At 37.5% G+C, this 144,179-nt stretch overlaps 5 protein-coding genes and 1 long non-coding RNA gene across 13 annotated transcripts in view; 2 read left to right on the plus strand and 4 right to left on the minus strand.

Annotated features, from left to right (window-relative positions):
• Positions 1-13,463: 13,463 nt before the first annotated feature.
• Positions 13,464-58,508, minus strand: LOC115211737 (probable ATP-dependent RNA helicase DDX27). Its single transcript, XM_029780391.2, has 20 exons — positions 58,358-58,508; positions 55,128-55,208; positions 53,359-53,478; positions 51,628-51,721; positions 48,359-48,411; positions 46,455-46,544; positions 44,696-44,801; positions 41,602-41,775; positions 38,629-38,779; positions 36,654-36,753; positions 34,448-34,589; positions 32,136-32,272; positions 30,099-30,197; positions 29,348-29,430; positions 25,860-25,954; positions 23,606-23,800; positions 21,736-21,833; positions 18,250-18,364; positions 14,272-14,380; positions 13,464-13,541 (listed from the first exon to the last, which is right to left on the minus strand). The coding sequence occupies exons 1-20, from the start codon at positions 58,451-58,453 to the stop codon at positions 13,490-13,492; spliced, it is 2,190 nt and encodes a 729-aa protein (XP_029636251.1). The 5' UTR covers positions 58,454-58,508; the 3' UTR covers positions 13,464-13,489.
• Positions 58,509-58,780: 272 nt separating this feature from the next.
• Positions 58,781-84,411, plus strand: LOC115212066 (flap endonuclease 1). Its single transcript, XM_029780873.2, has 13 exons — positions 58,781-58,965; positions 65,341-65,443; positions 66,675-66,777; positions 68,121-68,184; positions 69,118-69,227; positions 71,332-71,468; positions 73,384-73,450; positions 76,545-76,676; positions 79,250-79,282; positions 81,152-81,205; positions 81,642-81,706; positions 81,985-82,099; positions 84,257-84,411. Exons 1-13 carry the CDS (start codon positions 58,884-58,886, stop codon positions 84,320-84,322), a joined length of 1,131 nt encoding a protein of 376 aa, XP_029636733.1. The 5' UTR covers positions 58,781-58,883; the 3' UTR covers positions 84,323-84,411.
• A 4,961-nt stretch (positions 84,412-89,372) lies between these two features.
• Positions 89,373-92,991, minus strand: LOC115212294 (CCAAT/enhancer-binding protein epsilon). Its single transcript, XM_029781139.2, has 2 exons — positions 92,605-92,991; positions 89,373-90,110 (listed from the first exon to the last, which is right to left on the minus strand). Exons 1-2 carry the CDS (start codon positions 92,873-92,875, stop codon positions 89,767-89,769), a joined length of 615 nt encoding a protein of 204 aa, XP_029636999.1. The 5' UTR covers positions 92,876-92,991; the 3' UTR covers positions 89,373-89,766.
• Positions 92,928-111,469, plus strand: LOC118763591. Its single transcript, XR_004999342.1, has 3 exons — positions 92,928-93,065; positions 104,884-104,886; positions 111,459-111,469. It is a non-coding gene; the product is annotated as an uncharacterized LOC118763591 (long non-coding RNA).
• LOC115212349 (DNA-binding protein Ikaros-like) lies at positions 106,072-119,231 on the minus strand. Of its 5 annotated transcripts, none has more exons than XM_029781217.2 (4): positions 118,952-119,231; positions 117,282-117,457; positions 110,306-110,429; positions 106,072-107,554 (listed from the first exon to the last, which is right to left on the minus strand). In XM_029781217.2, exon 4 carries the CDS (start codon positions 107,504-107,506, stop codon positions 106,316-106,318), a length of 1,191 nt encoding a protein of 396 aa, XP_029637077.1. In that variant the 5' UTR covers positions 107,507-107,554; positions 110,306-110,429; positions 117,282-117,457; positions 118,952-119,231; the 3' UTR covers positions 106,072-106,315. The 5 variants fall into 5 exon arrangements, with proteins under 5 accessions (XP_029637077.1, XP_036359096.1, XP_029637076.1 ...); XM_036503203.1 differs by having other exon boundaries at positions 110,306-110,453; XM_029781216.2 differs by having other exon boundaries at positions 110,306-110,458.
• A 15,984-nt stretch (positions 119,232-135,215) lies between these two features.
• LOC115212410 (retinoic acid receptor gamma-like) overlaps positions 135,216-144,179 on the minus strand; it is an 88,570-nt gene continuing 79,606 nt past the window's right edge. For all 4 annotated transcript variants that reach the window (XM_029781311.2, XM_036503205.1, XM_029781312.2 and 1 more), the window contains exons 6-7: positions 141,512-141,736; positions 135,216-138,185 (exon numbers count right to left, since the gene is read on the minus strand). In XM_029781311.2, coding sequence (XP_029637171.1) covers positions 137,944-138,185; positions 141,512-141,736 — 467 coding nt within the window. In that variant the 3' untranslated portion in view covers positions 135,216-137,943. The remainder of the gene's footprint in view (positions 138,186-141,511; positions 141,737-144,179) is intronic.

The following is a 144,179-nucleotide window of genomic DNA, read 5'->3' on the forward strand; positions in this document are numbered from 1 at the left end:
GATCGTGATTGTTACCAGCATCACCTTACTGGTACCTGTGCCGGTGGCATGTGTAAAATGATTCGAGCGAGGTCGTTGCCTGTACTGCCTGACTGGCCCCCATACCGGTGACACATAAAAAGCACCCACAACACTCTTGGAATGGTTGGTGTTAGGAAGGGCATCCAGCTGTAGAAACTCTGCCAGATCAAGATTGGAGCCTGGTGCAGCCATCTGGTTCGCCAGCCCTCAGTCAAAATCGTCCAACCCATGCTAGCATGGAAAGCAGATGTTAAACGATGATGATAATGATGTAAGAGTGGTTGTTCTAATACCAAAATATGTTTGAAACAGCTATTGCATTGTTGCAAACAGTAAACGTCCTAATACACTCCACTCAGAAATTTCGACTGTTTGAAAAGGTATTATTACAGCAAACAACTTTCATAAAAAAAAGTTACACAACCATTCTCCTAATTTTCCAGTTAAGCTAAGATCACACAGCTTGTAATTTATCTCATGAGCAACTTTGCTGAAAATTTTTGCAATGTCTTACATCTACATTTGAATGGTTGAGCAGCTGTTTCAGTATTTAGCTGTAATGGTACAGTAGTTGTATGGACCAGCTTCTGCTCAGACAGAAACCATGCTGTGTCACTCAGCAAGTCATTTTTGTCTCAGAACATATTCAGTTCCCCCACTGATAATTTGTTCCACAACTTTGCTATTGTTTGAAGTCAGAGCTATCTCTGAAATATTTAGCATCTGCTCTACTTGGCCCCTGATGGATGACATATTAATGCCTTCTTTCAACATTTTATAGTGCTTATCACTTCCAAGGAAGTTTTGGAAAACTATCTGAAGTGGTTCGGTTAGAGCCACTTTACATCACCATCATCATTGTTCTAACGTCCACTTTTCAATGCTTGCATGGGTCAGACGGATTTTACTGATGCAGAATCTCTACAGCTTGATGCCTTCCTTGCCACCAACGCTCACCTCTTTCCAAGGAAGATAACAGTTTCTTGTGGCCAGACATGTTTCCACAGAATATTGGAAATGAACAAACGTCATTTACAACCATGACATGATGCAAAAACGAGACATAAACACACACACAAGGTGCATTCCAGAAGTTTTGAGACTTTTTTCAGGAGAGACATTTATTAATTTCAAAGAAGTACAAAACTCTAGTCTCCTTCAAAATGGAATCCTCTGGCTTGAACACACTTGTAATACTTCAGTCACCTTGTGAAAATCCCATGGAAGTCCTCCAAAGTGAAGGTGTCTAGGACCCTTGTCAAAGCCTCCTTCATCTTCAAAATGACTGCCCTTGAGGTTCTTCTTCAACTTGAGGAACAACCAAAATTCACAGAGAGCAAGGAATAGATTGTGGGGAGGGTGAGGGGCAGTGTTGATGCCCATCTCTGTTAAGTGGTTGGTTACCAGGATGCTTGTCAGCGAGCATTCTACTCTTTTACTTGTTTCAGTCATTTGACTACGGCCATGCTAGAGCACTGCCTTTAGTCAAGCAAATCGAACCCAGGACTTAGTCTTTGTAAGCCCAGTACTTATTCTATCGGTCTCTTTGGCTGAACTGCTAAGTTACGGGTACGTAAACATACAAGCATCGGTTGTCAAGCGAGGTTGGGGTACAAACACAGAACACATATATATGACAGGCTTCTTTCAGTTTCCGTCTATCAAATCCACTCACAAGGCTTTGGTCGGCCCGAGGCTAGAGTGGAAGACACTTGCCTAAGGTGCAATGCAGTGGGACTGAACCCGGAATCATGTGGTTGGTTAGTAAGCTACTTACCATTAGCACAATTTTATGCATGTTCATTATCTTCATAAGTAATTTTGTATACAGTTGCCATACCAATTCCAAACTGTATGCTTATTGTTTTTATAGACATACAATGGCCTTGATCAAGAAAATTGCATATTTTCGCAACCAGCTCTGACGTCCTGATGTCTCTTTCCCTTCCACAACTCTCATCTCTGAACCTCTTATGCCAGTGTAAAACTTAATTCATAAGCAATCTGGAACATTTCATAAGTTTCTGTAGAGTGTTTGCTGAGTTTAACACAAAACTTTATTGCATAGCAAACTTCCAAATGTCCTGACTGCATTCTGAAAACTAGTCAGCTGTGACAAGCAGTATTTAGGTAGGATGTGTTCAAAGTGCTGTTACAGTTGTCTCCTTCAATCAGGATTAACAAAAGTTGGCAGGTCAGCTTGTTACATGTTTATTAATGACAGGTGTGGGAGTGGTTGTGTGGTAATGTGGTAAGTAGCTTGCTTACCAACCACATGGTTCCGGGTTCAGTCCCACTGCTATAGCCTTGGGCTGACCAAAGCCTTGTGAGTGGATTTGGTAGACGGAAACTGAAAGAAGCCTGTCATATATATATATTTATATATATATATATATATATATATATAGGCATAGGGGTGGCTGTGTGGTAAGTAGCTTGCTTACGAACCACATGGTTCCGGGTTCAGTCCCACTGTGTGGCACCTTGGGCAAGTGTCTTCTGCTATAGCCTTGGGCCGACCAAAGCCTTGTGAGTGGATTTGGTAGACAGAAACTGAAAGAAGCCCGTCGTATATATGTATGTATATGTGTGTGTATACGTTTGTGTGACTGTGTTTGTCCCCCCAACATCGCTTGACAACTGGTGTGTTTACGTGCCCATAACTTAGCAGTTTGGCAAAAGCGACCGATAAAATAAGTACTAGGCTTACAAAGCATAAGTCCTGGGCTCCATTTGCTCGACTAAAGGCGGTGCTCCAGCATGGCCAGTTAAATGACTGAAACAAGTAAAAAAGAGTATACTAAAATCACAGTCATCTTGGACAGTTGTAACTGCCTCTTCTAAAAAATCTGAAAACTGAGAACTTCTAGATAGCAACGTATATGCTTGGCAGGAAGGGATTGCAAGGGGTGAGCCTGTATGCAAGTGCAACCATGCTTTTACTTAGCTTAGTGTGTCTTTTCAAACACAGCAAACTGCCAGGAGTCTCAATCCCCTGTCATCCCCTCTGTGAGTCCCAATGTTTGTAGATCCTTTCTCCCCATTTTGTCCCACATCTTCCTGGGTCTACCCCTTACACATGTTCCCTCTACAATATATGTTTGTGTGTATGTGTCTGTAGCTGTGATTGTCACCTCACCATTTGCTTGAAAAATCGCTGTTGGTTTGTTGACGTCCCTACAACTTAGCAGTTCAGCAAGAGACTGGTAGAATAAGTAGCAACTTTGGAAAAAAAAATGCTTAAGCACTGGGGGCAATTCATTTGACTGAAACCCTTTAACTCTTTTGTTACCAACCCGGCTGAAACCAGCTTTAGCTCTGTAGTACAAATGTTTTTTTTTCATAAGTATCGAATTAAAATCTTCCACCAAACCTTAATCACAATTTATGTTCCTAACACTAGCTTAATGATAACTAAGTTATTTTACTAAATTCTTTGTTATATTTAAAATAATTGAAAGAAACACAGAGCATCTCAAAATAAATATGTAATGAAAGGGTTAAGGAGGTGCCCCAGCATGGTCACACTCCAATGGCTGAAAAATGTAAAAAAATAAATCTAAAGGCCTGCTTTTCTTTCTCGGTTTCTTTCATTTTTATGTGATCATTTTACTGCATTTTAAATGTCTATAAATTATATTTTCATTAAGTTTTTCTCACAGCAAACGGCTTGTTCATTTAACTGATTTAAGATCTTTGTATTGTGGGAACCTTTCTGTCCTTGGAGGTTATTTTTGGAAACTCTAAGCTCACTCTCTGGGAAATATATAATGCAAATAGTTTACCCCTATATTGATATGAATTGCTTTAGTTTGATGTTATTGTCTTTTGAGCTAGTAAATTGTAGCTTTGTAAATTTCTTAATACATTTCCCAAGAGGTTTGTGAAAATTCATGTCGGGCAGATTTAATGTCTTTGTAAAGTTCCTTTGGACCATAAATTTTTAATTCAGAAATAATTGAACATCATCATTATCATCTAATGTTTACTTTTGTATGCTTGCACAGGTCAGACGGAACTTTTTGAAGGAGATTTTCCAAGGCCAAATCTTCTTCCTGTCACCAATCCTCACCTGTTTACAAACAAGGTAATATTCCGGATGGCCAGACATCTCTATATATATAAACGGCAAAATGTCTGTCTGTGTGTATCCTTTATACAAATCCACAATTTTTCAGTTAGAGGGCTCACACTTTCTATGGTCATTCAAAACTGTCCAAGGGTGGTTGTGCACATCTTTACATTTGCCCAGTCACCCCGCAAAGCCATTAAAAAATCAATAGAAGTGACTTTTTGGGGAATTTTCTATCCAAAACCCAATCAAAATGCCCAAAACTCGATACGCCAATTGAATGCCAGCTAGCTGTATGTGATTGGTCGGAGATTTGGACAGTACTCGCGTGTATGTGCGCACGCAGCTGTATATGCATGCACTCGCACTATGACCCGGCAACGCTGGGTCATAGTGCTAGTGTTTCCATAGAAGGCTGGAAATGAACAACACTGCTTGTATGATGGTGATGTTTGTTTACGACCCTCGCATGAAATCAAGACACATATCTGTACGATGGGCTTCATTCAGTTTCCAACTGCCTATTTCCACTCACAAATGGTTATAGTAGAAGATACTTGCCCAAGGTGCCGTACAGTGGGACTGAATTGAGATCATGTCTTCAGTTCCACTGTACAGCACCTTGAGCAAATATTGTCTACTATAGCTTCATTAGTGGATTTGATAGACAAGAATATAAATATATTAAAGGCGGCGAGCTGGCAGAAACGTTAGCACACCGGGCGAAATGGTTAGCGGTATTTCATTTGCTGTTATGCTCTGAGTTCAAATTCCACCAGAATGTAGTGGCAGACGAAATACCTATTTCTTTACTACCCACAAGGGGCCAAACAAAGATAGACACATGGATTAAGCCGATTACATCGACGCCAGTACATAACTTTACTTATTTAATCGACCCCGAAAGGATGAAAGGGAAAGTCGACCTCGACAGAATTTGAACGCAACGGCAGATGAAATACCGCTAAGCATTTCGCCTGGTGGGCTAACGTTTCTGCCAGCTCACCGCCTTTACATGACTCCTGAGGTCAGTCAGATCAATCAATGCAGTTGATGTACTTAATCAACTATAAGTTGGCATCAGATGGAAAAACATGGGCAGAAAGGGAATTCCAGAGACATAATGTTATAAGGAGGGAGACTTGATCAAAGGGGCCAGAGCAAGAGAATACAGTATGAGTGAGTGACTTGAAGAGAAGAGTTTATTGAATTTGAGTGGAGGTGGAATGAGATTAACCAGCTCAAAGTTGCAGAGGTCAATGTAGTAGTGACAGACTGAGAAAACAGTCTGTGTGCAAGAAGATGCAGTGGGTTGGTGAGCAACTTCATATTAACCAGTCATGTGGCTTTTGTTTAGATGTCTACAAGAAACAGCTGATGCAGTATTTATTCCATTGTGAAACATGATCTTTGAATGTTGTGCCTCACAGAGGTGATGACAAATGACCAAGACTTTTGGCAATTTGTATTTGAGAAGATACATCAAACTCAGTGAAATTGTAGTCGGGGCCAGTGTTGGTGACACATAAAGAGCATCCGTGGCAGTGACATGTTAAAGGCACCCAGTCATAGAAACCAAGCCAAAACAAACAGGAGCCTGGTACAGCTCACTGGCTTACCAGTTCCAGCTCAACTGTTTAACCTATGCCAGTATGGAAAACAAACACATGATGATGATGAGTGGGTCTCTCCTGAGCTTTGTATCACATTAGTAACTGTTGTGAAGAGAAGTATTTTGTGGCCCTGAAGAGGAATGCTTGTCTTCGTAAAATCATTAATGAGGAGGTCTAGCATTTTTAGTGACTTTGGGAGATTTTGTTTGATAGGCACGTGAAATCGAAATCGATCAAAAAATCAATGGAAATTGTAGTTGTGATACCAGTGCTGGTGGCACGTGAAAAGCATCATCTGAACGTGGCCGTTGCCAGCGCCGCCTCGACTGGCTTCCGGTGGCACGTAAAAAGCATCAATCGATCGTGGACGTTGCCAGCCTCACCTGGCACCTGTGCCGGTGGCATGTAAAAAGCACCCACTACACTCACGGAGTGGTTGGCATTAGGAAGGGCATCCAGCTGTAGAAACACTGCCAGATCAGACTGGAGCCTGGTGCAGCCTCCTGGCTCCCCAGACCCTGGTCGAATCGTCCAACCCATGCTAGCATGAAAAACGGACATTAAACAATGATGATGATGATTTAAGAAGGTAGGGTACAATAGTTTTCTTGCTGTGTAGTGATTGTGTCTTTGTGCTTTTGAAGGAGATAAGATTGACAGAAAACCCCACTAGAAGTGTGGATTTGGTGTGAGATGTTTAGGTTGCATGAGGATGGTACTTGGGTACCAAAGGTTATGGCAGTGTTAAAGATGGAATCATCTGCATTAGGACAGGCATTGTTGGAAGAGTTGGCGAGTGAATCATTACACGAATAGGAGGACAAAATAAAAGACAGCATTTCATCATTCTTGCATGATCTGAGAGGAAGTCTCCAATCTAAGAGACAAATGGCACCCAACTTGGTTAGGAGATTGGCCAGCATGCCAGGCCCAGCTGATTGCTTTGCTGACATTAAATACTATCTTTACAAGAGTCAGAAATGGTACACTCTGCAGGCTTTTACCAAAGATTATCATATATCCTGGTAGGGAGAGAGAGAGATTGTTTGAGGGTAATGGAGGAGATACTGTGAGAGCCAGTGGCCTTGGTGATAGTTTGAAGCAACTGCAAATTATAAGGCCAGTGAAATGGAGAGGGATACCTTTAGAATTCTATCCAGTGTGGGCAATAGCGTAGAGTTGAAAAGTGGATAACAGATATCAATTTGACTGTTTCAGCATTGAAAATAAATTAGATTTAAGGGTTTCTATGAGGGTCTGGTAGAAGTAATTCTTTCTAAGAATGATGTTAGGAAATTTGGGATTCAGATTTTTAATGTAATTCTTACTATAGACATTTTTCTTTTATATTTTTTCTTTACAGCCTCTTGATAAAAACAGACCCCTTTTTTTAAATTTTGAAAGTTTTGTCTTTAAACTCATACTTTAACAGGTTAGAGTGCTAATGCATATTGTGTGCTTTCAATGAACATAAGAAATATATAATTAGCCTAATTACAGACAAAGGAATCAGAGTTGGTAGTAATACCATTAATTGAGGAGCTGGAGACAGTTTCAAAGATTTATGTACCAACTCCACAGCCTGGGATGTGTGTACCTGTGTTTATGTTTACACTGATTTTGTTTATACCAGGCTCTTTTATACTTAATGGACTTTTATTTGCAGCCTTCCATTAAAACGTGTGAACTGAGCAAAAATAATACCAAGCTTGGAAACATGTGACAGTTGGTGACAAGAAGATAACCCAGCCATAGAAAATCTGCCTCATCAAATAATCTGATCCATAGTGTTGTAGGAAGCAAGACCTGAAAGATATGAACAGTACCCTAGTGCAGTAGGTAGGTCTTACTTTAAGTTTATAGAGGACCAAGAACTGATTGGGACTGGAATATGTTCTGGACAAAGAAAAGAAAGCTTAGCCTACAGAATACAATTTTAATAATGGTAAGTATGAGGGGGTTGTCACCATAAGAGATTACAAGGTCTTAGCATTTTGAGAGCTTTTGTATTGCTCATGTGTAGAGAGTGAGGCACTAGAACATTTTCTTGATCACCATTTTACATACTGGCACAGGATGGATGGTTGAGAGGATCCATTGTGTCAGAGGGTGGAGGCCTTTGACTTAGGGAGATTTTGTTTGATATTCACATTTAGGAAGTGATTGTGTCTTTGTGCTTTTGAAGGAGATAAGATTGACACAACCCCACTAGAAGTGTGGATCTGGCGTGAGACGTTTAGGTTGCATGAGAATGGCATTTGGGCACCAAAGGTTATGGCAGTGTTAAAGTTGGAATCATTTGCCTTAGATTAGGCATTGTTGGAAGATTTGGCAAGTGAATCATTAAGAGTGATGGACTCATGATCAAAAGGTTTTAGCTTTGATTCCTGGACTAGGCATTGTGTTGTGTTCTTGAGCAAAACAATTCATTTCACATTACTCCAATCCAATCGGCAGGTGAAGTGAGTTAGCCTGCAATGGACTGGTGTCACATCTAGAGGGGAAATATATGTGCCATGGAAAATGGCCATATGAGCTTAAATGACTCAAGAAGGATCTTTCTCCTATCTATCCTTATTGTGTCAGAGGACAGCATCTTAACCACAGTGTTTCAGTTTTGGTATAGATTCTATGGCTGGATGGCCTTCCTAATGCTGATGCCATAATTATGTTGAAAGAGATTAGGTTGACATATTATTCACTGAAGGACATTTTAGTGGTCTCTGCTTACAGAAGCAGTGAATGTCATGGCTGGATGCCCTTCTTAATGCTGATGTCATGATTATGTTGACATATTCTTCAATGAAGGACGTTTTAGTGGTCTCTGCTTACAGAAGCAGTGGATGTTTGGTGTGAGATGCCTATGCTGCATGTGGATAATACCTGAATGTAAAAAGCTAAGAAGTAAAAGATAATATTGTGTATATGTTGCTAGAAATGATAGCTGAGTTCCCCTCAACCTTCATTTTAGTGTTCTAAAAATGGAATAGTAGAAACTCAGTCCTGGATATAATATGACAGAATGGTTTCAGCTGAAATGCTAGTCAAAGACAGAAATCTTTTATTGTTTAAAGAAGTAACAGCTACCTGCACACTAGCTAAATACTTTGAAACAGAGTTAATTATGTCATGTATGTAACAGCTTTTGAATTTCCTTTGTAACAGATAATTCTTTAAATCTAGCAATTTTGAATTTTGTTTCTCTGTTAATTTGTAAAAAGATTCAAGAATTCAGCATCCACATACTCTTACCCTACACATACAGCATCACCACTTTAGTATTTAACTTGAGAGTACTCTTTAACCCTTTCGTTACTATATTTCTGACCAAATTACACCCCTTATGTGTTTCAATTAATTTCTAACGTAATCATAAATTTAGTCTGGTTTCATTAAACAACTACAACTTTTTTATTTATCGATATATTAATCTGATTTTTGGAAGATAATTTAATGAAATATTCTCAACCAATTCTATACTATAATTTTTGTCACAAAGTGACTCTTTGCAGGTAGATACAGGTAAATTCCACAAAATATAAAATTATTAAAATTTTGTTCAAACATCGCTATAGAAAATGGGTTATTAGCTAATATTCAATTGGGTATACAACAAAATTTTACGATAGAATTTGTTATTCTGGGTAACTTTCTGATACCCATAATAATATTTATGGCAAAATAGGCCTTAATTTCATTTAAGGTTGTGGGAAATAACAAACTATCCTTTCTTTCGCTTTGTTTACGTTTAGCGTAACGATTTCAAATGGGCTCATTCGAAAAAGTAAAAAGAAATATATAAGGCTTTACTCTCCTAGGAAAGTCTGTGGCTTGGACTAGTTTCTTCAGAAAAATCACCGAAAGAAACGGTTTTTAAATTTTCACTCCATTCAGGTGCCAATTCGTTTTCTTTATTGCTATCGGAGATCTCAGATTCACTGTTTTCACTTTCGGAAAATGAAACATCAAATACCATGTGCTTTTTTTTTTCAGTCATAGAGTTAGATTTATGAAGGTCTTCAGTAGAAAATCCTTCGATATTCTGACTCGCTGCTTGATATAATGAAATTCGTATCCATTTTTTGTCAGAATTACAAATTTTGAAAACACAATAGGAACAAATTTCGGAAAAAAATCTCCCAAAATTCACGGAATTAAAATTATACTTCGATTATTGTACAAAACTGTAGTTGAACTGTTTACGAAGTATAATACGTGTTTTCACGAATGTACTAAAGAGATTTGCTCTGATATTCTCATTTAAATATGAATAGGTAAATTCGGGCGGCTTTGGGCGGTTTGGTTTTATAAACCAAAATTTTTTTTGGGTGGCTTTGGGCGGTTTGGTAACGAAAGGGTTAAGCTTGTAATTCATCTGTAATTCTTTGATTTTGTAAAGAGAAATAAAATATCAGCAAGTACAATTTCCCAATGACAGGCACCCATGGTGGCACCATGTAAAAAGCACACGTGCTGGAACTGCATAGAAAGCACCCAGTAGACTCTGGAAAGTGGTTGATGTTTAGTTTCTACAGCTGGGTGATCTTCCTATGCCAAAACAGACAACTGGAGCCAGGTGCAGCACTGTGGCTTGCCAGCCGTTGTCAAACCTATTTCTTTACTACCCACAAGGGGCTACACACAGAGGGGACAAACAAGGACAGACAAACGGATTAAGTCAATTATATCAACCCCAGTGCGTAACTGCTACTTAATTTATCGACCCTGAAAGGATGGAAGGTAAAGTCGACCTCGGCGGAATTTGAACTCAGAACGCAGCGGCAGACGAAATACTGCTAAGCATTTCGCCCGGCGTGCTAACATTTCTGCCAGCTCACCAGCCTCTGTCAAACCATCCAACCCATGCCAGCATGGAGAACGGATGTTAAGTGATGATGATGATGAGGAGGATTCATTACAGGCACAGGCACAGGCACGGCTGTGTGGTTAAGAGGCTTGCTTTCCAACCATGCAACCCACTGTGCAGCACCTTAGGCAAGCCTTGTAAGTGAATTTGGTGGACAGAAACTGAAAGCCCACCTTGCATGCATGATTGTGGAGAGTGAGTGATGGTTGTAAATGAGCATCGCTATCATAGAGACTACACCGTTCATTTCCAGTCTTCCACGAAAAATTTGTCAAGTTATGAGACATATTACCTTGCTGAGGTGAGGATTATGACAGGAAGGGCATCTACCTACAAGGTGGTGAGCTGGCAGAATCATTAGTATGCCGGGTGAAATGCTTTGTGGTATTTCGTCCGCTGTTGCGTTCCGAGTTCAAATTCTGCTTAGGTCAACTTTGCCTTTCATCCTTTCGGGGTCGATAAATTAAGCACCAGTTACGCACTGGGGTCGATATAATCGACTTAATCCGTTCGCCTGTCCTTTTTTGTCTCCTCTGTGTTTAGCCCCTTGTGGGTAGTAAAGAAATAGGAAGGGCATCTACCTATACAATAATACAATTTACCAAGATGTACTTGCATAGCGAGTGACTTGATCTGAGATCGTGTGCTGGAACGAAAACAATTGCAGCGTGGAAGGTGTTTATAAGCCATTTAAGAAACACACAAAACCGTTAGATTCACTTCAACATTTAAATTTAATTTGTCAAAATATTTTCGTCGCAGTCTCAAAGTGATGAAAATATTTTGACAAATTAAATTTAAACGTTGAAGTGAATCTAATGGTTTTGTGTGTTTCTTAAATGGCTTATAAACACATTCCACGCTGCAATAATACAATTATTGCACATATAATAAGTGTACAATGATGTTCACAGATTAAAAGAATAAAACAAAAGCTACTGAATGTTTGAAAAATATGAAATATTTAATTTAATATATTTAACATAAAATCTCTGATGCTGCAGGTTTTCTGAAATGATAAAAGAGAAAAATATACAAATGTAGATTGAGCAAATCCATAACAATGACATACATAGCAAAAAGGTTAAGTCAACTAATATTAAATCTTTTTTTTAATTTAACAATATTTAGTTAAACCAAAGGTGGTGAGCTGGCAGAAACGTCAGCACACCTGGCGAAATGCCTAGCGGTATTTCATCTGCCGTTACGTTCTGAGTTCAAATGCCGCCGAGGTCGACTTTGCCTTTCATCCTTTTGGGGGTCAATTAAATAAGTACCTATTTCTTTACTACCCACAAGGGGCTAAACACAGAGGAGACAAACAAGGACAGACAAACGGATTAAGTCGATTATATCGACCCCAGTGCATAACTGGTACTTATTTAATCGACCCCGAAAGGATGAAAGGCAAAGTCGACCTTGGCGGAATTTGAACTCAGAACGTAACGGCAGACGAAATACCGCTAAGTGTTTCGCCCAGCGTGCTAACGATTCTGTTAGCTCGCCACCTTGTACCAGTAAATCACTGGGGTCGATATAATCGACTTAATCCCTTGTCTGTCCTTGTTTGTCCCCTCTATGTTTATCCCCCTGTGGGCAACAAAGAAATAAATATTTAGTTAAACCAAGGCAGCAAGCTGGCAGAATGGTTAACAACACATCAGGCAAAATTCTTAGCAGTATTTCATCTTGTCTTTATGTTCTGTGTTCAAATTCCACCGAGGTTGGCTTTATCTTCCATCTTTTAGAAGTTGATACAATAAGTATCAGGCTGAGCACTCAAGTTGACGTATTCAGCTTAGCCCCAGCCCTGGACTTGCTGGACTCGGGCTAAAATTTGAAACCAATATTTAGTTAAACCATCCCATCATTACAAAATGCATAAACATGCCTACATTCTCTTGGAATACACAGCTAATTGTTTTAAGGGTTCATACATTGTATAGCTGGTCACCAAAATGTATCTTGACACGGCAGATAGAATGAAAAGAATGATGGTATATGTAAATATTTGAAATATTAAAATTCAAAACCTTAAAAATAGCAGGTGACTTGTACTAGGCAAACCATTGTTTCATATATTTCTGAACAAATTTATAGGGCTGGCCATTTGAAAATTTCTTTATATTTCTGTGCTCTTTCAACCACATTATATCTGCTTAACCCTTTAGCATTCAGGTTATTCTGTCAAAGGTAACACTTTTTCATTCAATTTGTTTTTAATTAATCCTGCATTATTTTGCAGCTTTGAAATTTTGATGATGTGACTGTATATTTTATAATGGCATTGAAGGGTAGGTGTGATAGGCTTGATCTGGACAGTTAGAACATAAAGTAGGAAGCATATTTGGGCCAGATATGGCTGGTTTAAATGCTAAAGGGTTAATCATGTTTAGAAGAATATCACACTGTTTTGTAGAAAACATTTTACTGCTCACAAAAGTAACCATCAGCATTTATAATTAGGACTGTATTGATTGGTATTGAATTTTCCATCTTTTGACCAGCATTTCACTCAAATCCATCCTATCTTCTTAACAGGCATAGAATATTAGCATTGACTTCTGCAGTGTTCTGGTTGTGTCCACAATGTCCATCTCAGTTGTAGCCATTACTAGAACCTACATACACACAAGAACAGACTGGACACTAAGAAGAAAATAATACATCTCACCAAAACTTCCATATTGCACTCATGCAGTAAATCTCTGGTTCTTATACTAAACCATGTCTCTTCAACAAAACAAAGACATGGAGTGTTTAAAATGTTGTATTTTTAAGTCACAGCAAGTTGTCTATGCGGCACATGTTTAGTAAAACAGGGCCAATCAAGGCCAGCAAAACCACAACTATTTTCCAATTTTGTAAACCTTAGATTTTTTTAAAATAGAAAATCAAAACTTACCACACCAGATTTTATTTCTTCTTTCCAACAATTCCCATCTCTTTCTTCTCTTGGAATGATGGACTAGAAATAAATGAAAAAGTGAAAAAATAAAATAGAAAGAAATACTTCCAAGTTGAATTTATAACAAAAGAAAGCCATGCTTTGAGATTATATGATGGTTCAAAAAGGAGGGTGTGTCCAACTTTGTTTAACAAATGGAATTTTTGGTTGGAAGCTGAAAGTGAGAAGTAGTATTTTTGTTTTCCATTGAAAGTTTCAGTTTTTGCATTTTTAACTGTTATTAGATAGTTGGATCCTCTTTAAATCATCATCATTTAGCATTCATTTTCCATGCTGGCATGGGTTGAACAGTTGGACAGTTTGATTTCGATTTCACTTGCTTCAACAGGTCTTCGCAAGCAGAGTTTAGTGTCCAATGAAGGAAAGGTACGCATAAGTGGGCTGGTTAGACCCCTGACATAGGCCACAAGGTTATGGTCTCATGAGGTTATGAATAGCTAACTATCGTTAGCTATTCGTAATGTTCATGTTCTCTTTAAGATGAATACGATCATAAGATCGGTGAGCCCCAAGTTCTCTTCTGTCCCAATTCACTGTTGGAGTTGGTTCACTTAGCCTTCACCATATCACAGCTTGACTACCAGCTGTATCTGTGGACACAGTAGTGCCTTATATAACATAACATTTATCAAATATCAAAACAACACATTTTGATAATTCCTTGGCTTATATAATTACTGTAATACTGATGATAAACAAACAGTAAAAAAAAAAAGAAAAAAAACCTTACCCATATCTGAACTTCTTCACTGATTTCTTGCTCGTGTCTGTTAGTTCTTTATCAAATGACTTTTTGGGACCCCTCTGCTTTTGTACCTTTTTCTTAGCTTTACCTTTACCTAAATTATAAATACAAGATATATAAATAGGCAGTCAAGTAGGATGATAAAAATAAAAACCTCATCAATACTAACCATACAGCAGTTCTATATTTAAGAGATGAGGAATTATGTACATTATTTACATTTGACAGATATTTGTCCTCATCTTGTTTGTTGTTAACAACGTTTCAGCTGATATACCCTCCAGCTCTCATCGGGTGTCTTGAGGAAATTTCGAACCTGGGTTCTCATTCCTAAGGTATTTTTCGATATTATTATTATTCAGGTCAATGCCTGGAATCAAACTCGGAATCTTGGGGTTAGTAGCCCGCACTCTTAACCACTATGCCCATGGGCTTATGGTGTAGTGGTTAAGAGCATAGGCTACTAACCCCAAGATTTCGAGTTCGATTCCAGGCAGTGACCTGAATAATAATAATAATAATATCGAAAAATACCTTAGGAATGAGAACCCAGGTTCGAAGATTCCCCAAGACACCTGATGAAAGCTGGAGGGTATATCAGCTGAAATATTGTGCTAACAACAAACAAGATGAGGACAAATATCCATCAAATGTAAATAATGTAATCATACAGCATTCAAGCAACAAAAAAATAATGCTAAAAATCAAGACACTTTTGTATTAGAAATTTAAAAAACAAGATTGGATGATAGGCGCAAGTGTGGTAGTAATACTGAGAAGCTTGCCTGCTACTGTTAAACCATCCAATGATGATAATATACCCTTCGACCAACCATAGCCTTCTGAGTGGATTCAGGAGCTTTTGACTGATAGAAGCTCACCATCCATGTATGGTGTGTGCGTGTTAGATATGACACAATGATGTTTAAATCGATGATGATGATGGTTAGAATGCACTTCAACTAATCCAACTTTTATTACTCAACAGGTTAGCTGGCAGAACTGTTAGCACACCGGGCTAAATGCTTAGCGGCATTTCATCTACTGCTATGTTCTGAGTTCAAATTCCACCGAGGTCGACTTTGCCTTTTATCCTTTTGGGGTCGATTAAATAAGTACCAGTTACGCACTGGGGTCGATATAATCGACTTAATCCATTTGTCTGTCCTCTCTGTGTTTAGCCCCTTGTGGGTAGTAAAGAAATAGCTTAAAAAATATAGAAATGATAATTGGTGTTTTTCCTATTTATCTTCAACTCACGATTCATTCTTTTACCAGCTTCAATTATTTGAGTATGGTCAATCTGGGGCGATTGTAAGGTCAGTGTCAATAACGATTAAGTTGTATGGATGCGTCGATTACACTGATCCCCAATTTATTTTACTTTGGAAGGATAAAAGGCAAAAGGAGAACCTACACAGGATTTGAATTATTCAGAATGCAAGGGACATAATCACATTTTATCTTCCATCTGCCACGTTGCCAATCAACACCACTCTAAGATATTTTTTCACGGTTTTTACCACATTGCCAGAGACTCAACTTTTCCTGATGAATTATATCTCGTTGACGGATTTATTCAAATAGTGTTGTTTCAGAGTCAAATAAATTCCCTGCAATCTTCTTGTGGAGAAAAATGACTTTTTTTTTATAGATTTGCTGAAGATTTTATAGATTTACAATGCCCAGGCTAACCTGATTATGATCTTATGACCCTGCCAGGTTCCAAAACATTTGGCCTTTATATGATTAGACTAGCTATTTTGACCCGTGCTTTGGTGGTGGTGTTGTTTCCTTTTCCCTTTATTCTTTTGTTCGTCTTCTTTGCCTGGTTCTTTTTATTGCCCTCTTCTTTACCTCCGCCTTTCCAAAATCCCCCAAATTTTTACATCCACAATTAAAGATAACCGCCTCTAGTCCCTGCAGCAACACGAAAAGCCACCATTATTCAAACAGCGCAACCTGTCTATCCCATAAAACTCAATTTTCCCCATATTCCTCACCATGGCAACCAAACGGTAGCCCTGAGTGACTTGCAACCCTCCTCACACCATTACCCACCCCATTTTACCCCCCAGTGTAAATTTTGACGCCAATCCGATCCCATCCCAAGAAATCAAACAACTTTTTCGCATTTCAGCTTTATAGATACTGATTTAGTGAGATGAAAGATTAAATCAAATGGAAAATAGATCACAACTAGAATGACACAACTTTATTCATCATCATCAGTAGTTTAACATGCTCCTTTCCATGTTAGCATAAATCATATTGGAATTCATTGAGACAGATTATCAACACCTGGATGCCCTTTCTGCCAGCACCACCCCTTTCGAGTAAGGTAATATTTCCCCATGGCCAGACATGTTTCCCTGGAAGATTGGAAATAAAGGATACTGCCTGTATGATGCTCATTTACAACTCAAATGACATTGCATGGTGTCAAAGCAAGGTGACAGTAACATAAACGTACATGCACACACGATGGGTTTCTTTCGGTTTACATTAGTGGTTCCCATACTTTTTGGGTTGCCACCCGCTTGGCACCCAGACCACATTCCTAGCAACCCCACCCAACCTACCACTACAAACACAGACCACTTTCTGTATCAAATTCAAAACAACTGTATTTCACAAATAAAATTTAATCTAATTAACTCATTATTTTGCTGTTTTTTACATCCATCACATGATTTCGGCTACCCCATTATCACCCACAACTTTTCTTCAGTTCCACCCCACCGCATCTTTCCACTGCCCCCAGTGAGGCACTACTGTTCACTTTGGGCACCATTGGTTTATGCCAACCAAATCCACTGACAATGCTTAGGCTGGCTTCGAAGAAGACACTAGCCCAAGGTTTCACACAGTGGGATTGAACCCAAAATCATGTTGCTGGAAACCAAACTTCTTAACCACATAGCTACGCCTATACCTATAAATATAACAATGGCTTATTATTATGTTAGCATCGAATTACACTGTACAAGCAGAAGGTTAGCTCATTATTGCAAAGTTCACTTTGACAGTATTTGAGCTCAGAACATAAAAAAATAAAAATAAATGTGCTCTTTTAAAGCCTAGCCAGGCCCATGGGCCCAGTTTCCCAGTTTCTATGGCATATGTGCTCCCCAGTAGGATGGGACACCAGTCCATCACAGCGTTACTCATTTTTGCCAGCTGAGTGGACTGGAGCAACGTGAAATTAAGTGTTTTGCTCAAGAACACAAAACGTCACCCGGTCCAGGAATCGAAACCACAATCTTACGTTCATGGTGCTGACACCTTAATCACTAAGCCACGCACCTCCACTTCACAACATAAAGCACCATAAGAAATACCCCAAAACATTTTCTTTGATATTGGCAAACCCTATGTAATAAATGTAATATGCTGGAATTCCTTCCATTATGTCAGTTACAAACATAAAATATAAAATTTTAGTCATTGATAAACTATGAAATCTATACTAAACTCATAACCTGAATATTTTACATATAAAAATCGTTACCAGCATCGCCTTACTGGCACTTGTGCCCATGCCAGGAGGGTGCCAAGTGCACCATCCAAGCATGATCGTTGCCAGAGCGGCTAATGGGATTCCGTGCCGGTGGAACGTAAAAGGCATCATTCAAGCGTGATCATTATCAGTGTTGCCTTACTGGTACCTGTGCCGGTGGCATGTGTAAAAAGATTTGAGTGAGATCGTTGCCAGTATCGCCTGACTGGCCTCCGTGCAGGTGGCACGTAAAAAGCACCCACTACACTCTCGGAGTGGTTGGTGTTAGGAAGGTCATCCAGCTGTGGAAACTCTGGAAGATCAAGACTGGTGCCTGGTACAGCCATCTGGTTGCCAGCCCTCAGTCAAATTGTCCAGCCCATGCTAGCATGGAAAACGGACGTTAAATGATGATGATGATGATGATGATAAAGACAAGGTCCTTGTTATTAAACACAACTTACCCTTTTTGGAAGCATCAGGACATGCTTTTATACGTTTTGCCTTTGAAGACTTCTTTGAAAATCGTGCAGCACAAAGCTGTGCTTTATGTACTTCATATTCAATGCGGTTCTCTGTCTGTAATAGAAAATAACATACAAGAATAACTTTAGATCCACAATTGTATACACTTAAAAATATATAATGTAAATCCAAATGCATTGATTGACTATTTAACCCCTTACCCAACAATTATTTTGAAAACAAATGTATTTTTTCAGACATATTTTTTAATCGTTTTATTTTACTATGTTTTGAATGGTGATTTTGAGGTATATTTCAAACCTTATTTATTATGAATTTTAATTCAATAATATTGATTTTAAATTAAGGCATTGGGCAGAAACGAGTTAACCCGTTTTTATACGAAGGAACTTGTTTGCTGTCGATTTTGGCGAGTCTATCTTTTGACGAGTTAACTCGCCAGAGATGGAAAAAAACGATTTTGGTCAAAACGCATATATTCGTTTCTGCCGGGTAAGGGGTTAATACCAACACTGGGCACTCATAGAAGTGTTCACTTTATTGGAAGCACTCAGACCAAACTACTGGTCTGGAGGCCTAAAAGCACTTTTACCTTACTGTTCAGGGTCACAAAATACTTCACTTCACAACAGTTACTAATGTGATACAAAGCTCAGGAGAGACCCACTCATCATCATCATGTGTTTGTTTTCCATGTTGGCATAGGTTAGACATTTCAACTAGAACTGGTAAGCCAGAGAGCTGCACCAGGCTTCAGTCTGTTTTGGCCTGGTTTCTATGACTGGATGCTCTTCTTAATGCCAACCACTCCACAGAATGTACAGAGTGCTTTTAACACGTCACTGGCATGGGTGCTCTTTATGTATCACCAGCACTGGTCCCAACTACGATTTCACTATGTTTGACATACCCCAGTCTTAGTCACTTGTCATCACCTCTGTGAGACACAAAAATGCTTCTACACCCTAAAAGTATTATTACCTTATTGGTCAGACTGGCCATTCTGGAACTCTACCTTTAGGGGTTTTGGTCAATAAGATTGACCTAAGTATTTATTCTGGTACACATTTATCAAAAGCTATTCATAGAACGGCTAAATTTGCCAGAGTTACATCTCTTAACTTTTAAGGATTTAAATACCATAAAGTAATTTATACCCATCAACAAAAACAGACACGCACAGCATATGCACAATGAGCTTTTGCACAGATTACATATATAACATTTCACAACAAAGCAAGGCTGTGATTGAAGAAACCTGCAAAGGGAGCATCGTAGGATTGAACCCAGAATGACATGGCTGGGAAGTGAACATCTTAATCACACAGCCATGTGTGCACTACGATATATGGAATAAAACACAAAACTAATTCTCTTATAATAAGGAATTCACAGTACACCCGATCATCACATATAAACAGCCACTCAGTTTGCTTACTGAACTCACCAACATCATACTATTTTACTTGTTTCAGTCATTTGAATGTGGCCATGCTGGAGCACCACCTTCAGTCGAGCAAATCGACCCCGGGACTTATTCTTTGTAAGCCTATTACTTATTTATTCTATCGGTGTCTTTTGCCGAAGCGCTAAGTAACGGGGACGTAAACACACCAGCATCGGTTGTCAAGCAATGCTAGGGGGACAAACACACACACATATATACATATATACGACAGGCTTCTTTCAGTTTCCGTCTACCAAATTCACTCACAAGGCATTGGTCGGCCCGGGGCTATAGCAGAAGACACTTGCCCAAGATGCCACGCAGTGGGACTGAACCTGGAACCATGTGGTTGGTAAGCAAGCTACTTACCACACAGCCACTCCTCATAGTGGAAGAATTACATATGATTTATACCAGGAGATTCCTTTTTTCAATGTGGAGACTTGTTTGGATAAGAAAGAAATAAGTTACTTTGAAGTTACTGTGACTGCTTTAGCAGCACCAAACTTCACAGACAGTTAGGCAAGAAAGTGAAGGGTTAAACAGATGTGTCATACTCAAGTCAGGATATTCTTTGCATATAAGGTTGGTTTTCTTTTTTATATCAAACTAAAATAACTCACCTCACCACAACTTTCTACCAATCAATACTACAAACACATAATTTCATCCTATCCCTCACTATTCTCTCCTACCACTATATATCTAAGTCACACCCAATTCTCCTTCATATTACTCCTCTAACCAAAAAAGAAAAAAAGAAAAAAAAGCTAACTCCTAAGCCTGTTATAAAGCCAGGAAGAATCAGAGTAAATCACAGTCTAATGACAGTGAGCAAACCCAAACTTTGAAGTCACTGTCAACCTTTCCCATCAAAAATTAATACGCATACACACACAACAGGCTTCTTCAGTTTAGAATATGATCTGTAGCTATAGCATAGAATGTGTTAGCTAATGCCCATTAAGTGGGACTGAACCCCTAATCACATGGTTCTGAAGCAAACTTCTTTGTCACAAAGCCATATATGCTTATATATATATATATATCTGTAAAATAATATGTGACAATTATTCAATAGCCAAGATAAAACTCAGAGATTTATCTTGGCTATTGAATAATTGTCACATATTATTTTACAGATAAATTTCCTCTATTTACATAATATTAAGGTCTCTCTCTTTCATTTGTTATCTTACCATTTTTACCAATATATATATATATATATCCTCATTTAGCATACATGTTCTTTGCTACCATGTGTCGGTCAGTCTGACACATGATCATGCATATACTGAAGCAAGTATATGCACAATGAGCTTTTGCACAGATTATATATATAACATTTCACAACAAAGCAAGGTTGTGATTGAAGAAACCTGCATAGGGAGCATCATAGGATTGAACCCAGAACGACATGATTGGGAAGTGAACATCTTAATCACACAGACATGGAGCACTGCCTTTAGTCGAGCAAATCGACCCCAGGACTTATTCTTTGTAAGCCTAGTACTTATTGTATCGGTCTCTTTTTGTCGAACCACTAAGTCACAGGGACATAAACACACCAGCATCGGTTGTCAAGCAAACACAGACACACACATACATATATACGACGGGCTTCTTTCAGTTTCCGTCTACCAAATCCACTCACAAGGCTTTGGGCAGCCCAAGGTTCCACGCAGTGGGAATGAACCTGGAATCATGTGGTTGGTAAGTAAGCTACTTACCACACAGCCACTCCTGCATATATATATATATACACACATACACATGTACACACAATAGGCTTCCACAGAGCTTCCCCTCTATCAAATTCAGTCACAAAGTATTGTCGGTCTTAGGTTATTGTAAAAGATGCTTCTCCAAAGTGCCATACTGTAGGATTGACTGCACAGGAAATTCCTTTTACCCACACAGCCAATTCCTGCACCAGATCTATAAAAACTACTCAATGCATTTACAGGGTCTTCTCTATACGAATACATTTATAGTCATTGAATATTTCTTAACTTACTGAAACAGGTGTTTGTTTCTTTGACTTTCGCATTCCCTGCAATTGTTTACTTTTCTTAGAAATTGGTTCTTCACTCAGTTTGGAAAGTCTACTATTCACTGAAATACAGTTTAAGAAGAATACTTTTTAATAAAATGAATTCTTAAAATACACAGGAACATGTGTGTGTGTATACACATACACACACAAATATACATATATCCACCCCATCACCATCCTTATATGTCCACTTTCCATGCTGGCATGGGTTGGATGGGTCACTGCAATTTGCATTAGCACACATTTAGTGTCATCATCTTTACAGAGTGCACTGGATGCTTTTCTCATGGCATAGGAAGGAACGATGTCCTTGACAAAACCAAAGGACTCTTTCAACTACACTTTAAAGAATGTACTGGGTGCCCTTTTTGGTCATATTACCAGCACTACAAAGGTAACCATGTTGATGACGTAACTAAAGAGACCTCTTGACTACCACACCTGCTCACTCACCAATGTTTTTACAGAGTGAATGGCACACAATAGAGTAGTTAGAGGAATGAGTGACAGGGGTACTCAGCCTTCTGGGACAAGTAGTGCACAATCAAGGTAATGTGAGCAAGAGGATACTATACAAATGGAGTCCTCTCGTTTGTGCACTACGGGCATCCAACTGTAGAAACTCTGCCAACTCAAGATTGGAGCCTGGTGCAGCCATCTGGTTCGCCAGTCCTCAGTCAAATCGTCCAACCTATGCTAGCATGGAAAGCGGACGTTAAACGATGATGATGATCCGATTCCTCTTATATTCAGTTTTTCTCTCAGCTCATTTAATATTGTCATTCATGTGCAAAATCATTACACAACCAGCCACAACAAACTCCCATTGACCCATGCAAGTATGGAAAAGCAGATGCTAAAATCACATATACATACATGCATGCTGGACCTCACAGAGGCAATGATTAGTGACCAAGACCTTTGGCAATATGCTATCCTTGAGAAGACTTGTCAACCCAAGTGACATCGTAGTCATGGTCAATGCTGGTGTCACATAACTGGCATGTAAAAAGCGCCTTTTGAGCATTGGGCCTCATAGAGGCAAATACAAATGATCAAGACCTTTGGCAATATTTTGTACTTGAGAACAGGACCCATCAAGCCAAGTGAAATCGTAGCCATGGCAGATTCTGGTGTCATGCAATTGGCACCTGTGCTGGTGGCACCTAAAAGCACCCATTACACTCAGAGTGGTTGGCATAGGGAAGGGCATCCAGCCATAGAAACCATGTCAAATCAGACTGGAGTCTGGCCCAGCCTCTCAGCTTACTAGCTCTGGTCAAACCATCCAACCCATGCCAGCATGGACAACGGACATTAAATGATGATGATACACACAAATTGAAATTGCCATAGCAAATTTATTATTTTTTTTTGTTCCTTCTCGAGCCATGCCTGGCTCATAAGGGCTGGTTTCCCGGTCTCCTTGGCGTATAGGTTCTCCACCCAGATGGGACGCCGGTCCGTCACAGGTGACCTGCAAGATGCAGGAGGAAAGAGTGAGAGAAAGTTGTGGCGAAAGAGTCAGCAGAAGTTCGCCATTACCGTCTGCCGGAACTGCGTGGGGGTCAGGGATTTCGCTCATGAACACACACATCGTCCGGTCTGAGATTCGAACCCGCGATCCCTCAACCGCTACTCCGCTGCTCTAACCACTAGGCCATATGCCTCCATATAGCAAATTTAGACAATTGCTCAAAACTAAAGTAAAAGGTGTCTAACTATCTCCACATGTAACAAAACAATAAAATCCAATATTTTAAAGACAAACAGAAGATTAAGAATTCAAAATCAATCAATGAATCGATGCAAAGAAACGATAAATACAAACATTTCTCTTTAATCTTCTCTTTTTTTGACTGAAACCATTTCCTATTTTGTTCATCTGTTCCTTCCAGTTTATTGTTTATTTGGTTTAACTGCATCTCAGACAGCTGGATTTCCTTCTCTTCCTTTTCAATTTTTTCCACAGCTTTAATATCATCTTCTAACTGTTCAATCTTATCACGATACTTGTTTATAACTTCTGCAAAAACAATTCAACAATATCAATTAATAAACTTTAAGTCAGTGGTGGCATGGTTAGAGTATTCAAGAGATTTAACAAAGTATTCAGGTGCAGGAGTGGCTGCGTGGTAAGTAGCTTGCTAACCAACCACATGGTTCAGGGCTCAGTCCCACTGCGTGGCATCTTGGGCAAGTGTCTTCTACTATAGCCTCGGGCCGACCAAAGCCTTGTGAGTGGATTTGGTAGACGGAAACTGAAAGAAGCCCGTCGTATATGTGTATATATATGTATGTGTGTGTGTGCGTTTGTGTGTCTGTGTCTGTCCCTCTAGCATTGCTTGACAACCAATGCTGGTGTGTTTGCGTCCCCGTCACTTAGCGGTTCGGCAAAAGAGACCGATAGAATAAGTACTGGGCTTACAAAGAATAAGTCCTGGGGTCGATTTGCTCGACTGAAGGCGGTGCTCCAGCATGGCCGCAGTCAAATGACTGAAACAAATAAAAGAGTATATCATCAACCTCACTGACCCCACAGAAAAAGGCAATAAACAAGGCAGGATCTGAATTAATTCTGTTTATGAATGTAAAAGAGGAATTTTGGTCTGAAAATAAGGGATAATGCACCAAGTTTTTTGCATGTCACAGCCAATATAGTTATGTTAAACTTGTACATATGCAGATTAACGCAAAGAGGGAAAGTATGAGCAGAGTCTCTTTTAAGATAAAGATTTGGATGAAATGCCTGGGTAGATGAAACATAGTTGGAATGTCAAGAGCCTGATGAGCTGGAAGGAACAGAGCCTGAGAGAGAGAGAGAGAATGAGAGAGAGAGAGAGAGAGAAAGAGAGAGAGAGAGAGAAAGAAAGAAAGAGAGAGAGAAATGTGTCAAGTAGTTATAGCGTATTAGCAAGAAGATTTATCAATCAGTAGGACAATCAATTTTCAGATATTGTTGTTGTTGTGACCCTCTTCGGTCATGAATGACCATGGGATTGCACCTAGAAAGTTACCCTCCGAGGCACAAGTCTGGGCAAGGTTGTTTACGGAAGACCAGCAGTCACCCACGCATACCAGCCTCCTTCTCTCCACACCACCAATGTTATCAATGGGAAAGGTAAAGGTCGATACAGCTTGGCACCAGTGATGTCGCAGCTCATTTATTAACATGCAAGTGGCTGAGCACCCCACAGACACGTGCACCCTTCACATAATTCTCAGGGAGATTTAGCACGACACAGAGTGTGACAAGGCTGGCCCTTTGAAATACAGGTACAACAGAAACAGGAAGAAAGAGTGGGAGAAAGCTGTGGTGAAAGAGTACAGCAGGGTTCACCCCCCCCCCGAGCCTTGTGGAGCTTTAGGTGTTTTCGCTCAATAAACACACTCACAACGCCTGGTCTGGGAATCAAAACTGCGAGTCCGCTGCCCGAACCACTGGGCCATTGCGCCTCCATAGATATATATTTTCAGATATAGTTGAGAACATATAGACATGTAAGTAATATCACAGTGAAGAGTGCAGAATGAAATATTTGGAGTAAATTTCTGGGGTTTTAGATGTGTGCCATGTGTGAGTAGGGTAAGTAGTTATAGTACACTTAGTAGCACACACACACACATATATATATATACATACACACAACTAAGAAAATGGAGAAATAAATTCATCTCGTTCATCAACTTACGGATATAACAATTTTACATTATTTATTAATTATACAAATGAGAACATCAAATTATACAAATGTTCCCATTTGTATAATTAATAAATAATGTAAAATTGTAATACTCGCAAGTTGATGAATGAGATGAATTTATTTCTCCATTTTCTTATTTGTATTATAAATTTATGGTAAAAATATTTCTTTACCTTCACCCATTTAATACAATAAATGAATCAATTGCATTGCAATTAAAAATACTTACATATTAAGAATTTGGGTACTTTACCAACAGTATATTGGATAACTGATATCCCATAGTGGGTTACACCCATAACCCCTATCTTACTTTGTACTATATATATAAATAATGAGGTAACATAAAACTTTAGTAGTCAATCCAAAGTTTTGTTTTACCTTGGGGAACAACACGAGCTTTGACAGGATCATGAGCTTTCTTAACGATCTCCTTCAGTATAGACCTTTCTTTCTCTCCAACCAAGGTAACAGCTCTGGAATTAAAATGATGGTAACATAATTAATATTCACATATACAATGAAAAATCATTAGACATACAAAATTCAAAATGTATCAAAGATGTGTATGTAAACACACACACATATATACTCTGTTAATTAAAACACTGAGTGTTCCAGATGATCCAACCAATGGACCAGCCAGCTCATAAAATTAATGAGCAAGTGACTGAGCAATACCAGGATGTGTGTACCCTCAACACAGTTCTCAGGGAGATTCAGTGAGACACAGAATGTGATATGGCTGGCCCTTTGAAATACAGGACAACTCATTATTGCCAGCTGAATGGACTGAAGTAACATGAAATAAAGTGTCTTGCTCTAGGACACAACGCATCGCCAGGAATTGAACTCAAGACCAAACAATTGCGAGCCGAATACCATCACTGCTAAACCACGCCCCTACCCCATATATTGCAAATATACACAAATAATTAATTTCATCAGCCCTAATTGTGAGATATCTCTTCAAAATCATCATCCAGTGTTTTAAATCCAGGTTTTGTCCCTGTTAACAGAGGTGGCCAGATCTACCTCAATGTCATAGCAACTGAGGCAGGCAGGTGCAATCCACCCCAACCTTTGGGCTGGCTGGCTGGTGCCCATTCTTCCTTGCTTGCATGGGGCTTTTTTGGAGCTGGATTTTCTACAGGAAGCATGCTCTTATTTCTTTATTGCCCACAAGGGGCTAAACATAGAGGGGACAAACAAGGACAAACAAAGGGATTAAGTTGATTACATCGACCCCAGTGCATAACTGGTACTTAATTTATCAATCCTGAAAGGATGAAAGGCAAAACCGACCTCGTCAGAATTTGAACTCAGAGCGTAGGGGCAGATGAAATACTGCTAAGCATTTCGCCCGGCGTGCTAACGTTTCTGCCAGTTCGCATGCTCTTGCTTACCCCCAACCTCAGTTTCTAGCCATGCGTGGTCCCAAGACCAAGGCCTCGACCATGATTTTTAAGAAATGTGGTGGAAAACTAGCCCAGGAAGGCAAGGACGCTACTCCCTGAGACCCCTTTCAGAGCTCTACCTACCTGATTGTAAGATATCTGTTAAAAACTAAAATTTAATTGCAACTTCATAACTTGTGCAAGTTACTTACTGAGCCCATCTTTTATAAGATCTTATTTTACGGGCTCTGTATTTAGCTGTAATGATTGACCAAAAGTTATTTTAACAATAGCTATTCATAAATTTTGTGTATGCAATTTTAGTGTATAATAACTAATTTTAGTGAATTTTATTTCATAAGTTTTTTTAAAAAAATTATGTAACCTACACAGCTGAAAATGACTCATCCCGAAAATAAATAGGAAAAAATTTTTATGTAAACAAATGGAATGACTGATGTTATACTGTAAATAGAGTTTTCAGAACTCAGTCAAGAATGAGATAGAGGTAAGACAGAAATAGACTTTATTAAAAATATACTTTTTCTGCAATATTCCCAGTGATGTAAACCCTCCACTGGTTGAGCAAAATTGAAAAGAAAACACTTAAAACTTATTAAAATCAAGATAAACAACATGAAACAAATATTGATTATTAATATTGTTGTTGTTTAACTCTAGATCAACCCTGATTAAGCAAACCTATAATCAGAGACATTCCAGCAGGAACCATCCTACCTCTTTATGTATCAAGGACTACATTATAATCATCTCCTTCTAAGACTGAGAGTGTGATTTAAGGGCTGTTTGACTACTATTTCTAGTATGTAAAAGTTCCTTCTTTGGTTGAATCACATACAGGTTGTAACGATTGCAAGATAAACAATGTATCTATTGATCTAAAGCATATCACTAATGGCTAATTTTCTAAATATTTCATGAGAAAAACAATTTTAGCAAGCTATGAGTCCTTGTTTGCCATATATTTTACGATGGTTGTTTATTTCAATATCCCTTTGTTTTCTGCCTTACATTTTTTAAATTCCATATTATATATATATATATATATATATTCTGAGATCTCCTTCGGTCACAACACAGACCATGGGATTCCACCTAGAAAGTTACCTTCTGAGGCACAAGTCCGGGCAAGATTGTTTATGGAAGACCAGTAGTCACCCATGCATACTTATTTCTTTACTACCCACAAGGGGCTAAACACAGAGAGGACAAACAAGGACAGACAAACAGATTAAGTCGATTATATTGACCCCAGTGCGTAACTGGTACTTATTTAATCGACCCCGAAAGGATGAAAGGCAAAGTCGACCTCGGCAGAATTTGAACTCAGAACGTAACGGCAGACAAAATACGGCTACGCATTTCGCCCGGCGTGCTAACGTTTCTGCTAGCTTGCCCATGCATACTGGCCTCCCCTCTCCACGCCACCAGTGTTAACCAAGGGAAAGGCAAAGGCCGACACAGCTTGGCACCTGTGAGGTTGCAACTCATTTCTACAGATGAGTCAACTGGAGCAATGTGAAATAAAGTGTCTTGCTCAAGAACACAACACACAGCCCAGTCCTGGATTCGAGCTCACAACCTCACAATTGTAAGCTTGATGCTCTAACCACTGAGCCATGTGCCTTCACACACACGCACACACATATATATGTGTGTGTGTGTATATATATATATATATATATGTGTGTGTGTGTGTGTGTATATATAAAATTATACATTATATTCTCAAAAGAAAGGAAATATTTTCAAAGTATCTCAAACACATTAACTGCGGAAAATTTTGATAAATTTCAAGCATTGTAAAATGTTTATCCATGAAAGATATAAATTAGTGAATGCCTTAAAAATCCACTTTGGATGTAAGAGTGCAGAGAGTTTACCATGTTGAAGAGTAAATATGCTATAGGGCTTAAAGAGTTAATCAACAAGATATATATTTCATGTAAAATATTTTACCTATTCTTGATCATCATCATCATCATTTAACACTCACTGCCCATAATGGCAAGATGGGGAGCTGCATCAGCCCCAGTCTGATTTGGCATGGCTTCTACAGCTGGATGCTCTTCCAAATGCCACCCACTTCAGTGTGCTGGACACTTTTACATGGCAATACACAGGTGCTATTTCACAAACACACACACACACACGAACGGAAATGCTCTTCTTCCTGCCATATCCGTAATTTTTTTACATTATCCAAGATATTTTAAACTTTTTTTCTTCAAAGACAACAGGATTTGATTAGAGCTGAAATTTGATTATTATTTCTAGCAGGTTGAGAAACCATATCAAGGCTTCCTTGGCACATGGTGATAATTGACTTACATTTGCCAAGGAAGCTCCTACATAATTATTGGGCATGTGGGTAGGGAGTGGATTCTGGATTACTTATTATTTATATACTTATTTTCCCAAGCAACTTCAACAGTAGAAAAAATATCGTACCTCCCTTTCCTTCCAGCACGTGCTGTTCTTCCAACTCTGTGAACATAATGCTTGATGGTACTGGGCATAGTCAAGTTAATAACCTAGGAAAAAAATGAAAATTTTCATTAGATCAATAATTTCTATTAATATGCAATAATTGTGACCTCAAAGCTTATATTTTCAAGGATTTCTTAGATTAACGAATATTTCAAGGCTTATATTTTCAATGGTGGAGGTGCAATGGCCCAGTGGTTAGGGCAGCGGACTCGCGGTTTCGATTTCCAGACCAGGCGTTGTGTATGTTTATCGAGCAAAAACACCTAAAGCTCCACAAGGCTGTAGCAGGGGGTAGTGGCGACCCCTGTCTTTCGCCCCAACTTTCTCTCACTCTTTCTTGAGTAACGCTGTGATGGACTGGCATCCCATCCAGCTAGTGGGGAACACATACGCCACAGAAACCGGGCCCATGAGCCTGGCTAGGCTTTAAAAGGGCGCATAAAAAAAAATAAATTTTTCAATGATTTCTTAGATTAACAAATATTTTGAAAGTTCCATCTTGCTACGGTTGTACTGATGATATTAAAATGACTGAGTTTCTTCGTGTTACTTTAAGTTACAATTGTACATTCAAACTTCATTTTCTTTTAGTCATTGAACAAACATCATTTAAGGAATTTCTATGGTAAAATAATTAGTTGGATAAAAAAAAATATTTGTGACTGAGACAAATGTCAAATTCTCTTTAATGAGACAGTAAATATTTACTTACCGTTTTCACACCTTCAATATCCAAACCTCGAGCAGCCAAATCTGTAGCCAACAAAACATCGATTCTGGCTTCCTTAAATTTCTTTAATGCTTCAAGACGCTTGAAGAGACAAAATAAAATGAAACATTTAGTCATCATCAGACAGGTGTGGCTTTTTAGGTGAAAATGCTTGCCTACCAACCATGTAACCTCGGGTTCAGTCCCACAGTGTAGCACTTTGGGTCAGTGTCTTCTCCTATAGCCCTGGGCCGACCAATGCCTTGTCAGTGGATCTGGTAGACAGAAACTGAAAGCAGCCCACAGTGCATGTGTATGTGAGTTTTGGTAACAGTACATTTTGGTGCATGGTTCAGTGGCTAGAGTGTCGAGCTTACAATCATGAGGTTGTGAGTTCGAATCCCGGACCAATCCTGGGTTGACAAATGCCTTGTCAGTAGATTTGGTAGACAGAAACTGAAAGCAGCCCACTGTGCATGTGTATGTGGGTTTTGGTAACAGTACATTTTGGCACATGGCTTAGTGGCTAGAGCGTTGAGCTTACGATCGTGAGGTTGTGAGTTCGAATCCCAGACCAGGTTGTGTGTTGTGTTCTTGAGCAAGACACCTTATTTCACGTTGCTCCAGTTCACTCAACTGTAGAAATGAGTTGCTATGTCACAGGTACCAAGCTATATCGGCCCCTTTGCCTTTCCCTTGGATAACGTTAGTGGAACGGTGAAGGGAGGCCAGTATGCATGGGCGACTGCTGGTCTTCCATAAACAACCTTGCCCAGACTTGTGCCTTGGAGGGTAAACTTTCTAGGTGCAATCCCACGGTCAGTCATGACTGAAGGGGGTCTCAACATTTTGGCACTAGAAGTAAACACACATGCACACAGAAATATGCATTTACAGATATGGAGAGAGAGAGAGAGAGAGACATTACAACTTACTAATTGAACACGATTACCATAAACACCTTTCTTCTCTTCACACATGAAAACTGAGAAGGGTTGAGGGAGGGAGAGAGAGAATGAAAAAAACCTTAAAAAACATCAGCTGTCAGATAAATCAAAATTGAATCAGTGCTGCCAAAACAGCTGGTACCAAAATATTTCATACCATTTCCTAGATGGGTCACAAGATCATGTCTTATTCGTATGGTTAATTTTTAGTTTTGTTTCTACTGCTGGATGTCCTTATCACCAACCACATTACAAAGTGTACTCGGTACATCTTATCATAGATCCAGTACTAGTGATGTTTTTTTCACAACTCTATGATGTATCTATACCCTAAAACAGTGTTTCTTAACCATTTTTTGCCTCTGGACTCATTTGATTCCTATTTTACTCGGTGGACCCTCATAGTCAGTCAATGTTTAAAAAACCTATTATATTCTTATAATTAAATATTATTAAGAACTGTATAAAAAAAAATTGCTAAGGAGTGGCTGTGTGGTAAGTAGCTTGCTTACCAACCACATGGTTCCGGGTTCAGTCCTACTGCGTGGTACCTCGGGCCGACCAAAGCCTTGCGAATGGATTTGGTAGACGGAAACTGAAAGAAGCCTGTCATATATATGTACGTGTGTATATATGTTTGTGAGTCTGTGTATGTGCCCCCAACATAGCTTGACAACAGATGCTGGTGTGTTTACGTCCTCATAACTTAGCAGTTTGGCAAAAGAGACCGATAGAATAAGTACTAGGCTTACAAAGAATAAGCCCTGGGATCAATTTGCTAGACTTAAAGCAGTGCTCCAGCATGGCCACAGTCAAATGACTGAAACAAGTAAAAGAGTAAAAAGTATTGTAGAAGTAAAACCATTTCATTGCACATAAAATTTTACCAACGAAAATCTTATTTGGATCTTCAAGAATCATATGGACCCTGGTTGAGAATCAGTGCCCTAGAGTAGTATGGTGACAGAAGAGTCAAGAAGGAGGTCACCTGAGAGAGTGTGTGGTGGAGGGAGGGGAGAATGCTTGATAGTAATAAGAATGGAAGTGGTCAATGGTAAGACAACAGATATGGAAAAGAGTAGAAGTATTTTACCTGAGCTTGGGATAAATTTCCATGCAATTCTCCGACGTTGATCCCACATAAACCAAAAATAATATGCATCCGATGTGCTTGTTTCTTTGTTTGCACAAAAATTATACAATGGTTGCAAAATATACGACTCACTAATGCTGTAAATACAAGAAATTATATAGATATGCATCAATAGATTATTGCAAAAAAAATTTTTTTTTAATTAAAAAGAGAAAACTGTTAATTGCCAACACAGGCTTTGAATCTTCAAAAGATAAACACATGGAATATTTAAAATATTTTTACAGTTTAATCAGAGGGAGCAAGAATAGCATCCATAACTTTTACTGAGTCACTGATTTTAGGGAGAGGAAAGAAACTGAGCCATGGGTTGCTGCTGAAGGAAAAATTGTCAAGAAGGCTGAGGGTGTCTTGGCATCACTCACCAAATCCTTTGTGAGCCACTCTCCAACTATCTATAGCTATGGTAAGACCTCACCTGGAATTTGCATCACCGGTCTGGAACCCCTATCTTGCCCAGGATATCAATCGTCTGGAAGCCGTTCAGCGATGTGCAACCAAAAGAATACCCTCCATCAGGCATTTGCCATATTCTGAACGCCTGACTTTCCTGGGCATGGACACATTGAAACTCCGACGTCTGGCAGCTGACTTGGCAGACACCCATAAAATTATCAACCATCGTACAAACAATAACTCTGAGCACCTTTTCAAACTCCACCCATCTAACACCCATGGACATATTGACAAAGTTAGAAAACAGCACAGCTCCCATGACTTTAGGAAACATTTTTTCACGCTGAGAGTTGCTGAAGCATGGAACAAACTGCCGGCATCAGTTGTTAGTTGTCGAAGCACTGCATCCTTCAAAACTTCCATGCTTCCTGAGATTCGCCAACACCACACCTGATTTTCTCCCCTCCATACACACACACAAGCATGTATCTGACTCATACATTGTTCGCTTTCCAGACATTTGTACATTACTGCATATACTCTATATGCACTTTCTGACAAGTTGTGGTGCACCTGAGCACTGTATACAATAGTTTCATTATTATTATTATATATAGTTATCCACAGATCAGAAACCTAAAAAGAATGCTTGCAGCAGACTGGGCTCAGTTTTACTACTTGGACCCTGGGCAAGTTAAAGGTGTTTAACTTCAAAAAAGGATCAGTAAAATCATCAATTCACATCTGCTGCCTATGTTGGCATGGATTGAACAGTTTGACAGGATTCAACAGATCAAATGACCATGTCTTGCTCCAGGGTGTCAGTTTCAGAATGCTGCCAACAGCTGGATGCCCTGTCTAACACCAATCATTTTACAGAATGTATTGGGTGCTCACTTATGTTATTTATAAATATCATATCACTGGCACTTGAGCCCCGTGCAAGTAGTGTGTTAAAGAGCACCATCCAAGTGTGATTGTTGCCAGAGCGGCTATCTGGCCTCCATGCCCGTGGCACATAAAAGACACCATTCGAGTGTGATCATTACCAGCACTGCCTTACTGGCACCTGTGCCGGTGGCATGTGTAAAAAGATTCAAGTGAGGTCATTACCAGTACCGCCTAACTGGTCATGTGCCGGTGGCACGTTAAAGCACCCACTACACTCTCAGAGTGGTTGGCGAAAGCACCCACTACACTCTCGGAGTGGTTGGCGTTAGGAAGGGCACCCAGCTGTAAAAACTGCCAGATCAAGATTGAAGCATGGTGCAGCCATCTGGTTCGCCAGCCCTCAGTCAAATCGTCTAACCCATGCTAGCATGGAAAGCGGATGTTAAATGATGATGATGAATCTGTGAACAATACCATTGCTGCTATGAGGTTTTCAATGGACCAATCACTTGTACATCACATTACAGACAGCAAAAATGACAAGGAAGAGTCATTTTGATGATATACATTGATAAAAAATAAAAACACACACAGGTGCATCAAACTTCAAGCCAGCAGAGACATAGGGCTACGAGGACCATTACATGGATAGAGGACATGATCGCCTCTCTAGTGCTGGTGTAATGAAAAACATGCCCTATACACTCTAAAGCTGCAGCTGTGAGGACCATGACATTGCTCCAGTGCTGGTCTCATACACTTAATTTTATTGACCTCAGAAAGATGAAGGCTAAGAGAGATCTGAACTCAAACTGCAAAATATTTAGTCTGGTGCTTTACCAATTCCGTCAATTTACAACCCTTTTGTAGTAGTATAATAACTTCAGTAATTATATTTCATAATCACAAAAGATTAGATCGTAAAACAATTGAGATTTCATAAAAAAAAAAAAAAGTTATTTTACCTGTAACAATGGCTTCTCTATCACCTTCTTTTGTGGGACGTATTCTAATAAACTCTTGTCTCAAGCCAAAAGCTACATCTGTGTTTTCGTTAATAAAAACTTTTATGGGTTTATCTAAAGATACTGTAGCCAGATCTTTAACCTGGAAAACAGAAAGATAAAAGAAAAAACATCATAGACCTATTTATAACCACATATTAAACAAGCATTTAAACATTTAAACAATAGGAGAATCTCTTATTGTTTAGAAGAATAAGAGATTCTCTTCCTCTCACCAAAATGCATGGAAGGAATGGAGTCTTGTTATTGCTTAGCCAATGTACAATATCAATGGAGAGTAGAGAAGATTCTCTGGTTTTGCTGGGAACAAGATAACTTTTTAGTGTTGGTGCCTCAACAAAATGCACTTAGTATACTGTAAAATGATTTGGTGTAAGAAATAGTATTCAGTCATAGAAACCATGCCAAAAATGAAGCATATGAATGAGACTCGATCCTCTGACAGATTTATGGTGGTAGTAAGTCTGAACAACAAATGACTGACTGTAACAATGCATCCAACCCATGCTAGCATGGAAAAGAGGACAAAAAAAAAAAAACCCCAACAATTATGACAATCATCATTTGATGATGGTTTACATATTTATACCAATATACAATCCTAGAACACTCAAGGATTTCGTTTGCTTATTGATATCTACTGCAATTCATATGTAGATACATACACACACATGCATATACCGTAAATCCTCAAGTATAATCCGCCCATGAGTATAATATGCAGGGGATTTTTAGGGGGCTGTACCTCTGAAAAACCTAAACCATGTGTATAATATGCACCCCTTCTCTAACCTGAGTCGTGCATAATTAAGCCAGCAGCACCTAGTCAAACAAACACTTCCATGCATGCGTAATTCAATAATGGTGATGTTCTTAACTGTTATATGGGAATGTAAATATGTTTGTGTTTGCAAATTGTTTTTGTTATATGTTATTCTGTGTTCTGAATACTTTTATTTTAGTAAATGTTGCTTACTGCAAGTTATGGATGATTCTTTTATGACTTCATTGCTTTCAGGCTTAGCTTAAGATATTTTCCCACCCAACATCACAAAATGTGTCTGAATAAACATTGCCAGACAGCAAATAGAGACTCGGACATAAAAAATGTGGACTATATATGAGGATTTAAGGTACGCAAAACGTTTTGTATGTTATATTTTGAATTGCACACTATATCTTTCAGGTTCAAAAACTATGATGTAAAAGAATGTATAAGATTTAGTTGAACCCTGAACTGGGTCATACAAAGTCGCACTTTTTGAGTAAGGTGTAAATGGCCAAAAAGATATGGTGATGAACAATCAACTTAAAGGCTGTGAGCTCACAGTTACTGCAGGTATTCTTTAGTTTGTGTACTAGTACTTCATTCTACAAAATTTGAATTCAGCTAAGTGTTAGAAATAAATACGCCTGCAAATATTACTTGTGATAGATCTGCATTGTAGCTACAATAAGATTTAGTTCATCGGCTTCAAACCATAAGAATTGCTCCTACGTGTGTTATGACACACCTTAACTACTGTAAATCCTCGAGTATAATCCGCACTTTTTCCCCAAAATTTAAAGGTCAAAATCCCTAGTGCGTACTATATACGAGGTTAAAAATGAAAAATATTTTCTAAGCAATGTCCAAGTCTCTATTTGCTGTCCGGCAATGTTTATTCAGATGCATTTTGTAATGTCGGGCGCGAAAATACCTTAAGCTAAGCCTGAAAGCAATGAAGTCATAAAAGAATCATCCATAACTTGCAGTAAGCAACATTTATTAAAATAAAAATATTCAGAACACTGAATAACATGTAACAAAAACAATTTGCAAACATATTTACATTCCCATATAACAGTTAAGAACATCACCATTACTGTATTACGCATGCGCGGAAATGTTTGTTCGACTAGGTGCTGCTGGCTTAATTACTCACGACTCAAGTTAGAGAAGGGGTGCATATTATACACATGGTTTAGGTTTTTCAGAGGTACAGCCCCCTAAAAATCTCAAGGGCAGACTATACTCTAGGATTTACGGTATTTACAAATCTAGTAAAAAACATTTTGCAGACTTCGTCCAACAGGGGAAGTAACTGTGATGATTTAGAAACAAAAAATATTATATACAAAAACAAAGAGAACCAAATTATTTTACCTCATCAGTCATAGTTGCTGAAAATAACATGGTCTGTCGCTGTCTAGAACACAAACGAATGATTTCTTTCATTTGTTCAGCAAAAAAGTCGTCCAACATCCTTTAAAGTGGAAGAAAAAAGTTTAAATGTTATTGTGATACATTGGAATGCAAGACTGATATAATTAAAAGGTATTAAATTTAGAAAAAGATAACAAAACAACAGGAAAAAAATACAAGTGATTGTCACTGTTATACTGGCAAAGATCTCCCCTATTTCTTGTGAATGTATACAATATCTACAGCTCAACTTTCTTTCATATTCACGATAAAGTTACTGTATTCATGCAGAAACAGCTCTTTTGTTCTCAAGAAATGTAGAGGACACTCAAACTTCCTTTACCCACCTCATACACAAACTATGATGGCACTAGATGGTTGATTAAACTGCAAGAAATAGAATCCAAAGCACACTCCACCGTTATACCTTGGACAGTGTAATCCATGATGAGTGCGTGTGTATGTGTATATATATATATATATATATATCATCATCATCATCGTTTAACGTCTCTTTTCCATGCTAGCATGGGTTGGACATATATATATATACAGGAGCTGAACAAATAATGGAAACACCTTAAAATTTCAAATAAATTTATTTTAATATCGGGTAGGACTGCCATTGGCAGTAATTACAGCTTGAATTCTACAAGGTATGGACTTGTGCAAAGTTAATTGTTTCCAAAGGAATTTTTGTCCATTCTTCAGCTAAAACAGTCTCTAGTTCTTGTGATGATGGCCGAGGTTATTGATTACATATTTGCTTTTCTAAAATGCACCATAAATATTCAATAATATCGAGATCTGGGGATTGTGGTGGCCAGATAAGATGTTCAACTTCACTAGAATGTCCCACGTACCATTCAGTAACAACTTCAGCTGTGTGAATTGTATTATCATCCTGAAAGATTGTGTTTATCTCCCGGAAACAGTTTCACAACCATAGAAAGAATTTGATCAGATAAAATGCTTAAATAGCCTTGACTATTAATTCTGCCATGAAGGGAAATCATTGGGCCAGCAGATTTCCAAGATATGGCCCCATAGATCATCACAGATCTTCTAGGTGTTTCCATTATTTTGTCCAACCCCTGTATGTATGTATATATATATATACACACACACACACACACTTTGGTTTTGCATCTGTTTGCAAGATTCTTTATGTGAATTTGTGTGTTGAAGCAAATTATGTTGTGTCTGGGGAGAGTCATACTGTCTTAATGCCTTAGCCAACACACTCACTAGTTCAATTTCTACTTATATATTATTTATATTTTTACTTCCAAAATTTTCATTGCCTTTGCAACCTTGTCAATGGATAACGACTTTGTCCATTATTGGCACTGTATTTTTATTTTTTTGCCTGTCTGTGTACATGTGTGTGCAACGGCATGCAGGTATGTATGTACACACACACACACACATAATAATAATTTGAGGGAATATTATTCCTAACTTACAGGGAAAAATTCAATTTAGAAATACTAAATCAAATTTCACAAAATATAATATATATTATCAATTTAAAATGAAAAATTAAATTACATATAATAGAAATATTAAAAATAAGATAAAAATAATATACTAATGTTAAAGTAATGTGCAAAATAATAAATAAAACGTTTTATTTATTATTTTGCACATTACTTAATCACCGATATATTATTTTTATCTTATTACCTTATTTTTAATATTTCTATTATATGTAATTTAATTTTTCATCTTGAATTAATAAAAGGTGTTTTTTTCTAATTTATATATATATATATATATATATATACACATAAATACATATACACACACAAAAAAGCAGGGATGGTCAAGGCTGGAACACCTTTGGTAATAGATCGCATTGAAAGAGTTGACCTTGGACTAAACAATAACAACACTAAACAATTGCTTACACATATTAAACAACAATATGACTTACCTATCAGCTTCATCTAGAACGAGGATTTCCACAGTATGGAGACTAAAATGTGGAGCATTGTGAAGATGATCAATAAGTCGACCAGGTGTTGCAATCACAATGTCAGGGCCTTTTCGTAATGCAGCTTCTTGCATTTTTAAGTCCAGACCACCTTGACGGAAAACAAAATAATACAGTATAAACTTTGTTTAACTGAAGATTATATCACCACACCCTAACATTCAGAAAAGTTCTTGTGCAACTTTTACTGACATGCTTCGCTACATTGTAATCAAGCAAAAATCACACTGACAATTCCTGTTGAGAAAACATTTATACACTTGGTTATTTCCAAATAATCAGCAGTAATTCTTATATCGGGGTAATTAATCTAAATTATGGAATAGAAATTACCTTATTTGAAAGTAGTTTACACAAACTTTTTACCAACAATTTGATAACATTTTTGGTCTGTAATGAAAAGCATCATCCTTGCTTTCACATTTATAAGACTCTTTTGGGAAGAATTTAAGCATCACTTGAAGAATAACTAATTTTAAATTACTTATAAAACCTACTGTTTCAAGTTGACAGAATATAGACAACATCAATAAAGTTTAATAAATTATAATTGGTTAAAAATCAAACTACTGTATAATGAAATACCTAACATTTAAAAAAAAAAATTATACATAAAAAGATAAACCAGATTTCTGGATTGTATATTCATCATCATCATCGTTTAACGTCCGTTTTCCATGCTAGCATGGGTTGGATGGTTCGACTGGGGTCTGGGAAGCCAGGAGACTACACCAGGCTCCAGTCTGATCTGGCAGTATTTCTATAGCTGGATGCCCTCCCTAACGCCAACCACTCCATGAGTGTAGTAGGTGCTTTTTACGTGCCACCAGCAGAGGTGCCAGGGGAGGTTGGCAATGGCCATGATTGGTTGTTGGATTTTACGTGCCACCAACACGGAAGCCAGTCAAGGCGGCACTGGCATTGGCCACATACGGATGGTAAAATATTAGTTAAAATAATGCTTGACCAACCAATTACCTTTCCAAAATTTGCAAATCTAAATGCAAGATTTTTTTAGCCAGCTGTATGCCAATTATATCTTTTATTTGTAACATCTACATAAATCTGTTGAAATATCTTCATTACCACCATAAAAGGTTACCATCAATTTATATTTTAGGCTCTGTCATATCTATTTATTTTAAACTTAATCCTAACAGTATATTATTCACATTTATCAAAATAGATTTTTAAAACTTTAGTTTTGCAAGTTGCATGGCAACCACACTAGTGCTGGGGCCACAAAAAAAGCACCCAATATATGCTGTAGTGGTTGGCATTAGGATGGGTATCCAGCCATAGAAGCCATGTCAAAACATATATTAGAACACGATGCAGTCACTGGACCAATCAGATCCTGTCAATCTTTCCAAACTATACCTGCATGGAAGACCTGGCTTCTCACACCTACCCTACAATATCATTTTGGAAGTTAGTAATTACATCATTGAAGTCTCAAATCTGCAAAGTGAGGTACGATTAATTTAAAACAATGTGAATAAATATGCATTACATTTGCCTGAGTAATCTGACTGCTAAAGGGTTAGATCAGCAGAACTTCACCTAGGTGATAACATCCCATTTGGGACATTGTGGGCTCACAAGGGAATGACATATGTCATGAAGGAGGAATGGGACTGCTGAGTGATTAGCGGAAGGTTGTGATTTTCCTAAAAAATAAAATGTTTAAACTATGTACAATAGTAATCATCATCATCATCATCATCGTTTAATGTCCGCTTTCCATGCTAGTATGGGTTGGACGATTTTGACTGTGGGCTGGCGAACCAGATGGCTGCATCAGGCTCCAGTCTTGATCTGGCAGAGTTTCTACAGCTGGATGCCCTTCCTAACGCCAACCACTCCGAGAGTGTAGTGGGTGCTTTTTACGTGCCACCGGCACAAGGGCCAGTCAGGCAGTACTGGCAACGACCTCGCTCAAATTTTTTACATATGCTAATGGCACAGGTGCCAGTAAGGCGATGCTGGTACGATCCCACTCAAATGGTGCCTCCTACATGCCACCGGCATGGAAGGATCACACTCAGATGATGCTCTTAGCACCCTACTAGCACGGGGCACAAGTGCCAGTAAGGTGAAGCTGGTAACGATCACACTTGAATGGTGCCTTTTATGTGCCACTGGCATGGAAGCTGGTCAGCTGCACTGTCAATGATCACGCTCGTATGGTGCTCGTGCCCGTCATCGAATTTCAGTGCTTGTGCCTCTCCGAAAGAGAGAGAGTAATATTCTGTTGATTAAAATAATCAACAGTTTTTTCCAGCCTTTTGTGGTACAAGATAGAGAGGGAGTTGTAAAACACCCTTCAGTAAAAGGGGATGTTGAGTTATAAAAGGGTGAAAAACCACTGACCTAAGGATCAGTGGTTTTCAGCCCATAGATTTTATATGCCTTCTTAGGAAACAGGGATACATGTGTGTGTTGATTGTCAGTGGTTGGAACACTTGAGTATTGGGGTAGTCTGGGAGATAAAGTATTTTCTAGACACAAAAGAGAAACCTTCTGAATCATCTTTGATTATGTGAAAAAACGTTTTTATACAGCTTGATGTTTATACTACTGTGGAAAAGATGTGTCACTAAATAAAATATTGAATTGCTGGAATATATATTTACAAATGGAAATATTTCCTAAAGGTTAAATGATCAACTATAAAAGATATCTCGGTAGATTAAATAAAATGTATTTTGCTGATTGAGGATAGTAAAATCCTAGGGGTTTAGCTTGAAATTATATACTTCCAATGACCACTAATCATTATAACAATAATTTTTATAATGTAAATTAATAACAACACTTAATAAAAACAAAACAAAAAAGTTTCCAGTGAATAATAAGAGATGAAGTAAATCAAGAACAGATCTTTAAATGAAAACATTTTTTTTAACCTACCAGCAGCAATACACATGTCTATATTTGTGAACTGAGCCAGCTGCCTAGCAACTTGGTGAACTTGAACAGCAAGTTCTCTGGTTGGAAGTAATACTAGCACTCTAGTACACGTAGAATTCTTTGGTTTGTACAAAAGTCTTTCAATGATGGGCAACATAAAGGCAGCAGTTTTACCTATAAAAATACAGAGATTACTCCAAGATTACAACAGTTAACAGAATTGCTGCACCAAATATTTATATCTTCATCTGACATTTATATTTACCTTGACTGTTTCAAATTTATTCAAATTTTGTTATGGTATGAAAGGAAGAAAGAACGAAATAAGATTACATTCTTAATAACTTTTTATGCGTTAGTATTGGAGAAAGATCATCATCATCATCATCGTTCAGCATCCGCTTTCCATGCTGGCATGGGTTAGACAGTTCAACTGGGGTCTGGGAAGCCAGAAGGCTGCACCAGGCCCAGTCTGATCTGGCAATGTTTCTACGGCTGGATGCCCTTCCTAACGCCAACCACTCCGTGAGTGTAGTGGGTCCTTTTTATGTGCCACTGGCACAGGTGCCAGACGAGGCTGGCAAACGGCCACAATTGGATGGTGCTTTTTACGTGCCACTGGCACGGAGGCAGTCGGGGCGGCGCTGACTCCTCAAATTCTTTGAGGTTGGTGAGATTAATGATTCTTGTAAAGAAATATCTAGAAAGGTGGGAGTTTCTGAAGACTGATGATCAGGAGAGGTTAGTGGATAAGATGTGATGAGATGTATGGAATATCAGGGAAAAATCAATCTTACAAATCACCCAACAACATATCTCTCTGTCATTTTTCTGTTTACTATATAATATATTGTTAATAATATCAGAAAATTCTTCTGAAAGATATATACATGTGTATAGAATAATTGTTGTATTAAAAATATAAATATATGTAAATATCTATAAGTATGAATATATAATAAGATGCTTTAATAACTTAATTTGAAACTTTTAAACTGTCATATTTATTATTATATATTCATACTTATACATACTTACATATATTTTAATATATATTTACAATACAACAATTATTCTATACACATGTGTATATCTTTTGGAAGAATTTTCTGATATTATTAACAATATATTATACAGTATATATATAATCGCTCGTATTAAATGTATAAATACTTTAATAGTATTGATACTTTGATACAATAGAGCACTCAATATAAATTTATTATATAATATTTCAATTGAATATATTTTAACTAAAGATTTATATTTTTCTATTTACTGTATAATTTCTATTCTGCTGCTCTGCACTATCAGACATCCTCTACTCCACCATTCACTCCTGGTCCCTATTCCCCGATTCATTGCTATCCACCTCATATCTTGAAGGTCCATCCTGACACTTCATTACCCCTACTTTTTATTACTTTCCAGCTCAATCCAATCATTCCCAAATACTTTTCTAAAATGTGAGTAGTCATGTAGCTCCTCAACAACAAGAATTCTGTTCTGATCTGGCCCTTTTTCTTTCATGCTCTACCCCTATCTAATTCCCATCTCCCAGCATAAAGTTGCCTATGATCGTGAGGTTGATTCCCGGACTGGGCTGTGCGCTGTGTTCTTGAGCAAGACACTTTATTTCACGTTGCTCCAGTTCACTCAGCTATAGAAATGAGTTGCGACGTCACTGGTGCCAAGTTGTATTGGCCTTTGCCTTTCCCTTGGATAACACTGGAGACGTGGAGAGGGGAGGCTGGTATGCATGGGCGACTGCTGGTCTTCCATAAGCAACCTTGCCTGGACTTGTGCCTGGGAGGGTAACTTTCTAGGTGCAATCCCATGGTCATTTATGACCGAAGTGGGATCTCAACTTTTGACTATAGCTCGACATGATGAGAGATAACCTTGGAGTTAAAGAACACTATTCAGACATTATGCAAATCTTTCTATAATAATATTAATAATAATAATAATAACGGTTTCAAGTTTTGACACAAGGCCAGCAATTTCGAGGGAGTAAGTTGATTATGTTGACCCCATGCTCAACTGGTACTATTTTATTGATGCCAAAAAGACAAAATGCAAAGTAGACAGCAGCGGATGAATCAAGAACATAAAGATGGATGACATACTGCTAAACATTTTGTCCAGTGTGCTAATGATTCTACCAGCTTGTCACCTTAATGTAATAATAATAATAACAATAATAATAAGTATCTCAACAGGCATGATAGAGCTGCACAATATATTCACTGGGTAATTTGCAAAAGCCTGGACTTGCCCCATGATAAAAACTGGTGGGAACACAAACCACCTCCAGTGCTTGAAAATGATCGCATCTCACTCCTCTGGAACTTCACCATTCAAACTGACAGAAAGATAGATGTGAATAGGCCAGACATCATACTGAAAGACTTCAGACAAAAATCATGCCTCCTCATTGATATGACTGTCTCAATCGATATAAGCGTATCTGTCAAGACCTACCAAAAACTGAGCAAGTATAAAGATCTTGAAATAGAAATTAGCAAAATGTGGAACCTGAAGACTAAAACAATACCTGTTGTCATAGGTGCCCTGGGAATGATAGCAAAAGGAGTTGATTGCTACCTAGCTCAGATACCAGTAAACCCCAAAATGGCGGAAATTCAAATGATAGTTCCCATGGGAACTGTCCATATCCTACGTAAAATACTTTCTATGTAATTTCAAGTTTTAAAACAAACACATAATCTTATGGTTTCTTAAACATTCTCTAGAACAATACTATGTACAAAACCAAATATATGGCACCCTAGGCATAACACCAACATGAACTTCCAACTTGTTGTCTCTTGAGGTCTCTGGGTGAGACTTGGAGCCAACTTGTACAAATGTAAAGCAAAAGTCAAACATAAAATAATAATAAAACTCAGACAAGGGGAAAGGTTCACTTCCAAGAAAGAGGGAAACAAGTTTTACAATCACAGGTGTAAGAAGCAAAGAGGTTTGAGAGATTTATTCATAAAATCGACACCAAATGCTAGTTTATAATTAAATATATCTTCAATAAATGCTGTACAAAGTGTTGAAAGTAGAAAAGTAACAGAAGACATACCAGATCCAGTAACAGCACATGCACAGATGTCTCTACCCAACAATGCAACTGGTATCGTAGCAGCTTGAATTGGCATAGGTTTGTCAAACTTCATGGAAGCTAAGGCCTAAATGAAAACCAAAAGATTTATTAACATCAGATTTAACAATAAATCTAATCACGTAAGTTTTGATTTATGAAAGTTTTTTTTTTTTTTTACAAGTTAAAAAGATATTTGGTTTGCAAGATTCTTTATATGAGTTCGTGTGTTGAAGCATATTCTGTTGTGTCTGGAGAGAGTCATTTTCTTTTGGTACCTTATAATTTAACACACTCACTGGCAAAATATCCACTTATTTCTTTTTTTATTTTTCTAAAATTTTCATTGCGTCTTGCAACCTTTTCAATAGTTTTGACTCTCAAAACTATTGAAAAGGTGAGTGTGTTAAATTATAAAGCACCAAAAGAGACTGACTCTCCCCAGAAACAACAGAATTTAAAAAGATAGTTAAGTGGATAAGAATATATTTAAGAACAGGAACATGAAAATGTCAAAGTATGTTCAGTCATGCATTAAAAGAGAAATGAGGTTATCATAACTAATATTATGCTTATAAATATTATATATTAATATTGCAACCAATATCTATTGCATTGGCAAGTGAGTAGACAACTTTGGATGTGTTTCACTTTGAGGCTTTTCAGTTGATAAATACTCTCTAATTTATAGAATAATTATTGATGAAATTATTAAGTAAATACAACTAAAATGCATGGTTACGTTGGTGTTAACAAATTTAATGCTGAATGCATGAAAAAGCCAGCAAAAAGAAGAAACTGAAATTATGCAATGAAATAAAAACAATATTAACCATTTACTAATATTATTTTGAATAAACACAGGAGACAATTTTGATCATATTTGACTTTATAAGACCTCCTTTGCTGAAGTAACGAGGAGAAAATCACTAAATGAATGTATAATAATGCATACTTGTATGGTATAAAGAAGTAGAAATATTCGATGAAGTAATCTCTCTTAGACATTATCTGCATGAAAAATAAAACAATAGCTAAGTTATTATTAAATTTAAAGGTGGCGAGCTGGCAGAAACGTTAGCACGCTGGGCGAAATGCTCAGTGCACAGAGGTATTTCGTCTGCCGTGTTGAAATTCTGCTGAGGTCAACTTGGCCTTTCATCCTTTCGGGGTCAATTAAATAAGTACCAGTTGCGCACTGAGGTCGATATAATTGACTTAATCCATTTGTCCTCTCTGTGTTTAGCCCCTTGTGGGTAGTAAAGAAATAGGTATTTCATCTGTCTTTACATTCTGAGTTCAAATTCCGTTGAGGTCGACTTTGCCTTTCATCCTTTCAGGGTCAATAAATTAAGTACCAGTTGTGTACTGTGGTCGATCTAATCGATTGCCCCCTTCCCCCAAAATTACAGGCCTTGTACCTAGAGTAGAAAAGATTCTTAATATATTTAATACTGGGTGTATTTAAAAGCCAACTAGATTAAACTCTTTTCATTTGTAGCTCTTGATCACCGGTTCTCAACCGGGTTCCACATAAGACTTTGCTGTTAAAATTTATAAGCAATGAATTGCTTATACTTCTACAACACACAAAATATTTTAATATAATAGAATTGTTCTTAAACACTGAATGGCTGTGAAGGTCCAGCAGAGTAAAATAGAAATCAAAAGGATCCATAGGGATCCACTGGTCTAGAATGAGAAAACATTTAGTTTAAAATGGTTTTATCTTCAGACTTACCTTCATGACCGGTCTTGAAAGATTCATTTGTTGAAATGTGATATCTTTATCATAAAAATCAATATCTTCTTCAAACTTAATCTTATTTTCCTACAGAAATGAAAAACATAACATCTATATTATAATGATTGAAGAGTGAATATTTCTATTAACATTATGAAGATGGGAGGGAGAGAATACAATATCATATTGTTATTAAGAATTGCTCTCTGGTTGGACAAGATTTGCACTGGGTTCTGATATCACAAGCAATCTCGTGGTTAGACTCTTCATTATTCATTATTTTATCAGTTATATAGTCAGTTTTATCATCATCATCATCATTTAACGTCTGCTTTCCATGCTAGCATGGATTGGATGATATGACTGAGGACTAGCAAACTAGATGGCTGCACCAGGCCCCAATCTGATCTGGCAGAGTTTCTACAGCTGGATGCCCTTCCTAATGCCAACCACTCCAAGAGTTTAGTGGGCGCTTTTATGTGCCACCTGCACGAGGGCCAGTCTGACAGTACTAGCAATGGCCACGCTCAAATAGTATTTTTTACGTGCCACCTGCACAGGAGTCAGTCCAGCAGCACTGGCAACGACCTCACTCGAATGTTTTGTTCACGTGCCACTGGCACAAGTGGCAGTAAGACGATGCTGGTAACGATCACACTCAAATGGTGCCACCAGCACGGAAGCCAGACAGCTCTGGCAGTGATCCCGCTCGGATGGAGCTGTTAGCGCTCCACTGGCACAGGTGCAAGTCATTGAATTTGGTTCAATTTCGATTTCACTTGCCCCAACAGGTCTTCGCAAGCAGAGTTTAGTATGCAATGAAGGAAGGTTGGCATGGGTGACAGTTGTCGAATTTGGTTCGATTTCGATTTATGAAAATATCAAATGCTATTTAATGAAAAGAACATTTTACAACTGTTTTTAACGTTTGGTTAAAAAGTAAAAATAATTAAAAACAACGATGGTAATAAATTAGTCAATAAAAGCTAACTATGAAGATATTATAGTGGTAACACTGAAATATTACGTCACAAATGCGAATCGGTTAAAAATGACTCTTTTCATGACAACTTCACATTTGTATTATTCAGCGATGCTCACTTGGTTTAGTGAGACAGTGACAAGTACACAGTCATACGTGTTTGCTGTGTGAACCACCACCATATATTTTAGTCAGAACAATAAAAAGAATGTAATTATCAAGGAAGACCATGCAGTTTAATAGTTCTTTCATAAAATACAGTTATTTACATCATCACCATTTAACGTCCGCTTTCCATGCTAGCATGGGTTGGACGATTTTGACTGAGGACTGGCGACCCAGATGGCCGCACCAGGCTCCAATCTTGATTTGGCAGAGTTTCTACAGCTGGATGCCCTTCCTAACGCCAACCACTCCGAGAGTGTAGTGGGTGCTTCTTACGTGCGGGCCAGTCAGGCGGTACTGGCAATGACCTCGCTCGAATCCTTTTACACATGCCCCCAGCACAGGTGCCGGTAAGGTGACTTTGGTAACGATCACGCGTGAATGGTGCCCTTTTACGTGCCAGTAAGGCGATGCTGGTAACGATCACACTCGAATGGTGCCCTTTAAGTGCCACTGGCACAGAAGCCAGTTAGCCGCTCTGTCAATGATCACGCTCATATGGTGCTCTTTGCACCCTGCTAGCACAGACGCCAGTCATCGAATTTGATTGATTTGATTCCACTTGCATGAAAAGATATTTTCATTGCAAGTTTATACTGACTCTTGTTTGGCAATATTTTAGCAGTAACCTATGAAATGTAAAATAATTTTTCAAAAATCAAGTAAAATTATGATTAAAGTGTTGTTGTCACTCATTAAAATGTTGAACTTTATATTTTGAAATTAAACTTAAGAAAATCAATATCTCGCTTACATCTTCAATTTTCTTTTTAGGCTTCTTTCTTCTACCTTTGTCTCTGATTATATCTGCAGAGAAAAATGTCTTTTAGCTTTTTTTTTATATGTAAAAAATAGTTTTAATAAATACAAATCAAAAAAATTACACATTTAAAAAAAAATCACAATTTCATAGCAGCTTTAAGTAGAAGATTTAAGCTCCCCCAATGTATAAAATGCAGTCAAAATGCTCCATTTTATAGTTTTCAGCCAGTTGTAATAAGCTCTTTCTCCTGTTAGGCTTAACAACTGAGTAAAAGAGTGTGGGCAACATGGTGAGTAGCAGGTTGTATGTTGGGTACAAATCTTCCAATCTATCATTAGTCATGTTGCTACAGAGTGCATCAGAGTAAAACTTGGTTCCATGCTTTTTGATCTGAAAAACTTTCAAAGTACTGTACTCGTTTTGTATCTACCTTTACAAAAAATACTAAGGAAAGTAAACCAAGGAGTAAGCTCCTATGTGATCACTCAACCTGTTAGAAATAACAGCTAAGTCTATTTTAAATCAAAAACTGATACACTGGATAATGAAGTTCTACATACCCTCGAAATGATGGAATGATCTTGACTGGGATGCCTCTGATCATAGGTGTGCTCAACTAGATTTGATCTGGACTTAAGCAACAGCAGCAGGAGGCGCAATGGCCCAGTGGTTAGGGAGCGGACTCGCGGTTTAAATTCACAGACTGGGCGTTGTGTGTGTTTATTGAGCAAAAACACCTAAAGCTCCACGAGGCTCCGGCAGGGGGTGGTGGCGACCCCTGTTGTACTCTTTCGCCCCAACTTTCTCTCACTCTTTCTTGTCCCTGACTTCCTACGCAACCACTGAGCCTGGATGCGCATTCATCCATCCATCGATGCTCTCAGCGTCGGGGGTTGACCTGCTTTCTCTTCCACGGGTCTTACGAATAGAAAAGGACCACGATTCGGACTTCTCCCACCGCGAGCTCTGGGACGAAGACTGCTTCAAGCACCACATTAAAGAAATTATGGCTTGAATACCAGTCAAATGATGAAGATTCAACACTGTTAGCAAAGGCCATTGTTTAATATCAAGTCCTTATTGACATCATTCCTATTTCTAACTCATGTTTAATACAAAACCCAGAATAAACAGAACTGGTTTTATAAGAACACAGACACCAATGGTATTAAGAAGAATCCGCCGAGGTCACCTTTGCCTTTCATCCTTTCGGGGCCGATAAATTAAGTACCAGTTACGCACTGGGGTCGATGTAATCGACTTAATCCGTGTGTCTGTCCTTGTTTGTCTCCTCTGTGTTTAGCCACTTGTGGGTAGTAAAGAAATAGGTATTAAGAAGAAGAATAGTGGCTGATAAATTGGTTGAAATTGCCTCATTACATACTCATGTTACATTGGTGAAAGTTGATTTTCACATTCCCACCACAAAACAAGGACATTGTCAGAGGGACTTGAGAAAAATAATGATCCTGATCCAATAGATCAGAAATTGGGAATATTCCATTAAGACATGAATTTTCAGATGGAACAATATTAACAGTGTATTTCTTAGTAATATTATATAAGGAGGACAGCAAAGAGAGTTAATTATTTATTTTCATTTTATATTGTGCATTCATCATCATCATCATCATCATCGTTTAGCGTCCACTTTCCATGCTGGCATGGGTTGGATGGTGCAACTGGGGTCTGGGAAGCCAGAAGGCTGCACCAGGCCCATTCTGATCTGGCAATGTTTCTACGGCTGGATGTTCCTAACGCCAACCACTCCATGAGTGTAGTGGGTGCTTTTTACGTGCCAGACGAGGCTGGCAAACGGCCACGATCGGATGGTGCTTTTTACGTGATCCTTATGGGTTACAATCTTCCAATGGCCAATCACTGGTTTGCTGCAATTCCACTGCCAAAAGTAATGAAGGAGTGTCTGTGCAACTGAGTGGAATAAATACCAGAAAATAATTTTGTTTGATGCACCAGTTTACAGACAATTTTTAGTACATGTGTATACCACTTGCTGATATAAATATAAGCAAATTTATTCAATGAGCTTCCACAGTTTTAATCTATCAAATTTCACTCACACGCTACAGTACAAGACACTTGTGCAAGGTGTCTCACAGTAAGATTGAACCCAGAACCATGAGGTTTTGAAGTCAACTACTTAAATCTTTCTGCTAAATACACTGCCCTTGTCTTGAAAATAATGAAGAATTTAATATAATAATGTTGATGCCATTTAGTTGGTATTTGGAGCATAAATCAACATGAATTTTAACGGAAGATTTTAATTTAGTTAGTTAATTTTTTGGCTCAAAAAGCAAAAAGCAAGGCCATGTAGGGGGACATGGAGTTATGTACAGGGTGGTGTTCGTGTAAAGAGTTCAAGCCACTTGTGGTCAAGGGAGACTTTGAACCGAGCGGTCGTCGGCATCTTCACCATCTCGTCTGGCAGCTTATTCCAGGGATGCGCAACCCAGACGGAGAAAGCCCCTCTCCTTCGATTGAGATGAAATCGTCGCAGATAGAGCTTTTCGGAATGACCCCGCAGCCGACGTTCTGGAGCAGGAGTGAAGAACAGCTCTATCGAGAGGTTACACTTTCCGCTTATGATGTTGTGAGCGAGAATGAGATCACCACGGCGTCTGCGTTTTTCTAGAGAATAAAGGTCGAGCGTCTTCAGCCTTTCTTCATAAGACAAATTCTTGAGACCAAGAACCATGCGGGTAGCCAGCTTCTGGACTCTTTCGAGATGTTGTATGTCTTTAAGGAGGTAAGGAGAAGAGGCTTGAATCCTGCACTCCAATATGGGTCTCACCAGCGTGACATAAAGCAGTAGGAGTATGGCTGCTGTGAGCATTCCGAATGACCATCGAATCAAGAACAGAACTCTGTGTGCTTCAGGACAAAGGGCAGTCTCAGATTGGTGGGTATTGAGAAGGTTAACCCTTTTGTTACCAACCTGGCTGAAACCGGCTCTGGCTCTATAGTACAAATGTCTTGTTTTCATAAGTTTTAAATTAAAATCTTCCAAACCTAAGAGGCAATTTATGTTCCTAACACTATCTTAATTATAACTAAGTTATTTTTCTAAATTCATTATTATATTTTAAATAGTTGAAAGAAACACAGAGCATCTCAACAGGAATATGGCAACAAAAGGGTTAAGCACACAACCAAGTCTCCTAATTCTAGCTTGAATATTAGTCACATGACACAATAATTAAAACAAGAAAATTTTTTAATTTTGAATAAGTCAATACCAGTCATATTAGTTTCTTCTTCATCATCAAAACTGTCATCATCGTCTTCGTTCCAATCGTCTGTAATATTTTCTGATTTTTCTTTAGTATTTGTCTAAAAAGAAAACGTAATGTCAAAATATAAACATTTAATAGTAGACCTTAGAAATTACAGGTGGTGGATATTTTACTCATAAAGTCATTCTTATGAAAATTAAAATATTTCTTCAATAGTAATCTCCTCTCTGTCTTTCTTTCATTCCTTTCTTCCTTTATTTTATTTACCTCGTATTTCATTTTCCCTTTTTGTTTTCCTTTTCTGTTTAGTTTAAACATCCAGCAGTACTTATTATATATTTCTTTACTACCCACAGGGGGCCAAGACAAACGGATCAAGTTGATTACATCGACCCCAGTGCACAACTGGTTCTTAATTCATCGACCCCAGTGCGCAACTGGTACTTAATTCATCGACCCCAGTGCGCAACTGGTACTTAATTCATCGATCCCAGTGCGCAACTGGTACTTAATTCATCGACCCCGAAAGGATGAAAGGCAAAGTCGACCTCGGCAGAATTTGAACTCAGAACGTAACGGCAGACAAAATACGGCTACGCATTTCGCTTGACGTGCCAACGTTTCTGCCAGCTAGCCGCCTTGGCAGTACCTATTATATCAGCAAGTGTTCCTCGACTGGTAAGGCCAATGCAGTTGGCATTCACCAAAAACTTTTGTAGTTTGATGTTTTGTGGCGGGAAAAATATGTTTGGGTAAAAGAATTTTTCAAGGTTGCAACTCCAACTAGAAAAATGTATAGTGCAGGGTTTGTAGGTTTTGACAGAGTAAAGATGATGCAACGGTTGGGATTAAGCCAAGGGGAGGGAGTATGCTGTTGACTATTACAGAAGTTGAAACTATCGTAGTAGCAACTGGCACAAAATATAAAGAGATGAAGCAGTAATTGCAGCATGCTGGTGAGGGAATATTTGCCAATCAGATAGATGGACTTTTTGTATTTGGTGGCTGTGTGGTAAGTAGCTTGCTTACCAACCACATGGTTCAGGGTTCAGTCCCACTGCGCAGCACCTTGGGCAAGTGTCTTCTGCTAGAGCCTCGGGCTGACCAAAGCCTTGTGAGTGGATTTGGTAGACGGAAACTGAAAGAAGCCCGTCGTATATATGTATATACGTATGTATATGTTTGTCCCCCCACCACATCGCTTGACAACCGATGCTGGTGTGTTTATGCCCCCGTAACTTAGCGGTTCGGTAAAAGAGACCAATAGAATAAGTACTAGGCTTACAAAGAATAAGTCCTAGGGTCGATTTGCTCGACTAAAGGCAGTGCTCCAGCATGACCACAGTCAAATGACTGAAACAAGTAAAAGAGTAAAGAGTACACTGGAAAATAGGATTATGGTTAATTTGATAGAACGAAGAATTGAGAGACAGAAAAACACTACATTTCAAACATGTCCAACCTAAACTGGAAAATATATGTAAACGTAATGATTGTATAATTGCTTAATATCTCAATATGAAAGATATACAAATGAATGTAATTGGTTCTAAATGAAATATAAACATACAGACTGACTAAATTTTTACATATTACTTATTAACTGAATAGTTGCAAGTTAAACTTTTCAATATATAAAAAAAAAAAATGACCAATTTAGGACAAACAGCAACCTTTTATATGAATCAAGCCATACCAGTTTTAAAGGTAAAAAAAAAAAATTAAATAACATACCCCTTTCTTTTTTTGCCGACGGATCTGTATGATTTTTTCATCGAGCGATGTGACTTCTAATTTCTTTCGTTTCGCATGTCGCAAAGCAAAATCCATATCGAATATTGCATCATCTTTAAACTGTAAACAAAATAAAACAGATAAATCATATACACACACACACAAAAAAGGGGGAAATTAATATAAGTATTTAAGTTGATAATACAATCAATTAGTACACATAAACAGTATGGTATCATACACCACAAGGCACTTTTATACCCAACACTGATTCCAGACTATTCCTTTCCTACATACAAGTACAGTACTTTAGTAATATGGCATTGGTGAATTCTGAGTCCCAACACTAACTCAAACCGCATCTTAACTAAGCTAACCCTATTGTGAACTAGCCAAAGCACATTGATGACTTGTCTATCAATTTGATGCCTGGAGAATACAAAGGGGAGAATAAACTCATCAGACGGACTAGCTGCTCAAATTGATAGCTCTATGATGTATGCTTATAAAGACATGACAACTACTCGTGTCAGTGCCATGATTAAATGCTCTGCACACACACTCTGCGCATACACCAACTGATATTCGGATGAGCATCAAGCTGTAAAAAACAGGCAAAAATTAAATGTACAAATGAGACATGGTCTTCCAATTTGTTTAGGAGGGAAGCACCTCTGAATAAGAAATGACTTGGGCTGTGACAACTCATTCAAACAATACCAGCATGGAAAGCAGATATGAAATAAATGATTTATTCGGCCCACATCCAGTATCTCCTTTGTCCTGGTAGCAGTTGGTGATGCAACACTAATAATCATTGAGAATACTAGCTGCCTTACATCAACATCATCATTTAACATCTGTTTTCCATGCTGGCATGGGTTGGACAGTCTGAAAGGAACTGGCAAGCCGGAAAGCTACCCAGGTTCTAATTTTCTGTTTTGGCATGGTTTCTATGGCTGGATGCCTTTTCTTACATCAACCACTTTATAGAGCGTAGTGGGTGCTTTTCATGTGGCACCGGCACACTACCTGATTGCCTTAGTAAATAGCTTACATTATAAATATCATATATATATATATATATATATATATATATATATGTGCGTGTGGCTTAGTGGTTAGGGTGTCAGCATCATGATTGTAAGATTGTGGTTTTGGTTCCTGGACCGGGCGATGTGTTGTGTTCTTGAGCAAAACACTTCATTTCACATTGCTCCAGTCCACTCAGCTGGCAAAAATGAGTAACGCGGCAATGGACTGGCGTCCCATCCAGCTGGGGAACACATACGCCATTGAACCCGGAAACTGGGCCCATGAGCCTGGCTAGGCTTTAAAAAGGGCGCATTTATTTATTATAAATATATATATATATATATATATATAAAACTTACTTGGAAGAGGATGCGTTGCGTTCAATCATATAATAATATAAATAATATACATATATATATGCATAGGTGGGTACAGGACGTCATGAGACGTGTACAACAAAAATGTACAAAGCACGAGTACATGGAACATGAATTATTCTTTCAAACTAAAGACACAAATAGAAAACAAATCAAACAACATAAAGAACGACCCTTCATCAGTTGTTGGCTGTTTTTCTAATCTCCTATTAGCACTTAACAATATACGCTTTCAATAAAACAATTGCTCACTCATGTACACGTTTCATGACATCCTGTGCCACCTATGCATATATATATATATATATCTGATGGCTTTAACATTTCTAACTGAATTTATTAAGATTATAAACTTACTGATATGTCAAACTGGAAGTTGTTGTTAAATTCATTAGTTTTTTTCTTCTTCTTTTTTTCTTTAGAAAGAGGTGTGACTTGCTATATCAATAAAAAGAGGAAACATAATTCATAAATAGATTAGAGATATTGTACTTTCGTAGACAGAACAACAGAATTAACAAATCAAAGGAAACAGCAGGATGGAATCAACTCAGTAGACCACAAAATACATTGAGTCCTATGAAGAGAAGTACATTGTGATGTTTCAAGTAGAACCGCCTTTCAAGAAAATTACTAAACATCTTTGAAGGAAATTTAATCCTTTAGCATTGAAACCAGCCAAATCTGGTCCAAATATTGTGTTTTATGTTCAAACTGGCCAGATCCAGCCTATCTCACCTTCCCTACAATGTAATTTTAAAAATAAACAATCACATCATTGAGCTAATGCATAATTAATTCAAAATGATGTGAACAAATAAGCATTATTTTTGACAGAGTAATCTGAATGCTAAGGAGTTAAATGACCTTTCCTTCAAACTCACCTTTTTTTTAAAGGTGTCAAAGTTCAACAACTTACTCAAAGACATTGAGGTAACTAAGCCTCATCAAGGTTCTTTTTCATCATCATCATCATGATTTAACATCCACTTTCCATGCTGGCATGGGTCGATGGTTTGACTGAGGACTGGGCAAGCCTGAAAGCTGCAGTTTAATCTAGCAAGGTTTCTGCAGCTGGATGCCCTTCCTAACACCAACCACTCTGAGTGTAGTGGGTACCTTTTATGAGCTACTGGCACAGGAACCAGTCAGGAGGGCCTGACATTGATCACGTTCAGATAGTACTTTCTATGTGTCACTGGCCCAAGGGCCAGTCATGGGGTACTGGCATTGGTCAAGTTTGGATGGTGCTTTTTACGTGCCACCAGCACAAACATGCCCAAATGATTTAGCATTCTATGTTTACACAAATGCAACTCTATATCTCTCTCTCTTCCTTTCTTTCTTCCATTTGTGCTTGCTCCTCTCTGACAGGTAACATCGTCTCCTTAGTCCCAGTACAGAAAAATTTAGCTCATAATTTGGGACAATTTACAATTAAAACACATTTTGACTTTCTTTTCTTCTCTGCAGGAAGACATGTAAATCAACAAAAGTGCATTCTAATACATCAACTGACACTAATTCAAATGTCTATGCTTGCCACGATAGGATGTTTATCTAGCAATGTCAATATCAATTGCCTCTTCAAAAGTTGGAGGGGAAATGTCAAGGTTTTGATAGACAAAGGCAGTTCAGAATCCTTTAGCCACTATAGCTAAATGTTCTTATATATTTCTTTACTACTCACAAGGGGCTAAACACAGAGGGGACAAACAAGGGCAGACAAAGGGATTAAGTCGATTACATTTACCCAGTGCGTAACTGGTACTTAATTTATTAACCCTGAAAGGATGAAAGGCAAAGTCAACCTCGGCGGAATTTGAACTCAGAACGTAACGGCAGACGAAATACGGCTATGCATTTCGCCTGGTGTGCTGTTTCTGCCAGCTCACCGCTGTTCTTATAATGCATCCTTGTTCCAAGTGCATGAGTATGGCTACCACTTCCTTGTCTGTTTGTAGCCTTGGTTACTGCATAGACAACTTCATATTTCTAGTAACTCATGAACAAAAAACGTAAAAATGTTGGTTATAATGAATCTGTGTGAGAAAGATCATTCTTGAAAGAGATTTTCTTCAATGCTATCAGTATGCCAATATTGAGATTGGCAGAGCTAAGCCAGAAACACCTTGACTGATGCCACCCAATCTCCAACAACACTATTTCCATACCTCACAACTGACTGCAAACCTGGAAAAAGATATATATAATATAATGAAATTATTGTATACAGTGCTCAGGTGCACCACAACTTGTCAAAAGTGCATATAAAGTATATGCAGTAATGTAGAAATGTCTGGGAAGCGAATAGTGTATGAGGATGAGGATGACGTTTGTAAAAGCAGGAAAAGAGGTAGTGGCCATGGTGTTGCCTTCAGGTTTAGTTTGATGAGCTTTATCTAGTGGTACCATGGATATTGTAGCTATGAGCCAATTAAATTGAAGAAACCGAACTGAATAATTAGGAAATACCTTAATTAAGCAAAACTCGTCAACAATAATAAGATAAAGCACAGATAAGCTACATGTAATAGAAAATGATTAATCATCACAATAATTTTATAGATTTTCTCCTAATTTCTTGCTGTCACTAAGATTTTAGTCTATCCACGATATACTAACATCATTTACACAAGTTGGTGTTCTTAGTACCTAAAGAACAATCACAAGTTTTTTCATAATGAGAGAGGCAGGTGAACAAATCTTATGGAATTATTAAACAACAACAAAATCGGATAGTTTGTTCCTCGAGAGCGAAAATGTCTCCCTGACTCTAATTTAACGATGGATCTATATACAAATGAAAATGATTCCATATATCTATTTTCTCTTTCGTCATACATTTTGAAAGCTAACAACATAATCCGTTTCGGTGGTTCCAATGTTGCAAAAATTGCGAAACTTGGTCTATAATTTTCGATTAGAGCTTCATTATAATTCACATTACAATACTCTTTTACTGGATTCCGCCATCCAGCTGTGGTCATGCTGTAGCACAGCCAATGTTTACATTACATTATGTATTTGACCAAGATGTTACAGATGTTACGATACTATAGACCATGCGATATAGAGGAAGCAATTAAGAATAGAAATACACACACACATATATATATATATATATATATATATATATATATATATATACACACACACCAAAAATTAACTATCTAATACATTATACATATAGAGAATGAGCGAACTTGGTCTATAATTTTCGATTAGAGCTTCATTATAATTCACATTACAATACTCTTTTACTGAATTCAGCCATCCAGCTGTGGTCATGCCGTAGCACAGCCAATGTTTACATTACATTACGTATTTGACCAAGATGTTACGATACTATAGATCATACGATATAGAGGAAGCAACTAAGAATAGAAATACACACATACACATATAGATACACACCAAAAATTAACAATCTAATACATTATATATGAGAGAGGATGTAACTTGTATATTTCCATTTCAACTTCCCATCTCGAGACACGTGGGAACGTTTTGGTTGTACAATGGATAAAATGGTATAAAACAGACAAAAGCAAATTAAATCATCGATTTAAACTTCTCATACTTACATCTTCATCACTCTCTGATGTATCGTCATTAAATTCGATGACATCATCATCAGTTATTGTTTTTATAAAACCAAGATCATCTGGAACACTGACCATGTTGCTTATTCTCTCCCTGTCACTATGACTATATACATGCAGAGCTACTAATTTATACTCGGAACCGTCTTTTATTCAGACAACAAGACAAATATCAACATCTTAATAAAATAATAATTTTTATAAATCATTATGAAGTATTTCTGGCGATTATGTTGTAGTTTAATAATTACTTAGTCGAATAAAGTTAAATATAATATTTGTATATTTAAAGAATATAATTATGAACTAATTCTTAATTTCATAAAATGTAAAAACAAATACAATTACTTTTAAAATGTATTATTAAAATTAAAAATGTTTTATAAAATTATAGACTTTATTTTTACGGTTTTACGCAAATAAGGTTAAGGGGTTCATTTCACTTTTGGCGGGGAATTCTGTTCTATTTTCCGAATTGTTCGTCGTGTGTCTCATTGCATCACAAAACATGGGAATTCAAGGCCTTGCTAAACTTCTCGGCGATAATGCTCCTTCTTCGTTAAAAGATAATGAAATTAAAAACTATTTTGGTGAGTATCAATTATTTATTCTCAGTTTTGGCAGCTTTAAATACTCACAACACAATATTATTGGAAATTGCCATCAAAGCATTAATTTGTCCCACTTAGTCGATTTAATTATAATGACCGAGAATGGCAAGTTATGGACATTCAGGTTTTATTCAAATAGCCAAGTTGGCTAATTCTATGTAAAAGTTCTTGTTGGAAAAAATAATTTCTCTAATATACAGGCAACAAAATAATTAAAAGACAGTTGGGTGAGATTCGAAAGTCGCACTTAGTTGTAAACCAAAGATACGAACAAAGAAAATTATTTTTGGTTACACGTTGCTTTTAGTCAGTGTTTTGGTACAAAGATTGTTTTAGTATGTATTAAGTATGAAAGAATGGATGTTGTTTTATGCCAGTGAACTGTCTCCCTCAAAATACCAGCTTTCGTGTTGTGCACCAAGTTAGGTTTCAGATGTACATTGCAAAACTTTGCCCATAATGTTATGGTCTGCTGCCTGTTTTATTTCTATAGGCAGGAAACCCATCAGACTTAATAATAATAATGAAATTATTGTATACAGTGCTCATGTGCACCACAACTTGTCAAAAGTGCATATAAAGCATATGCAGTAATGTACAAATGTCTGGAAAGTGAACAGTGTAGGAGTCAGATACATGCTTGCGTGTGTATGGAGGGGAGAAAATCAGGTGTAGTGTTGGCGAATCTCAGGAAGCATGGAAGTTTTGAAGGATGCAGTGCTCCGGCAACTAACAACTGATGCTGGCAGTTTGTTCCACTTCTTTCTGTCGAGCAGAAACCAAGAAAAAAGTCACTATGTGATCGCCCAATTTCCTACAAGTTGGCAGTAAAATCTTTCAAATCAATTTATTACTTTATAAGAAATACACTTTGGCTGATGTAGTCCTAGACATACTACGACACTTTCTAAATAATTTTAATCATAGATCCGTTCGACTAAGGTTGATCTTGGTCTAAACCTCTAAACCATAATAAGCTTCGAGCTAAGCTAGAAAATCAATGATTTCAAATGTTACTCTTCCAAAACATTCGGAGCTCATAATGGATATAAACATTAATAGTTTTTGATGATTATATAGCCTAAACTAGCGCCAGCGATTTTGGATTGAATTTGTTGAGTGTCAATTCTCAGTGAGCATTTAGTTTGCATCTGTATTATTTCTAATAGCTTTATATTATTTAATGAGAGAAAACTTGGCGCTCATACATTTTTGTACTATTTTCTTCATCTCCCGCCACAACCCGTCTCTTCGCCAGAAACCCGGAGGAGAGCTCAGCAGAACGGTAGCCCACATACGCAACTTATACACACACACACATCCACATTGTCAAACAATACCCTATAAATAGCAGCCTTTGTTTATCCGACTTTATCGTTACTTTTTTTCATCTTCTAAAAAGAGTTATTCATTGGGATGTAACACGTGTGTATACAAAGCATGTATAATACAAAGCCACATGAAAATACAAATCCAAAATCGAAGAAAACACAAACATGAGCGAAGAAAGAAAGAAAAAACTTTATCGTTAAAATTATAAATTTTCATCATTCTTCAACGTATCATTTATTGCTATCGGCATAGTTTCGGTTGTAGTAGCACAGATTTCCGCGGCATAGTTTCGGTTGACACTTTCGTGCAACAGGTTGCCTATAGTAGCTATATTACTCGTTAAAATTATAAATTTTATGACAAATTTTGTCTTTAGAATTAATCAAAACTTGAGAAATTTATAATTTTAAGGGGCAGGGCAGGTGTAGATGTCATCTGCAACATACTGGCTGCAGTATATGTTAAATGAGTGTGTCTGCTAAGCTCGCCTTGGCTTCAGGTGAAAAGGTGGATTTTCGCGGGAGATAATGGGTGGGAAATAAACCGAAAGTGTACACGGGCCCACTTTTGCGCATCAAGGAATCAGATACGCTTTAGGAAGTTAATGAAGCTTCTACGAGGTCGCTCGACTCAGAAATATCAACCAAACTTTTAAAATGGAAGGAGATCTATATCTAAATTAATGTGATCCTCTTAAATAAAGATGTGAAGCTAACGGCTTAAACTCCTTTGATCGTAGATCTGCTCCATCTGGGCTAATCCGGAGCAAACGACGATGACGTCAGACATATGCTACCCTATCATTAAAAAACAAACAAAAAAATGATACATTGAAAAATGGAACGTTAGATACTCTTTACTCTCTTTTACTCTTTTCAGTCATTTGACTGCGGCCATGCTGGAGCACCGCCTTTAATCGAGCAACTCGACCCCGGGAATGATTTTTTTATAAGCCCAGTACTTATTCTATCCATCTCTTTGCCGAACCGCTAAGTAACGAGGACATAAACACACCAGCATCGGTTGTCAAGCAATGCTAGGGAGACAAGCACACACACGCATATATATATATTATATACGACGGGCTTCTTTCAGTTTCCGTCTACCAAATCCACTCACAAGGCTTACCACACAGCCACTCCTGCGCCTACTGTTCATGGAATTTAAAGCAAAAGCGGTGGTCAGAGTTGGAACTCCTTTGATCATACTAGTGCTGACAAGAGTTAAATAATAAACATCACACACAACTAAAGATGAAACCTAGTTAATATTTGTATCTGTAGGGCAGAAAGCTGGCAGAATTGTTAGCATAGGCAAAATGCTTAGCGGTATTTCGTCTGCCGTTACGTTCTGAGTTCAAATTCTTCTGAGGTCGACTTTGCCTTTCATCCTCTCGGGGGTCGATAAATTAAGTACCAGTTACGCACTGGGATTGATGTAATCGACTTAATCCCTTTCTCCTTGTTTGTTCCCTCTATGTTTAGCCCCTTGTGGGCAATAAAGCTGAATTTTTGCCAAAGTTGAGTTTGTCTTTCATCCTTTTGGGGTTGATAAAATATGTACCAGTTGAATACTGAGGTCAGTGTAATTGACTGACCTGCCTCCCTCGAAAATACTGGCCTTGTGCTAAAATTTGAAACCAATATATGTATCCAATATAAGCTACAAAATAAACAGTGAAATACTATAGAAAGTAATTAACAGTCGTAACAACCACACCACACTATGTCGCAATGATAACATCAAGCTTGCTTGATTTATAGAAAAGGAGTAAGTAGGAATTCCATATGGTGTACTAAGAACAAACTATGGACAAGAGGTGCAGAGGAATCACAAGCAGGTTAACAAGGAAAGCAGATTTTGTATGTGGCAAATATGCAGGAACAATAAACTCTTAGAGCACAAAGAAAACAGATTCTCTTACATGCTTGATAACATACCTAGTTGTTGATATAGATCTCCTTCCATTTTATAAGTTTGGTTGATATTTCTGAGTCGAGCAACCTCATAGAAGCTTCATTAACTTCCTAAAGCATATCTGATTCCTTGAATCGCAAAAGTGGGCCCCGTGTACACTTTCGCATCATTTTCCCACTCATTATCTCCCGCGAAAATCCACCTTTTCACCTTTATTATCTAGGTTCCCAAATTAACAGTGGAGGAGAATGTTCTGAAAAAGATTGTAACCAGAATAAGAAGAACAGGCTGGAGAAAGTTCAGGGTACTATTACTGCTTTGTGGTAAAATGTGGTTCCCCGCCCCCACACTGCAAGAGAGGCAGACTGTATGGTATTTGTGTATGAACTGCAGTTCTGCATAGTAGTGAAATCTGGGCACTGAATGCAAAGGCAGAAGTCCTGTGAAGACTAGCAAGAAATCAAGCTAGCAAGCACACTCTGCTGGATGTGAATGTCAGCAATTCATGAATAATAGGCAACAAATTTGTTAAGGAAAAAAATTGGGCATAAGAGAAATAAGATGCAATGTGCAAGAGAGATGTCTGTATTGGTACAAATATGTTATGTGTATGGATGAAGACAGCTGTATAAAGAAGTGTGATTGTTGTGACCCCCTTTGGTCAGACACTGACCATGGGCTTGCACCTAGAGAATTACCCTATGAGGCACAAGTCTGGGCAAGGTTGTTTTATGGAAGACCAGCAGTTGCCCATGCATACCGCCCTCCCCTCTCCACACCACTGGTGTTATCCAATGGAAAGGCAAGGGCCGATACAGCTTGGCACCTGTGACGTCGCAACTCATTTTTACAGCAGAGTGAACTGGAGCAACATAAAATAAAGTGTCTTGCTCAAGAACACAACATGCGGCCCGGTTCGGGATTTGAGCTCACAACCTCACGATTGTAAGCTCGACGCCCCAACCACTGAGCCACGCGCCTTCACTGTGTAAAGAAGTACCAACTGATTATAGTGCCTAGTACTTGGGGAAGAGAGAGACTCAAGATGTGGAACAAAGCTGCGAAGACTGATCCCAGATTATTGAGCCTCATGGAAACATTGGAGCAAAATGGCATCCACTGATCTATTGGTGCCTGTTGAACTGATTGACTTAAGCCAGCATGGGAAGCATAGTTGAGGTTGGTGATGATGAAATCTTGTTCAACAATAAACACTTGGGAAATCTGCTGGAGCATTCTTCATTTTTCATATTTTCCTGTTTTTAAAACTGATTTGTTAGTCATGAAGAATAGCAAAATAATATTAATAATATGCCCTGATGCAGTACCAGACAGTGGCTCTCATGGCTTCTGATCTTAACCGATTGGAAATTTTATCATGTACATTGTTTTGTCTTGGTATAAAAGATGGGCTACAGCAAATATTCTGCTCAATACCATAGATTTGCTTGTCAGTTGTTTGACCTTAACCAGTTGAGCATGTCCCTTAGTGGCTGACGATATGTGCATTTCTGATCACGAGCAGACGTAGTGGGGGAGCATCATAGCCATGTGTTGAGAGGGATTCTTTGGGGTTTGAATAATTCACCTCTGGAAACATGGGTGGTTCTTTCAACATCCTTAAACAACCCTTATTCAGAGACCTTTTGAGCGGAATGGGTTACTTGACCAGAAGAAAATTCTAACTGGGCCCCGCCTGCAAGGTCATGCGCTGTTTACCTTGATATGAGATCACTATGTCGCACACATATGGTTGTGATGCATGTGCCTGGTGTACCCTTATCAGACAGGTAGTCATGATGGGTATATTGGGCTTCGTATATTTTACCTCAGTGCCACGTTGATGGTATGCACTGCTCTCTCACTCAATAATAATAACTAAATGATCTTGAGTTGAACTTGTTTCATCTATTTCTCAGTTTTCAGTATAGCAGGATGTAAGTTATTGGAATAAGTTAAAGTTTGAACTGTCTGTACAATAAGATACAGGCATATTCACTACCCACAAGATATTTCATGTCAATTGGCATGGTTATCAAGATGCTGTTTCTCGTTTTTGTTACAAACAAGTGTGGAAACCATTCATCTCCATAGAACTAACATACCTCTCACAAAGTTATATATTTGGCAGAGCAAGTAAGATCTGTTGTCATGAGTTCAAATCTAATGCTGACTGTCTCTTGTGTTTCTGGGTAGAGATGAGTAAAATAATCAAGCAGTCTTAGACTATTCTTACATTAAGAAACAGAACAGTTTAATAATGGAAGACAAGGTTTACAATATCGGAAGAATATCGTCTCCTTCCATCATCTTTTTGTTCAGCATGTAGTTCAGGCTTTCGGCAGGCGAAGAGAGAAAACTTCAAGTACAAACGCTATTTACAGGAAAGGTGAAGTGTGCTGCTCTCAGCTACCATCTTAAGCTCTGATAGTGCGGGTGCAAATTGCCTCCAGCCAGTAGTGTGTTCAGCAAGCACTGCTGTGTAGTGGCGCCAAAGAAGAGGGAGATTTGAAGAGGGTTTTCCCCTTATATAGTTTTCTATCGCGAGCCTTGTTGTGATCTCGCACATGGCAAATGGATGCAGGTGTGGTCTTGCTCCTCCAGTCTCAGAGATGGCAATGGCTGCCGCAAGATCTCATCTAATATGGCGCTGACTGCTTGTGCCGCTACAACAGCAATGCCATAAACGTTTGATCATCTTATCATCCTTATTATGGTATAGAAAAATGAGTGTCAAAAAGTACAAAAATCTTCAATTCACAACTATTCTGTCTGTCTGAATAAACACAAAGTGTTTTTCTTGCTGTCCAAAAAATCTCACTAACAACTGAAAAAATAAAATATGTGGCTTAGTCAGATAAGAAAGGGTGGTGCATATGAATGACTTTTGGGTTTACTGCAATAGGAAGCAACAGATTGAGTTATGACAAGGCCTGGTACTTGGTCTGGCTACTTACAACAAAATAAACTCTTCTAAAAGCACTCAGTGGATAGGTGGTATTATTAAAAAATTAAGTTAGATGAAGGCTAGTATAATGTAAACAATTTTATTTCTTCACCTGTCTGCATATATTTGCAAATGACTTTTTTTGTCTCTCTTTTCAGGTCGTAAAATAGCTATAGATGCTTCAATGAGTATATATCAGTTTTTGATAGCCGTGCGACAAGATGGCTCTAATTTAACAAATGAAAGTGGAGAAACTACCAGGTATTTTATCATCTTTTGTTTTGCCGAAACAAATGTAGAGCATTGCTGGCTAGACTTTATTTTAATCTAACACTGTTTCAAGTGCATACCTTCTGATCTCTCTGCAGATTCATGATGCAGCTGCTCTCTACTCCTCTTGTACTGCTGCTTAACACATCCTTCCTCAGCCTCTTCTGTCTCTCACTCGACCCTAACCCTAACACTACATTCACCTATAGCCCTATCTCTAACCATCTCTCACTCTCCTTTGTACTCACCTTCTCATCTCATACCTTGAAAGTTCATTCTGGCACCTCATCATCACTAGGTTTATATTCTTTCCATCTACTCCCATCCACCCTTACATAATGCAGGACAGCCATACATCTCCTCTTTAACAAGGCACCTATGCTTGTCCCTCTATCATACTTTCATCATCATCGTTTAACATTCGCTTTCCATGCTAGCATGGGTTGGACGATTTTGACTGAGGGCGGGCGAACCAGATGGCTGCACCAGGCTCCAATCTTGATCTGGCAGAGTTTCTGCAGCTGGATGCCCTTCCTAACGCCAACCACTCCGAGAGTGTAGTGGGTGCTTTTTACATGCTACCAGCACGGGGGCCAGTCAGGCGGTACTGGCAATGACCTCGCTCAAATCCTTTTACACATGCCACCGGCACAGGTGCCAGTAAGGCGACTTTGGTAACCATCATGCTCGAATGGTGCCCTTTTACGTGCCACTGACACGGAAGCCAGTTGGCTGCTCTGGCAACGATCACACTCGGATGGTGCTCTTGGCACCCTACTAGCATGGGCACAAGTGCCAGTAAGGCGAAGCTGGTAACGATCATGCTCAAATAGTGCCCTTTAAGTGCCAGTGGCGCGGAAGCCGGTTAGCCGCTCTGTCAATGATCACTCTCGTATGGTGCTCTTTGCACCCTGCTAGCACGGACACCAGTCATCGAATTTGATTTTGATTGATTTCACTTGCCTCAACAGGTCTTCGCAAGCATCCTTTCAAAACCTACCTGAAGTCATTACCTCCTCTCTCAAATGCATTCCCACTCAGTAGAGAGGACTTTTTCTTTGTCTTTTAAGTTCCTTGGTGACCTTATATGCCAATGTCATGTAAAAAAGCCCCCAGAACACAATGTAAAGTGGTTGGATTTTAAACAGAGATTAATAATGTAATCATCATTTCTAAAGAAATCTTTACATTTCATTTATATTTGATATTCTTCTGTTTTCAGTCATCTTATGGGTATTTTCTATCGAACAATTCGTATGATAGAAAATGGGATCAAGCCAGTCTATGTTTTTGATGGGAAACCACCAGAGATGAAATCAGGGGAGGTAATATTTAAAAAAAATTTCCTTTCTTTATACTTTGAAGTTTAGTCATCAAAGTATTGGACAGTTAAACACGAACCATACTTTTCAAATCTGTCTACGATACACCATTACCATTATTAATTTAGATTAGGATCTTTTCACTTTGGCCGGCAGATTTAAAAAATAATTTCTTTGTAACTAAACACTTTTAAACTTCGTATACTGGTAGTGTGTTACATAAAACATCTTTTTCTCTTGGCTTTCTTGAGAAAATTCTGTAGTTTGTAAGATATTTGTTGTTTAATTTCTTGCATTTCGGCAATTTCAACCAATCAATGACGTCTATTGCGGTGAATACAATTTCTGCCGTAGTTTGTCAACAAGAAATTAAACAACAAATAGCTTACAAACTATGTAACACACTACCTGTATACTAAGTTTAAAAGCGTTTAGTTACAAAGAAATTATTTTTAAAATCTGCCAGTCAAAGCGAAAAGATCCGATTGGTTCATGAGGACATTTTTGGGGGATTAGTGTTCTATTGTGACAAGGGTCACATCAGGTGGAAGGAAGGGAGAACTCAAGTTTTGCAATTTCTTGTTCTTCTTTAGCACTAGGTTGACTTTGATTGAACAGACCTATGATCAGAAATATTCCATCTGTGGCCATCACTTTTTTAAGGATATCTAAGATTACAATTTTGCATTTGTTTTCTCTCTACCACCTCACAGTGTCTGATTGTCTTTTTGTTATCCCTTAACACATACTCTTTGTTCTTCTGTGGTGTTTCCTCCACTGTACACACAGTTTTTAGATGACCAACCATAAATATACAATTATAAGCAACCTTATATTTCTCATGTGTGTTATATTGAATTGAAGTTTAAACAACTTGGAAAATAAACCATGATTTGAATTAAATTAACCCTTTACTATCCATATTATTCTGCCAAAATTAATCCTTTTTTATCTACGTTGTTTTGAACTAATCATGCATTATCTTGTAGCTATGAGATTTTGATGAGGTTGCTGTTAAATTTTAAAACGATATTGTAGGGTTGGTGTGAGAGACCAGATCTGGCCAGTTTGAACATGAAACAGGCAGAATACTTTTGGCCAGATATAGCCGGTTTAAATGCTAAAGGGTTAAACCTTTTGGTTGGTGTTATTTAGTGGAAAGGTCTTACGGGATGAGAGAAAGAGAAACCAAGAAATCTTTCTACAATTTAATTATATTTTAAAATAATTTGTCAATAGATTACATTGATTATGGATAATGATAGCTAATATTTCCATGATGATATTTTCTTTTTAACAATGAATACATAAAAAAAACTCTACAAAAATCTTTTTTGTTCTCATAGTTGGAGAAAAGAAAAGAAAGACGAGAAGAAGCTCAGAAAGCTCTAGAAAAAGCTGAAGAAGTTGGTAAGAATTGGTTTCGTTCTTACTAGATACCTTTTATACCTGTTGACAATGACTTGTAATATTTCCCATTTATAATGCTGCTGAGCCTATCCAATAACCTTGTATCTACTCCACTCACCCTCTACTGTGTTTTTCTGCCTAAACTCTGCACTCTTCATGTTTTTCCAGTCCTTCTGCATTGGAATTCCCTTCTTCCCTGCCATGTAGTTTCTGCAGACATTGTTTCAGTGCCATTTAGCATGGCTGTATGCACACAGCCATCATACAATCTGCCTTTCACTCTGAGGGAGAGACCCTTTGTTACTAACAAAGGTAGAAGTTCTCTGAACTCACCTGTCTGTTTGCCTCCAGCACTCCAAGTACTGTTGCCAAAATAGATTGAATGTCTAGTCAGCCATGCCAAATCATCTTTGCCTAATTGTCTCATTCTGCATGCAGTGCTATCAAACTTGTAACCATGTAATTTCAAAGCAGTTCTGTGGTCATAGTATGTATGATTAAGTTCTAATTACAGTTTTTCCTTGTGAAATATTTCCTAATGCCATTCACTTTCCATTTTCTAATATAAGGCACATAAAAAGCACCATCCGAACGTTGCCAGTGCCAGTGGCACATAAAAAGCACCATCCAAACGTGGCCGTTGCCAGCGCTGCCTTGGCTGGCTTCCGTGCCGGGGGCACATTAAAAGCTCCAACCGATTGTGGCCGATGCCGGACCCCCCTGGCACCTATGCAGGTGGCACGTAAAAAGCACCCACTACACTCGCGGAGTGGTTGGCATTAGGAAGGGCATCCAGCTGCAGAAACTCTGCCAGATCAGACTGGAGCCTGGTGCAGCCCCTGGCTTCCCAGACCCGTGCTAGCACGGAAAATGGACGTTAAACGATGATGATGATGATGATGAATCAACTAAAATGTTCATTTTTTTTTTCAGGGGATGTGGAAAATGTCGAGAAATTTAATCGGCGCCTCGTTAAAGTCACAAAAGAACACAATGAAGAATGTAAGCAGCTGCTAGCTCTGATGGGAATACCCTATGTTGACGTAGGTTATTGTTTGGTTGATTCTTTAAAAAATAATTTTGAGGAAATATATTCTGAGGAATTACTAATTGCTGCATTTCTTTACTTGAATGACTAAATGGAGCTTTGATCTAGTTTATTTTATTAAAATTTTAGAAAAATTGAAACCTGTCTTTGACAGTTCCAGACTGTATTGAACTTATTTTGTGTGTTACTTTTGGCCCATTCTGTATTATTCCTTTGATGACTGAGAACTATCCTCTCTGCTCTATGACAAGTTGTAACGAATCTTATAGTTTGGACATACTGTTCCTCTTTGACTGTCTAGATTTTTTTGTACTCCCTTGCATTCTGGTGGTACCCTATAGCTGAAGCAAGTAAAGTAGACTCAGCATCTGTAATTCCTTGCCTTGGTACAAAGTTTTGTGTCCATACCAAATTCTAATAAATATCTGATAAACAAAGCAAGTGTTTTAATACACAAGAACTCTGAAGAACAAATATTGGATTGATCAAAAACATTCAATTCTTGACCATTCTGTCTTTTATATAAAACTATATTAGCTACTGTCCATCCTTTTTTTAGACATTAGGTGTTTGGCAGCTATTTCTAGCTGGTCAAATGATCGTGTAGAGGTTTCTTAATTGAATCAGCTCTCAGCAATTACCTTTAAAACCCAGATCCACTCCACTCTATATTGGCCAAAGGAGTTATCTCCCTTGTCCAATTTTTTTTATTTTAAAAACTTCAACATTTTTTTTTTCTAAGTGATAGCTTCATTGTAGTCCTTTCATTTCACTCTATTGCATTTGTAAGATAGTCGCAGGTATGCTGTGTGGTTAAGAAGTTTACTGCCCTATCACATGGTTTCACGTTCAGTCCCGCTACACAGCACCTTTTGTATGGCTAGCTGCTCTTCCTGTGACCAGCTGGTGACAGGAAGGGCCAACTGGTTGCAGAAAGTCTGCCTTAATGAACTCTAACCCATGCAAGCATGGAAAAATAGACGTTAAAACAATGAGGATGTGATACTACTATACATTATTGCATTTGCTTGCTTTCATGCAAATTTGACTAATTACACTCGTATTTTCTACATTTAGTTGCACAAATGTAATTTTAACATCAATAGCAAGATATAATAGTTCACACCATGATACAATTCACATAACATTAAAATTCTGTTTTGTTGCACGAGTTAGGGTTGGTAGAAATGGTGACTAAATTTGCCTTAAATTGCATCCTATCATCTTTTAACCCTTTCATTACCAAACCGGCTCTGGCTCTGAGTGCAAATATCTTGTTTTCATAAGTTTTGAATTAAAATCTTCCACCAAACCATAGTTGCAATTTATGTTCCTAACACTAGCTAAATGATAACTATGTCATTTTACTAAATTCTTAACGTGGCTGTTGCCAGCGCCGCTTCGACTGGCCTCTGTGCCGGTGACACGTAAAAAGCACCAACCGATCGTGACCGTTGCCAGCCTCACCTGGCACCTCTGCCGGTGGTACGTAAAAAGCACCCACTACACTCACGGAGTGGTTGGCATTAGGAATGGCATCCAGCTGTAGAAACTCTGCCAGATCAGACTGGAGCTAGGTGCAGCCTCCTGGCTTCCTAGACCCCAGTCAAACCGTCCAACCCATGCTAGCATGGAAAGCGGATGTTAAACGATGATGATGATATTTAACCCTTTAGCCTTTAAACCGGCCATATCCAGCCAAAAGTATTCTACCTGTTTTATGTTCAAACTGGCCAGATCTGGTCTCTCACACCAGCCCTACAATGTCGTTTTAAAAATTAACAGCTACCTCATCAAAATCTCATAGCTCCAAGATAATGCCTGATTAATTCAAAACAATGTGGATAAAAAAGGATTAAATTTGGCAGAATAATGCAAACACTAAAGGGTTAAAGTAATTGAAAGAAACACAGAGCATCTCAAAATAAATACAGTAACGAAAGGGTTAAAAGGAACGAACACATTGGATAATGTAATGCTAAATATGCTATACATGAGAAAAGGACAAATGATCATTGCTTGATTACAAGACTAACCTAGGGCCAAACAACAGACACTATTGCTGTTCTCTGTAATGCCATGTGTGTTTATATTTACAGGCTCCTGGTGAAGCTGAAGCCCAATGTGCTGCTTTGGTTAAATCAGGGAAAGTGTTTGCTACAGGAACAGAAGACATGGATGCCCTTACCTTCGGATCTTCAGTTTTACTGCGACATCTTACTTTCAGTGAAGCCAGGTTAGGACTATTCTTAAATCTATTGATTTGTGGCAAATTTTTGACCTGGATTTTGTAAGGTAGTCGGTGTGTTGGTGTTAGAAAGGGCGTCCAGTAGTAAAAACCATGTCAGAATAGACACTGCATCTTGGTGCAGTCAGCTCCTGTCAAACCGTCCAACCCATGCCAGCACGGAAAGCAGATATTTGCAAAACTTTTTTTTTTTTCGTTTTTTTCACCTGTGCAAATTTGGGGCATAGCTGGTTATATTATTCTCTCAACCTGGTGCCATGTAAAATTACCTGTGCTGGTACAGTGTAAAAAGCACCTGTGCTGGTAACACATACGAAGCACTTGTGCTGGTGCCATGTAAAAAGCAGCCAGCACACTTTGTAAAGTGGTTGGTCATCCAGCCGCAGAAACCAGGCCAAGTTAGACTGGAATCTGGTTCAGCTTGCCATCTCTGGTCAAACTATCCAATTGATGTCAGTATGGAAAACTGACATTAAATAATGATAATACTGATTGAAAACTGGTAAGCTAAGGGCTGCACAAGGTTCCAATCTGATTTTACTGCTGGATGCCTTTTCTAACACCAACTACTCCAAGAGTGTAATGGGTATTTTTTTACATGCCATTGGCACAGGTACCATTGTCCTGACACTGGTATCAACCATGACTACGGCCTCACTTGGCTTGACAGGTCAGCATAAGCATAGTATATTGCCAAGGGCCTTGGTCTCCTGTCACTGCCTCCATGAGGCCCAACGCTTGAATGGTGCTTTTTACGTGCCACCAGCATGGGTGCCAGTCAGACAGCACTGGCATTGGCCATGACTACAATTTCACTCAGTTCAGCAGGTTTTCACAAGCACAGCATATTACCCAATAATTGAAGGGTGCTTTTAACGGGCCAGTTATGCGACACTAGCATTGGCTACAACTACGATCTCACTCAGCTTGATGTCAGTGCCTCTATGAGGTCCAATGCACAAATGGTGCTTTTTATATATCACAATCTCACTTGGCTTGATAGGTCTTCTCCAGCACAGCATATCTCCAAAGGTCTGTCGCTTATCATTGCCTCTGTGTGATGAGAGGAAATTTGGTTGCTATTTCTAGCAAGTTGTGCGACCATTTAGAACAGTGGTTCTCAGCTGGGATCCATATAAGATTTTCTTGTTAACATTTATAACCAATAAGTTGCTCATACTCCTACAATATACAAAATATTTTGATTTAAAAAAATTTTTTTTTTATACAATTTCTAATGATATTTAATTATAAAAATACTGGAGGATTTATTTTTTGATAAGCATTAAATGGCTATGGATGTCCAGGAGAGTAAAAGTAGGAATCAAAAGGTGTCCATAAGCCAAAAAAAAGAAAAAGTTGAAAACTGCTGATTTAGAGGCATCCTCATTAGCACTTAAGAGCCAAGTGTATTTGTCTTGTTACAAATGGTTTATAAGCTGACTAGCTCTATGACCTGGCAACACCGGGTCATAGTGCTAGTGCATGCATATACAACTGCATGCGTGCGCACATACACGCGAGTACTGTCCAAATCTCCGACCAATCCCATACAGCTAGCTGGCATTTTGATTGGGTTTTGGATAGAAAATTCACAAAAAAGTCACTTCTATTGATTGTTTAATGGCTTTGCGGGGTGACTGGGGAAATGTAAAGATGTGCACGACCACCCTGGACGGTTTTGAATGACCATAGAAAGTGCGAGCCCTCTAACTGAAAAATTATGGATTTGTATAAAGGACACACACACAGACAGACATTTTGCCATTTATATATATAGGGATATTTAACACATGAAATAATGAGATGTAAGTCTAATTGTATGAAATAATTTTGTAAGTTTTATTTTGCTGTCTTAAATTTTGCAAATGCAAACATATGTTTACATTTTTTTTGTTTATAGAAAAATGCCCATAAAAGAAATAAATTTGACTAGAGTCTTAGATGAATTGAATTTTTCCCAGGATGAGGTAAGTTAACATTATATTGAGTTGTAAGTTCTTTTATTATTCATTGGTTCCAGTCTTTGGACTGTGACCATGCTGGGTATCATCTTCAGGGCCTTTACTTGATTATGCCAACCAAGCTTTCTCATTTTGGTTTTAAATTTTGGCACAATACCAGTAATTTCAGGGGAGGAGGTAAGTTGATTACATTGACCTCAGTGTTCAACTGGTACTTATTTTATCAACCCCGAAAGGATGAAAGGCAAAGTCAACCTTGGCAGAACTTGAACTCAGAACATAGCGGCAGACGAAATACCTGTTTCTTTACTACCCACAAGGGGCTAAACACAGAGAGGACAATGAAGGACAGACAAACGGATTAAGTCAATTATATCGATCCCAGTGCATAACTGGTACTTAATTTATTGACCCCGAAAGGATGAAAGGCAAAGTCAACCTTGGCAGAATTTGAACTCAGAACATGAAGACAGGCAAAATGCCACTAAGCATTTTACTTGGTGTGCTGACGATTCTGCCAGCTTTCTCATATTAAATCGTCATCATCATCACCATCGTTTAATGTCCGTTTTCCATGCTGGCATAGGTTGGACAGTTTGATTGAGGTCTGGAAAGCCAGTAGCTGTACCAAGCTCCAATCTGATCTGGCAATGTTCCTACAGTTGGATGCCCTTCCTAACGTCAACCACTCCAAAAGTGTAGTGGGTGCTTTTTACATGCCACCAGCACAGGAGCTAGTCAGGTGACACTGGCATTGATCACGTTCAGATGGTGCATTTTACATACCACCAGTACGGGCCAGTAAGCGGGCACTGGCATCGGCCATGTTCAGATGGTGCATTTTACGTGCCACCAGCACAGGATTCAGTTGGGGTCACTAATGCTTTTACTAATCCTGAGATAACAGGATGAAATAAGCCTTTCTTTCAGGATCTTAGAATGTCATGTTTTCTGTCAGAATTTTTTATATGAAGTAATCTGTATTGAAAATTGTGATATAGTAAAGATATTTGCAATCATTTTCCTATAAAATGTATCTTATAATTTTCTGACATATGAAAACCTGTAAGATTTTATTTTGATACAGTAAACTTCAAAATATTCGTGTTTTGTATGATATATGTGATGTGTGTATGTATACTTGTTTCTGTGGGTTTTTTCCTTACAATGGTTGGGCAGTGCTGGCTTTGATACTTCAAATATTATGAATAATTGAATAATATCTAATATATATTAGATAGGCATAGGGGTGGCTGTGTGGTAGGTAGCTTGCTTACGAACCACATGGTTGCGGGTTCAGTCCCACTGCATGGCACCTTGGGCAAGTGTCTTCTACTATATCTCCGGGCCAACCAAAGCCTTGTGAGTAGATTTGGTAGATGGAAACTGAAAGAAGCCCGTCGTATATATGTATATATATGTGTGTGTGTCTGTGTTTGTCCCCCCCCCAACATCGCTTGAAAACCAATGCTGGTGTGTTTACGTCCCCGTAACTTAGCGGTTCGGCAAAAGTGACCAATAGAATAAATCCTGGGGTTGATTTGCTCGACTAAAGGCAGTGCTCCAGCATGGCCACAGCCAAATGACTGAAACAAGTAAGTAAAGAGTTGCTGCAACATTTTCAACCACGCTTGATATTCCTTTTCCCTGCGTATTGATAAGATACCAGAGTACCCATCACAAGGTTCAGTTCTGATCTTATTACAGGCCTTGTAAAATGCATAATGTTTGCTTTAGTATATCTCCTGGTAACAGGTTCCACTCCTCTTGCTTGGTTTTGTGCTCAGGGGAAGACATCCAGTTGTGAAAAATTAATACTTCAAGTGGGTGAAGATGTATAAATTTAAAATAGGAAAAAAAACCCATTTATGCAGACTACCCTGAATTACTCTTTTACTTGTTTCAGTCATTTGACTGCAGCCATGCTGGAGCACTGCCTTTAGTCGAGCAACTTGACCCCGGGACTTATTCTTTTTTGTAAGCCCAGTACTTATTCTATCGGTCTCTTTTTGCCGAACCGCTAAGTGACGGGAACGTAAACACACCAGCATCGGTTGTCAAGCAATGCTAGGGGAACAAACACAGACACAGAATTATTTCTATAAAACAATAAAAAGCTTTGTTTTAGAATTTTGCTTAATACAAGTGTATTTATCTGCTTTAAGAAGTTAGATGGCTGGCATAACTGTTGACTTATCCCGATAAAATATTGATTTCTAACATTGGCACAAGCCACAAATTTTATAGGAAGATCAAAATCGAAATCGATCAACATCAATGGAAATTGTAGCTGTGATACCAGTGCTGGTGGCACGTAAGAGAACCATCCGAACGTGGCCATTGCCAGCGCCGCCCTGACTGGCCTCCATGCCGGTGGCACGTAAAAAGCACCATCCAATCGTGGCCGTTTGTCAGCCTCGTCTGGCACGTAAAAAGCACCCACTACACTCACGAAGTGGTTGGCATTAGGAAGGGCATCCAGCTATAGAAACACTGCCAAATCAGACTGGGCCTGGTGCAGCCTCTTGGCTTCCCTGACCCCTGTCAAACCGTCCAACCCATGCTAGCATGGAAAGCGGACGTTAATCGATGATGATGATGATACAGTCAGTCTTAGTTGGTAGTTTATTTTATTGACCCTGGGAGAATGAAAGGCAAAAATGACTGCAGTAGAATTTGAACTTGGTAGTGGAGGAGCTATAATTGAATACTACAAGACATTTTATCCAACATTCTAACAGGTCTATCCATCTCCCACCCTCCCAGTCAAATGTTTATCTTTAAACCTTTTGTTACTGTATTTATTTGGAGATGCTCTGTGTTTCTTTCAATTACTCCAAATATAACAAAGAATTTAGTAAAATAACTTAATTATCATTCAGATAGTGTTAGGAACATAAATTGCAACTGAGGTTTGGTGGAAGATTTTAATTCAGAACTTATGAAAACAAGACATTTGTACTATAGAGCCAGAGCCAGTTTTGGCCGGGTTGGTAACGAAAGGGTTAAGCAGTTTAATGCTTAAACCATTTTCTTGTAATTGTAAAATGCCACCTTAAACTGTTATTTGTTTACAGCTAGAATTTATATATTTCTTTAGTTCATTGATTTGTGCATCCTCCTTGGCTGTGACTATTGTGATTCAATTCGTGGTATCGGTCCAAAACGTGCTGTGGAACTTATCAAACAACATAAAAGCATTGAAACTGTTCTGGACAATTTAGATAAAAAGGTAAGGTGAACAATGTTTCATAAAATTTTATTTTAATGTGTAAATATATAAGGCGCAGGAGTGGCTGTGTGGTAAGTAGCTTGCTTACCAATCACACAGTTCCGGGTTCAGTCCCACTGCGTGGCACCTTGGGCAAGTGTCTTCTACTATAGCCTCGGGCCGACCAAAGCCTTGTGAGTGGATTTGGTAGACGGAAACTGAAAGAAGCCCGTCGTATATATATGTATATATATGTTTATATATGTGTGTCTGTGTTTGTCTCCCCAACATCGCTTGACAACCGATGCTGGTGTGTTTACGTCCCCGTTACTTAGCGGTTCGGCAAAAGAGACCGATAGGATAAGTACTAGGCTTACAAAGAATAAGTCCTGGGGTCGATTTGCTTGACTAAAAAGGCGGTGCTCCAGCATGGCCGCAGTCAAATGACTGAAACAAGTAAAAGATATATGGGTAAAATAGCACAAATGGAATAAGGAAAATAAGAATTGGACAGTTGGAGAATACAATACCATACATTTGGTGTTTAGCACACATTTTCAAATTCATTTCATCTTGCTAGCCAATTTAAATGTACACCCTATTTTTGTGTTTTAAACAAAAAAAAAATAAATAAAATTAAAAAGTTTTTAAAAAATACAGAAGACTTTAAAATATCATTTTTCTATGTAAATATATAGATATATCACACATTCTGCATATGTGAATTGGATAGAAGAATGTACAACACATTTTCAAATGTTTCTGTTTTCGTTCAACCAATCAAAATCTCAATGACTAATCCTATTTCAGTGTGTTTACAAGTATTTTAGCTTATATTATTATCACATTGTCCTTGTACTCAATCGTTTGAAATAGTCAGTAACACGAAACTGTGTCAATTCAAAAAAGCTTTAACATTTACTAAAATGTTTTTAACTGTGCAACTCAAAGTAGATAAAGCTATAAATAATAGCTTGTAGAATATTGGATTGAAAAATGTCAAAGGTTGCCCATGTGTATGTGTATATATATATATATGGGGAGACCCCCTTTGGTTATGAATGACCATGGGATTGCACCTAGAAAATTACCCTCCAAGGCACAATTTTGGGCAAGGTTGTTTATGGAAGACCAGCAATCACCCATGCATAACAGCCTCCCCTCTCCAAAGGAAAGGCAAAGGGGCCGATACAGCTTGGCACCTGTGACATCGCAACTCATTTCTACAGCTGAGTGAACTGGAGCAACGTGAAATAAAGTGTCTTGCTCAAGAACACAACACGCAGCCCAGTCCGGGAATCAACCTCACAATCGTAAGCTTAATGCTCTGACCACTGAGCCATGCACCTTCACATACATATAGATATACTGGAGTGGAGGCACAATGGCCCAGTGGTTAGGGCAGCGGACTCGCGGTCATAGGGTCGCGGTTTCGATTCCCAGACCTGTTTCTGTTGTACCTGTATTTCAAAGGGCCGGCCTTGTCACTCTCTGTGTCACGCTGAATATCCCCGAGAACTACGTTAAGGGTACCCGTGTCTGTGGAGTGCTCAGCCACTTACATGTTAATTTCATGAGCAAGCTGTTCCGTTGATTCGGATCAACCGGAATCCTCGTCGCCGTAACCGACGGAGTGCTTCCGCAGATATACTGGTGACTAACACTGCTGATTCTAAGTGTCATGTGTTGGTATTTATTTAGTTAGTTATATACTCACACACAGTTATATAGATTTGCAAGTTGATTACATTGATCCCAGTGTTCAACTGGGGGTTGATGTAATTGACTTACCTCCTCCGCCAAACTTATTTTATCGATTCCGATAGGATGAAGGGCAAAGTCAGTCCCAGTGGAACTTGAACGCAAAATGATAAGATGCAGAAAATGCAGCTTAGCATCTTACCTGGCATGTTAACAGTTCTGCCAGCTCGCTACCTTATTCTCATTATTCAGTGTTCAATTTATTTATTTTGTCATAGAATGAAACGTGCAGACAAACTATTTAATTTCTCTTAAGGGCTCTTAACCCTTTAGCATTTAAACTAGTGGTTCCCAAAGTGAGTGGTACTGTCCCCCGACCCATGGGAGTAGTGGAAAGTAGTGGTGGTGGTGGTCATTGAAGAAAAGTGGGGCAATAATGGTGGTGGTCAAAAGGTGGGCAATAGATGTGAAAACAACAAAATAATGGGTTGTGAATGTACAGTTGTTTTGAATTTGCTGCAGAAGGTGGTCTGTGGTGTTTGTTGTGGTAAGTTGGGGACAGGTGCTAAAAATGTGACTTGAGTGCCAAGGGGGCAGAGCCTGTAAAAGTTTGGGAACCAGAGATTTAAACCAACCTTAACCAACCAAATTATTCCACATATTTTATGTTCAAACTGGCCAGATCCAGCCTCTCACACCTTACCTTACAAGACAAAGAATCACATCATCAAAATCTTGAAGCTACATTATAATGCATGATTAATTGGAAAAAAATGTGAATGTAGATAGAAATATTACTTTTGACAGAATAATCTGAATGTTGAAGAGTGAAATATTTTGTAAAGAGTACATGATGATTTATCTATAATTATTTTTTTTTTGTCTGTCTGCAGAAATATGAAATACCTGACAACTGGATGTTTAAAGTAAGTTATTCATTTTGCACCTGTTTACAAAATGTAATGTTTTGCATATTCTATTATGAATATATCCATGCCTTTACCTAAAATTGAGTTCCACACAATGCATTTCAGGTTCAATCCCACTGCATGGCATTTTTGGCAAGCATCTTATACCGTAAATTCGAGTATAGTCCGTCCTTGAGTATAATACGCAGGGGATTTTTAGGGGGATATACCTCTGACAAACCTAAACTTTGTGTATAATATGCACCCCTTCTCTAACTTGAGTCAAGGAGGTCTATATAACGTCCTTGGTTTGTAAAACTGTATACGCTAACGTCCTTTATTATTATTGTATATATAACATAATGCAAACGTGTAGCTTTTTTGTGCATTTTGTTTGCAGAAAATAAAGAAGTAACAGTAATAACGTTTAATATATGTTGCTTATTGCAAGTTATGGATGACTCTTTTATGACTTCGTTGCGTTCAGGCTTAGCTTAAGGTATTTTCGTGCACCACATCACAAAATGCATCTGAATAAACCTTACCTGACAGCAAATAGAGACTCGGACATTTCTTAGAAAATAATTTTCATTTTTAACCTCGTATATAGTATACACTAGGGATTTTGACGTTTTAAATTTTGGGGAAAAAATGCGGATTATACTCGAGGATTTATGGTACTCTAGCCCTGGTTAACGTACCTGGGTCATACATATCATCACCTGGAAAAGATTTTCTAACTAGAAAGGGTATGGCCTGGTCAGCCTGTAAATGACATGCATACGATCTGGTCATCAAATCTAAGTAGAGATTTCAAACTTAAAATCTTCGAAGCCACAGTCGAACCAATTCTACTATATGGCTCAGAAACCTGGACGTTATCAAAGAAGCTTGAGAGGCGGTTGGATGGAACTTACACTCGCCTCCTTATGAGAGCTCATAATCTCTCGTGGAGGCGTCATCCAACCAAAATGCAAATATATGGGAAACTACCACCTGTATCATCTCTTGTGAAAGGTAGAAAAGTCCAGTTTGCTGAACATTGTTGTAGAGCTGAAAAAGAGGTAATTTCTACTCTTCTCCTCTGGAAGCCATCTACTCGCGATACCAGAGGGCGCACACTCTCCTACCCTGATGTAATCTCCAGGGATACAGGCATCCAGCGACAGGACCTCCATAATGTTATGATGGACTGTGAAGTCTGGTGTAGCATAGTAAATTCCATTGTCTTGACCACTGTCGAACAATGATGATGATGACTCTAGCCCTGGGCTAACTAAAGATTTGTGAGTAAATTTTGATGACACAAACTGACTGAAGCCCTTATATATGTGTACTTTTATGTGTGTTATTGTCTCCTCATCTTAACCTTACACAACAGATATGAAAAAATGTTGCTGTCCTACCAGTGATGTGCCTTGATTCTAGTCTTCAGTGAAAGCAAGCCCAGCCATGGGGAATATTACTTTGCTTGCAAACAGACGATGGTTGGCAACAGGAAGAGTATTGAGCCATAGAAAATCTGCCTCAACAAATTGTTTGACCCATGCAAGCATCTTTTCTTTCTTTCTTGAGACAGCATTCACCCGGGTTGGGTTGAGCTGGCTTCATTCATCCTCAATGCTGCATCTCTCACAAACGCCGACCAGGCTAACGACTGCGTGATCTCCAACCACTCCTTATTCCAGCGGCGAACACTGTAGGCATGGAGACCTAGGTTGTCATCAGCCAGGTTTTTCGTTGTCCACCATTCGCCAAATATTCCTCATGTACATCTCACCCATGCAAGCATGGAAAATGGATATGAAAATGGCTATGTTCATTATATTACCAACTTCTTTTTGTCATTGTAATGAATGTGATATATTTAGTTTTATTATTTTTCAGGAAGCAAGAAAGTTATTTCAGAAACCAGAAGTTACTGATCCTGTTTCGCTTGATGTGAGTAAACTATTAATTTGCCTTTAATATTATATTTCTACATAATATTTCTACAGGAGTGGCTGTGTGGTAAGAAGCTTGCTTACCAGCCACATGGTTTTGGGCAAGTGTCTTCTGCTATAGCCTTGGACAGACCAAAGCCTTGTGAGTGGATATGGTAGACGGAAACTGAAAGAAGCCCATTGTGTGTGTGTGTGTGTATATATATATATATATATATATATATATATATATATATATATATATGTGTGTATGTGTATGTATGTGTGTCTGTGTATACATTTCTGCATCTGTGTTTGCCCCCATCACTTAGCAGTTCGGCAAGAGTTCGGAAGCGAGCTACTTACCATGCAGCCACTCCTATGCCTATGTAACAGTTGTTAATAAAATTTGATGAAATTTAACTTTTTTTTCATTTTTATTTATTATTCAATAGCTAAAATGGATAGAACCCAAAGAAGAAGAACTAGTTAAATTTATGGTTGAAGACAAACAATTCAAGTAAGTTTAATTTTGTTTCTAGTATTTCTAGGATTGTGTGTCTAGTTTCCTAGGCTTCATTCTTAAGTTTGGCCAACCTTTTAATAAGATTTTTGGCTAAAACTGCACAACTATGGATGACATAGACTAAAAGAATTCCTCATATGACACAAATTAAGAAAGGAAAGGAAAAGTTGACATTAAAACAATTATGATGATGATAGGAACTTTTAACTGTACAATTGGTATTTCATGTGTTCAGTACGTTTCCCTTTTTTTTTTTTTTATCTCACATTTAGTGAGGACAGAATCAGAAATGGCATCAAGAAATTAAAGAAAGCTCGCCAAGGTTCAACGCAAGGAAGATTAGATAACTTCTTTCAAGTGACATCAGTAAATTCAACAAAGCGAAAGGTATCTATTGTTCACTTCATTAAACATTTTCTTTTGGTTAAATGCTTTATGTGGATACAGTCATTTTGTAGCCATATTTCTACATGTTTAAATAAACAGATAAAAATAGACAACTTGGAGGAATTTAATAAACAGTACTCAAGACCTGCCAGTCACAACAGAATCGATATCCTAAAACCGTGTTAGTAATTAATATTTGTTCATGAGGGGCCCTGCCCTGTCAATCTTCTCCCTCCACCGTCATTTCATCCCCTAACACCCATCGTTTCCTCTATCAGCTGAGAGCAGAACAGACACATACAAGCCCACTGCCTACTGTCCCCACCAATCACCTCCTTTCTGCACCCTCTCTCCCCTCGTACTGTTCTCCATCATAATATCTCACTTATCTGCTATCACACTCAATGCCCCCACATATCTACTGCCTCTGCTTCTGAGCTCTCTCTATTTCGCTCCATCATTTGCTACAGTTACCTCATCTTGCCCTCTTATCCAAATCAATCTTCTCTATGTCACTTGAAGGCATGTACCAACATTTCTGCCATTATATTTCACTAGCAGTATCACCCGGCGTTGCTCGGGTTTGTAAGAGAAATAACTATATAAGCATTTTTAGGGAGTTACTTCCCTTATATAAACCGAGCAAAAAATGCATTAAAAATACGAAAAAAATTATGGTAAATTTTTTTTAAAATCGTAGACTCATTGTAGACGCATGCTAATACCCAGAAGGGCTCGATATGAATCACGACTATGATACCTGCTTTTGGTTAAACTGCACCACAAAATGTGGTAGTAGTTAGGAATCTAAGTCAGAGGAGACAGACTCTCACACACACAACTTCTGTTTTATATATAAAGATTATCGCTTCCTTTATCTTACTTTCCAACCCACTTTACTTTGTTTTTTAACTGGGGTATCCATGTATCTACCCTACAGCAAGACACCTACATCTTTCCCCTCTATACATTAAATATCTCAACTAGAAATAAACCACACCGCCTCAATACTACTACTCCTCCCTTGCAATGGCCCAGTGGTTTGGGCAGCAGACTTGCGGTCATAGGATTGCAGTTTCGACTGGGCGTTATATTTATTGAGCGTAAACACATAAAGCTCCACGAGTCTCCGGCAGTGGGTGGTAACGAACCCTACTGTACTCTTTCACCACTATTTTCTCTCACTCTTTCTTCCTGTTTCTGTTGTACCTGTATTTCAAAGGGCCAGCCTTGTCACACTCTGTGTCACGCTGAATCTCCCTGAGAACTATGTTAAGGGTACACATGTCTGTGGAGTGCTCAGCCACTTGCGTGTTAATTTCACAAGCAGGCTGTTCCATTGATCAGATCAACTGGAACCCTCGTCGTCGTAACTGACTGAGTGCCATTGGTTGGTCCAGAACTATAGAAGACACTTTCCCAAGGTGCCTCACAGTGAGACTGAACTCCAAACCACATGGTTGTAATGAAAGCTTCTTCCACCACATAACCATTATTTACTGGTGGGAGATCTTTCTTACACCACTTCATCATTCAGTTCTTAGACCCCACACTGCAGATTTCCTCTGTAAAATCAAGGTAACTGCTGCCCATCTGAGAAATGAGGTGGAGTGCTTGTTGCAGGATGTGTCACTAGCCATTCTCTGCAGTAACACTTTTTTGCAATTATGTCCGTGGGGGGTGCAACTAAAACCCCCCCCCCACCTCCATGCTGTTTGACAGATCCTTTCTTTTCTTCATTGTTTCCTTAGTGAAGTAGCTATGGGGAATTTTTCTTGATAATTTAATCTTTTATGCTTTTAATGTGTTTTTTTGTTTTGTTCCTGTAAAAAAATATGTTGATAAATTGTAATTCAAATTCTGTTGTGTCTGGGGAGAGTCATTTTCTTTTTGTGCCTTATAATGTAACACACTCACCAGTAAAATTTCCACTTATTTCTTATTTTTATTTTCCTAAAATTTTTTGTTGTGTCTTGCAACCTTTTCAATAGTCTTGACTAACACACAAACTCATATAAAGAATCTTGCAAACCAAATCAAAAAATGTTTTGTCTAAAATATTTTTTATTCATTTTTGTCTAAAATATCTCTTATTCAGTTACATCTAATATATTTATCATTCAATATTCATCTGATGTCTTCATCATTTAATTTCAGTCTAATGATACGAAAGGTGACCCTAAAAAGAAAGCCAAAAACAACAGTTTCAAGAAAAAAAAGTAAATGAATTTTATCCGAGAAAAATCATGTAACTTCTTCAAATTTAAACAGACCATATGTAGTAAATAAAATTCCAATTTTCGCTGCTTTTACCAATTTGCTCTCATTTTCTACATTAAAAATGTTTTATGTTGTCTTTCTTCAACAATACATACAAACTTATGTATTTTATGTATGTATATATGTACTGAACTGCTGTGCTAATTGTTTAGTCACAGGTCCAGGGCAAATATATTCTACTATAGCCCTAGGTCAACCAAAACCTTGTGAATGGATTTCATTGACAGAAACTGAAAGAAACCTGCCGAATGTGTGTATATATATATATATATATATGTCTGGCCATGGGGAAATGATATCTTGCTTGAAAAGTAAGGATTGTTGACAGGAGAAGCATCCAGCCATAAAAAATGTCTGCCTCAATGAATTTCATCTACCCTTTGCAAGTATGGAAAAGTGGACATTAAATGATTATAAGTCATTTTATATCTATGAAATTTTACTTTCTGTGTATGAACTTCAAACCAAATGCATCTCTATTCATCATTCTTCACAACAACAAAAACTCTAAGTAAAGGCAGCAAGCTTTGGTTAGCACATTAGGCAAAATGCTTAGTGGCATTTTGTCCATTTTTGTGTTCTGAGTTCAAATTCCGCCTGGGCCAGTTTCTTAGTGGATTGGTGTGAATCTTCATTCAATTGATTCTCATTGAAAGGAATGGGTCAACTTGGAACACAGTCTGTTAGATCAAATTATCTCTTCCTTTCGGTACAGTTCTTTCAGTAATGCTGCCTGCTGTATGCACAGCAAAAATGTTTCAAACAGCTTTGGAACCTTGAATGAAAGCAAAGAGAAGCAGGTGTCAAAAAGGCTCAGCAATTGTCATATGTCTGAAAGGAGGTATAATTTATTTAAATTTCAAAAATGATAAAAGCTGTAGAGAAACAATAGAGCTACAAAAAAAAAAATTTTTTTTTCACATTAACCAAAATAACATTGGAAGAAAACAAACAAATATGTCTGACAATATAAAAACTAAATCTCTCAAATTACACGCCTGTCTTAAAGGAAAGATATGCTGGATATGCTAGTCCTAGATACACAAGATATGGGATGATCATAGCTAGAATACCTTTTATTTGCTTGATCAGGACAGCTTTGGGACTAAAAAGGAATCATCATTGTTTAACGTCTGCTTTCCATGTTGGCATCGGTTGGACGGTTTGACTGAGGTCTGGCAAGGTTTCTACAGCTGGATGCCCTTCCTGATGCCAACCTTTCCAAGAGTGTAGTGGGTGCTTTTTTACATAACACCAGCACAGGTGGCACTGGCATCAGCCACACTTGAATGGTGGTTTTTATGTGCCATTGGCACGGGTACTAGTCAAGCAACTCTGGCATTGACCACAACTATGATCTTACTTGACTTGCCAAGTTTTCTCAATCACAGCATATCTCTAAAGGTCTCGGTCACTTGTCATTACCTATGTGAAGCCCAACTTTTGTAGGTTGTGCTTCACCACCTCACTCCATATCTTCCTGGGTCTACCTCTTGCACAGGTTCCTTCCACTGTTAGTGTGACACTTCTCAAAGTTGTCCTCATCCATATGCAACATCTGACCATACTGGCACAGTCATCTCTCTTGCACACCACATCTGATACTTCTTATATCCAACTTTTCTCTCAGAGCACTTACACTCTGTCGTGTATGCACACTGACATTACACATCCAGTGGAGCATACGAGCTTCATTTTTTTCAAGCCTAAGCATGTCCTCGGCAGTCACAGCCCATGTTTCACTGCTCTGTAGCGTGGCTGTTCGCACACATACATCATACAGTCTACCTTTCACTCTGAGTGAGAGGAACCCTTTGTTACCAGCAGAGGTAGGAGCTCTCTGAACTTTGCCCAGGGTATTCTTATTCTAGCATCTGCTCTCTCAGAGCATCCACCCCTGCTACTGACTTGGTCACCTAGGTAACAAAAGCTATCAACTACTTCTGTTTTCTGTACATCTTTGGTGCTTATTGCCCCCGTGCAGCTGCCACACACAAAAACTATCTTCCCAGTTAACCTTCCTTTAATATTGCTGCACCTCTTATGTGTCCATAGCTTATACCAGGTACATCTTATAGAGTTTCTACGTAGTCCTTTTCTACAGAGTGAGCAGGGGTATATGAGTGTAAAGGTTGTATGCAAAGATTTTAGCTATGACTATTGTTCTAATAGCCATTTATATATCATACTGTCCAACCCATGCTAGCATGGAAAACGGATGTTAAACGATGATGACTTAATGTATATACACCATTAACTGCTGTATTTGTCCTGAAATAAAGGGCATGCTTTGTTAAAAACAAATATCAGAAAGAGACGAAGGATCACCCCAGTATGTGGCTGCTTGCAAGTACTTATTCAAATGGCTGAAATACATCTAACATTCTCACTGCTGCTGGAATGACTTTTTTTCGTCTCCTTCCAATCTGTGTGTTTTCAACAGTACATCTATGAGAGAAGTTATCTCGGGACAAATGCCACAGTAACTGGCCTATCAACAATGTATATACATTAAATATGACACAGAGCTATTTCGATTTAATACTGTCTCAATTGTGTATACCAGATTGAGACACTGATTGACTCTACAACTGATGATGGGGAGTCAAGGAAGGATGAAGCTGCTATGAGTGAAGAGAAGGGTGTCATGAAGCGGTGGGAGGTTAATATATAAAGTAGAAACTATCCTTGTCCCACTATCATACTCTAACTTCTCACCTGGTACACAAACACTTCCCTCAGTTCCATTCTCTCTCTCAACTAAGGGAGTTACTTGGTGACCCTGCTGGTGCTGGTACCATGTAAAAAGCACCCAGTACATTCTGTAAAATGGTTGGTGTTAGAGAGGGCATTCAGCTATAGAAACCATTTCAAAACAAACAATTGGAGTCTGGTGCAGTTCTCTGGCTTGCCAGCTTCTATCAAACTGTCCAACCCATGCCAGCAAGGAAAATAGATGTTAAATGATGATAGGAAAATTTGATACTTGTCAGAGAGACAATTTAAAAACAGCACATGCTTGGTTGGTACACAATAGAATTTAAGGAAACATTTGGTTCCTGCATACATTAGAACAGTTTATGAAAATCAATTAAGCTGCAGTTTCCCATGTGACTAGTGGTACAATTCCCATTTAGACAAGTGAAAATCATTTAATTATACAAATAATGGCTTCTAATTTAATGAAAATGAAAATGCTGATAGGCGTAGGAGTGGCTGTGTGGTAAGTAGCTTACTTACGAACCACATGGTTCCGGGTTCAGTCCCAGTGCGTAGCACCTTGGGCAAGTTCTTCTACTATAGCCTTGCGAGTGGATTTGGTAGATGGAAACTGAAAGAAACCCATTGTATATATGTTTGTCCTTCTCAACATCGCTTGACAACTGATGCTGGTGTGTTTACATCCCCGTAACTTAGCAGTTCGGTAAAAAGAGACCAATCGAATAAGCACTAGGCTTACAAAGAATAAGTCTTGGGATCGATCTGCTTGACTAAAGGCGGTGCTCCAGAGTGGCCAGTCACATGACTGAAACAAGCAAGAGAGTAAAGACTATGTTGACCTAGTAAGAGCTTTGACCAACTGACTGATCTAACCAATTCTCTATCATCCAGGGGCAAGAGATCAGAGCTCTTACTCTGCTGACATCAGCATTTTCTTTTCTTTTTTTTTTTTTTTGTTTGTTTGTCCCCATTCGCTCCAAGTCATGGTACAAGGCCATCAATTTTGAGATGGTGTTTGTTGATAGGCTGGTACTTTATTTTATCAATCTTGAAAAGATGAAAGGCAAAGTTGACTTTGGTAAGATTTGAACCGAGAATGTAAAGAGCCAGAAAAAATATTGCAAAGCGATCTTGAGACATTCTAATGATTCTGCCAGCTTGCCATACAATTACTCTTTACTACATGCACACTAGATTGTATGTATGTTGAATCCTTCCCAGAACATGATCCCTCAGTATTTTCCTTGCCCCAAGAACATCCAAGACCAAATTGTTCAAAGTTCAGAATAGCCACAACTGGAACACCTTTGATCTTAGAGGTCTGCTTGGTTAGCGTTGACCTTAACAAAAAAACTAAAATCTATAACTCATTATCACTGTCGTACAACATCCATTGTTCCCTCATTCCGAAAACAGATTTTGCAACAAGACCAGTGGTTCTCAGTCATCTTTTGCCTATGGACCCCTTTAATTTCTATTTTACTATTCAGGAACCCCACAGCTTCTCGATATTTAATAAAATCTATTATCATCATCGTTTAACATTCGCTTTCCATGCTAGCATGGGTTGGACGATTTGACTGAGGACTGGTGAACCAGGTGGCTGCACCAGGCTCCAATCTGATCTAGCAGAGTTTCTACAGCTGGATGCCCTTCCTAATACCAACCATTCCAAGAGTGTAGTGGGTGCTTTTAAATTTCACAGGCACGAGGGCCAGTCAGGTGGTACTGGCAACGGCCATGCTCAAATGGTATTTTTTACGTGCGGCACTGGCAACGACCTCGCTTGAATGTTTTTTCAAGTGCCAGATATCCGCTCTGGCAATGATCACGCTCGAATGGTGCTTTTTACATGCCACCGGCACGGAAGCCAGTTAGCTGCTCTGGCAATGATCCGGCTCAGATGGTGCTCTTAGCGCTCCACTAGCACGGATACCAGTCATCAAATTTGATAATTAAATATTAAGAGTTGTAAAAAAAAAAAAAAAAAACTTATGTATTGTAGAAGTATTATCAATTTATTACACGTAAATTTTAACAAAATCTATGAACCTTTGTTGAGAACCACTGAACTAGACAAAAGAAAATGTAATAAATAAATAAAGATTGTGTAGATTAGAATTTTTTTTGTCTTTATTTTGGCAATTTTTAAATATTTACATTTCAACACGATTTCTCTTAATAGAGAAGTAATGATTTTATTACTACCCACAAGGGGCGATTAATAGAGAAGTAATGATTTGTGTTACATAGCATATCCCGTTTTTTTTTAAATGAATATTTACAAAAATAATTGCAGTTCCATTAATTTTTGAAAGAACATTCTCTTATAACGTTCTTAACGATACACCAGGTTCTTTGAATGAATGAAAATCACATTTAAAAAAATGTTGCTTTGGCGCTAAGAAAATTTGCCCAATTTGTAGAAAGTATAGGAAAATATTTTTCTGTCATTGCATCCCACTTCATACATTTTTTTCTATAGCTAAATTCTGACAAACATTCAATGCAAATATTGCAAAAAGTGAGACGATATGAAATACAAGTGCGATCCATATTTTTGTAAATTTATAAATCTCCGACTCGTCCTGGATTTCAATAGTCATTAAGGTATAATAACCCAAGGTTAAACATATTTAAAACTCGTATCGTTAATGAATAAAAATTTACAAAATGTTTTCGTCTAACATTGACTGAAGTTGGTCTGGAACAGGAGAACCTTTTTGGACAAATAAACTTCTACATAATTTAAGTTCTTGGACAAGGGTTTTGATTTTTTCTTCTAGCTGTTTGTTTTCTTCTTTGAGTTGAGACACACGATTCTGTGTAACAGCTCTCTTCGATTTAGCTTTGATTCTGCTTTTACGGACAGCAATGTTGTTACGTTCGCGTTTATTTCTGTAGTCTTTGTCACTGACCACTGTATTAGCTACTGTCAAATCGGGCGGTGAAGTTTCCAAACAAAGTTCTGAATTATATAAATCCGATTCTTTTATTGTTGACAAATTTTCTGAAAAGAAAGGAAGAAAAATTTCAGTTTGAAAAATAAAAAAAAAACATTTGTCCACTCTTTATACTTTTTGAATATGTTTCAAATGTCATCTCATTTAGATCTGGCATAAGTTTTCTCAACGAAATAAGAAACTTTCGTTTTTACACCAAATGGTTTCAAAATCATTGCTGATATAAAATGAATTTTAACTAATGAGGAGCAATTATAGGTAAATTTATAATTGTAAGAACCTAGGGATTTTAATAGAATCAAGCTTTTTCGAGTTTTATCAGATCTTCAAACAAAATACATAGTTTGACTGGATTGATTAATTCATTGAAAAAGAAAACTTTAATAATTTACATGTAACAAAGCTCGAAAGATCGCCCAAAAGATTATATTAATTTATATATCTATGTATATAGTCCTATATCGAGCTGTATTTTAAATGAGTATATATTCCAAAAACGATGTTAATTTTTTAAAAAAATAATAGATCGCAATTTAAAAATAATAATCTAAATGAAATTTAATATTTTGTTTCTTCTAGACTTTGGAGAAACATCTTTCCACTTTAAACTGATATCGATTACGGGGGCATGGGGTGCCGCAGAAATAAGTTGTAAAAAATAAGCCGCATGTTGAAAACTTTCAGCGAATTGCATCATTTAAAAATGAAGGGCGGAGGAACAAAGTGTGAAAATGACAACAATTTTCCAGCTTTGTATAATGTTGGAGGGACAGTGTTAACAGCCAGGATATAGTGGAATACCCTTTTTTAAAAAACTTTACACTTGTAAAATAAATAAATGCTTTCTTACGGGTCCTAGACTGAAAAGAGTGAATGCGCGCTCGCACACCGTCACTACCACCTCACATATACAATAAATACACGCGTATTTAATTTGGTGAATTTTCTTATCAAAATCTGAGAATTGTTAAGTATTTATTTAACGGGTGTAGATTGAGATCAACAGAGGTATTTTACGAACTGGTTCTACACATGTTGTCAACGATATTTTTTCTATCAACCACATAAAAAATCGGTCCAGTGACAGTTGTGTTTGTTAAGAAGTAGACCAAATGTCAATAACTCGGATTTGAAAATTAAAATAAAGGGAACAATATATAAATCGAATATATGAATATCAGACCATCTTCAAATTAAATAATAATCTTAATTTAGTAGCTGTTAATTTCATTTATATAATTATTTCCAAGGGTATAACGAAAGATAAATATGTCGATTTGGGGCCTGCGCATCTGCATTGGCCCCGCCAATAAGCAAAACACATTGTACCCTGGGCATGTTGAGACATGAATCGCGACGAAAGGGCGGGGTAGCGCATAGCGCCTTTCATATAGTAGTCGTAAATTTTAAAAGTTTCTGATTCCATATATATATGGTTTGATGTGTGTATGTGCAATGTCCTAATTTATTATTTGTATTTTGTTGTGGGAAAATTGGTGTCCAGGTCAGACTGACGTAATCCCCAATACATGTTGCATTGTGAATAATATATCGGTGTTTGTACGTAATTCCTTGTCTGTTTGTGTTTAGCAAAGTGCTTCATTAGTTTAACAATAATTATAAAACTACTCGAAAACGCAATTTATAAAAGTAAATAAATAACAGTAAAAAATGAGTTAAAAAGAAAAGTGTAAATAAAAAAAAATCTATAGAAAGGTATATATACAGGGTGTCCCCAAAAAATGTATACACACCTTAAATAATTGTAAATTTGTTATTCTTTGTAAGCCTAGTACTTATTCTATCGTTCTCCTTTGCCGAACCACTATGTGTATACATTTTTTTGGGACACCCTGTATATATTCGGGCAACCCATCGTTTTTAGTCCGATTGCCACTGGCAATATCAAACACTCTTAACATTGTAATCGCGAGGCTGGAGCGCTGGAAAAGCCAAGTGCCTTCATCTGATGTTTTAGTGGAGTCAAGTTTAATAAAAACAATCGTTGTATATGAAACATTACTTGCGAGAGTAACTGATCACAACAAATAACAACCTGATATGACAGTCTCTAAGTGGTGGCCAAATCTGTTACAGGGAGTAAACCAAACCTCCTTTATATCACATCCTACGGTCAGAAATAAGGAAAGGACGCATTAGATGATAATAGTCCGGCAATGTTTCGTTTGTCGCCAATAGTCCAATATTCCCCTGAGAAAATAGGATGATCAGGACTGGACTGCCTTAAACCATAGGCGTACTTCAGATCAAGGTTGACCTAGGGTTAAACAGAACTATCAAACGAGTAAACAGTGGAGTATTAAATAGTAATGTATTATAATAATATATTAAATTATCGTCTAAGTTCGTCTTATATCAAAATGATTCAGGTCTAAAAAAAAAAAGTCATATCAATGCAATGTATCAAAGATAAAATACCTGGATCATTCTAGCCAAAATAGAAACAAGGTGAATGATATTGATAAGATCGACGTTCAATTTGGATTAAAGCTGCGTGTAAAAATTTTTTTTAAAACTCACCTTCATAGAAAGTAGCGGTATTCATTGTTGTATCGCCAATGTTTGGGATAGAAACGTAATTCAAATCTAACTTTTGATCCATAGAGGACTGGATATTTCCGCTCTCTTCGCCTGAATTTATGGAATTGAGAAACTCTGATACCTGTGAAAAGCTTCCAGGATTTGAAAGCAAATCAAGATTAAACGATGGTTCTCGGGCACCCAACGAATAAATCAAACCGTCTTGATCGCTGTCAGACAATTCATCAGAGTTCATAGCGAAGTGCGCCATAGTTTGCGTAAACTTGGAGGAAAATACACACAGGTCAATATCAGTAACGCGGGAGCCGTGAATGAACAACCACACTTGACAAATGCCAAGAGGCGAATAACGTTCTCTCTCCTATCAGTAAAATAGAACACCCAGTGCGTATCAGTACGCAGTGCCGCGTCACATTAAAATAGAATAGATATGCTTCACAGTATTTATTTACTCACGTTGAATTTGAAAATATAATATAAGCATTAAAGATTAAACTTTTGTTTACAAATAAATTGTAAATGAAATAAAGATAGTAAAATTTATAACGAACTATTTTTTAATGCGTATGTATTAGAAATCCCAACGTCTAAAAATAGTAATTACGCAATATCCAATTCACTAAGAGGCGACCTAATTTTATTTTTACTTTGCTGGTATTTCCAGTAATTTTTTGAGTATATAAATGGAATGTAAATAAACTCGGTTATTTTATCGAATCCACAAGGACGAACGGTTGAGTTGATCTTCACGGTATTTAAAGGAACTCTGAATAAATACTACAAAATATTTCTTACTGCCCCTATCCAATAAAATCAGAGGCAGTTAGTGGATGAAATCTTGGTTATCTCTTGTAGAGAACACATTTCTGATATTCAGTTCTTTATGCTTTCTGTTGATCAACATCTTTTGAATTTGTAGGCCCCTTCTTTTCCTTCTATGTAATCTCTTACAATAACGTCAAGTCTTATTTGGGGCCAAATCGTTAAAAAAAGTTAAGAATTCTATAATTTTCTGTCACTTTCATTTATTCTAATTTTCACTTTGTTATCCGTTCTTTTATGTACGTGAAACGAAAGATAGCTTCATCGACGTGAAACGAAAGATAGCTTCATCTTTTAAGGAGTATTTTCCCATTTTTAATAGATTGAAATAGAAAAAAAAAAAAGAAGTTATTTTGTATTTCGTTTGACTACTGAAAAGGTTGCAAGACGCAACGAAAATTTTAGGAAAATAAAAATAAGAAATAAGCGGAAATTTTACTGGTGAGTGTGTTATATTATAAGGCACAAAAAGAAAATGACTCTCCCAAGGCACAACAGTTATTTTGTAAATCTCCTCGAAACTATTTCTTAAACTATTGCAGCGTGGAAGAACATATTAACTTGACTTAAACATTCGTTATTTGTTATTGCAACGTAACAAATGATAAATTTTAAAGTAAAGTTAACAATATTTGTGTGTTTGGAATTGTGTCTTCCACCTTGCAATCGTTTTAGTTTCAACACACGGTCTCAGATCAAATCACTTGCCGGGTAAGAACACCTCTAGAATTTCTTAATCATCCTGTTACATACACAGAAAGGTTATCGGTCAAAAAACAGTCGAGATTCAATAAATTTTAGTTCTAGTCCCCCTCTCTCTCTCTCATTCTTTACCACTATTATCAGTGGTGGTTCATCTGGACAGTAATGTCCCCTCAGGAACATTGGAGGCTAGCAAGTGGATGTTGGTGTTTAGAATAGTCGTAAATTTTTTCTTAGAAGGGACATTGTATTTTTTAAGCGCAGAAACATGATTAATGAGGCACCAAAGTGCACTACAATTTCGTTATATACGTACTCGCCTTCTTTATTAATTTTCATAAAAATTTAACACAAGAAGCCCTAGTTCACGCAATCCTTTCCATATACTTAAAAAAGTGAAAGCGCGTGGCTTAGTGGTTGGGTATTCGGCTCAGGATCGTGAGTTCAATTCCCGGCGACGCGTTGTGTCCTTGAGCAAGACACTTTATTTCACGTTGCTCCAGTTCACTTAGCTACATTAAAAGGTATACGTGTCTGCGGAGTGCTCAGCTACATGCACATTAATTTCGCAAGCAGGTTGGTCTTTTGATCGGATCAATTAGAATACTCGTCGTCGTAACCGATGGAATGCCATATTTAAAAAAAAACAGAGGCACATGCTGGATGAGCTAAAAGAGAAAATAAACCACCGCACTACATTAGCTTCTGTTTAAAATATTCAGTTGGGATTTTATGTTTTCGTTTTTGCAAAAATACAAGGAAGGGACGTTTGTAAAACACCATTCTGTGAAAGTGAGCACTGAGATACAAAAAGATTGAGGATTATTAATTAATTTAGATAATGACTTTTCCTCATTAGTAGGGGTATAGGCGCAGGAGTGGCTGTGTGGTAAGTAGCTTGCTAACCAACCACATGGTTCCGGGTTCAGTCCCACCTTGGGCAAGTGTCTTCTGCTATAGCTCCGGGCCGACCAATGCCTTGTGAGTGGATTTGGTAGACGGAAACTGAAAGAAGCCTGTCGTATATATGTATATATATGTGTGTTTGTCCCCCTAGCATTGCTTGACGACCGATGCTGGTGTGTTTACGTCCCCGTCACTTAGCAGTTCGGCAAAAGAGACCGATAGAATAAGTACTGGGCTTACAAAGAATAAGTCCCGGTGCCGATTTGCTCGACTAACGGCGGTGCTCCAGCATGGCCGCAGTCAAATGACTGAAACAAGTAAAAAAAAAAAAAATAGTATAATTGCTTCAAATCTCTGCATTTGCTGCATCAGCTGTGTTGGTGTATACTTTAGTATTGATTTTCATATAGCAGACGTCCCTAGGTATTTTCATACAGGTGTCTCTAGATATTTTCGCCAAGCATTCTGTTGAATTTTCACGTTATTCAACACTCATTCATGAAAAACCTATACACATTCACACACGATGGCTGTCTACTAGCATCTAGGAAGATTATCACTAACCCTACGTGCTGGTCAATAGCATCCAGCCTATCAGATTTACATGCATCACCAACTAACAATCACCATATGGCTTCAAAAAAAAAAAAAATTTAAACAGAAGAAAAGAAAAAAAATAGCTATACTCGTAGAATTTTAGGTTCAACAAGGTTTGCTCAAACCTCTTAGACACTCTCTACTTTGTTGGTGGAGAAAGTCTAAGCTCCAGATACAAGCCAAGGCAAAAGGCTGTAGGCTTAGGATCTTCAACTGGTGTTGAAGATCTCCCAAATGACCGAGACAGTTAGTAATATATCAGGTTCATCTCAGAATTTCTCCAAGAACCATACTAAACAAAAGCGAAAAGGTGCCTCATTTCCAATGGTCCTTACAGTGCGTCTGGTGCCAATTGTCTAAGTGCGAAGTATATTCCATAAAATGGTGCACAAAATCAATATTTGTTTCGTTTTTTCCCTTATCTTTATTTTATTTGTTTTTGTTTTGACTTATCTCAACTTGTATGAGTATCTGTGTATGTATCTGTAGAATACGTGTGTGTTTGTAAACCCTCTCCTAGCACCAAGAGAAACCAAACTTATATCGGTTTCAAATTTTGGTTCAATGGGTTAAGTCGATTAAATCGTTCCGAGTGTTGAACTGGTTCTTATGTTATCGACCTCGAAAAGATGAAAGTTAAAGTTGACTCCGGCAGAATTTGAACCCAGAACGTAAAGACGGATGAAATACCTATTTCTTTACTAGCCACAAGGAGCTAAACACAGAGACGACAAACAAACTGATTAAGTCGATTGCATCGACCCCAGTGCATAACTGGTACTTAATTTATCGACCCCGAAAGGATGAAAGGCAAAGTCGACCTCGGCGGAATTTGAACTCAGAACGTAACGGCAGACGAAATACGGCAACGCATTTCGCCCGGCATGCTAACGTTTCTGCCAGCTCCCCGCTTTAGACAAAACTTATAGTAAAAGAAATCTTAGCGCAGTGTGAAAATTGCTTTTAAAGCAAGAAACTTAGTCCCAAATCAAAGACTTTTTAGGCAAAATCTCTGACCACTGAGAAAACAGTCACGATATATATATATATACTAGCAGTATCGCCCGGCGTTGCTCGGATTTGTAAGGGAAATAACTATATAAGCATTTTTAGAGAGTTATAGCCAAAAGATAGCAAAAAAATGCATTAAAAATGGAAAAAAAAATGATGGTAAATTTTTTTTTAATCGTTGACATTTTTAGAGAGTTACTTCCCTTATATAATAGCGAAAAAATGCATTAAAATGGAAAAAAATGATGGTAAATTTTTTTTTAAATCGTAGACGCGCGCTAATACCCAGAAGGGCTCGATATGAATCAAGACTATAAGATACCCGGTTTTGGTTAAACTGCACCGCAAAATGTGGGAGTAGTTAGGAATCTAATTCGTAGGAGACAGACACACAACTTCACTTTTATATATAAAGATATATAATTTAATAAGGGTAGAAATTGATATTAATCAATTAAAACCAGTGGCCTAGCATATTAAAAAATCCGAAGATTAAAATATTTTTTACATACAAAATTTAAAGGACTGACCACTAGCATGTTGACCGTCCACTTTTGGTGGTCAGTCCTCTAAATTTTGTAAATATATATACTCTTTTCTCTTTTACTTGTTTCAGTCATTTGACTGCGGCCATGCTGGAGCACCACCTTTAGTCGAGCAAATCGGCACCGGGACTTATTCTTTGTAAGCCCAGTACTTATTCTATCGGTCTCTTTTTGCCGAACCGCTAAGTGACGGGGATGTAAACACACCAGCATCGGTTGTCAAGCAATGCTAGGGGGACAAACACACATATACATATACATATACACGACAGGCTTCTTTCAGTTTCCGTCTACCAAATCCACTCACAAGGCATTGGTCGGCCCGGCGCTATAACAGAAGACACTTGCCCAAGATGCCACGCAGTAGGACTGAACCCGGAACCATGTGGTTGGTTAGCAAGCTACTTACCACACAGCCACTATATATAAACATCATTAAAGTAGAAAATAATTATCAGAAAAGCAATTTTTCTTCACTTTTTCACACATGTGGAAAGACAGACATACAAATAGATATATATATAGTTGAGTACATTTAATTGGAAACAGTCAATAAATCCACTTCGTCGTTAATCTTTCACAAATAAGCCAAAGTTCCTAGAAATAATGTGATATTGTGAAAATTTGCATATATTAGAGCCAAACGTGTACTTGCAAGTTGGATTTCATTGGTTGAAGCTCGTCGCATGTTAGGACTTGTCTGAGCTTGCAAAGCCTCTGTCCTTGCGCTAATTGCGTATTGTAAAGGGAGGCAACTGGGGAGTGTCAAAAGCAATTACTTTGTGAGCTGCAGCTGTTTTAGAGACATTTTCCCATGGGTTGTGATAGCTAAACGTCTGGGAATTTTAGTTGCATTTCAAGAGGAACTGCCACTAATAGCAATAATTGACAATTTTTCTTATCTGTAGTTAAAAGATTAGGATAATTTCGGTTTGAACAGCAGTTTTTAAAAATAATTTCCACGTAACTAAACACTTTTAAACTTCGTATACTGGTAGAATGTGTTTATAAAACATCTTTTTCTCTTGGCTTTATTGAGAAAATTCTATAGTTTGTAAGATATTTGTTGTTTTTTTTCTCCAATTTCAACCAATCAATGACGTTTATTGAGGTGAAAACATTCTGTGCCGTATGAATATGTCTCTCATTTAAGAAACAGATTGGGTTTATTTACATTTCTGAAGAAAAAAGATACCCTTCCCCATCTCTAACCCTAAAACAGATTGAAATGCAATAGATCGATACTAGGGTCATAATTATGGGTGATAATTTCATATGACATGGCTAGAAAAAACTGCCGTTCAAACCAAAAAGATCCCAAAATTATTGCAGATTGCTTCAAAATCTGGAGATTTTTGTTCAGGAAAGCCTACAGTTTTGTGCCCCTTCAAACCCTCTTATAAAAAATTTCATTACTCTTAACTACGGAAAGGGGTTTTATATACCAATCAATCTTTTGTTGAGAAATGTCATGATTGAAACTATATTTTGCTGAAATATGTCCAGTTTATTGAGGCAATGTGACTTGCAAAAAATTCTAATTCTACTTTTGATATATATATATATATCATAAAAGACAGTTGTAAAATGATAGATGTATCATGTATCTGACCAGTAGCATGTATCTGACTGATACACTATTCACTTTCCAGGCATTTGTACATTACTGCATATACTTTATATGCACTTTTGACAAGTTGTGATGCACCTGAGCACTGTATACAATAAGTTCATTATTATTATTATTATTTTATTTTTAAAATCATTAATATTTAACCTTGAAATTTAATTTTGCAGTTGAAAGGTAAAAGTGTAGGTTCATCCTATCAATAATATTTCATGGTATTGAAGAACATGTCAAATTCAGTTCGGTTGTCACACAGTGGTTGTGTTGTGACTGATATTATTTTTGTCATCATCATTTGTGTGTTTTCCATGCTGGTAGGGGTTCGGTGGTTTGACAGGATCCAGCAAGCCACAGGGCTGTACCAAACCCCAGTGCCTACTTTGGCATATATTCTACAGTTGGATATCCCTTCATAACACCAACCACCCTTACAGTGTGTACTGCATGCTTTTTTCCGTGTCACCAGCACTAGTGAGGTTGCAAGGCAGAAAAGAATGGAAAAGCAAAAAAACCCTTTATGACTAAGTGTGTGTCGGGGGTGGGGTGAATTAGAAAGAGGAAGGTGGCTTTAAATCAGCTGCCGATAGGCTCTTCCTATAGAAGAAATACCTGGCTACCCTATATTATAAGGGTGTATAGTAGTAATGTGTTCATTAATGGACTTTGTATTGTTTTTTGTTTCAGAAGCTGACATTTCTAGGGTATTGTCATCTATTATTTTACAGCTGTCTTTTATGATATATATATAGCAGAACCAAAATCGAAGTCGATCAACATCAATGGAAATTGCAGCTGTAGTACCAGTGCCGGTGACAAGTAAGCGAACCATCCGATCGTGGCCGTTGCCAGCGCCGCACCGACTGGCCTCCATGCTGGTGGCACGTAAAAGCACCATCCGTTCGTGTCCGTTGCCAGCCTCGCCTGGCCCCTGTGCTGCTGGCATGTAAAAGCACCATCCGTTCGTGGCCGTTGCCAGCCTCGCCTGGCCCCCGTGCCGGTGGCACGTAAAAAGTATCATCCGTCCATGGCCGTTTGCCAGCTCCGTCTGGCACGTAAAAAGCACCCACTACACTCATGGAGTGGTTGGCATTAGGAAGGGCATCCAGCCGTAGAAACACTGCCAGATCAGACTGGGCCTGATGCAGCCTTCTGGCTTCACAGACCCAAGTTGAACCGTCCAACCCATGCTAGCATGGAAAGCGGACACTAAATGATGATGATGATGATAAAAAGCACCAAATGATCGTGGACGTTGCCAGCCCACTCTGGCCCCTGTGCCAGTGGCACGTAAAAAGCACCCACTACACTCACAGAGTGGTTGGCGTTAGGAAGGACATCTAGCTGTAGAAACACTGCCAGATCAGACTGGAGCCTGGTGCAGCCTCCTGGCTTTCCAGACCCCGGTCGAACCGTCCGACCCATGCTAGCATGGAAAACAGACGTTAAATGATGATGATGATGATGAATATATATACGAGGAAGTACCCAAAAGTAGCCGGAAATGTTCTCTGTGAGACAAGCCTGTTGTGGTTCAGTCTTCCGCTACTAAAAGCCACCTGATGCAACCCTCGGGCACCAGTCTGCTGACCATCATCGTCGTGTGAAGTTGTACTGTCACATGGTGTGTCTTTGTTTTTCAGTGCTTCTCCCCCGTTTGTCAATTTTTGCAATGGCTGAAATGAAAGAACAGCGTGCCTCTGTGAAATTCTGTTTTCTGCTGGGAAAAATGACTGCCAAAACAGTTGTCATACCTCATATAGCTTACAAGGACACTGCTATGAGCAAAACACAAGTTTACAAGTGATTTTCATGCTTTAGGAATGATCACTTGTTGCTTGAAGACCAACCTCGTTCAGAGTGACTGTCGACCTCCCAAGTGAATGAAGACATCAGGAAAATTCATAAACTGATCTTAGAGGACCGTTGCCAAACAATTGATGGATTTGTTGATATGACTGGTGTGTCCTGGAACTCCTGCCAATGAATTTTGAGTGAAGAATTCCAAGTGAAAAGACTTGCAACAAAATTAGTAGCTTGCCTTCATCATGGAAGGTCAAAAGCAGTCACAACAATGGAAGTATTGAACTGAAAAAACAGCTGGAAGTTGATCCAGACCTTTTACAAAGGTTATCACTGGTGACAAAAGCTGGAGCTACAGCTACAACCCAGAAATGAAGCAGCAATCAAGTCAATGGAAGCATTCGATGTCACCAGGCCCCGCAAAAGCACATCAAGTGAAGTCCAATGTCAAGATGCTGCTGATTAGTTTCATCAATGCAAAAAGGATTGTCCACAAAGAATTTGCTCCTCCCGGTCAAACTGTTCCAAAGAACTTAAGGAATCAGGAAACTAGATTTGTGATGGGAAAATGTCATTAACCCTTTAGTTACCAACCCGGCTGAAACTGGCTCTGGCTCTGTAGTACAAATATTTTGTTTTCAAAAGTTTTGAATTAAAATCTCCCACAAAACCTTAGTCATAATTTATGTTCTTAACACTAGCTTAATGATAACTAAGTTATTTTACTAAATTCTTTGTTATATTTAAAGTAATTGAAAGAAACATAGAGCATCTCAAAATAAATATGGTAACGAAAGGGTTAAAGATGAAGATTATATTTTGAATGAATAGATATATTAACGATATGTTTTATGTTGATGTGAACTCACTACATAAAATGTAACATTATTTTTTGGTACCCCTAATATTTCATACAGTATTTTGGAAAACAGCTTTATAGGTGTTTTTAGATTTGTTTTGAACCAAGATTTAGTCACTCTCTAGTAGTATTTATAAGTGTTGGGAACAAAATAATTTTGCATGATGAACCTAGTTTTACTGGCATTCAAGCTTTGACTATGTTCTTTCCTGGCATATAATACCCCAAATTACTTTATCCATTTTAAGTTGGCAGTTTATTATTTAAAGAAGAGTTAGCTACTGGCTGTAGCAAACAAAGAAGCCATGTGGAGGATTCTTTATTGGTCCAATGAATTTTATGTTACACTCTTAACTATGACACTAATCTTCTCCCAAATATCCTTAATGGGAATCTTGTATGCACTTAACATGTCCTGGTTTTCAAGTAACATAGATAATACAAGATAGCATCAGAACTTAACTCCTTTTACGGCGCCACTGCATAGTGCTAAGGACTCCAAATTTGCCATCAAGATGTAGGACAAGATACTGTGATAGCCTGGGCTTCAGAGGTCCACAGCTCTTCAATATCCTCCCGAAGGACCTGAGAGACCTGCATGGGGTGGATGCAGATGTCTTTAAAATAAAACTGGATCTCTTCCTGTCAGGTGTCCCAGATGAACCAACTTCACGGCAGGAGGTGCAGATGAGGGCAGCTGCATCGAACTCTCTCATGCACCAAATGGCAATTATTAAAAAGCATTTGTGAAGTAAAATCATGTAGCAACACTGAATGGCGGTGCCCCAGCATGGCCACAGCCCGTGAGCTGAAACTAGATAAAATAAAAATAAATAAAATAAATATACCTCACCAGGCCAACAAAAGAGATTGATAGAATAAGTGCTAGGCTTACAAAGAATAAGTCCTGGGGTTGATTTGCTCAACTAAAGGCGGTGCTCCAGCATGGTCACAGTCAAATGAGTGAAACAAGTAAAAGAGTAAAGAGCAGGTTGAACCAAATAATGTCTCACTTCTAAGATCTACTGTTTTGTGTGGTGTGTGGCCTACATACTAATTTTTCTATGAAACCACTTTGTGATATCATTATAGAGTATGGCTCAAATATATCTATTTAATTCTTTTGTTAATCTGTCAATGCTGTGGCCATACATGTTATAGGAGACATCTATACTATTGTCCCAGTATAATTCTATACTGTGAAAGCTTGCTTGGTTTTACATGTAAAGCTTTTTCAAACATGGCATTGCTATGTATTTGGAAGCTAAAGGACAACAGAATCCATATCCTTATAAGTTGGAGTATTGTTCAAATGGCACCTCCCTATTCTAACACTAGTCCATCATACCATCATAGACCATTGGTCATAAAAATAACTTCTACACAGATACTTGACTGACTGTCAGCACCCTCACATGGCATGTGTGGCAAGTATATGGACTATTTTAAAAGAATTCTCTCCTAACACCAACTCCTCCCACTAAGTCAAGCTGCGGACTACCTAACCATCATCATTTCGTTTAACGTCTACTTTCCATGCTAGCATGGGTTGGACGATTTGACTGAGGACCGGCGAACCAGATGGCTGCACCAGGCTCCAATCTTGATCTGGCAGGGTTTCTACAGCTGGATGCCCTTCCTAACGCCAACCACTCAGATAGTGTAGTAGGTGCTTTTACGTGCCACTGGCACAAGGGGAAGTAAGGCAGTATTGACACTAACTAGTATATATGATAAGAAGTCGCCATGATAGATCGTTAGCCACTACACACATTTTTTCTCTCCTTGTTTTTTTCTGTGTCCCTTTCTGTAGAAGAGCATAGGCTCGAAATGTAAAAGACTTTTTCTATTCCTGAGCCTTATACTAATACATCTGTTTGTTTTGTACACCACCTGTCTTCATCATTTGTTTTTTTCCTAAACTCTCCCTATATGATAAGAACCTAAAAGACACCAACCAAGTCTTTTCATTCATCTGCTTGTTGACTAAAGAATTATACACAGTGTAAGTAATGACGGAGTGAATAATCAGTTTTGAATGAATATATATACATTCATTCACACACACATATTTGGTAATCTAAGCCTGAAAGAGATAGGTTTCTATAAGGGGCCTGCAAAACTTGAAGTCACATGGAGCCGAATCAAACTATTTTAAATAATACATTTAACTCTGGTGCTGAGTGCATTTTTTTCATTTGTACACTCACTTGTATATGTATTTATGCACATACATATATTCAATAAATATGGTTGCATTTAATTATAAATTCGAGGCTGAATCTTCAGTCTTCACTCCATTGTTTTAATGTATAGGGTATTCAGAAAGTAATTGCATTTTTTCACTACTATGAAATATGAATCAACCAATCATGTCAGAGCCATGATCAAATGGGTGGAACTGTCTAAAAATAGTATTTCATCCTTTCTATCTGGTAGTGTGTCTTTCATAGTTATTTCAGTAATAAACTCCATGGAGGACAAGAACCTTATGAAACAACATATTCGCCATTGCTTACTGTATGAGTTTCGAAAGAAAAGTACTGTTACGGAAGCAATGAAAAACATTTGTGAAGTGTATCCAGAGGCAGTGAAAACTCATACATGTCAGCTGTGGTTTGAAAAGTTTAAAGATGTGATTGTGACACATCCAACAAGCCTTGCTCTGGAAGACAACCCACTCTAATTGACGTTTTGAATGAGACCATTGTATCAGATCCACATCGAAGCACCAAGATTTAATGTGTCATGTTCAACTATCCACAGACATCTCGAGCAAATTTGGGAAATCATGCAAAGAGGGAATTTGGGTTCCACAAGAGTTTACGCTTGAGAACTGTTATATCGCAATACTACACAGTGGCTGTATGAGCTACGAAATCCTCGTCATCACTGTTATATCGCACGTCCCGATGACCTCTATTCAACTCCCGATGTCTAGACTTCTCCCTCTATATCTACGTATTGGGCTAGTCTACTTCATCATCTGGGGGCGTCCACACAAGAACTGAACACAATCTGCAGCAGCCTTCTAACCAGGAATAACGACCTGTCATTTTTGCAGCACACTGTTACAGGTGAAGAAAAATGGGTTTTGCATCATAACAGAAACCGAAAACAACAATGGTTATCATGAATTGAGAGGCCAGTGCCAACACCAAAACTAGAACTCCATCCATAAAAATCCTTGCTCTGTGTTTGGTGGGACATGAATAGTATCATCCATTATGAGCTTTTGGAATATGGAAGGACCATCAAAGCATATGCCTATTGCCAACAACTTGCTCTTGTAAATAAAGAATTATGTCGAAAGTGGCCATCTTTTGTAAACAGAAAAGGTGTTATTCTTCACAGCCACACTTTTCAAAACAAACCCAAGAAAAAATAAGATTGTCAGGATGGAAAGTTCTTCCACATCATCCATACTCACCTGACTTAGCACCTATGGATTTCCATCTGTTCTGATCACTAGAAGATTTTATAAGAAGCAACATATTCAGAAACAGAGAGGAAGTTGAAATCAGTCTTTCAGACTTTTTTTTCAGGAAAAAAAAAAGGTTTCTTTGAACATAGCATAAAAAAGTTACTTTCCTGTTGGGCTGCAGTTCTTGAAAACAATGGTGATTACGTTCTTGATTAACCTATTCAGATAAACATAGTTCATGTTCGTTTTTATATCCTTTCTGGTAAAACACAATTACTTACCACACACCCTAATATTTCCCTGTGCAATTACATTTGTCGAAAACATTTGCAATGAAATGTGTTAGCAACTAAAACTTAAGATTATCAACAGTGAAGTTTCTAGTTTCAGCTTCCAATACAAATATATATAGTATACATGTGTTAATGTGTGTGTGTGTGTGAGAGAGAGAGAGAGAGAATAGAAATGAGCAGAGAAGATAGACAGAAAATGTGTGAATATTTACAGTTTAATGTGTTAAAATAGTGTGTAATCTCTTATTTATCTCTATGTATATAAACGGCAAAATGTTTGCGTGTGTGTCCTTTATACAAATCCACAATTTTTCAGTTAGAGGGCTCATGCTTTCTATGGTCATTCAAAACCATCCAAGGGTGGTTGTGCACATCTTTACATTTCCCCAGTCACCCCGCAAAGCCATTAAAAAAATTAATAGAAGTGACATTTTTGCGAATTTTCTATCCAAAACTCAATCAAAATGCCCGAAACTTGATACGCCAATTGAATGCAAGCTAGCTGTATGTGATTGGTCAGAGATTTGGAGAGTACTTGCATGTATGTGCACACGCACGCAGCTGTATATGCATGCACTAGCACTATGACCTGGTGTTGCCGGGTCATAGTGCTAGTATATATTAAATTCATACCATGTATTCATGTAAACATCCAGTGGACATGAAGTGCAGAAGGAAATGAAATGCTAAAAGCTTAGACCATCCTATTTATCTCCACTTCAAGCTCACAAAGAATTGTTATATGAGAGAAGAAGAAGAAGATGAGAGAGACAGAGAAACAGAGAGAGAGAGAGAGAAAGAAAGTGGAATGGATAGAATTAATTGTAAATCCCAAAATGAATGAAAAGACAACAAAAAAATCTGATTAAAAATTACAATAAAATTATACTTAACAAAAAATGTATAAAATTGTAGTGTATCAACATGTGTGTATGTTTGTGAGAGAGCATACATATGATGGTAGTTTATTAGTAGGTAGTGAAGTACAGAGTGACTTTATTATTTTAGTGGTAGTAGTCATACATTATATAAAATATGACACATCTTAAGTTCAGCAGAAACTTCATTTTCGCTACCTGTCATATAATGTGATTCATTGATAAATTACTGTCTGTGTTCATTGATAAAATGTGAAGTGAAACTATAAACATCATGATAAATGTCACCACATAAATTGCACTGCCAAGGGTTTTCAGGGTCGTGAAGGCCCATATGCATCACATAAAGTGCATTGTCAAAATAAAGGATATTACAATGTGGGCATGTAAAACTTCGACTGTTGCCAATACATTTGTCTGAGACATTTGAACTAGAAACTGTCGCTGTAGAAGAATGAGAGCTCGTTTCAGCAATGGTACTTGTTACACCAATGTCTTTGATAAAGGGTGAAGTTCTTGAAGCAGGTGATTGGCCACTTTCAAGGGATTGTGGAGGTGTTTGACGAATAGGGAGATGATCTTTTGAAAACAAACCAGATGGTTGCAGGGGGAAATATGTAGAAGAAGATTTGGTCAGTCCTGGAACCGATATGTGATCGGAAGCTGTACTACTCTGAGGAGCAGCAGATACAAGGGATCTATTTGCATGCTCCTGAAAATCAGAAACAGATTGTTTGTTCAATGATGTGACATTGGAAAGATTCAACATGCTTGCATTGGGAAAGGAATCTTGAACTGATAAACTTTCATCAATAATATAACAGTCATCTTCACTAGTCTCAGATTCCATTTTCACAGAAGAAATGTTTTTAGAATATTGGACAGATTCATTAGGATAATTTGTATTTGTGGCAGTCAATCGAGATTCGTGTTCATTAACTCCATACTGATTAGTTACAAATCGTAAAGAAGAATTATCAATTGATGGTTGGTTGGGGAGTGGTATGAATCCAGATTGGAAAACTTTATGTTTGAAATGCATATGTTTCTTTAGATCATATTTTCTTTTTGCAGCATAATCACAAAGATCACAGATGAAAGGACGGGCATCGGAATGGACAACACAATGACTTACAATTTTACTACGGAATGGAGAAGAAAAAGAACAACTCTCACAGTGAAATAACCTACGTTTCTCATCATCCAGTCCACCGACCGGGGTACTGTTATTTCCTTTGTCAATAGCTGCATCCTCACTTATATCGGACACATTTCCAAGAAATGTCTGTTGTTCGTTATGGACTTGACTGAGATGATGTACCAAATCTGAATGAAACTCTGTAGTGAATGAACACTGATCACACTGGAAATGCTTCTCAACATTTGAGTTTTCCATAGAATTAGCAGAATCGTTCATGATGATAGAATCAACATAAGAAATGGATATCAAACCTGCTCCAAAGACCTGTGAAAATAAAATAACATAAAGATAAATAAATAAAACAACAAAAAAATCAGGTGAAAATATTTGAAAATGGTTTTAAAGATTTTGTTAATTTGGTAAATATTTCTTTAACCCTTTCGTTACCAACCCGGCTGAAACCGCCTCTGGCTCTGTTGTACAAATGTCTTGTTTTCTTAAGTTTTGAATTAAAATCTTCCACCAAACCTTAGTCACAATTTATGTTCCTAACACTAGCTGAATGATAACTAAGTTATTTTACTAAATTCTTTGTTATATTTAAAATTAATTGAAAGAAACACAGAGCATCTCAAAATAAATATAGTAACGAAAGGGTTAAATGAAACTACTTATGATGGTGAGATACTGCACTAACGATCAGAAAATCACAAGTTTTCAGATTATGAAATTATAATTAATGGAGGTATTGGAGAGATAACTGGATGTACTTGATGGATAGAATCCACAGTTGACTTTCGGTACTTGATTGGAAAAGTTTCAAATATCATCTTGGTGCTTTCAGGAAAGATATGAAAATCACAGAGAACACCTCACACCACTGCTTCACTAAAAGAACTTTTGTGAATTTCTAAATCACTAGATGCAATTCCTCAGGAATAATTTTGCACAGTGTTGGAGAAGATTGTTTTAAGACAAATTAACATTACCCCTTTCGTTACCAACCCGCTGAAACCGCCTCTGGCTCTGTTGTACAAATGTCTTGTTTTCTTAAGTTTTGAATTAAAATCTTCCACCAAACCTTAGTCACAATTTATGTTCCTAACACTAGCTGAATGATAACTAAGTTATTTTACTAAATTCTTTGTTATATTTAAAATTAATTGAAAGAAACACAGAGCATCTCAAAATAAATATAGTAACGAAAGGGTTAAATGAAACTACTTATGATGGTGAGATACTGCACTAACGATCAGAAAATCACAAGTTTTCAGATTATGAAATTATAATTAATGGAGGTATTGGAGAGATAACTGGATGTACTTGATGGATAGAATCCACAGTTGACTTTCGGTACTTGATTGGAAAAGTTTCAAATATCATCTTGGTGCTTTCAGGAAAGATATGAAAATCACAGAGAACACCTCACACCACTGCTTCACTAAAAGAACTTTTGTGAATTTCTAAATCACTAGATGCAATTCCTCAGGAATAATTTTGCACAGTGTTGGAGAAGATTGTTTTAAGACAAATTAACATTACCCCTTTCGTTACCAACCCGGCTGAAACCGGCTCTGGCTCTGTAGTGCAAATGTCTTGTTTTCAAAAATTCTAAATTAAAATCTTCCACCAAACTTTAGTCACAATTAATGTTCCTAACACTAGCTTAATAATAACTAAATTATTTTACTAAATTCTTCGTTATATTTAAAATTAATTGAAAGAAACACAGAGCATCTCAAAATAAATATAGTAACGAAAGGGTTAAATGAAACTACTTATGATGGTGAGATACTGCACTAACGATCAGAAAATCACAAGTTTTCAGATTATGAAATTATAATTAATGGAGGTATTGGAGAGATAACTGGATGTACTTGATGGATAGAATCCACAGTTGACTTTCGGTACTTGATTGGAAAAGTTTCAAATATCATCTTGGTGCTTTCAGGAAAGATATGAAAATCACAGAGAACACCTCACACCACTGCTTCACTAAAAGAACTTTTGTGAATTTCTAAATCACTAGATGCAATTCCTCAGGAATAATTTTGCACAGTGTTGGAGAAGATTGTTTTAAGACAAATTAACATTACCCCTTTCGTTACCAACCCGGCTGAAACCGGCTCTGGCTCTGTAGTGCAAATGTCTTGTTTTCAAAAATTCTAAATTAAAATCTTCCACCAAACTTTAGTCACAATTAATGTTCCTAACACTAGCTTAATAATAACTAAATTATTTTACTAAATTCTTCGTTATATTTGAAGTAATTGAAAGAAACACAGAGCATCTCAAAATAAGTATGGTAACGAAAGGGTTAAAAACTAATGAATTATTACATTGCATTTTGTCAATATAGATTTCTCTGTAGACAGTTTTTGAAGAAAATCACATTTAAAAGATACATTTTTTAAAATGCCTTACACTGTTTTTTTTTTGTTGTATTTTTACAGTTTGTGGAGGCATGTGGATTAGTGGTTAGGGTTAGAAATGCAGGCATCTACTTTGAAAAATGGAATAATGAAGTAATAGTAATATTTTATAGAATATTAAAAGGCGCAGGAGTGGCTGTGTGGTAAGTAGCTTGCTAACCAACCACATGGTTCTGGGTTCAGTCCCACTGCATGGCATCTTGGGCAAGTGTCTTCTGTTATAGCCCTGGGCCGACCAATGCCTTGTGAGTGGATTTGGTAGACGGAAACTGAAAGAAGCCTGTCGTATATATGTGTATATATATATATATATATATATGTATTTGTGTGTGTTTGTCCCCCTAGCATTACTTGACAACCGATGCTGGTGTGTTTACGTCCCCGTCACTTAGCGGTTCGGCAAAAGAGACCGATAGAATAAGTACTGGGCTTACAAAGAATAAGTCCCGGGGTCGATTTGCTCGACTAAAGGCGGTGCTCCAGCATGGCCGCAGTCAAATGACTGAAACAAGTAAAAGAGAGTAAATACACACATACACAAAGATTTGAGCATAGTGAAAATGCAATTAACACTGGAACAGTTTTGCATAATGATTAGAAATGAACAAAAAAGAAAAAAAAAAACTAGAACATTGTCACTTACATTTGCTGTAAGCACTTATATACATTTGGTAGTATGTTACATCACAAAAAGTTTTTGTTACAACAGACTGACTTGTTGAGTCCTTTTTTCTGACATATCTCCTCCATTCATCAAAGCAAGTCATCTGAATAGACAGCAGTATAAAAGACTAATCTAGAAAAAGACACCAGGTAAATAGTGACAACACCTAATAAGAAAAAGTTGAGAGCAGTAATTAAAAACAACAATAATTTTTCCTATTTGCAAAAGTTAACATTTGTGTATAACAAAAGCATTTATAATCAATGAAAAAGCGATAAACGTCGCCCTTTTCAAGCCTAGCCAGGCTCAAGGGCCCGGTTTCCTGGTTTCTGTGGCGTATGTGTTACTCCCAGCTGGACGGGACGCCAGTCCATTGCAGCGTTACTCAAGAAACAGGAAGAGAGAGTGAGAGAAAATTGTAGTGAAAGAGTACAACAGGGGTCTCCACCACCTCCTGCCAGAGCCTCGTGGAGCTTTAGGTGTTTGCGCTCAATAAACACACACAACTCCCGGTCTGGAAATCAAAACCGCAATCCTCCGACCGCAAGTCCGCTGCCCTAACCACTGGGCCAATGCATTCAAAGGGGCCTTTCAAAAGAATTTTAGCATATATTTATAGCTCATGTTTGATAAAAAGGCATGAGATAGTTGAAAACAGACTGGGTGGTTTTTGCTCTGGGGATGTTGGTATATATGGTGACAATATTCAGATGAGAAGCATGATTTTCAGTCAGCTCAAAGGTAATAGCTGTATTGCTAATTAAAATCTCTCTGATCTGTGCAGCTCAAAGGTGTGCTGACTGACCTAGAGGTTTAGAATGCACGACTAAACAAAAATACACCAGTTCCTTGTTTGTTGAATGAAGAAAATGGTCACCATATCACCAAATAAAAATTGTGGCAACAAATTTTGATGCAGAAGCAAATGTTAGATGCCTTAAAATAACATGTAACTGCCCGAGTTAACTGAATTCATAGTAATAGTGATATAGTGTGTGTGTGCCTGCATGTATCATCATCATCGTTTAGCGTCCGTTTTCCATGCTATATATATATACTCTTTTACTTGTTTCAGTCATTTGACTGCGGCCATGCTGGAGCACCGCCTTTTAGTCGAGCACATCGACCCCAGGACTTATTCTTTGTAAGCCCAGTACTTATTCTATCAGACTCTTTTGCCGAACCGCTAAGTGACGGGGACATAAACACACCAGCATCGGTTGTCAAGCAATGCTAGGGGGATAAACACAGACACACAAACACACACATATATATATATTTAAGGCGGCGAGCTGGCAGAAACGTTAGCACGCCGGGCGAAATGCGTAGCCGTATTTCGTCTGCCGTTACGTTCTGTGTTCAAATGCCGCCAAGGTCGACTTTGCTTTTCATCCTTTCAGGGTCGATTAAATAAGTACCAGTTACGCACTGGGGTCGATGTAATCGACTTCATCTCTTTGTCTGTCCTTGTTTGTCCCCTCTATGTTTAGCCTCTTGCGGGTAGTAAAGAAATATATATATACATATATACGACAGGCTTCTTTCAGTTTCCGTCTACCAAATCCACTCACAAGGCATTGGTTGGCCCGGGGCTATAGCAGAATTTACTTGCCCAAGATGCCACGCAGTGGGACTGAACCCAGAACCATGTGGTTGGTTAGCAAGCTACTTACCACACAGCCACTCCTGTGCCTATATATATATATATATATATATATATATATATATATATATATATATATATATATATATATATATATTCTTTTCTTTGTTTCAGTCATTTGACTGTGGTCACCTTGGAGTACCACATACATATCCATGTATGTGAGGACTACTCTTTTGAAGCTCACTATGTGTGAAAATTTTGTATAAAAAATGACACCTCCACTTCCTTCCCCAAGCAGAAAACCTTAGATCTTGTTTGGCTGGTATTGTTTACAATGGCACTGCATTGTCTACCTACCTGTAAACCACACAGTTCAAGGTAACCTGATCAGTTTAGTGCCCTAGTTCTTGTTTTGGCCTGCATGGGTTTAGACATTCAGCTGACCTCCTTCCCCATATCCTGTGTGCTGAGTCCTACCCTATGCTGTTATAGTTGACTACCCACTCTATCTCATCTCCACCACACCCTTAGGTCATCAACCATTTCTTAAGGTGTGTCTCATTATATTTTGGCTCAGCCTGATGATACAATCAGTATGATCAAATGTGCTTTGTAAATTGTATTTGCCATTTATCAATCATAAGAACGTGCTACAAAAGAAATATAATTTTCATATTTTTCTTCTTTTTCTCTCATACAGATGTACTCTTCACTACACAATGTATTGGCTTTGTAATAGTTGCTTGAACTCTACCAGGTCATGTAATAAAAGGAGTCTAATGTAGATTCTATCAAGAGCGACAACAACCTATACAATAATTTTTGTTGTGCAGCTAGCACATACATTTCTACTATATATATATAAATATATATACTGTTGTGTCTGGGGAGAGTCATTTTCTTTTTGTGCCTTATAATTTAACACACTCACTGATAAAATTTCCACTTGTTTTTGTATTTTTATTTTCCTAAAATTTTCGTTGCGTCTTGCAACCTTTTCAACTATTGAGAAGGTTGCAAGATGCAATGAAAATTTTAGGAAAATAAAAATACAAAACAAGTGGAAATTTTACCAGTGAGTGTGTTAAATTATAAGGCACAAAAAGAAAATGACTCTCCCCAGACACAACAGTATATGTATGCTTCAACACACGAACTCATATAAAGAATCTTGCAAACTAAATCCCAAAACGAAATCATCATCATCATCGTTTAACGTCTGTTTTCCGTGCTAGCATGAGTTGGACGGTTCAACCGGGGTCTGGGAAGCCAGGAGGTTGCCAAATATATATTATATATATATATACACACACGTGTGTGTGTGTGTGTGGTGTGGCAAGTAGTAGAATAAACAAAGTACTCAGTATGATGTAATAATTTTCCACTGTTCAATGTTGGACTTGTTTTTTTCCATTTATGTAGGGTTTTATATGTTCAATGATTAACAAGTTGACATCAGAATGACGACAAAACTGCCAGCCTCAGTTGTTAGTTGTCGGAGAACTGCATCCCTCAAATTGTTTTTCAATTTCTATACACATTTGGAGAAAGCTGTGGTGTTTCTCTTTTCAGTTCTCTTGCATGGGACCACCTTTGAAGAGCCAATAGCATGATAAAATGCACCCAATCCACACTGAGAAGTGATATGTGTTAAGAGGCATCAAACTGTACAGACCCCGTAGTAAAGGAAGAAACAAACATAGAGTCAGAGGCTCTCTGAATTCTTTCTTGCTGGGGTCAGCATCTCTAGTGTCAATGGCACAATAAAATGCACCCATTCATCATCATTTAGCGTCTGCTTTCCATGCTAGCATGGGTTGGACGGTTCAACTGGGATCTGGGAAGCCAGAAGGCTGCACCAGGCCCAGTCTGATCTGGCAAGGTTTCTACGGCTGGATGCCCTTCCTAACGCCAACCACTCCGTGAGTGTAGTGGGTGCTTTTTACGTGCCACCGGCACGGAGGCCAGGCGAGGCTGGCAACGGCCAAGATCGGATGGTGCTTTTTACGTGCCACCAGCATGGAGGTCAGTAGGGGTGGTGCTGGCAACAGTCACGTTTGGATGGTCCTCTTACGTGCCACCGGCACTGGTCTGATGTAAAGTGGTTTGTATCAGGAAGAGAAAAATGGTCAGACTGCATGGTTGTAACAGAGCAAAAAGAACTGAGTCTGCATTTGCTAAAGCATCCATTGTATTTCTCCTAGTATACTAGGGTCGATTTAACATAGACCAAATTAACAAAGGTGGAGGCACATGGCTTAGTGGTTAGGGTGTCAGCACCATGATTGTAAGATTGTGATTTCGATTCCTGGACCGGGCGATGCGTTGTGTTCTTGAGCAAAACACTTCATTTCATATTGCTCCAGTCCACTCAGCTGGCAAAAATGAGTAACGCTGCAATGGACAGGCGTCCCGTACAGCTGGGGAACACATGCACCATAGAAACTGGGGTACTGGGCCCATGAGCCTGGCTAGCCTTTAAAAGGGCACATTTATTTTTAAATTAACAAAGAGCACAATGTTGCAATGCTTTCTGGGAAGTAATTTTATTCAATATGTATGAAGAGAATAAGTAGGAATCTAATATTATTACTCAGTGTAATGAAAGAACATAGAAAAATGCAGCAAGATTTCTGACAGCGACAAAGAACCAGAGCTTAAAATGTAGTACAGAGGAGTTGGTTGTCAGAATACTGAAGAATAGTTAAAATAGAGTACCCATGAAATAAGGTCCCTGAATGGCTAAGGCAGTTTAGATATCTCTATATATATAAACGGCAAAATGTCTGTGTGCATGTCCTTTATACAAATCCACAATTTTTCAATTAGAGGGCTCGCACTTTCTATGGTCATTCAAAACCATCCAAGGGTGGTTGTGCACATCTTTACATTTCCCCAGTCACCCAGAAGGCATTAAAAAATCAATAGAAGTGACTTTTTTGTGAATTTTCTGTCTAAAACTCAATCAAAATGCCCGAAACTTGATACACCAATTGAATGCCAGCTAGCTGTATGTGACTGGTCGGAGATTTGGACAGTACTCACGTGTATGTATGCACGCACGGAGCTGTATATGCATGCACTAGCACTATGACCCAGCGTTGCCAGGTCATAGTGCAAGTGTTATAATAATTCTGTTTGTCATTGTGTCACTTAGCCTGTCAGTAATGCTTTATAATGATGAAATTATTGTATACAGTGCTCAGGTGCACCTCAACTTGTCAGAAAGTGCATATAAAGTACATGCAGTAATGTACAAATGTCTGGAAAGTGAACAGTGTATGAGTCAGATACATGCTTGTGTGTGTATGGAGGGGAGAAAATCAAGTGTAGTGTTGGCGAATCTCAGGAAGCATGGAAGTTTTGAAGGATGCAGTGCTCCGACAACTAACAACTGATGCCGCCACTTTGTTCCATGCTTCAGCAACTCTCAGCGTGAAAAAATGTTTCCTGAAGTCATGGGAGCTGTGCTGTTTTCTTACTTTGTAAATATGTCCACGGGTGTTAGATGGATGGAGTTTGAAAAGGTGCTCAGAGTTATTGTTTGTACATGATTAGAGAAAAAGAGGGAGAAAGAAAAGAGGGAGAGAGAAGCGTCCATGACATGAGGTAAAGGGAATGTAATTGTAATGCTTTCACGGCATTAGTTGAAGGGAAAGAAAAGAGAGAGAGAAAAAGAGAATAAGGCAAAGAGTGAAACGGGTTTCAGGTTTTTAGATAAAGTTTTCTGACAATTCAACAGCTCACATACCAACATATCATCAATATTTCAGTGTCTTTTTCCCCTAGGAAAGGTTAACAGATAACCTATTGGGTTATCTGTGGTTATCTATTAATTCTGTGAAATATTCACGGGTCCCACAAGTAGTTGGTAATTGTTAGTCTGGTGATCTAATTAGTCCTGGGAATGGCTTTAATGAAACGACAATTGCTAGAATAAAGAAAGGGTGAAAATAGTTTTAAGAGATTTTACTTCTGCTGACAATAAAAAAATTCCTCTGTTGATGTACAAAGCAGATTTTATGAAGCATGGATGAAAAGTGCAATGCAAAATGTTAGTGAGATATAAGCATCAAACACGGATAATCTGTGAAGTCTGAAGAGAAATGAGAGAAATGTAATTAGGTGCATTCATAATGTTAACCTGATGAGTGCAGGAGCAGACTCAAGGGGGCCTGAGGGGCACATGCCCCCTCAAGAAAAGTGCACCCTTCTAAATAATGTAACATTAGAGGCACCAATTGACATATGCATTAGTAGTTGTGATCCCTGTGCCGGTGGCACATAAAAAGCACCATCCGAACGTGACTGATGCCAGCACCGCCTTGACTGGCTTCTGTGCCGGTGGCACATAAAAAGCACCATCTGAACGTGGCTGATGGCAGCGCCACCTTGACTGGCTTCCGTGCCGGTGGCACGTAAAAAGCATCAATCCAGTCGTGGCCGTTGCTAGCCTCGCCTGGCACATAAAAAGCACCCACTACACTCACAGAGTGGTTGGCGTTAGGAAGGGCATCCAGCTGTAGAAACACTGCCAGATCAGACTGGGGCCTGGTGCAACCTTCTGGCTTCCTAGATCCTGGTCGAACTGTCCAACCCATGCTAGCATGGAAAACGGATGTTAAACGATGATAGAGATTTGATTTAAATAAACCTAAATGCTCAGTGAAATATTGGTATGTGCTATGGAGGGTAACCATAGAAAAGAAAGGCTGAAGACATGAGCTATTTGATGTTAGGCTGCTAACCTTGGGCATGAACTGATGAAAAATACAGATAAGTAGTATTTCATGTCCAATCAACCTGTCTAACCTTTTTTAGGGGAAAAAGACACTGAGATATTGATGATGATGTTGATATGTGAGCTGTTGAATTGTCAGATAACAATCATAGAGTGGTTGTATACTGTCAACATAACGTGACAGTCCTGTAAACGGAATTACACCACCGCTTTTTAGCCCTAGGAAGCATCGACGATTCCTGTCGGCTTTGACACATTTCCTGCGTCCTTATATTTGCGAAGGGGAGGCAAGCACCCCCACCAGCTAGGACTAGCAACCTGAAAACATGCATGTTTCTGGGTCTTGCCCGTCATCAGTCCAGGGTAGTAAGTCCTGCTAGTTGAGATTACCTGCCAAACCTTCGCAAATATATATATTTACAATGAAATCTATTCACTGGTCACCGTAATTAGAAATATTGAATTTCTAAATGTCTCAAATAAACATATATGTGCATAATAAATATATATGCACATAATTTGATAAAGTAATCAAACAAGTTTGTGTAAGTTCTGAAGTTATTTGAAAGAAGAAGAGAAAAAGGAATAGGTTTATGAGATGCTTTTACCTTAGAGTAAGACAACTGCTTTTAGTATTGAGTTCCATATCTGCGTTCAAACCCTACTGGATTCAACTTTGTCTCTCATGCTTCTGAAGTCTGATAAAATACGTCTCAATCAGGAACTGAGCTGAAACAATCAACACTCCTCCTCTTAAAATGCTTGTTCTGTGAGAAACCAACATCTAAAGGCAAAAAAACCCCAAAAAGCCACAATTTATTTCACTTAGATACTAATGTCGAGGAAAATCAAGAAAGTCAGAATGTGATTATTTCTCCTCCCTTGAAATATCGAACCAGCAGAAACGAATGTTTAATTTTAAATTTTAATATTTAGTGGGAAAACTTGTACAGGAAGCACAATACTAACAAGTACTCAGTGTCAAATTGTGTATAAACAATACAGTACTTGTTAGTACTTACCAAAAGCACAAAAATAAACAAAGCTGAAATATTACATCAGCTCGATCAAGAGAGTGTCTTTATATTTGACCCAGCATGATCGTTCATAACACGTGCTACAACAATTTGTGTTATGTATGGTATGATGATAGTGAAATAGTTGTCAAAGGAAATGGATAATGGAATCAAGGCTTGACTAATTAGTGGCTGTTATGTAAATGAGCTAGGGTTTTATTAGTCGCGACATTATAAAAACTACAAACGAATTTATGAAGAGCAATAGAAAAAAAAGATTATTATATTATATATTTTTAAGAATTACAGCAAAAGATGTAAATATAAAATAATTGTTCTTCATTATCAGTTGTTTTGTTGCAGATTAATGGTAAAACCGTTCGTTCTAGAGATGGCAATCCTATATTTTCTGACAAGTATCCGAGTTCATATTATACGATGTGTCTTTTTAAAGATGTTATGGTAGTTTGATGAAAATTTAACTGCTATTTGTAGCCGGTTGAACAACCATGTAGAAGCGGGCACGTTTTGTTGTTTAGCCCCAAGTCAGCAGCTCTCATCAACCAGGACCTCCACAGCTATGATCAAAAAGCATTCTGGACATGACCTATTGTTATTTTAGTATATCTTAGGATCATAGTATTCTGTGTCATGTTTTTAAACAAGAGGTTACGTCTTGAGGGAAATTTGTTTGCTATTTCTAGCAGGTAGAACGATCACGTACCTATTTCCTCGTTAGCTTGTTTTGTTGTTTAGTCCCACTTCAGTCTTGATATAGCAGACCTATAACCAAAGGCATTCCAGTCGTGACCACCACATCACATTTTCCATCACGAAGTGGACTACATTACCAAGTATACTTCCTTTTGAAAACGATAGGGTGTGGTTTGAAGCAGATTAGGCTGCTATTTCTAGCGATCGAACAACCACTTAGGCTCACTCGTTGGTTTGTGTTGATTGTGCAACAAAAACAGTAATTACTGAAGATATTCAAGTTAGAAATTTATTTTTTACTCTATCAAAAAAACGACACTACGATTTTGCATTTATGCTTAAAAATTTAACTTATAGCAACCTTAAACAATCAATTAAATTTCTCTAAAACAACCACTTAAATATATATATATATATATATGTATGTGTCTATATATATATGTATGTGTATATATATATGTATATATATAGTTGGGTGATGGACAATGTTACGGAAATAATTGGCTAATTAATGAAAAATATAAGCTTAAAAGTTTAAAGTAATTTACCTGCGATGTCCGAAACTAAGAAGACTCTAGATTGTAGGAATGTTATGATGGAAAGTAAATAACACGGAAACGATGAGGGAAGAAATTAGTTTTAGCAAGTGGGTTCCAAGCAACCGGAAACTGAGCATTGAGGTGTCGCTGTTGTCAACAAACGGTATCAGCTGAAAATATGACTCGAATTAAACGTTTTTTTAAATAAAAAAATGCTTCACAATGAAACAATAAATCGTTTGCAAACAGTAAATTTTAATACGATCGTTGCAAGTATTTGCCAGTATTTGGTTTTTTTCGGGGGGAATTTAAACTTGAAACTCAAAACGGGCAGATTTTCTAAATATAGAATATTTTCGCGTCATTGAAAAAATCTTAATTGCCAAGTTTACGATTTCGTACAAGAGTTTCCCCCCATGAATTGCTCAAGTGAAATAATAAACCAGAACGGATTTTCCTTATTTTGCGGGGGTTTTAGCTGTTGGACATGTAATTAAAATATATATATATATATATATATATATATATATATATATATACATACACACACACATATATATATATATATATATATTATATATATATATATATATATATATATATATATATATATGTGTGTGTATACTTTATTTTAAGCAGCAGAAAATTCAACAAAATCTGTTACTCTGAGTTTCTCGTTGCCGTTCATCAGACAGTTTTTGCTAGAATGGAACCGATATATCAATTCAATCTAGACTCTTACAAACGCTACACCTTTTTAAAAAAATGGACTTGTTTGATTGGCCCTTTAGAAAAGAAATGCCAGGATAGAAATCATATAAAATTTAAGATGAGATATAAAAAACAGTTAAGTTTCTTTAAAAAAGTGATTTCTTTAAAAATTTTCTTATAAATGTGCTTGCAATGAAAAGTGTTGCGATTTATTTTCTTAACATAAAAAAAGTATGAAATTGAATAAATTATTATTTAAAAAAAGAGAGAGATTCTACTGTTTCACTTCTATAATTTTAATGTTTAGTATTAAATTAAAACAATATGATTTTTCAATACATTAAAATCTTTGTAGTGGACGCATTAATTATGAACAAAGTTGTGTTGGTCCTCACCTGGTCCTGTTTTTATAAGATATAAAATAAGTTTACTACATCAAAAACTATTGAAATGTTTTTATTTCCACCGTAAATCTAGCATTAATTACATTTTTAATTTTGAAGAGATTGAGCATGAAAAAAAAACGTCAAACGTTAGTATAAAAAATATCGTTTTAATGTGAGTGGATTTGGTAGACAGAAACTGAAAGAAGCCCGTCGTATATATATGTGTGTGTGTTTGTGTTTGTTTTCTCACCATCACTTGACAACCGATGTTGGTGTGTTTATGTCCCTGTTCCTTAGCGGTTCAGCAAAAGAGACTGATAGAATAAGTACTAGGTTTACAAAAATAAGTCCTGGGGTCAAGAAACATTTTTTTTTAGTTACTCTCCGAATAACAATAACTGCATATCACGTGAGAATATAATTAAAGTGGAATTAACTGGCAGAAATTTGAAAGAAAAAAATATTTTATTTTATTTTATTGGAATTCTTTCGTTGAAAATTAACCAAGGTTCGAAAAATTCCTCTCAGAAATATCAGGAATTAAAATTTTACGAAACTGGATCGATCTAAAAATTTGGGTCGTTATGCAAAGCAATTAAATAAATTGACCGAATAAGTGCGACCTTGTTTACGTTGCGTTGCGCGAATGCACCAAGCAACTGCATGTCTTGTGTTTACAAGGAGTTGTCACATAAACAAGCGGAATGCACCTACCATAATTCCAAATACGTAAACTGTTGCAAAAACTTAGAATTCTGATCTGTTACCACCAAATACTATCAAGTTTGAATTTAATGACGTTTTCAAATCGTGTTTGGCTGCTAAGAAAAAAAAAAAATATATATATATAAAAGAAAAACGTCACTCGCTAAAAGAATTCAGTAATTAACGAGACAAAAACTAGTAAAATTCTGCCAAGTTGATATTCGAAGAATTGCGGCAGCTGTCACGTGACCCGTTTGTTTACCTAGCGATATTGAATATAAACAAATACACGTGGTTTGTGACACGATGAAGACGATTTGACATTAGTCTTATGTTACTAAGGGACCTTATCGTATGTGACGATCGAAGACTGAAAATCAATACCTTATTCTTGAACATTTACAAATGAATAGAATAGGAGTATCTACGCGATCCATCGACCTGCTAGAATTAGCAAATAAATCTCGGTGCAAAAACAAAAATTCGCGAGCTCTGATAAGGTGAGTGTACATATACATGACATTTAGCATATGTCTGGATACAAATTAAATAATAATAATAATAATAATAATAATAATAATAATAATAACAACAACAATAATGAGGATAATAATAACAATAATCATAATAATAATAATAATCCTTTTTATTATAGGCACAAGGCCTGAAATTTGGGGGAGGGGATAGTCGATTACATTGACTCCGGTGTTTCACTGGTACTTAATTTATCGATCCCAAAAGGATGAAAGGCAAAGTCGACCTCGGCGGAATTCGAACTCAGAATTAAAAAAACAGATGAAATGCCGCTAAGCATTTCGCCCGGCGTGCTAACGGTTCTTATTTCTTTACTACCCACAAGGGGATACACACAGAGGGGATAACCAAGGACAGACAAACGCAACTGGTACTTATTTAATCGACCCCGAAAGGATGAAAGGCAAAGTTGACCTCAGAACGTAGCGACAGACGAAATACTGTTAAGCATTTTGTCTGGCGTGCTAACGATTCTGCCAGCTCACAGCCGCCTTCTTCTTCTTCTTTTCTTCTTCTTCTTCTTCTTCTTCTTCTTCTTCATCAACAACAACAAGTATTAATATGTGACTGCAAGGATATCATTATCGTCATCGTCGTCGTCGTCGTCGTCGTCATCATCATCATCATCATCATCATCATCATCATCATCATCATCATCATCATCATCATCATCATCATCATCATCATCATCATCTCATCATCATCATCATCATCATCATCATCATCATCATCATCATCTCATCATCATCATCATCATCATCATCATCATCATCATCATCATCATCATCATCATCATCATCATCATCATCATCATCATCATCATCATCATCATCATCATCATCATCAACAACAACAACAACAACAACAACAACAACAACAACAACAAGTATTAATATGTGACTGCAAGGATATCATCATTATCGTCATCGTCATCATCATCATCATTTGGCATGGGTTGGGTGGTTTGATATGGAGCTGGCCAACTGGGAGCTGTCCAGACTCCAGCTGTCTGTTGCAGTATGGTTTCTATGGCTGGTTCCCCTTCCTAACGCCAACCACTTAACAGAGTGTACTGGATGCTTCTTGTGTGCCACCGACTTGGGTGTGTTAACGCAGCACCGGTACAGGTGCTTTTTATGTGGTACCAGTACCTGAAAGGACACACCTGTATGCATGGAAGGCAGAAATTTTACTTAGCTTGATGTGTTTTTTTTCAAGTACAGCAAATTGCCACATCTGCTGAGCCCTTGTCATTTCCTTAGTGAGGGCCAGCATCGATAGATCCTTTCTCATCACTTCATTCCATGTCTTCCTGGGTCTACCCTTTCCACAGGTTCCCAAGACAATTAGAGCTTAACACTTTTTTATGCAGCTGTCCTCTGTTTAATAAAATTTCTGATTGAAGATAATGGAAAGTGCACAGGTTCTTGAACTCTTAACTCACAGGAAATGTGATGAGAAGAACTTTCCAGTTGTTCTGGAATTCAAAAATGTGCTCCAAATACTTGGATTATATTACTACAACATACCAGCATTGGCATAAGTGTCCCAAAAGGTGGCGAGTTGGTAGAAACGTTAGCGCGCCGGGCAAAATGCGTAGCCATATTTCGTCTGCCGTTCACATTCTGCCGAGGTCGACTTTGCCTTCCATCCTTTCAGGGTCGATTAAATAAGTACCAGTTATGCACTGGAGTCGATATAATCGACTTAATCCGTTTGTCTGTCCTTGTTTGTCCTCTCTGTGTTTAGCCCCTTGTGGGTAGTAAAGAAATAGGTATAAGTGTCCCACCGGGGTATTTCTTCTCAAGAAAATACCTGTTGTTCTATGGGACAAAATGTTTGTTGAGTTAGACACAATGGGAAGAAATGAGAATAATATAGGAACTGGAACTGGAGAGAATGATGAACTCAGTAATCTTGGGAAATAAACTATATGAGAGTCCATTATTTACATTATTTATATTTGACAGATATTTGCTCTCATCTTGTTTGTTGTTAACAACAAGATGAGGACAAATATCCATCAAATATAAATAATGTAAATAATGTACACAATTCCTCATCTCTTAAATATAGAACTGTCTATGAGAGTCTTCCAGAATTCTAAAAACAAGATTTTTGACTTCATGGCTGGAAATATATTCTAGCTAACTGGTTGGTTCCATCCTAGCAGTAATGGTTGGCTGTTCTACTTTTGAAGTATTTTCATCTCTTATTACTCACAATGTATCACCTGCTTTTTTCCTCCAGACAGCCTTCCCCATTTTCCCTTTCTCTTTCTTACCTTATACCTCTTTTCATCTCATTATCTCCATCATCTTTCATGTCTTGTAAGTTCTGTTGTATGTTGTACATTATTCACTAACAGGTAAAATTTATTTTGATTTAATCCATTCAAATTAATGCATTTGGAGTTTAAAAAATAAACCTAGGCGCAGGGGTGGCTGTGTGGTAAGTAGCTTGCTTACCAACCACATGGTTCTGGGTTCAGTCCCACTGTGTGGCACCTTGGGCTACTATAGTCTCGGGCTGACCAAAGCCTTGTGAGTGGATTTGGTAGACGGAAACTGAAAGAAGCCCGTTGTATATGTGCGTGTGTGTGTTTGTGTTTGTCTCCTCACCATCACTTGACAACCGATGTTAGTGTGTTTATGTCCCTGTAACTTAGCAGTTCAGCAAAAGAGACTGATAGAATAAGTACTAGGTTTACAAAAATAAGTCCTGGGGTCAATTAGTTTGACTAAAGGCAGTGCTCCAGCATGGCCACAGTCAAATGACTGAAACAAAATAAAAGACACGTCATCAGCAACCAAGGTGGAAAAATTTGAAGCCTTTAAATTTTGGTAAAATAACAATATTATTGCTTATAATAGTCATATCCCTTATAGGAATTGTCACTGTTGAATTTAGAATTACTAAATCACTAATTAAAACTTTTTCCCCAACTTCATATAGTTATTATATATATCCATTTCAATAGACAGTCAAATAGTGGCGAATGGGCCAGGTTGCCAGCTTGCCCTATGGCAAGTGGGCCCCTGCGCCATTAGAATCCTTATATGGGGGCCCCATGTTAGTATCTAAGGGGCTCATCACCTAAAGTTTGAGAATTTTTTATTCACTCCTGGAAGAATGCATTCATTATTTCAGCCTGGCTGTGTTTGTAGACAGTTAAATAGAATACTTTTAACAAAAAAAAAAAAAATGATAGCATTGTAGTTGCGACTGGGCCCTATTAGTGTAGCATAGCTGATATCCTCACTGTTTGAGAGATATAGTAGAAATGATCTTGTGTTAGATAACAACCATCTTTGGCTAGTTTGACCCTGTTGTGTCCACTGCTCTGATTGGTTGGCATTTGGCGCAGTTTGTCTTTTGACTTACTTCGCGCACAGCCTTCGGATAAGGTGTACTTCATTTGAGCCACCTTAACCCTATAAAAAGGCGAGATTGACAGACTATCATTCGTCTTTTGGCTCTAGACCTTCTAAGGTCTAGTCACTAACCACAGAGCTATTCAACCATGTTCCAGCAACACCGGTCTTAGGTTCCAGTCCTTTTCAGGTGCTCAGAGTTATTATTTGTAAGATGGTTAATAATTTTATGGGTGACTGCCAAGTCAGCTGCCAGACGTCAGAGTTTCAATGTATCCATGCCCAGGGAAGTAAGGCGTTCAGAATATAGCAAATGCCTGATGGAGGGCATTCTCTTTGTTGCACGTCGTTGAACGATTTCCAGACGATTAATATCCTGGGCAAGATAGGGGTTCCAGACCGGTGATGCAAATTCCAGGTGAGGTCGCACCATAGCTATATAAAGCCTCAGATAGATAGCCGGAGAGTGGCTCACAAAGGACTTGGTAAGTGATGCCAAGAAACCCTCAGCCTTCTTGGCAATTTTAGCGAGGTGTTTTGTCCAACGCAAATTGCTGTCGACAATAATGCCCAGGTCATGTTCACAAGAAGACTTTTTGAGATTAGTGTTGTGGAGGGAGTAAGTAGACGCTGGGTTTTTCCTCCCAAACCACAGAAATATTTAAGAAACATGCAGTGGTCACTGAGGAAACTTGGATAGACAAATAGTTTGTGAGCATTGCATAACCATGTCCTGAGGTGCAATGTTGTATAAGCTATGCACTGAGGTGAATTCATTACTATGTTGTTGTTGTTATTTGTTCTTTCTTAAGCCATGCCTTGCTCATAAAGGCCAGTTTCCCGGTTTCATTGGATGGGATGCTTTAAAACACCAATGATCCACTTCTCACTGTTAATTTTTGATCCATTTCTTATCATCCCTATATATATATTTATTTATATATACATGTGTTGCTGTTCATATATATATTTATTGTATAAAATCCATTCTGTCTATCTGTGTGTGTGTCTTCTAGGATCTCGGGCATCCTCCATCTGAGTGCACTCAAATATGATATGTAGATACCTACAGTATCAGGGCATGTATAAGTCTTGAAAAAATTACAAAAATCGATTTCGGGTGAGAATGCGATCGATAAAGCTGTGGGAACGTGCATTTGTACGCCCAAGTACTTAGTTCCCTAGGTTGTTGCTTTTCATCAGAAATCACCCCAATTTGATTTGCTACATGTTTTATCGGATAAACTTATTATTGTCCCAGGTACGTTCTCATAAATTCATCATGCTTTTCCATCTAGATTTACCTCCAGCTAACCCATTTGCATGCATCATTTTTGTCCTGCTTTTCTTCCATCAAACTGTACATAACTGCACCTTCAATTTTTTGTTGTTTTTGTACTGCTTAAAGGCATGTTTCTTTCCTGCCAAGCTTACTGTTTAAACCATGTTTGTGTTCTCCCAGTCAACAGCCTTATCATTACTGGTACTTTAAACTCTTCGGTTGCATATTTGTGTGAATAAAATCGTTTTTCTTTGGAATAGAAAAAATCTATCTTTATTTCTTCTTTTGCTGGTGTCTCAAATTTAGGTTAAATCAGTGTTTCTCAAAGGGGAGGCCTATGGGACGGTCGGACAAGTTGTTTTGAGAAAATTTGGTTTAAATGTTTGACAACTCAGTACCGTCCATTAGACAGGGTGGGGTAGTGGGGTGTTTTATATATATATATATATATATATATTTATATATATACACAGGTCGCAGGTGAGCTGCTAGATGCAGGAGGGAAAAGTGAGAGAAAGTTATGGCGAAAGAGTCAGCAGAAGCTCACCATTACCTTCTGCCGGAGCCGTGTGGAGCTTAGGTATTTCACTCATAAACACACACATCACCCAGTCTGAGTTTCAAACCTGCGATCCCTCGACTGCAAGTCTGCTGCTCCAACCACTAAGCCATATGCCTCCACTGAATCCATTACTATACTATTACTAATTCTCACCTTGCTGACTTTTTTTTTCCAGTTTTTCAGCACAGTTACAGAGAAGGTAATACAGTGAGTAATTTAATTCATTTTTTTTCTCTCTAGATTCTCACATAATGTTTTTGTATATTGTTCGTATTTGACAATGTGGGAGAGAAAATTTGATATGTGGTTTCATAGATAAACACGAGAGTACTTGACACTTGACATTGCAGCAGTTGATTATGTAAGATATGTTTTTAGAAACAATGGCTGTTATCTGCTATACTCTAATAATAATGTCTCCTTTTAAGTTCTCTAGTACTATCTATCTCTTTGTCACTCTGTGTGTGCATGTGTGTGTGTGTGTCTGCATATATATATATATATATATATATATATATATATATATATAATATATATATATATATATATATTATATATATATATATATACACATTGATATATATACACAGGTCGCAGGTGAGCTGCTAGATGCAGGAGGGAAAAGTGAGAGAAAGTTATGGCGAAAGAGTCAGCAGAAGCTCACCATTACCTTCTGCCGGAGCCGTGTGGAGCTTAGGTATTTCACTCATAAACACACACATCACCCAGTCTGAGTTTCAAACCTGCGATCCCTCGACTGCAAGTCTGCTGCTCCAACCACTAAGCCATATGCCTCCACTGAATCCATTACTATACTATTACTAATTCTCACCTTGCTGACTTTTTTTTTCCAGTTTTTCAGCACAGTTACAGAGAAGGTAATACAGTGAGTAATTAATTCATTTTTTTTCTCTCTAGATTCTCACATAATGTTTTTGTATATTGTTCGTATTTGACAATGTGGGAGAGAAAATTTGATATGTGGTTTCATAGATAAACACGAGAGTACTTGACACTTGACATTGCAGCAGTTGATTATGTAAGATATGTTTTTAGAAACAATGGCTGTTATCTGCTATACTCTAATAATAATGTCTCCTTTTAAGTTCTCTAGTACTATCTATCTCTTTGTCACTCTGTGTGTGCATGTGTGTGTGTGTGTCTGCATATATATATATATATATATATATATATATATATCTCATCATTATCGTTTAACGTTCACTCTCCATGCTAGCACGGGTTGGACGATTTGACTGAGGACTGGTGAATCAGATGGCTGCACCAGGCTCCAATCTGATCTTGCAGAGTTTCTACAGCTGGATGCCCTTCCTAACACCAATCACTCTGAGAATATAGTGGGTGCTTTTTATGTGCCACCTGCACAAGGCTTTCCATTCACAAGGCTTTGGTCAGCCCAAGGCTATAGTAGAAGACACTTGCCCAAGGTGCCACGCAGTGGGACTGAACCCGGAACCATGCGGTTGGTAAACAAGCTACATACCACACAGCCACTCCCGCGCTTATGTAATTTTCTAAACAAAATAAATCAATATATTATAATTTTAAGGTAGCGAGTTGGCAGAAACATTAGCATGCTGGGTGAAGTGCTTAGGGGTATTTCGTCCGTCTTAATGTTCTGAGTTCAAATTCCACCAAGATCGATTTTGCCTTTCATCCTTTCTGAGTTGATAAATTAAGTACCAGTTGCATACTGGGGTTGATCTAATCAACTGGCTCCCTCCCCAAAAAATTTCAGGCCTTGTGCCAAGAGTAGAAAAGAATATATTCTAAGTACACCACATATGTGGTAAATTATGAGAGGCTGCTGTAGAATGGAGAGTACTTTACAAAATCTGTTTCAGCTCTCTCCAAGTTCAAATCTGTTAAGATCAATTTTCCTTTTTATTCTTTCAGGGTTGATAAATTAAATACCAGTCAAATATCCTATCTGTCTTTTAGAATTGGCCATGTTGAACTATGAGGGAAGTTGTGGAGGCACTACTTACAGTGTCATCCTCTCTAGAAACGGAGAAGGGTTGTATGAAAGGGTTCACAAATTTTCATAGGTAAACTTCCAACCCATGCGAACATGGACAACAGACGTTAAATGATGATGATGATGATGCACACACATATATATAAGTTTGATAAATACAAGACATATTAATTTGAATTATATTTTCTGTATCTAAATATGCTGATGCAACAGACAAAATTTGTCAGCTTTGTATGGTGAATTCAACAATTAAAAATACGAATTTCTCTATCTGTATTTCTGTTGTCTAATACTCTGAATTTCTCAAAATCCTTCCAAATGATATTGAAGAATTACCTTGGATGTGTTTTCTTCCTGCATTTATTGGTGTTTGATTGTTTGATATAGAAAGTCAGAAAACAGCACAGCTCCCATAACTTCAGGAAACATTTTTTCATGCTGAGAGTTGCTGAAGCGTTGAACAAACTGCCGGCATCAGTTGTTAGTTGTCGGAGCGCTGCATCCTTCAAAACTTCCATGCTTCCTGAGACTTGCCAACACTACACCTGATTTTCTCCCCTCCATACACACGCAAGCATGTATCTGACTCATACATTGTTCGCTTTCCAGACATTTTTACATTACTGCATGTACTTTATATGCACTTTCTGACAAGTTGTAGTGCACCTGAGGACTGTATACAATAATTTCATTATTATTATTAACCCAATTCATCTAAAACTTAGTGCTTTATCTGCCTGGATTTTTAAATCCATTTGTTCTTATATATCATCATTTAATGTCTGTTGTCCATTCTGGGATGGGATGGATGGCTTGGCTGGGCTGGCATGCAGGAAGGCTGCACCAGGCTCCAGTCTGATATATATAAATCAAATTTGTTGACTGGCATTCATGCTAGTGGAGAGCTAAGAGCACCGTCTAAGCGTGATCGTTGCCACAGAAGCAAACTGGCTTCCATGCCGGTGGCACATAAAAAGCACCATTCGAGTGTGAGTGTTACCAGCGTCGCCTTACTGGCACGTGTAAAAACATTTGAATGAGATTGTTACCAGTGCCGCTGGACTGGCTCCTGTGCAGGTGGTACGTAAAAAACACCATTTGAGCGTGGCCGTTGCCAGTAGCACCTGACTGGCCCTCGTGCCAGCGACACGTAAAAGGACCCACTACACTCTCAGAGTGGTTGGCATTAGGAAGGGCATCCAGCAGTAGAAACTCTGCCAGATCAGATTGGAGCCTGATGCAGCCATCTGGTTTGCCAGTCCTCAGTCAAATCATCCAACCCATGCTAGCATGGAAAGCGGACGTTACCATCCGATCGTGGCCGTTCGCCAGCCTCGTCTGGCACCTGTGTCGGTGGCACATAAAAAACACCATCCGAGCGTGGCCGTCTGCCAGCCTCGTCTGGCACCTGTGTCGGTGGCACATAAAAAATACCATCTGAGCGTGGCCGTTCGCCAGCCTCGTCTGGCACCTGTGTCGGTGGCACATAAAATCACCCACTACACTCTCGGAGTGGTTGGCGTTAGGAAGGGCATCCAGCTGTAGAAACACTGCCAGATCTGACTGGCCTGGTGAGCCTTTGGGCTCCCCAGACCCCAGTTGAACCGTCCAACCCATGCTAGCATGGAAAGCGGACGTTAAACGATGATGATGATGATGATATACACACACACACATACATATATAATGGAAAGAAAATAATAAAGTAAACTGTATAATTTTTCCATTTCAAATAAAATAAAAACAAAACTTAACCAATTTTATTTCATATTAACATATTTATTATTTGACATTATTTAACACAGGTATTTATATTGTTTTTTGATGAAAATGAACAAAATCTCAGTTCACCATTGAGAGAAAAAAAAAACCAACAAAACAAAACAAAACAACAGAGCGATTAAAATTTTAAACAGTAATTTAACATGTTTCGTTAAAGATGTGCACAGATACAGTCAATGGAAAATACACAAGATTTTTAGATATATCACAGTTGGTTCAGGTTGCTAAACAAAGATAATATAAAATATGAAGGAGAAATTATGATATTAGAAACCTGGAATAATTCAATTGTGTGTGTATATTACATATACTCATACATACACACTCTATTTTATATATATTAATATATATATATATAAATTTAATTTAAAATTTAAAATGAGGGTGAGAAATTAGGTATTAATTTAATTAACATCGATTTCACACCAGTGGTCTAGCATATAAAAAAAACTGAAGGTTCAGTAAAATGGTATATATATGTATATATCTGACAGGAGAGAGAGAGAGAGAGAGAGAGAGAGAGGATGCAGTAATAAGCTCAGTAGTAAAATGATATTCTCAGATTACAGAAGAACATGGAATGAAAATTAAATATACAAGAAAGAATATTAAGGTTGTTTTTAGTTTCAACCAAATTTATTCCTACACTACAATTTGGAATGAAACAAACTGATTTTTATTTTCACTGTTTGCAACTAACAGGATTTGTTAAAAGTGATTTGAAAATATTTTTAGAAAAAAAGTCTTCCATTTAAATGTATAATTTGCAAGTTTAACAATAGGCAATATACAAAGACGTAACATATTTCTTAGCAGATAAGACGCACTTTTTAACCAAAAAATGTTTAAAAAGAAATTTTTAAAACAGGAGGGAAAAAAAAAAAAAAAAAAAAATCACCCTAGGTCCTACATGTGAAGTTGGGCCATGATACATACGTTAAGGTACTAAAAACTTTTTTCCTTGAATATGCGCTGCTGAATTAAGGTGCATCTAATATGCTTGTGTGTCTTTTATGCCATTCAAATACGGTTAATGCTAACAGAAATATAGATTTTATTAATCTACTGCAAGTAATTTTCTAGTGATCAAACTAAAATCTCTATTTGTATATTTGAAAGATCTTTGTCAAAACCTTAAAAATATGTTTCCAAATAAGATTTGAAAATAACATTATTGAATATTTTCCATTATAACACTTGAAGACTTTGTATTCTGTCAGGACTACATCTATCTATCGTGATTTTGTCTAGGCACAGCAATACTAATAACCAGTTGTTAGAACTATATACATATGCTTTAGAGTGAAGTGTTAGGCAAGTACAGGTTGTAATATTAATTATGAATGACAAGAGAACAGGAGTCACGTAATCCCTTTTCATTAGCTCACAGCCGTTTCTGCTTTCAAAAGTAGTGCACACAGAGCTGAATGTTTGTGCAACACCCTGTAGCTTCCTATAGCTGTAAGCTAATTTACCTGTAAAATTCAGAGCTGGAATTGTAAGTTATGCTTCATTTATGAATACACCTATGTAAAAAAAAAAAAAAAGATCAAAACAATCAAATAGAAACATTAAAAAAACTTAGAAAGTTTACAGTGCTTTTGCCTAAATCCATACTTTGAACTATTTAGAACACCTGTTTATCATGAGGTACATTTATAGAAGAGTTGATACCTATTCTCCACAACTAGGGGATCAAGGAGAAGATTAACAAAGGAGAAAGGGCTAACAAAACACCAGAAGTGAATGCAAACTTTGGAGCCATGGTCCTTTCTATCCTTCTTTATCTTAATTAGCTGCTCGTTAAGATATATGAATAAGGCACTTGGTTTTCAATTTTTCGGTTTATTTTAATCACATTTGTTTTCACAAAATCTGAACAAATAGCTATTAAAAATGCCAAATGAGAAGACGATATTTAAACTAACATTGTCTCCGTGGTACAATCAGTAATATATTCAGCTCTTAGCCGGACGAATGGTAGTTCACGCCCAACCAGGGTTGTTAATTGTTTATATATTATAGATGAAAGTAAAGCTGTATGGTTAAGAAATTCACTTCCCAACCGCATTGTTTTGGGCTTAGTGTCACTGTATGGAATCTTAGGTAAGAATCTTCTATTATGACTCTGAACAAAACCTTATGAGTTGATTTAGTATACAGAAACTGAAAGAAGCTTGTTGCGTGTATGTAAGTGTGTTTTGGCCCAAGTCAATGGTCTTTCCCTTGGATAACATTGTTGGCATGGAGAAGGGTGACCTACATGTATGGGCAACTGCTAGTCTTCCTAATGATATCTTGCCCAGATACTAGCAAAAGACTGATCTACCTTGACTGACAGTCACACCCACTAGACAAATAACCACATCTTTCATCTACAAAGTTTTTCACCAATATTTTTTTTTTTCTATGAAGACAGACTTCAATTTTTCAACTTCAGTCTATTAAAGTAAACAAATCAACATAAACTAGATTGTGTTGGAATATTACTTTTTGTAACTTTGGTTAGTAAAAGTAAAATAGCTAAATATTCATACACATCTGAATGGCAACACTTCGTTCAACAAAATAATTTTTAAAATCTATCTTGTATTCAAACTTTGTTAGAAGAAAATCTTTCACATAATTTCTTACTAGCAATTTGGTTAGGTTTACTGGAGGAAGGTACTTATATATAAAAATGAATTTACTTTTGAAATCATTTACAACAACTAATAAATAGACAGTTTAAAGTTTTCTTCTAGCTTGCACAGGCATCATATGAGAAATTAGATAAAGTGACTCTACCAAGGTCACAGATATTGTTTGCAAAGAATGTACCATAATAGCGTTACGTTAACCTGCACTTTTAGAAACAGGGAACTGATAAATAGGAAATTTTATCAATTGAAAATATAATTTCTAATACCCTTAAACTGGCATTTAAACCAGCCATATCAGGCCTAAATAATCTACCTGCCTTATTTTCAAATGGACCAAATCTGGCCTATCACACCTATCCTACAATGTCATTCTAAAAATAAACAATCACATCATCGAAATCTCGAAGCTATGAGATAATGCATGATTAATTCAAAACAATGTGAACAAATAAGCATTACATTTGACATTCTTCTCAATACTGACTTGATGTCTGTAATTAAGCCAGCAGTTATTAATTGTTCTGTTGATATTTAATAACTAAACACAAAATGGTAAAACAGGACTATGCTTAATCCTAATTAAAATTAAAAATTTTTTTATCAATTATAAGAATTTAGCAAGCTCAAGAGAAGTTTCGTTAAATGCTTAATTAAATCAGAGAAACCCTAGCTTGTTTTCACCATTGCAAAAAATCTTGTATGAACTGAATTTTAGAATAATAGCAAAGGAAGGATATTTGATAGAAATAATAGATGCACTTTCTACTACAAAATATAAAATAGCACCAGAATTTGAGTAAAAGAGACTTAAAAAAGCCCCCCCAAAAAACACCACAACACTGATTCAAAAACAGTAAAACATTTCCATGTTTCTCCTGCATACCAATCACAAAGTAATAAAAAAATTAAAAAAAGAATTAATTTTTATCTATAGTACAAACTGAGTAAGAACTTAAAGGTGTTGGAGTGTAACTTACTTTCAAAATTTCTATAATATCCATTAAAGTATTTGGCAGCAACTTACCATATCTGTTCAATGTTTGTAAATGAAAGTGAAAAATGGAAAAAAAAAAAAAGTTCTAAAACATTGGCATGAAAAATATTCTTAAGGACACTTTAAAGGAAAAAAAAAGTCATCCATTGAAAATTGGCCAATAGAATATAATGTTATGTTATGCAAGCAGTTAAAAAAAATACAAATTAAACAACTTCATATATATTGAGGTTAGGGCACATATGCTGAGATCAACAAGCAGGTGAACAAACTTATAAGAAAAATAATACCAGATTCTAGGTTCTCTCTCTCTCTCTCTGCCAGTATATATATATAATAATAATAATTTGAGGGAATATTATTCCTAACTTACAGGGAAAAATTCAATTTAGAAATACTAAATCAAATTTCACAAAATATAATATATATATATATGTAAAAATTAGAAAAAAACCCCACCTTTTATCAATTCAAAATGAACAATTAAATTACACCATCTAGAAAATTACATATAATAGAAATATAAAAAATAAAAACAATAATATACCGATGATTAAGTAAATTGCAAAATAATAATAAAAATGTTATTCTACCAAATATATACGTTTTTATTATTATTTTGCAATTTACTTAATCATCAGTATATTATTGTTATTTTATTTTTTATATTTCTATTATATGTAATTTTCTAGATGGTGTAATTTAATTGCTCATTTTGAATTGATAAAAGGTGGTTTTTTTCTAATTTTTATACACACACACACACACACACACACACACACATATATAAATGAAAAGAAAAATTCAAGCTTATTACTCTAATTTTGTGACTGAGAGCAATCTTCAAGAAGACCACCCACAATGAGAAACTTGGAGCAGTAAGTTATGCTGAATTTCTCAATTTGAAATATAAATTTATATATTCACTCTATTGTCTTAGTATTGAATACTCTCTTCTTAGTACTAGCCATAAAAAAAAGCTACTACTATACATGCATACACAGACACACACACACGCATGCAAACATTATGATTTGTATATATATAAAAAGATATTTGGAAAAAAATATATCAATATATGTTTTGTGATCCAAAACTAGTTGACAGTTAATAGCAATTCAAGTTGTAATAAAATATTGAAAGATTGAAAAAGAAATGTCACAAGCATGAATTTAGGGTACAATTGATATTGAAGATAGACACAAAAATAAATATTATTTCAATGACATACGTTGTATAACAATTGCAGTTGTTTAATATTATTAAAGCTTCTTATATATTTAAAATGTTTTTTTTTAAGAAAAAAAAAAACTTAGGCTTCATAACCAGCGTTTGGATAAGGCACAATATCTACATATCTCAGCAAGATGAAATGTTAGAATTAAGCGTATAAAATTCTAGAGAATAAAGAACCCAGCATTTCATGTGTAAGAAAAATATATGTACCAATTGACTTTTGTCAAAACTCATTCAAATTTAGTTCAGTTTGATTTACTTTAATATTCACAGGGTATCTAGTGATGTCTTTTTTTTCTTTACAAATAAAATTTCACAAAGCAACAGTTTCAGTTACTTATCAGCACCAGTTTTATAAATTGTTACACACACACACACACACACACATATATATATATATACACACTTTTTGACTATTTTTTAATTATATAGTCTTTTTAAATGACCATAATATTAAATGTTGAAATTCATTTATATAACTTTTTTTTTAAACATAGAATAATGTAAAAGATGACTTTAAAAAGAAGGCAAACAAAAAAAAAAAAAAATTACAAAAGGACTAAGCATTCCAACCACAAGAATTAAAGTAAAAATGCAGGTAATGTATGAAATGTGCACTCAGTTCTTTGAATTGGTAACTGATAACAAATCTTAAAAATATATTTCCAATTTGGTGTTCATTTGTAATAATTAATTTCAAATTTATAGAAATGAGAATATATTTTAATATCTCAGCATATGTAGTTCTTCACAAAAAAAAAAAAAAATCCCAAACACACACAAAAAATTCAAAGACACATGAAACATTTATGATACTTTTTTCATGAAGTAAAACTTATTTTAACTGTTACACCACTTATCTGACTCCAAAAATTTGATGGTGTGTGTATGTGTGAGAGTGTATAGAGAGAGAAAGGACGTATGTGTGTTAATGACTTTCTTTTTGAAATGTATGCAAATTTTCTTTCTATTTAATCTTATGTAAAATATTCAGAAAAAGGACTAAAATAAGAAAAAAGCTTAAATTAGTTGGAAAATGTAGGAAATATTTTTATGAATTTAACACAAGAAGTAAATTAAATCTATAGAGTTGACAAGGGTTGGCTACAAACTTGAGCACTGGTAATAAATGAAGTTTTTAAATAGCCTTAATAAAATTTCAATAATATATATATATTTTAATAAATTTCACATGAATTGATGATGTGGAAGAAAATGGAAACTTTTACACTTTTCTTAAAGACAATAGCACCACCATAAGTCGGAAAAAAAAAAAAAAATCCACAAAGCTTAAATCATGAACTCCATTAAAAAGAACTAATTCCTACGCTAATTAGTCCATTTTGTAACCACTTCAATTTCAGACTAGAAGCTAATTAATTTAATATAATCAACTGGAATGGAACCAAGTCTCTTTTCTTTATCTTAATACATAAAAATATTCCTAACACACACACACACATATATATATATTATATATGCACACACATACATGAGGAAGTGGACAAATGAAGGAAAATGACACTCGACATAGGATGATTCTTGACATAGGAGTTACATATATTATCATATAAAACAGTTTGATTTAGCTCCATGCAAATAATATATATATGCCAACAAACTATGTGTGTTATAACAAAAAAATATAGACATATACATCTTAACAGAACAGTAAGTCGTTAAATTTAGGCCTGCAAAATTACTGTCAAGTTATTAAGTAATATTCAGTGTACTAAGTTCTCAAAAAAAAAAAAAGTTTCTTTTTCTTCTTCCATATACAAGATCCAGATTCAAATGTATCCAGATAACCATCTTCACAAGGCAACAGAATATATGACGTTATGTCTTGAACATACTGAGCAATTATTGGTTCATGAACCACATATCTGGTTCCATTCTTCAAGTACTCAATGGTAAACAGTGTATTCACACCATCAAATATCCACAAGTAGAGAATCACACAGATTTGAAATTAAAACAATTCAATGGTTATTGTTATCACACTCCCCAAAAGAGCCGGCCAGCAGTTGGTACTTTGTAGTCAAATATGCTTGTTGTGATTTTTTTTTATTCATGTGATATCACTCATGTGATATGGAAGCAAAGAAAAAATTTAAGAAAAAAAAAAAAAAAAAAACCAATGAAATTCTGCAATGAAATATTTCTAATATCACAATTTAGTTTCTTCCACTAAATATTTTGAGGACTTATAATTACTTTTTATCTTTAACATGAAGGCTAAATCTTGGATTTTAAAACAGATTTTAAAAAAAAAGAAAAAAAGTATATTAACTTAGCCATCAAAAGGTATTAACCCTTTTACATCATTTTGTAGAAATTCAAATTTTTTTCATTTAAATTAAATTTAAAAACAAAACAGATACACGCACACACATATACAAAAGTATGTATATGTTCTCAGACACATAGACACACAAAGTAACAATCATGCATACATGCATATGTTATAACTGCATATCACTTGAAGAATAGGAAGCATGCAACCTATTTCGAATTTGTTAGACACTTTCTGATCCAGTATAAATCATTCAAAATAAATTTATAATGAAATATAATCCATACAACTGAGTACATTTCTTATAAGTTGCATGGTATCAAATAAACACTATCTTTTAGTGCAAAATGAAGTCTTTTTGTTATGAAAGAAATGTTGAAATTTTGGTAATGAAATTTTAGATAAAAATATCAATAAATGTCTGGTAAAAAGTATTTTAAGACCTGCTTTCAAACAGGGTTTAGCTTCCGGTCAGAAAATAGCAATAGAAGATCAATGTCATATTGTCATAATTTCATAAAGAAGCGGATTTTCTCTAAAAACAGCCCATTCCACTTTCATTGAATGTATGAGCTTAACATTCCATTCCGTAAGAGTTCGCAATGACATAAGACGATCAAAGATCTTTGCAAGGCGTTGTTTACTCGTAGGATCTCTTTGAGTCAAAAAGTAATCGAGACAATTGACTAATTTCAGCTGAATTTCTTCAACTTTCTTTGGTTCCTCAAGAGTGCACCTATCTGTAAAAAAGAAAAAAAAGGGAATAGAATGCAATTAAAAACTAATAGAATTAAGACAAAGTCAATTATAGATTGAATAAATTAAAACTATCACATTCTTTTCTACTCTAGGCACAAGGCCCAAAATCTTTGGGGAGGGGGCCAGTCAATTAGCTTGACCCCCAGTATGCAACTGGTACTTAATTTATCAACCTCGAAAGGATGAAAGGCAAAGTCAACCTTGGCGGAATTTGAACTCAAAAACTATTATCTTAGTTGATGTGTGTGTGTGCTTGAAAGAGGACAGAGTTGATCACTTTAAGAAAATATATTTTTCTTCTTTATTGTAATTCAGATGTTGCATTTTTATAGAATTTTAAACAACAGGGAAGTCACATGGATAAGTAGTTTAGGGTATTTGGCTCAAGATCATAAGATTGTGAGTTCAATATCTGGGGGTGCATTGTGGCCTTGAGCAGGACACATTATTTCACGTAAGCAGCTAACTGGCTACCATGCCAGTGGCATGTAAAAAGTACTATTCGAGCGTGATCATTACTAGCGTGTCTCCTTACTGGCACTTTGCCGGTGGCACATGAAAAAACATTTGAGCGAGGTCGTTATCAGTGTTGCTGGACTGGCTCCTGTGCAGGTGGCATGTTAAAAAACACCATTTGAGCTGGCCATTGCCAGTACCACGTGACTGGCCCTCGTGCCGGTGACACGTAAAAGCATCCACTACACTCTCAGAGTGGTTGGCGTTAGGAAGGGCATCCAGCTGTAGAAACTCTGCCAGATCAGATTGGAGCCTGGTGGAGCCATCTGGTTCACCAGTCCTCAGTCAAATCGTCCAACCCATGCCAGCATGGAAAGCGGACGTTAAACGATGATGATGATGATGATGCTCCAGTCCACTTGTACTTGCATTTCGAAGGGCCAGTCTTGTCACGTTCTGTGTTGTGTCGAATCTCTCTGAGAACTGCATTAAGGACATGCATGTCTGTGGAGTGCTCAGCCACATGCATGTTAATTTCACAAGCAGGCTGTTCCGTTCATCGGATCAACTAGAACCCTCATTGTTGTAACTGACAGGGTGTCGGTTAAACAACATGCTCATTCTTCTTGTACATAAAAATGACAGCTCCAGTTATAAAAACACCAGTAATCTTCATTTGTAAAAGGTTAAGAATGAATATTTTAAAGTCTACGAAGAACAAAATGAAGATTTCTAGAAACTTTGTTTATATTTCATGGTTTTGCTCATCACTGTTTGGGAGAAACAGTGAGGTTGTTTTTATTTCTATCTGAAATTGCATCTGGCCATTTTGCACTTTTAAAGAGCAGTGGGAGAAAGAAGCACCCTTACTTGAAAAACAAATAAGAGGTGGTTACAGGAAGGGTGTCCAATTGTAAAATGCTGTACCAAATAAATCCCCTTCCAACTAGGATCTCACAGAAAACAAAGAACATGTAAAACAAACTAAACAAACACATAATTCCTTAACTTTTGAAGGAGCTTCAGAATGTTTCAATATAGAAAACAGATAAATAGTAGTTGTGATACCTGTGCCGGTGGCACATAAAAAGCACCATCTGAACGTGGCCGTTGCCAGCGCCGCCTCGACTGGCTTCTGTGCCGGTGGCACATAGAAAGCACCATCCGAACGTGGCCGATGCAGCACCGCCTCGACTGGCTTCTGTGCCGGTGGCACATAGAAAGCACCAACTGATCGTGGACGATGCCAGACCCCCCCTGGCACCTGTGCAGGTGGCACGTAAAAAGCACCCACTACACTCGCGGACTGGTTGGCGTTAGGAAGGGCATCCAGCTGTAGAAACACTGCCAGATCAGACTGGAGCCTGGTGCAGCCTCTGGCTTCCCAGACCCCGGTCGAACTGTCCAACCCATGCTAGCGCAGAAAACGGACGTTAAACAATGATGATGATGATGATGATGATGATAAAGGATTCCCTGAGGAAAATCAAATTACTGAATTCAGATAACCATTGACTATTCTATTAGTTATTTATTTGCTAAATGCCTAATTATAGATAAAGAAAAGTGCTAGATAAATATGTTATGCTGTCAAGTAAGGAGTGGTGTTTGGTGTAGTGAATAAGGAGAATTCACTTTGTAAACCTGACAGCTGCACCTCAGTTGTGGACAGGAGCACTGGCCATCAATTACTACACAGCTCTCACTAATGGTTCCCTCCCAGAAGTTTGTAGTGTACACTGACAGTCATACCACGGCTCCTCACTTTAGTGAGTGAACAAAACTATGTAGAGGGTATCAGCAATCTCAGAAGAATTACTATATAAGAGACGTCACCCCTTAAAAGCACTAAAGACTGAAATGATAAGGCAAAACCCAATATGGTCAATGGCTCAGAAGGTAAGCTGTATAGTGCACCTAGGGTATATTTTTGTTGGAATCCAGATTTGTAGTCAGCCTCCATGCAAGGAATAAGGACCCTGTCATGTACACTGTTGCACCTATTGAAAATCATAGACCATAGATGGAAATCCTTGATATTCAAGAGTAGATGACTCCAATCAATCAATCAATCAATCAATCAATGAATCAATGAATCGATAAAGTTTGGAGACCATTCAGATTGGATTTATTCAATCTAAGTTAACTAAGTCTTGTTCTGTTGTGTGTGGGGAGAGTCATTTTCTTTTTGTGCCTTATAATGTAACACACTCACCGGTAAAATTTCCACTTCTTTCTTATTTTTATTTTCCTATAATTTCCGTTGCGTCTTGCAACCTTTTCAATAGTCTTAACTCTGTCCGTTATTTACACTGCGTTCCTTTTTGTTTGTTTGTACGCATGTGTGTGGGTCAGTGTGTGTGCCTATGCATGCATGTATGTATGTATGTGTGTATGTATGTATGCATGTATATATGTGTGTGTATGCATATATATATATATATATATATATATATGTATGTATGTGTGTGCATCTGTATGTACGTATCCTGCATATTATGTGCTTGCATGTGTTTGCATATGTATGCACCTCTGTCTTCTTGTGTGTGCATGTGTGTGTGTGTTTTGCAACTATGTACCATGTTTGTATGTATGGATGTGCATCTCTATATGTGTCTTTGTGTGGAGTAAAGTGTGTGTGTGTATATATGGTCATGTGTTTCAGTCTGTTCATATAACCTATGTACCTATCCGTCTGTATGTTGATCTGTTTATTTTCATATCCATATGCTACAAAAAAAGTCTTGGTTTTCAAGAATTTGTAAAATAAGTATCAAAGAATATTCTAAAAGACTAGCAAGGATACAGAAAGTCTATTTTTAAAAGGAGAATTGGGGAATTTCTTACTCACCAACTGACATAATACTGATAGCTTGTATCAAACCAATTTCATCACAATCCAGATGTAATTTCTGTAATCCTTCACTAAAATGAAATACTGCTTCTAAAAAGTCTCGGTCCCATATTCGTGATATTTCTTCAAAATGGTAACAAGCTCCATTTTGTCCCATTGCGACTTTTAAAACTGGGTTCATCATATTAAAATTGCCTAGATACCAAAATTCAAATCGAGATGCTGAAATATAAATAAAAGAAAAAAGATAAATTATAAAAATGAAAATGAAACAAGGAACACATAAAAAAACGCCAACAAGACTGAATCATTTGTGAGAGCCATGCAGACCATGTACAAAGATGCTGAGAGATAATGATTATATTACCAAGATATTTAACCCTTTAGTGTTCAGATTATTCTGTCAAATGTGATGTTTGTTTATTTAAAATGGTTTGAATTAATCATGCATTATCTTGTAGTTTAGAGATTTCGGTGATGTGTTTTTTTTAGTTTTAGAATGATATGGTAGGGCTGAGGTAAGAGGCAAGATCTGGTCAGTTTCAATATAAAACAGGTTAAATATTCTGGCCGGATATGGCCGGTTTGAATGCTAAAGGGTTAACATCGTAGGAGTGGGTGTGTGGTAAGTAGCTTGCTTACCAAACCACATGTTTCCGGGTTCAGTCCCACTGCGTAGCACCTTGGGCAAGTGTCGTCTACTATAGCCTTGGGCCGACCAAAGCCTTGTTAAACGATGATAATGATTGCTTGGTCAAATGTAATGCTCATTTATTCTCATTCTTTTGAATTTGTCATGCATTATCTCACAGCTTTCAAATTTCAATGATGTGGTTGTTTATTTTTAGAATGTCATTGTTGAGTAGTTTTAAGAGGCTGGATCTCCTTAGTTCGAACATAAAATAGGTAGACTATTTGGGTTGGATGTGGCCAGTTTAAATACTAAAGGGTCAAAGCAACCCTAGTAAAGATAAACGTTTTAGTTAGCAGGAAACATGACATAACTCTTCTACCATCAATATTTTTATAGCTTAGGAAAAAGGAAATGAAATGATGACCCCTGCACCACATCAAGTAAGCTTTTTGTATTTTATTTTTTTACATAGAAAGTTTTAATCAAATGATATAAAATTTGTTTCAATGAAAGATAAATCTTGTATATACACTGAAAACAAAATGCAGCTGTAAACTCTTTTTTGTCTAGAAAAATAGCAGCAGAACAAAGTTTGAAGCAATTATTACAGACAGTTTATCATCATCATCATCATCCTCATTTAACGTCCGCTTTCCATGCTAGCATGGGTTGGACGATTTGACTGAGGACTGGCAAACCAGAAGGCTGTATGAGGCTCCAATCTGATCTGGTAGAGTATCTACAGCTGGATGCCCTTTCTAATGCCAACCACTCCGAGAGAGTCTATATGTGTGTGTGTGTGTGTGTGTGTATATATATATACATATATATAGAGGGGGAAAGAGTGAGAGAGAGAGAGAGAAAGAGATAGATAATCTGTACATAAGATGAAAAACAATTTGCAAAGAATCGTTTGATATATTGAAAAAAGTTTTTTCTTATTTATTGGTACATGAGGCTGTGGTTAAAAAGTGTGCTTTCTAATCATGTAGTCTTGGGTTCAGTCCCACTGTGTGTCACCTTGGGCAGGTGTCTTCTACAATAGACATGGGTTGACTAATGCTCTGTGAATGAATTTGGTAGATGGAAACTGAAAGAAGCTTATTGTGTGTGTGTGTGTGTGTGTGTGTATATATATATACATATATATAGAGGGGGAAAGAGTGAGAGAGAGAGAGAGAAAGAGATAGATAATCTGTACATAAGATGAAAAACAATTTGCAAAGAATCGTTTGATATATTGAAAAAAGTTTTTTCTTATTTATTGGTACATGAGGCTGTGGTTAAAAAGTGTGCTTTCTAATCATGTAGTCTTGGGTTCAGTCCCACTGTGTGTCACCTTGGGCAGGTGTCTTCTACAATAGACATGGGTTGACTAATGCTCTGTGAATGAATTTGGTAGATGGAAACTGAAAGAAGCTTATTGTGTGTGTGTGTGTGCTCTTGTCATGACATCATGTGAGGATTGCCAATTAGCATCACCATGCTAATGTCAATAGCGTCATCAAAATAAATATCAAATGGAAATTGTAGTTGTGATACCTGTGCCGGTGGCACGTAAAAAGCATCATCCAAACGTGGCCGATGCCAGCGCCGCCTTGACTGGCTTCTGTGCTGGTGGCACGTAAAAAGCGCCAACCAATCATGGCCGCTGCCAGCCTCCCCTGGCACGTAAAAAGCACCCACTACACTCACAGAGTGGTTGGCTTTAGAAACACTGCCAGATCAGGTTGGAGCCTGGTGCAGCCTCCTGGTTTCCCAGACCCCAGTCGAACCGTCCAACCCTTGCTAGCATGGAAAACGGACGTTAAATGATGATGATGATGATGATGATGATGATGATGCAAGCAGTGTTGTTTGCTTTCTGTCTTCCATGGCAATAGATTACCTCACTCAGAATAAGTGATAGTTGGTGACAAGAGGGGTATCCAGCTGTAGAAAATGTGCCTCAACAAATTCTGCTTGACCCATGCAAGCATGGAAAAGTGGACATTAAAGATGATGATGGCAAAAATAACCTCTGCCACATTG

Source organism: Octopus sinensis, linkage group LG5 (genome assembly GCF_006345805.1).
Source record: "Octopus sinensis linkage group LG5, ASM634580v1, whole genome shotgun sequence".
Lineage (NCBI taxonomy): Eukaryota > Metazoa > Mollusca > Cephalopoda > Octopoda > Octopodidae > Octopus > Octopus sinensis.

Excerpts from the sequence above, each read along its gene's own strand:
- LOC115211737 (XM_029780391.2), bottom strand. The coding sequence starts at position 58,453 with ATGGTCAGTGTTCCAGATGATCTTGGTTTTATAAAAACAATAACTGAT. Across the intron at positions 32,273-34,447 it reads TAGAGAAGCCATTGTTACAG|CATTAGTGAGTCGTATATTT; the intron begins GTAAAATAACTT and ends TTGTATTTACAG. Across the intron at positions 30,198-32,135 it reads GAAATTTATCCCAAGCTCAG|CGTCTTGAAGCATTAAAGAA; the intron begins GTAAAATACTTC and ends TGTCTCTTCAAG.
- LOC115212349 (XM_029781217.2), bottom strand. The coding sequence starts at position 107,506 with ATGAACGATTCTGCTAATTCTATGGAAAACTCAAATGTTGAGAAGCAT.
- LOC115212294 (XM_029781139.2), bottom strand. The coding sequence starts at position 92,875 with ATGGCGCACTTCGCTATGAACTCTGATGAATTGTCTGACAGCGATCAA. Across the intron at positions 90,111-92,604 it reads TACCGCTACTTTCTATGAAG|AAAATTTGTCAACAATAAAA; the intron begins GTGAGTTTTAAA and ends CTTTCTTTTCAG.
- LOC115212066 (XM_029780873.2), top strand. The coding sequence starts at position 58,884 with ATGGGAATTCAAGGCCTTGCTAAACTTCTCGGCGATAATGCTCCTTCT. Across the intron at positions 68,185-69,117 it reads AGAAAAAGCTGAAGAAGTTG|GGGATGTGGAAAATGTCGAG; the intron begins GTAAGAATTGGT and ends TTTTTTTTTCAG. Across the intron at positions 81,206-81,641 it reads CTGATCCTGTTTCGCTTGAT|CTAAAATGGATAGAACCCAA; the intron begins GTGAGTAAACTA and ends ATTATTCAATAG.